At 43.0% G+C, this 144,179-nt stretch overlaps 1 protein-coding gene across 1 annotated transcript; it reads left to right on the top strand.

The window, feature by feature from the left end:
- The first annotated feature begins 34,331 nt into the window (after positions 1–34,331).
- On the top strand, positions 34,332–139,043 carry EPB41L3 (erythrocyte membrane protein band 4.1 like 3). The gene is made up of 23 exons (XM_059835969.1): positions 34,332–34,418; positions 67,519–67,733; positions 73,093–73,290; positions 94,970–95,074; positions 98,408–98,450; positions 101,979–102,054; positions 103,475–103,693; positions 104,015–104,102; positions 107,633–107,785; positions 109,814–109,911; positions 111,268–111,443; positions 113,583–113,803; positions 117,443–118,009; positions 122,019–122,072; positions 123,974–124,009; positions 124,724–124,915; positions 130,879–131,001; positions 131,506–131,895; positions 132,966–133,097; positions 133,541–133,639; positions 134,753–134,833; positions 135,095–135,211; positions 136,465–139,043. The coding sequence occupies exons 2-22, from the start codon at positions 67,530–67,532 to the stop codon at positions 135,203–135,205; spliced, it is 3,366 nt and encodes a 1,121-aa protein (XP_059691952.1). The 5' UTR covers positions 34,332–34,418; positions 67,519–67,529; the 3' UTR covers positions 135,206–135,211; positions 136,465–139,043.
- Positions 139,044–144,179: the final 5,136 nt, after the last annotated feature.

Below are 144,179 nucleotides of genomic sequence, written 5' to 3'. Positions count from 1 at the left end.
CAAGAAAATAAAAGCTTGAGATTTTAACCTTAACCTTGACTGTAACCGTGCTGCTCCACGTGTCTGCACAGTGACTATCTTCAGAGTTACCTTCATGCAACTATCGTGACTTTATGTCCACTTTTCCTCCAGCCTCGAATACTACACCGGGTAATTTGCCTTCTATTTTAATTTCTTTTATACATATGCAAAGCCTTTGTATTTCTTATTTTCTTTTTTTTTCCCCCCATAGCTGTTCATTTTCAGTTGTTGCATGGATAATAGTGCTGATGAACAAGTATTTAGTCTGACACATAAAAGCATAGCTGTAAAGAAAATGAAGCAGAGAAAATTACAGTGGCAAAGGTTCCTAAATTATCATTGTACAGGAAGATTGCGATAAGGAAGTAGTTAAACATTACTATTTAGTCAAACCTGCAACTGTGGCTGGTACTTCGATTGTCTCCTCCTTTTGCTGACGCTTAATTTGTGCGGTCGGTGAGATACTCTTCCTGCTAATAAAGTCCCTGTTTTATTGAACCAAAAGCTTGTGGAAGTAAATGGGCATGTTCTCCCAGATGGTTTTAGGTCAAGTGCCAAACAAATGCTAATTATTTTCAGATTTGCTTTTAAAAGAAATGTTAGGTGCTTGCTATACCCACTCTTTAAAAAAACCCCAAAAATAAACGAAACCAAGACACCAACCAATCTGCCCATCTGAGAGCAGGTACATGTTCCATTCAGGTATATTGGAAAACGTACATAATGTAATAGGACTAAACCAGGATATTCATAAACAGAGGTATTAAGGTTTGAGCTGCCTGTATGCTTGCTACAGCTGGACAGCCCGTTGCTTTTACGGCAGCAGCGTGTTTGCTCGCACGCCCCGGGTCTGACAGACAGCCCGGGCAGATGTGAGCGTCGTCCCGTGCGTGATCTTTGGGGGAGTCAAGCGGTCACTCGTCAGCGTGATGGTGAGCACCAGCCGTGACCGCCCAGCAGCAGATCTTGCCTTTGAAGACCTTTGCTTGGTTTCAAAGCATCACAGCAGTAATCCGCGAGACCCTGAAGACCCGCTTGTATCCACAGGGATGTGGGACCAAGAAAATGTGCTGTGTAGGTCTTTCACAGAAGTAAGGAGTGAGTAGGGCCCTTTAGGGAAAACCTGCGCCTTTCTTCATAGGCACTGTATTTTTTCCTTCTGGAAATTGCCATTAGGACCCAAGTTGGTGGTTAGTAATAGCTTCCTTCGTCTCTCTTCCAAGTGATTCAGAAAATGTCCTAAGGCAAGCTCAGTTACTGTGGTTATTTTTGCTTGAGCAGGATGGATCGCTGTTTGTGAGCAAAAGGTAGTCGTCTGTGGTAAAGCTGACTGCCTTTGTGCTTATCTTAACCTTGATGAAGCTATTACCATAGGTTTGTTAGGCAAAGAGTGAGGTGAAGGCAGTGGCCCGGACTGAGCAAAGGTTAAAGCAATCAGCGATAGCTCAGCTGTCAGCAGAATCGCATTGCTGGGAATCGCATCTGAGGCTTTGCACAACTTTATTGTCTGCTTGGCTTTTAGCTGTTCCTGCGAGCGTGTCCTTCGGCAAGCGAAGGAAAGGCCAAGGGTTGTCTGCTTGCGATTTCTGCCTGCCCTTTGCATTGTGAAGCCATTCCAGAGTGTGGCCAAAATACCGTGGAAGTGGCAGTTGTTTGTGGTGGGGCCTGAGATAAATGGATTTATCCAGTAACCGTGAGGAGGCTGCTCAAGTCGCATCTTGGCAGCCTGGCTCTCTTTTTTTCTTTTTCTTTCTCACCAGAATAGTTGTACTGAGGTTTGGTGGTGTTGCATCCTATTTTTAACACCAAAGCTCACTTATCTCTAGTTAAATACGTGGCATGTTTCATTTGAGAGAGATGGTGTTTTATCAAACGTCACAAATGAGCTTTCTTGTTAGAACCAATTCAAACCAACTGAACAAGGATTCTTCCTATTTAATATAAATTTATGTGTGCAAAATTCTCATTTAGTCAGAATCGGTAGCGCTTACTGCCAAAATAAAGAGATATCAGACTCAGTCGTAGTTCTCTCAACTCAGCATTACGTTTGTCATATGGTACTTTAAAAAGTCTTATGTGCCTAGTTTATCCAAGTATTGCGGGTCTCTTTAAACCAAGCTAATGTATCTGTAGAGGAATATAAATTCTTTTGCAGTTACCCAGTATTAAAGCTTGTCTCTTTATGGAGAGATATAATTGCTGACCAGTACATGTTTCCGCAGTAACAAGTCACCGCAGCTGTTTGAGTCCTGTCATGTTTATGCATGACCAGATATTGCAATAGGCTGGTAAAAATTTGCTGCAAGGAGAGCTTTCATTTTTTAGTCCTGGGAAGTGGGCTCCATCTAGTGTTTAAATTAAAGATTAGACTCCAGTTCCTTTTCTTGAATGCCCTTGCAGTGTGGATAAAGGACGTAGAGGAAGAATTGCGATAGGCATCGCTTTCGTTGATGATTATCTAGAATGAGACGTTTCTCGATACAGTCAGTATGTGAATGGCAACCTGAAACACTGCGTCTGTCTTGCATATGCACTTGAAGCTAAAATAATCCTTTTATGAAATGGCATGCGGCTAAAAAGAAATTAAACCAGCATGGCAATAATGTGATCCTGGAATATTTTGTGGTTGGTTCCTATATATACTTTCACACTATTTGATGTGGCGTGTTAGAAATCGGCATGCTAGTCTATAAAATCAGAATTAGAAAGCTAATTGCGGAGCGCTCTTAAGAAGTAATGAATTTTGAAATGTGTGCTGGATATCAATATCCAGTCAACAGAATAGTTTTCCGACATGTAATCTTTCTCAAAAGAAGCGTGTGGGGTTCTGTCCTTTATTTTTACTGTTTTCTTAACACTTCTTAATATTATTCCTCTGGTAAAGGCTACTTAATTATCTTCTTTTAATAAAAAGGAATATCATGTGTTGACCTAATTTAAACTAAAATAGAAAAGTATTTGATAGCTATTGTCTCATGTCTCCAGTGCCCTGTTGATAAATAATGCTGTGAAACAGAGACAAGAAGCATGAAGAAGGGGAAAAAAAAAAAATAATCGTATGTTCAAGGTGGTGTTAATTCATCTAAGCAACTTCTATTTTTTTTTTTTGTTGAAACGGGATCAGACTGAGAAAGCTGAAATGCTTAAGACTGAACATAGATTTGCCTTCGCCACTGACCTTTGACACTGCAAATTGAAGAAGCGAGGACTCAGAAATGTTTAGTCAGGAGGGCAGGGCAGCAAATCTGCAGCGAGGAAAACTTGGGCTATCTGAGGACTATATTTAATTATCGGTACGGTGGGGTTTTGTCCGGTTAAACAGAGATTTGAGGTCACTTTAACAAGCTTTTAGCCTGAGCTCCCTGGCACCTTGCAGCCACGCTTCTGAGACAGATGAGGAAGGAGGCAGGCGGGCACCATGCCCGGGCTGAGCGTGGCTGCATGCCTGAGCCGCCAACCCCTGCCTGCCGCCCTGCCTGCACGGGCGTGTTGCAGACCTTTGCTGCGACTCAAAGGCACGGTGGGGTTGTGTGCCTTGTCCCCATGGTCACTTACCTTGAGGGCTGGGGTCTGGAGAGCTGCAGAGCCACCTGCCCCTTGCAAAGGTGGAGGAGATCCCCAACCCAACTCCCAGGACAGCTCTTGGCTTGCTTTCCGCCCGTTGCCGGAGCGGTGCGGAGCAGGGGCTGGGGTCCAGTCCCATGTCGTTGGCAAAGAGCCTGTTACTGTTTCATCTGTAAAATATTCGGGGTCTGGGCTTTCCAGTTGACACTTGTGAGTTGAGCGTGGACAGAGTTAACGGGAACCATCTGGCACCGGGAGGGAGCAGGGAGATGGTTACCTTGGCTGCGTGAAAACGGGGAGCCGTTGCGGCAGGGTGCCGGGGCACCCGCGTGTCTGCAGTCTAGGGGGAAGGGTGGGGAATGGTGGCCGAAGAGGGCGCCCGTGGAGATGAGGTGTGAGTGGGGAAACCTCGCTGGGCACAGGACAGCCCTGCCGAGCTCTGGGCACAGCCCCGGGCCCTCCCAGCGCTGGCTGTGCTTGTTTCTCTTGGCTTAGGAAGGCAGCCAGCAGTTGTGTGGGGGGTGTTTCAGTATGTATACGTACACACACTTTCTTGACAGTTCTCGTAAATGTGTGGTTTTTTGTTTTGAGACACTGGTGTAGCTGGCAACCTCTGATCTTCTAGACCCGTATAGGTGTAAACTTGGTCTCTCAACCCCAGAGAGATAGTAGTGTTGGCGTGGACCTGCTGGACCCTAAATACTGTCTTCTGTAGGCAAAACCTATTTCTTTATCTGTTGAATTTTTTTGAAATTTAAAATACGCATTATTAAATCCCATTTATTTTCCTGTGTTATTTACTTTCTACTTTTCTCCTAGAATGGACAATGAAAGCAAGTGTAAATTTGTGTCACTTGGGGCCTCTGGGTCTTACAGTGATCCAGTAGATCACTAGATATCTTGCGTTGGGTTTTTTTATTTTATTACTGGTTTAGAAGCAGTGGTTGCACTTCAATTTCTAAACAAAACTTGGAAATATCTCTGTTGCCCTTATAGTCTGTAAAAAACCTTTTCTCTATTTAAACAAAATTAAATTTGGTCCAAATCTAAACTGCTGATATGCCTTTAAAGCTCATTTGTAGAACTACAGATTGAAAAGGCAAGGTAGTATTTTTCTTTTTGGAGTGCCTGATAATACAGTGTTGTTAATTTAAGCACTGCACCACGCATAAACTGGTTTGCATGGTAACCCACACCGTACTTCCAGCTGAGACTAAAATTGACCACAAAGGCCTTACGGGTGGTTCCTATTGTCACCCACCAGATAATGGGATGGGACACCTCACTCACGTTCTTGCTTTGAATCTCTGAGAGGTGGGCTTTGAACGCGTGCTTGCCACGTCCAGCACCGCTGGTGATCATGGTGGTGGTGACACACGGCCAAGGGAGGTGGTTTGGTTTGGCACTGGCAGGGGAGGGAGGGTCCCCAAAGAGTCGTCCCTGTCCCCCAGCATGGCCCCATAGCGGAGCTGCACCAGCACCTCCCGGCTGGGTCCGAGGTTGCTTGTGATGAAGCTTGATGGAGGAGGGAGAAACCTCAGAAAGGCTGGACTTGGTCGTGACGCTGAACTGCAGGCCGTGGGGTGGTGGCACCAGGGGAGGCTCTTAAACAGCTGGTGCAGCTGCGTCTACCAAGTCCCTCTGCTGAGTGCCGAAGAGCCTGAAGTGACAAAGCAAATGCCTCGTAGTCCCTCTGCACCGCAGAATGGCAAAGTTGAGGATAATCCAGAAGAGAGATGCTTTGCTGTACTTGAGAGAGCTGTTGTGGAATTTATAGCAGCAATTAAAAAGGAAAGCAAATGAAGTCTTGAGAACATGAGGTTGGAAAGGTGGTTCTGGCACATGGAACTCTGGTCTAGAGCTTTCTGATCACTTCTGTCGCCCTGTTAAGAGGAGGAAAGTGAGAGAGACAAGGAGAGGAAAAGAGCAGAAATGATTCATGGTTTCAAGTAGTGCATGTCATGAAGATGTAATTAGTCCTGGCCTATTTAACCTGAAAGAAAAAGAAAGCTATAAATAAAGTGTGTGGGGAAAAAAAAAAAAAAGAGGTAGAATATTAAGAAGACTTGACTATTCTGGATTCAGTATCTCCAAGTAAAATCAAGGTATAAAATCATTTAGTAGCCATGGACATGTTGTCTTTTATGGTAGAGGTAGCAGATACGAAGTGCACTGTGGAAGTAAATAATAAGGGTAGGCAGTTGGCATCAGCTAATTGAAGGGCTAGGCAGTGTATTTCGAGAAAAAGAGAATTCACTAATACATCAACTAACTAGGTCAAGGGTGTTAAGATGACAAGATCCTTAATTTCGACCAGTATTTCGGACCATGGTACGGTTTGCTCCTGGCTATTAACGTTCTTCTGCGTGGTGGGCACAGCACTCGTGTCGCAGCGGTCGTATGCTCACCTCTCTCGCACTTTCTTCTCTTTTCCCCACATGAGCTTGAGCCGGCTGGTTTGGGAGCTAGACCTAGCTGGCATTTATAGTTTTGCATTGGTTTTGGTTACCTGACTTGAACTCCTTTCTCCCTCCACCAGGACCGACGTCTTCAGTAGTTAGGCATCTGTGAGCATGGCCACGCGACCTGTTGGGACTGTGCCACTATAGCATGTGACATGGGAAATTTATGAGCCGGAAACTTGCTGCTAAAAGGACATCCATTTAAACTAGAGGAAGGGAAATCGGGACGGCAACTTTATTGTCCCGAGACCGAGAGGATTGGCTTCACGGCCTAAACTGTTTCTTTTATCATTAAGTTATCTCTTTACTTGGGGAAGAGATGGATGTGCTAACATCCTTCCTTCATAATGTGCTTATAGGAAATAATAACAAACTTGATTGTATTTTAGCCTTTCTCGCAAGTTCAATGTTGCGAAGTGATTTGCTTTTAGTTTCCTCCATGCTTATAGAGACATTAATGGTTTCTGAAGGAAAGCTTGCTCTAATTTGTAGATGTTAAATTGGTAAGAATTTGCCTGTTGTCACTGACGTCATTTCCTCTTTGTTTGACCTCATTCACCTGGCATTAAAATCATATTACTGAATCTCAGTTTAAAAATTGCTGCAGCTAATAGGGAAAACCTTTGCTTTAAGTGTTTTGTTGGCTTGATCTAATCTGTATCCTTAATGTCCACTGTGGGACTGTATCCAGATCTTCAGTGCTGACAAGTGCCTTTTAGCTTCATTTATTTATTATGGGGAAAACAATTTGAAAGCTTAGTTATTAAAGCCACTTTTTATAGGAGAAAGTAATGAAATTGCCCAGTCTGAAGGCACAAGTTACACAACTTAATATCTGATCTTAAATAGCATTATTAAAGCCAAATACTCACCGTTAAAATCACTCGAGGTTCATTTTGTTACAAAACCCAAGAAGAATGCCTTCTGACATGATAGCTTGTAATGCAATGGCCAAAAAATACTGCTCTGCCTTTGGTGCACTTCACAGATTACACATAATCCAGGTTTTATTAGCTTGCTTAGCCAGACTGCCCCTGCCCTTGCAGCAAGTGTCCCTCGTGCTTGAAGCCCGAGCACATTTGCAGCTCTTCTCCTTACAAAAGCAGGTATGAGGTTAGTCGGAGTTCTTTGTGATCTGATAGCTGTGTAAACAGCAATATAAAACTAGATCAGACTGGACTATGCAAGAATAGCATTTATAATGCTTTTTCCTTCCTCACCTAAATTTCTGCTTTGCTCTGAAGTTATAGAAGGACAACACCTACCTGAAAGTTCTTGATTCTAGAAAAACTGGGATATGATCTTAATTTGTCAATTAAAGCATACATGTTCTCACATATCAGAAAAAGTTTTGACTCATGTTTTTTTACAATGCACAGTACAGTGTTGAATTCCTGAAGATTTGTTTTTCTTGATAATTCTGGTTAAGGGAAGAATTGGCAGCTGATCAATAAGTGGGGAAAAGAAAGTGCTGAATTAATGATGTAAGAGGGGAAGAAGAATTTCATTAATTCCAGAGACGATTTTACTTTTTGTTTGATTTGATTGCTTTCATGCTTTGATTTGCATTAGCATGCAAATATTTCTTGCTTGCTGTGCTCAACATTGAAAGAGATAAAATAAAGCGAATTACAAACAGAAGTGATGAAGACAAATCTTTTTCTTCCAAAGGAAAATGTAAATGTTATCAGTACTAGGAAAAATTTTTTAAAAAAAAGTATGCTTCTCAGAAAAGTGCAATAATCAGAGTTTTGAATATTTAAAGATCAATTTTGTCATTATATCAAAGTAGCTCAATCAGAGCAGGAAAAACGCAGTATTGATAAATGATGATGCCTCTGAGTGAGATATTTGAAATGTTACTGTCACCAAAGTGTATTTATAGACCTGCCAGGAGCTGTTCAGTACTAGCACTGTGCAGGAGTGGTATCTTTTTGCCTCCTGGTCTGGCTTATTTCCCCTGCTCTATTAGAATGTGCTGATTATTTTTTAATAGGAAATAAACCATCACTTCTGGGATTTTTGGAAATGAGGACTTCAGCGTCAGTTCTGAAATATGCTGGTATTTTATTTTCTGGAATAAGGGCGGGGGGAAAGCATAGGGAAGCTAAAATCTCTGTTCTAAAAAAGGACTTCTTGTGTGGGGGAATCACTTAACTTTTTCCTGTATGGTATTAAGTTCTAATATCTGCCATTTTATTGTTGAGAGAAAAGAAGATTATTGTTATTTTACAAAGGAAATGTTCCTTGTAAAATCCTTTACTGCACTACATCTCAGATCAGCCTCATCGATAACTTTTTACATATGTTATAGTATGAATTTGATGGCTTTGCTTTTAAAATTTAGTGTGGCTGATGCTATAGTGGTACTACACCGTATATTATTAAAATGGCTTGCTGCAGCATTTCCAGGTTTAAAAAAAAGGGGAAAAAAAAACCCTTTTGCCTGAAGCCCGCTGACAAACAGGTAGAGGGGAGAAGGGTGTGTGCACAAAGAGGGGTCACAGTCTGGAGGTAAAGCAGAAGATGCAGAGGCCATCACACGACTAAAGGTTACATTAGGCACTGTTCACGCACACACTCCGCAGTTGCTTAAGACAGGCTATGCGAGTAGTCTCAATGTCAAAGGCCCCCTTATGTGCTTAAAGTTAAGCGGATTTATAATTGTTTGTTGGATTATGTCCCAAGCGCGTCTTGCAAAAATATTGATTCTAATAAATTCCTACTGCTTGGTGCAAGAAAAGAGGAAAGGAAAATCTTTGAACCACCTATCTTACCGCCAGAAAAAGGAAATACTGAGACAGACGTTGGGAACCCCTTTATTGAGAAATGCGGTCTCTCCCCTGAAGCACACCTGTGACTCCCCAGTACAGTATTCCCCTCTTGAAGTCCCTCGCCTTGCCATGTTACTTGTTGCAACACTCGGATGCCCTTTTCCCGCTGCGCCACGTATGGATGTCTCCTTTGGATCTCCCCCGCTTCCTTCTCTAAACGATTAACTGCTCTTGACCTCCGCTTGCCGTCGTGCTTTGCACTTCACCACTGCATCCAGCACTTGGTGTCCTGCCGTGCCCCTCTGTCATGCCGCCGGGAGCCCTGGTGCCTCTCACGGTGCTCTCCTTGCTTTAGCAGGGCTCTGCCTGTCGCCTCATCCCCGTGCCGCTCAGCTCCCGTCTTGATGCTGGCTTCACCCCTTCACGTTGCCAGCTCGCCCCGGGCAGCTGCAGGGATGAAGCTAGTGGTTCTTTTTGCACAGCCGTGCAAGCGGCTGGATGGTTTCCCATTCTTCCCTTGAATCCCTCTTTTTCCGATTTAAATGTTTTAATGATTTAAACGTTTGCATTTACCAGCTCTTTTCATTTTCCTCCTACTCTGATTTTTGTGGTTCTCCTGAAGCTGAAGCAGAGAACTGCGGACCCAGTGAAACTTTCTGACTGCGATCAAAAGGAAAACACAAGGCACAGGATGCCAGGAGCAGCACCAAAAAGATCGTTTCTGTTTGGATACCTTACTAGAATGGCTCTTTTGAACTGTTTTAAAGTTTAGAAAAGAGGATGAGAAACTTTCTTTTGAAAGCCTTGCAACTTCTTATGGTTATAGGATGAGAATTGACTTTAAAGCATCCCAGAAGTGGAACCATCTGGCTTGTTACTACTATCTAGGGTGGTCACCAAAGACAGCTTTTGCTGTTTAACCTCTACAAAATGTTCTCTGCCCTTAATGAATGTCTGATGCCAACATTAGGTATGTAGATGACATCTCATGGGGAGAAGGAAGTCATTGCAATAAGGTTAACATTTTTAGTTAATTTGTACTTTCCAAATGTTCATATTTACTGGAAGAGATTTGAATTATTTCATTTTAATGTAGTTAGATTTGTTCTTATGTCAGGACACAAAAGAATCCTTAGGTTTCTGGTCCAGCACATTTACTCTGTAAATATTTTTTTCATTATAGTAAAATTCCTTGAACTCTTGAATCAGAATACACTGAAGTACAGCAGCTTAACTTTTTTTTTGCATATGTAACATGATAGATAAATGCATCTTTCATCCATGATGGGGGTACTATGCTTTGCGGTAAGAATTGTGCTTTGGCCAGCAATGTAAACATCTACTCATGTATTGAATAAATACATCTGATGAAAACCTCCTCCCCTTCTACCTCCCCATGAAGTACGGCTGCTTTCTCCTATGCCAATTCGCTTCTGGAAATTTTCTTTCTCAGCACAGTTAAACAGCAGCCCGGTGATAGCCCGGATTTTATTTTGGTCGGGGAGAGGAATGACACTAACACGCTGCAGAATGCATCTGGCAGAAAGTGGACAACCATTTTGACTTTTCAGGGTAAATTAATTTTCTCCTTCTCCTATGATATTATGTTTTTAGCTTACAGCTCTGCCAGTCCAGTGTAACTGCATCCTTCCCTCGACTCTTCTTCCTGCTATCGCTGTCTCAGGTTCATGGTCCAGCTTGTTCCCTCCCTCTCATCGATCTGCCTCTGCTTTCATGTAGAGATTTCTTCCAGAATGGCAGCTGATAAAATACTGGGTAGCCCTCTTCCCATCTATGTTTTGCTGCTCTTTTTCTCTATTAAACCAAAAAGAAAATTCTTGCCTGCTGCCCTTCCCTAGGTTCTCCTTTCCCCTGGCTCCTGTGCGAAATGTAGCCAGAAAAGAACTTTTAATAGCGGTCAAGTTTTCAGACCAGTACCTCAAATTGGGGGAATGGCTCTTGTGCGCTTTTTATTTTTCTTAAAGCTCTCTTTTGTGGTGATACCCAGAGAAAAGCAGTGGCTGCTGGTTATGGCCTTGCTGGGCATCCGTGGGCTTTCTTGCCTGCCCTGCTGTGTCCTGGGAACCACCTCTGTCTCCGGTCCTACGCCTCGGTGGCGAGCCCTGCCTTGGAGCAGCCTTTGGGAGGGACGCAACTGCTGCTCCTTCATGCAGTGAAATACCTCCTCCTGATAATGAAAGTAATAAAACATTAGCAGGCTCTTGCCTGGGAGAGAGAATAGTATTTTGCAGTTATTAATCAAATCCAAACATCCTTACTTCTAACAGCAGGAGGTTGGGCTCGTGGACCCAGGGCAGAGAGAGATCTTTTCTGCACGGTCTTTGCAGCTTCTTCCACATGTTTTCCCCATCTGGGATGGCGTGCTTTGACTCAGTGATTTTATTATTACTATTTATTTATTATTAGCTAGAGATTTGTGAGAAGGACATTCCTCTCTCCCTTTGGGGTGGGTTGTACTTGTACTGAGCTGAGGGACATCTTGTCTCTCTTTGTGGGTCGCCTAGAAGGCAGGAGTTCAGCAGAGCGCAGTGGTCAGAGCAGCAGCAGTCACTGGGAGGACACTGCAGCAGCACAAGACATTTAAGAAAGCAATCCCAGTCTGTTGCTGGTTTTTCCCAGGGTCCTGTCCCCAGAGAGCCATAGGATCCTGGGTGATGTCTGTGGCCTCTTGCCCAACAGAGCGAGCTCATCTCTCTTAATAACAACCATCTGGGAGGACCACTGGGAGAGATTCCTGCGAGCTAATTATCAGCCTTCAGCATCTCCTCAGCCTTTTTGTGAGCTAAATACGGGAGTCAAAAGCAGCTGTACAAGCACTTCTTGAAAATATTATATGTGAGAAGTTGCTTCTGCCAAAAAAGCTGCATTTTGCCTATTGAAGCCATTTTGTATAAATTTTTAGCTTTAACTTCATGCTGTGGACTAGAATTAAGTAACTTCTACTGAGCTGGTTTGGAAGCTTCCATGGTAAGACTACATCTGTGTATACTGAATAAATCAAAATCAGTAGGAAGAGTTCTTCATTATATTAATTAAGAATAGATGCCTTTAGATTCATATGCTTAAAAGTGATTAATACATGGTGTAAAACTGGGTCATTTTCTGGTTTGTCCATTTTGTTCACTTACAAGTAGTTTCTGTAATTCCATGTTGAAATGGGTTTTTGTACCTAGTGTATATTACAGCAAAACATGTATTATAACATACCAAGAAGAAATGTAAACAAATCATCAGATCATGGAGTAAGGTCCACTGACATTTAGTTTTTAAAGAGTTCTTTCCTCCCTTTTTTTTTAAAACAAACTTATATAAGGCAACGCATGGCAGAGAGCTTAGTCTCTTATTACTTCCTGATTGATTCCTCCCCCCTACCCCAAACTTACAAACCACATGCACAGAGTCCACCAGACACTTTGGCAATTACGTTAGCGGACATACTGCTCAGGTTTCTGCATTGCATTTGGCAGGTGTCACCTATGGTGACTGCTGAGGAGAGGGTGAAATAGGGCGGTTGGTGGTCAGTGGCCCTGGTTATCATTGCTAAGGGATGGAGGGAGGAATGCTTTAGAAATGCCAAGCGAGTCCCAGGCGCTGGTGGTTTTGCAGGGGAAGGAAGCTGGCTTTATTCAACTCTGCAAACACTGCAGAGTTCTCAAAGTCTCCGAAGCTCAGTAAGTTGTTCTAAAAACTATTTAACTCTTTACTGTGATTATTTGGTATCAATATAGCTGTTCAGATGAAAAAAAAGGCAGCAATCTGTAGGCATTTTGTTCCCAAATTAGGGTCCCCAAGATGAGGATTTTTGCTCTTTCCTCGTTTAGAAATAGTCACCCACCCTCTTTGCAAGTGTAAATTGCTCTTCTGTAATGAGATCAATGGACCTTCACAGATTTACAGTAGTAGAGAATAATTTGGCTCATTATGCATCTGATGAGATATGATCTGGGAGGCTATCTTTGCATGGATGGGTAGTAAAATAAACATTAAGGACTAATAAAAAATGTCATATCCTCCACCACTGTGCTCTGGCTGAGTATATAAGGATATGTCATTATGTAAGAGTGGAGCAAAAGTATCTGTGGTCAGCTCCACAGGTCACCCAGACGAAGGCTCTTCTCTTCTTCCTACTTCTTTTGTGCTAAAGTCTCTGTTTTGTCAGTCAAAGTGGCAAGAGGCTCGGGTTTAATCTTGGGTTTAGCTCGTGTCCTGGCAAAGTGCAGCTGCTCTTTGCACGGGCATAACTGATTTTTTTTTTGTCTAACGGAAACACAAATCCTAATGAAGTCTCTTAGAGCAGTACCAGGCTGATGTTAAGGGTGGGTGTTTAGAACCATAATCATGATATAAAATAAAATCAATCACCTCAAAATTGGTTGTTCCTGCAATTTGGTTGAGTAAGTAATCAATCACCCTTTGACAGCCAGCTGGCTACAGGCAAGGCTTTCGCATTCCTCCAGGTTAGGTGCAGGTCCTCCAAACCTCCACCCCTGTGACAGCTCTGGTGACTGCCTTGTGCTGCCTAGCACTGATGTTCCTTTGGGGAAAAAAGTTAAATGTGCTTTCTTAATTTTTTTTTTCCAGAGAAAATATGTTGCAATGGTATTTTCTGTGATACTGGTAAATTATGTGTTCCATCCCTGGTGGTGTGCATTCTGGAAAGGGAAGTGGGAGAATTAAGATAAAACTGATTGCAAGATGTAAAGAAGTCAGTAGTGTACTTTAAAAGTAGTAACATAAATTATGTGAAGGTTCTTCTCTGTAATCTGTTTGAGTTACATTTTTTTTTTCCTCAAGTTTATACATACGTCAAAATTAGTAACAAATTAATATAGGAAAGTTAATTTTGCTGAAAGGTTGCTATTAAAACTTCTGTGGAAGGACCCCTGCTGCTGGCCATGGTTACTGCATATTCTTTTCCAAGTACTTTTTAAAAATATTTTGTTTTCTTATATACAAATATTTCCCCCCCCCTTTTTTGTTACACTGTATATAATGAATTAGATAATGTTATGTTTCTGGTTTATTCACATCTTGCATGTAGACTTTTCTGGACTGACTTCTTGCTCTCTACAATACATGTGATGTTTTTACCAAACACGTTAAGAGGAATGGGTGGAAAATGTCTAAAGGGATCACCTTGAGCTTGTAATTTTCACTCTTACAGTGTAAAAATTCGGAGCACTCTTGAGTTTTTCACTCTGTAGACCAGTAGGGTTGGGTTAGGTGAGGTAGGTGAGTGGGGTTGGGTTATCTCTGTTCTTAGTAATGGCAGAGCTCTTTGGTTTTGCATAGAGAAGAACTAAATCATGCTTATAATACTAGAAGGCGACGTATTTTACGCACTTTGTGGGTTAGCAAGCACTCAGGAAAACAAAGATGCCTTTGGTGAGGTGGAGTAATCCTCCAGCCTCCTTCTCAGGAGGCTTGGGTTTAATTTCGAGGCTACGCTACTTCAAAGTAACCCTTTCCTTCCCTCAATTAGTGCTGATGACCAGACCAGAGTGTTTCGGCTGCTCAGTGAGGCCTCCCTGCCGTGAATCAGAGACGTGTTCTCTGGTGGCAGTAACCGTGGATGAAATACCTGCGGTCCTTGGTCACCCGGGGCTGCACGCTGCAGATGCTTCACTCGTTTATCCACCAGCTGCTTTGAAATGGGTCGTAACAGCGCTGGAGTCTGTGCCACAGAGCCGGCGCCCGGGCTGCGGGAGGAGTGGTGTATGGACCTGCTGGGCTTCAAATCTGAGAGTGACGTTTCTGTAAATCAGAAACATTAACTTGCTTAAAACACACGGTATTTTGTGTGATTATATGGCTTTATCTGATGTGGGATGCAGAAGATGCTTCTTGTCCACTGACACCAAAACCTTTCTCAGATGTGCGGCCATGATGCTTGAGAAACACACATTTGCAAAAATGGCAGAGGTCCTTCTCGCGTGACGACCAGTGTGGGGTCAGCTCCAGCCGCAGGTTGCCCCAGGACTTTCTGAACTAGGTGGGAGCCTTGTGGGCTGTCTGGCGCCTCCAGGGGTTTTTCAGTTACGCCATGAACTTCAGACATTGAGCAGGACCTTATTTTGCTGCACGTTGTACCCGTTTCAAGCTAGAGTGGGAAATTAAGGCTTGGGTGTGGGGTTTTTTTTCCCCCTAAAGGAGAGGCCGTATTTCACTGGGAGGTGTTAGCAAAGGTTTTCAGACGCTTTTTTTGGTTTTCATAGGAGTTGCACGATCTTTTTTTTTATTATTATTTTTTGTTCTACCTAAACGTCTCCTTTTACTGCTGATAGCGATGGGGGAGTAAATGCAGACCAGCCAATAAGCCCTTGTATGTTTTTTTCAGAGTATGTTTCACCTCAACACAAATCCTTCATTTGCTTTGCAAGTACATGAATAGAAAAGCTTGTCCCAAGTTCTGCAGGAGGTTCCTAACTAGTGTGAACCAGCATCCCAGTACAGCCCTTGTGTCCTCAGCAGCGTGCTCAGGTAGCGCCCAAGCATGGCAATAGCAGTCTGAAGGTGGAAGGACTTCGGACACCGGAGGGATTTTGTGTGGCACATCCTCTGAGCAGCTCTCATGGGTCGGGAACTTCAGTACCTTCTCTGGTGTCATGTATGACTCGGGAGGAAAAGAGCTCTTGGGTAAGGCACTCCCTAAGTGTGGTGCTTTTGGAGGTTAAACCTATTACCTTGAATTACTGTCAGAAGCTACCCAACAGCTAATGCAAATTTTTTTTTATCTTCGGTGATAAGTGGTGTGATCTGAAATTTCACATGATAATTGGGTGGCTGCGTTTCTTCTTGTTCCTGAAAACTTCCCAAGCCAAGGCTGCGCTCAGAGCACACTGTAATTCTCCAGTCTTGAAGTTCGTCAGCCAGTCTGGGCACCTACAGCTTAAAACTGTCACGGGACTGCTCTTAAGTACAGCTGAAAATGTAAATTGTTCGTATATGAGAATATGCAGAATAATTTTGGGAAGTGAATAAGCAGGGTGTTAAACATTTTTAGTAAGTTTCGTAGGTCCATGGTCTTTATGTTGCCTAAAGATGTTATTTTTGAAATCTTTTATAAGAATCCACTTTTTTTATTTTACATGTCTTTCATTTCATGCTGTTTAAGATTTCACAAGTGAATATGCTCTTTTCTGTGAAAAAAGGTAATATAAGCTCCAGATGTGATTTCATTCTCTGCAGAGGTAAATTTAAACCTAATGATTCCTTCCAGGCTTTGAAACAGCCATTCTTCCTTTCTTTTTTTTTTTTTCCTTAATACCTAGCTGATGAATTATAAAAGTAATTCAAACTTTGTTTTCCTGTTTTTTCCTCTTCTGCTGTCAGCTGGCAATTCTTTCGCTGTGATGCATGTCAAATCGCAACTCACTGAGGCTCCTCAAAAATAGGCGTGCAAAGCTCTAGCGTTGTGATGTTCCTCAGGGTTTACGCCTTTGGGTTGAGAATATGCTGGTAGATAGGAAGTCATTGAGGACTGTTGATCTGAGAAGTCTTAGAAAGATTTGATTTCATAATTTTAGAAAAATAAATTACCCCCCCACTACCCCGAGCTGATTGCTCAGAAAGTCATTACTCTCTTGCTGCTTTTCATGCCCTTTGCACAACCTTTCAGAATCATTTACTTTAGAAAACTGAATGATGAAATAGTCTTGACAAAATCAAATTGAAGGCTCAAATAACAAAGAGTGTGATTGTAATGGTCCTGCTGCTAATGAAACGTAATTTAACAAGTCAGTTCAATAATTTGCTTCTAAACCCCGGAGTAAAGTTTCATTCAGTGGCTGTCAAATTGAAGATACCCCAAGCCTCACAGATGAAGCAAAGCCTGTGTTTATCGCCCATTTAGACTGGGAGCCAGACTGTCAATGTGGAGCCCTGCCAGCCTGTGCCAGATGAGAATCTGGCTCCATACGGAGAGCATGAGATCTGTGTTTTTTGCAACTGGTTTTTGACCCTGACATCCAATCCAGTAACCACAACTAGCTGAATTACCAGCAGACAGCAATTTTTATTTTTTTGCACAGTAGAAACATGTGTCAAGCCCAGATGATGAGGTTCATGTGCTGTTACTAGTGTCTGCTGGGAGGCTGGGCAGCCTTCCCCACATCGCTCTAGCAGAGGGCTAGATACCATGTGCGATCACACCAAAAACCCCCTAGGACAGCAGCACGTAGAGCTTCAATGCTTTGGGAAGGGGCAGAGGATGAGGAGGAAGCAAAGCTGGCCAAAGCAGGTGCACAGGGACATGGTTGAAGTGTTTTGTCTGAGGAGCAGCAAAACTGCAGTGCGCTTGCGTGGGCTGGTGACTACACCCCAGCTGAGATCACCAGCAACTATTTTTGTGTGGGGCCACACACTAACCTTTCCGAGGGAGAAACCAGCCATGTCACTTACTGGTTCAATATAAATATCGTAGGAACATAGATGGCAATTAGCATCCTAACATCAGTACTTTGCTGTGGCTGAAGTGATTTACCTTCCATGAACCTTTTACTTGAGAAGCAATTTTTTCTCCATTGTGGGCAAAGTGTCATTAAACAGGAATCACAAAGGGATGAGTCAGCTAAATCCGTTCCTTTCTCCAGCTTCCTGCTTTTTCTTCATCTTTCATGTCTGATGTTAATTTGATTCTTTCGGAGACAGTCATTCTAATTGATTAAGTAGACCCGAAAGGTTGGTGAGATGTTGCCAGCATTTTTAACAATATGTGCCTTCAAAAAAATCATCTGTCAGCTTCATGCTCTTTTCAGAGGAAGGGAAAAAAGAAACCTATCAATTCTATGTCCTTCACCTCATTCCCTAAAAGATCAATCATTCCTCCTCGTTCCATGCCTGGTTTAGTGCTTTCTAGCTTGCATTGATTTTTGCGTGCCTTCACGTGCAGGTAGTTAATGTTCCTAGAAGCAACGCTGGAGGAAATGTATCCTGTTTCTTCTGCAGGAAGGTGGTTTGGGGACCTCTTCGAATGAAGGCTTCAGGAGCAGAGTTTGCACTGCATTCCTTGGGCTGCCTTTGAAAGCAGTGGATGCTTATCAGCTCCCTGACTGAGCAGCAGCTGGCTCAATCCTAAGCTTGGACATGAGCTGTTAAGAGGCATGCCAGGATTCGGGTCTGGGTGGGTGGACCTGCCACGTGACTTTATGCTCCAAAGACTTTTTCCCCTATTAAGTGTAAATGATTCCCGTTCACTGTTACAGTGCTATGCAAAGGATTGAATTTTTGAGGAGTTAGGAAGGGAGAACCACAAAAAGCTGCATTAGTGGACTAGGAGGGAACCCTGTGAAGCTTAGCGAAGAAGAAGGGAATAAGCCTAAGCAACAGCACAGGCTGGCTGATGGCCATCTTACTAGCAGCTCTGCAGGAAAGGACCTGCAAGTCCTTTTGGTGGACAAGTTAAACGTAAGTCAGCAGTGAAGGCCAACCACAGGCAGAGTTGATTAAAAAGAGCATAGACGGCATATCAAGAGAAGTCCCCTCTACTCAGCAACGGACAGGCTGCATCTGGAGTCCTGTGCCCAGTTTTGGGTCCTGCTCCCATGGAAGAAAGATTGGTAATCTTAGAATGAGGACCATCAAGATAGCAAGGAGGCTGAAGGACAGAATGACCGACCAAGAGAGGAAGGAAGTTTGACTTCATTTATCCTGGAGAAGAAAAAATTGAAGGGGTATCTTATGAATGGTTTATAGATAACGTGGATCAGACTCACCTTGAAAAGTGCGTGGCAGCAAGGGCAATTCCTGCTGGGTGTAAATAAACAAATTTCACAGTAAGGATGGTCACACATCAACGCAGGTTGCCCAGAGGGTATGCAGACTTCTCATCCTTGAAAATGCTCAAGACTTTACGGAACAAATGCTTGAGCAACCAATCTAACTTCGAAGTTAACACTGCTTTCAGTAAGGAGATTGGGCTTGATGGCTTTCAGAAGCCACTTCCATCCTGAATTATTCAATGATTCAAATAAAATCCTATGCTTTATAAACTTTGTTGATTTTTAGCAGCAATGACTGCTAGTCTGGTGTTTGTCAGGGAAGGGGTTTTTCCATTCATAATTATTTCAGATTTGAAACACTTAGGCTAGCCCTTTATCCAAAAGGAGTGTGTATCTCATCTGGAGAGGAAGAGAAGGGTCAAATTTATCTTAATCTTGTTTTCAGGGATGAAAGGATAATATACTGTATTACCTATATTCAAATATTTTGACAGTCCTTTCTCAAAAATTGTATTATTCTCATGCTTTCAGGTCAAAGCCCATTGGCCTGGCAGGGTGCATGGCTTTTTGGCAAGGCCATACTGTATGAAATACTGTATGAAAACTTTGTGTTCCATGAGGATTTGAACAAGTTGAAAAGGCTAGGGCTGGATGGAAGGAAAGCCTCAGAGTCGAGTATATGACAAGGATCAAAACATGGGGGGAAAAGAAGGGAGCAGAACAGAAACAAGTTAGAGGAAGGGACCGGAGGGCGGTATCTTTGCCTTATCCCAGGTAGGACTCATTTAGTGGTATGCTTGAAAGCCAGCCAGCCTTCCATTTACTTTTTGTAGAAGGGCTATAATAAAGGGGACAAGGCAGTGCAAGTGATGAAATAGCCGACTTAACTGATCATTCAGTCCTATCCATTGCCCCAGAGCTCCCTAGTGATGCTATGTCACTTTATCTGAATTTTACTTTTTCTGAGGCTTGAGCTGAGATTTGAGAATCATGGTGCAAAAATGATGAGCTGTAGCTGAAAAGTATTGGGATTGTGCTATAAGATACCAACTGGTGTAAGCACTTTTCCTTGGGTGGCACAAGTTGGGCATCCCAAATTGATGGATGCTTTTGACTTTAATGTGTGTGGCTCAGTCTCCTGTGTAAAATGGTGGCTGGAAAGATGGTGATTATCAGTATTGATGGCTGTTCTTGCAGTGCTCGTTTATCAGTGTTAAGCACTACAGGAAAGCATGGGAGGAAATTGATTAATTCTGTCTTCATAGCTCAATTCCTTAAATACTATTCACCCTTTACACTGGATGAGGCAGCAGTTCCTTCGTGGCCAAATAGAAAAAAAAGGGGCGGGTGTGTGGAAATAATGCATCAGTAGAAGGCAACTTAATTCTGACTTCTGTAATATTAATGTTAATTTAATATATTCTGGTGGGTAATTCTACCTGTATTTCAGTTTTGTCAATTTGCTGTTGTAAAAGTTGGCCCTAGTGATGTGTTCCTCTGAAGTTTATCAATCTGTTTACATCCTCAACTTTATCTGTGTAAAAGGGGAGGGCCACAAATGTCTTTGCCCTGTCCAGTTTGCTCAAAGAAAAGGAAAAATGGTCTTTCAGAGGCCTAGCGGGCCTTTCTGCTGCATGGGCTTCCACCATCCCTTTCACCCCGCTGAGAGCGAATACATATTTCTTCTGCATCTTGTCTCCTGCTTATGATACTGTTAGAGCCTTTATTTTTAGAGTTGCTATCTTTTCTCCTGCTGCCATATCTGTCTGCAGAGTATTGCACTCCTGCCAAGTTACACTTGCTCTAGACACAACATAAACAAAATTACATGTAAGAAATGTGAAGTTGCTTGGATTCACTGCCAAACGTGTTCTGAGTTTCAAAATAATTTACTTTAGCCCTGTTGCTAATCTTAATCCTGGCTCTCTAAAGCAAGGGTTATCTGTTGTTGATGTGTACAGGGTATAGCGTGCTTTAGCATTTATCACTGCCTGGAGTTCTGAGATGTTACAGGAGAAGAATTAATAATGTTACTTATGTGTATCAATAGAAAAAGCTTTCTCATTTTCATACTGACACCTGAAAATGATCACTAGAACTGTTAAATTGGGGGGGGGGGGGGGGGGAGGAGAAGGGAGAAAAATATGTATCTTTTTTAGAAAAGGTGTCCCAAATAGTAGATGGTACTAAGGAGAGAAAAGATTTTATTCAGTGTCCTCTGAGGTCTGTCTTCATCCCAAGTCCATTAGTTCTCTGATTATTAAGACTATCGTGCAAGCCACAGGGAAAATTTAGGCATGTTCTGAGAAAGTGAAATACTTTTGCTTGAGGACACATTACTTTGATGATAAGAAAAGAAAAAAAAAAAAAAACCCAAACAACTTTGACTAGTGTTAGTTCAGAAAATGGCCTGTTTTCAGTTAGTTCTGAAGCGTAAATACTTTGAGGCTGAACTTCAATAACATATGTTACTCAAACATTGCTTTGATGACTTTTTTTTTAATTTGCAGAAAGAGTCACAGAAACAGAACTGAGTTGGTAATTTGGATGGGTCCTGGAATCTGATCCAGCGTTGGTGCAGAGGATGTAGCTACACATCACAGCTATTACAGTGACAGACCCATTGAAAGCCAATTTTTGTTAAGGCTGTTTTCGGACGAGAGTGTAGATGTTATGAAAACACATATACAGCTGAGTTTAAAAAACCCTTTCATTGGGAGACACAGAAGTAGTTGAATATAATGAAAATGTTAATGTTATTCCTGCTTCTCTTCTGTGTTGTGTAGGACTGCCTGGTATTTGGTGGGACTAAAATGGGCTTGACTTCCCTCATTTAGATAGTGTTCTGAAGTTGGGAGATAAACATGGTGCCCCAAGCAATGATGGGAAGGAAGGAATTCCCCAATGAAGGGAAGGAATTTGATTAATTAATTCCAAAGCAAGACACAGATGAGCCCTCGTTCAGAGGACCCTGGCTTTTGGGGAGGCATGGAGCTGCACAGTTCATGGGTGACGTTCTTCACTAGGACTCATTAGAGTAAAACAAGCTCTGATTCTGAGTGAGTGAGCCCAAGAAAACATTATGCTATCCTTGACAACATGTGGAGCAGTGTCTTGCAGTGATTTAAAACAAAAAAGAAAGGCTTATGTGGCCATTCGTGTGAATCTGTGAATATTGGCAGTGTTTTTGTTGGCAGTGTTTTTGTTGGCCTGAATAACTTGCAGACTCATTTCTGAAGCTCCTGGCAGAGCAGCCCTGGAGCCATAGGGGCTGCGCCCCACTTTCCTCTCTCCTTCACTTAGGGGCTGGTGTCAGCTCTTACCCTGCCTGCACCCAGCCTGCCTCCCTGCATGCATGCCCACTGCCACTGCCCTGCAGAAAGGATGCCCTGTGTGCCTTCTCTCTGCAGCAGGGAACAAAAGTTAAGCTTGGGAATGAGGAATACCCAGACCATGTATTTTGCAAGCTGGCCTCTACAAGAAAGGGTTGGTGTGGCAGGATTGGCAAAAACTGTGGTTATTCTGTGTCTGCTCGCTGTATGCCGAGATAAGATATAGGTGTGAAGTGGAGCAGCCTGTTTAAAAATATTCTTCATAGACAAAGAGCAAAACATAGGTATAAAAGAGGGAAAGACAGGGTTGTGTTATGGCCTGCTTGTGCTCTTGTAGCACCCATTTAAATTCCCATTTATATTTTCCTAATACACTCGTCTCCTTTTTGCCTCAGAGCTATTTTAATTGAATTTGCTTGTTCTGCCTGCCATTTAGCTGCGAGCTGCCCTGACTAAAACCAGTTCCAATGCAATAATAAACCAAGCTGTTTCACTAAATTTCCGGCTTTAAAAGCAGCTGACCTTCATGTGCTGCTGGGGGAAAGGGGGGGGTCCAGCAGGTCTAATGCTGAGAGCCGCACGCAAAATCAACTTGTGTGCGTGCATAACTTGGATGAGAAATTATTGTAATTGTACTAACTACAGTAACAACTATTACACACAGTTGCTGTCTTTTCTGTGCAAGTGTGTGTGTAATTTTTAAATATCAACAGCGTTTGGAATTGAATTATCAAATGGGCTGTAATCATATGCTAAATATGTTTGGGATGAGTATGTATTTTGTAACAATTACTTCATTACTAGGCGTAACATAACTGTTTCTCTTGAATGTGCTTTTCTTCATTTATTTGGAAAAAAAAAATTGAGGCATTTTTAAAAAATCATCGATGAATACACCATTATTACTATTGGGTAAACCGCAAATAAGGGGATGGAGTCAGAATTTAATTTCCCATAGTACATATTTATACAACTGTACAGCTATTAAAATTATCTTTGTCTAGTTTGTAAAGCAGAATAGTCAGCCAAGGCAGTGTTTATCTTTGACACTGTAGTTCTGTTGGATTTGTTGGGCCAACCGCTTGACCACCAGGACTATCAGGCCACACAGGGTGGTAACACCCTTGCATCATTCAACTGATGACTTTTTCCATCCATTTCAATGGTCCAGGACTTCACCCACTGAGTTGTCAAGATTAGACCTGTTCTGTTGCAGGGGGAAGTATCATATTTGCTTATGCATAACTACTGTAGCAGATATTATAGACATAACTGATTTTATTTTTGTTTTTTTTACCTCTACTCTATTCTCTGGGACTCCTTATAGTCTGCGTGGTTTAGGCTCTTGTGGAGTGAGTGATAAGATTTTCAAACAGAGGTTTAGGAAGTTTCCGTTGCTTCTCAATAGTTTGGTTTTCGTAAGTGGAAGAGAACGTGTCAAGATAAGGCATTTCAGTAGCACCGATGCTACCAAGAATAACCGATGTGCAAAAAGACAGAGAAACTGTTTATTTGCATGTTTTATAATGCTACTTTAATTCCTAGTTTTATAAACAACGCAACTGTTTAGGCAGAGAAGCAGTATGTGAAATCCGATACAATTATCCAATGCTGCCTGAGAGCAGAATATGCATTAGAAAATGGGTATGGAGGAGGGAGGGCTGCTTCTGCCTGCCCCTTCCTTTCCTCTCACCAACGTGCTCAGGTTCAGTGCAGCTTTCAAATCAGATTTTAAAACCATTCGTTTAAGCAAACTGCTTGGTCTTGCTTGTCATGAAAATCCTTCTATTGTGTATAATAACTTGAGGACAGCACCTCCTAAAATCACTTACTAGAAAACATAATTTATGTTCAATAGGTTGGCACATTCTCAGTGTAATGTTGAACACTTGGACAAAAGGTCTTGAGTATTTTTTTCCTCATTCTCATGCACGTGATTAGTTTAATTTTCTTTTATGCTAGGGAGTAAACTTTACCGCACTACAATGAAGACTACAAAAAGTAAAGAAAATCATAGTCTATAGGGATATGAGAAGCCTGGATAAGAGCAGGTCCAAATAGTTTATACTGGTTGTCCACTGGAGCATCTGAGTTATATGATGCTGGGTTACTGTTATTAACTAAAAATTTTTTTAAAAGTTAATTTTTTGTGAGTTAAGAAATGTCACACAACTCAGCATGATTCATACCACCTCTCCTTTTCATGTTTAATTTTCTTATTCTGGTAGCAGACTGTTACAACACTGTGCTTCCCTTCTGCAAGATACTTTACTGCTCTTCGGAGCCATGAGACTTAAGCAAAACCAGGAGATGTAAAGATGTGGGTGGGAGAAAGAAGTGGGAATTGAAACTCTCAGAAAGACCTGGTAGTTTTTATTTCCTAAAATATCTGTATATAAAGAGAACCTGGTATAGAAACAGGTATAGGAACATTGGAAATTTGGGGAAGAGAATATACAATACAATTGAAAATTATATTACTGCTACATTGCAATACTTTCAAAATGCTTTCTCTGATAAGAATTTCAGGCTGGCTTTAGTCCGCTCCATTAGCAGGTATTTGCAGCTCATCTGTTCTACAGAACCTAGGTTTCTCAGGTGAGATTAGTTATTGGTCCTTCATAACAAGCCAGGCTGACCACATCCCCGTACTTAGAATCCAGGCTTCCTGCGATGTGATCTCTCCTGGTATCATCGGGAGTCGTGTTCAGGCATGTGTTTGCTCAGGTACCCAAGATGCTGGCTGTGTTCTTCATCTCACCAGCCCTCTTGCTGTTGGGCATTGCAGTTGTGGAGATAAGTTCCCACTACAGGTCTCCAGCTCGGTGGCCCAGGAGGTGGAGGTGCTCCGTGGGCTTGTCCAAGCTCGACGCTGGCTGCGCAGTTGTAAGCAGCTGTTGTTTCTCTCTTCCGTTCCACTTCAAATGTGTCATCTCTGTGCACACAGTGTACAGTTGTTCCCATTTGTAAAACTCTCAAAATATTTGGGATTGCCTAAGTATAGCTATAACTACTTTCTGTGGGCTAAGGAAATTGTACCCAAAACATTCCTTATCCATAACTTAGTAAGCTTTACACTTGGTAAACAACTGCTGTAGATGTTTCAAAAATTTCCTTATTTTTGGTCACTTTCTTTTTCTTCTGTAAATAAGGAAAAACAAGCAATGCTTTCTTTTTTTCTTTTCTTTTTTCTTTCTGGAATTCTTAATTTTGTTTTCAGATAGTTTATACAACTAAACTGGAGTGTGGACTCCCAAGACAAATTTTGAACGGAGTATCTTTTGGTAGGGGTTTTCTTCTTTCAGCTAATGCAGTGCAGGCCAATATACTTCAAAGCTTTCATTTAACCAAGCAAAGTGATGTAAACACATATGTCTTTTAGAGAGAGTTACTTCATCCGTATTTTACATCACAAATGTTTACACTGCGAATTAGTGAAGCTTGAACAAGGTACCGTGAATTCTTGCCTTACCACTTTGCATCCTAGCTTCTCCAAGTAGCCATCACTCTGCTTTTGATTTCAAGTCAGCCATCAGTTTGACTTAACTTTTTCTACACCACCCTTACGCAATGAAAGTGTTTTATAGCTTTCAGACACTAAAAAAGGTAACAACAAGTGGTTAAGAGCAGTTGCTGTACTCACCTCAGCTTCTGTACCGGTATTAAGGGCCTAAAAGATAAGAAAATAAGATGTAGCATGCTATGTAATCTTACCGTAATAGCTCAGTTGCGTGTATGTAACTCATGATAACTGCTGTTTTATGGCGAGTTTTTCAGATGTCGTAATTGCCTGGTGAACGTTGCTCTGCTCTGCTAAGTTCATTGACTGATGAATTCTATACTGTCTTTAGACACACCACATAATGTGATGTCTGGGAAGTTGCAAAGTGAAAATTTTATTTGATTAGTCTAAATAAGATTGAGAAATGACAACGTGGAACATAATTTTAGCTTTAGAGAAGCTTTGAAGAAGGTAAGTGAATAAAATATCCACATTGATGATGCAGCCTTTGCAAAAGACCTCACAATTCACGTGCATTTCAAGATCCCAGTCAAGTACAGAAACCAAAAAGTTTGCTGTGCTTTACTTTATAGGTTAGTCATTGGGGAGTTTAACATTAGAAGGCCTTACTTTAAACATAGTAGTGGACATACATTAGAGTACTTGATTTTGTGGGAATTGTGGAGTAGAGAAAATGTATTTCACCCAAAGAGTAGACTTTTTATCATGTTATTCTAAGAAATGTTCATTGTAAGTTGTTGTTGTTGTTATTATTAATTGCTGCTTATTAAAAACAGGGGGGAAAAAAAGAAAACAAAACAAAAACCTTCCAGTGAGCAATTTACTGATGGCATGAAAACACTTTTTCTTTGAAGCTCATTTCAGAATACTACACAAAAATGGTCCTGCTCTCTGAAGGGTTTTGGCACTCTTGCACCCCAAAAAATACATTGCCACAGTTGTGGTGGAAACTCGAGGCTGAGTTCCCCAAGAATAAGCCACCCTATCTGCCGCCTTTTCGGTTGGGTGGAACATGAGAACGAGAGTTCAGGTTTCATCATTGATCTGTATAATCACTTTCAGGTTCCTTCAAAGAGTGTCACAATCCCCCAAAAAGGAAAATAAAGCAAGATTTTGTACGCTTAATGCAAAACAGAGGGTGGGTGTCACGGGGAAGGACATGAAGGCTCTATACCACGAGACACTGCTGCAGCATCTTTGACATTATGCATTCAAATCCACCCTGCGTGGAGGTAAGAGAAATAAAGAGCGGTGGCGGTAGTGGTGTAGCCATGGTGGTAGAAGAGTATAGAGGCAAACCTTGCCTCTCTAAGCAGCATGTTTTGCTTTGGCAGGAGCTCAGCCATTAAACGTCCTGCCTGGCCATAGCCAGGCAGGTGGCCTGTTTGACTAATCAAAGAGTACGTTGTGATAGACGATCAGCATGTGCAGTGCTGCCTGTCAGCATGCATATAGCTACTGCAGATGCTCTCTCTTGCCTGACAGAAATACCAGAAGGGATATTCGGAGCACTGGGCTTGGTGGTGGTAAGGTTGGAGTGCAGAGGACAAGGAGCAATAATAAAACCTTAGGAACAGAACCTTTCCTATACTTAATTTTCCTCTTTCCAACTTTTCTCCCCAAAATGTGAAAAGAACGTAGGAGAGCGACTCATTGAAGTCATCTGAACCCTCTGAAGGCTGTTTTGTGAGTTCATTTATCTGGCTTGCTTACGTTTCTTTTCAACCTGAAGTAAATCTTAAACTATAGATTAGCTGCTGTATGAAGAGCAGTAAAATGGCCCAAACCTCCAGAAATTGATTCAGCACCAAAGTCAGAATTGGAGGATTTTGGTACATTTTATTCCAAACTAACTGAATAATAGAATTTTCTTAAAAATGCTAAGAAAACAACTGTGTATGGTGCATTGTGTAAATGCAATGCTTCGTATCAATGCCACCTTGTTTGTCCTTTGACAAAATGTTTGTGGCTTTCATTATTTCTGCAGTTTTGTGTCTTGTCAAGAGAAAACAAAGTCTTAAAGTGAAAATACTCCTTTTACAACCTTACTGCACTTGTCTGGCACCTTGAGCCCCAGGGAAATTCCAAATACCACGAGCACTGGTTACTGTTACGATCACCAATAGTTCATGATAGGTGTTAATAGGCGCAACGGCAATTGCGTGTTTTTCCTAAGCAGCTTCACGGGTCAAGATACCAAAGCGCAAACTGTGATGCAGTCACCATGGTCTCATCGGAGTCCTGCAGGCTAGTTGGGAAACTGAGGACCGGTACTGTTTGTAAGCCCGGACACTATTAACATCATTTTATCTTGCAACAGAGATACCAGAACCACTTTTTCTGTTTGTTACTTTGTTTTGGGAGAGGAGCTAGCATTAAAACCTTGAAAAGTGTGGGTGTTTGGCTGCTCTGATTGTTATATTAAAGAGGACCTTGGAACTGACGCTTGAGCAAAATGAGTTCAAATGTGGGGGAGAATGCAGCCTGGATCTTGTTGCTTCACAGGCTTTTTGTAAATACATTATTTTCATGTTTTGTTTGGAACCACTGAGATGTGCTTACCTTTAACCTGCGGCAGTGGCACAGTGTTGGCCCCCAGATATGCTGAATCAACGTTTGCTTGTTCCTTGACTTGGGTAAGGGAAGGGAAGGCAGTATACTTTTTCTCTTGTCACCCAGAAAATTGATTTTTCAGCCGGAATCTTTGTTTAGATTTCAATTTCAACCTTAGGAACGCCGGCATGCAAATTTTTCCTTTTTTTGGAGGTGATGACAGGAATTGCTACATTTATTTTACTACCAAGAACAAATTGTGCGCCCAGAAATTTTCCGGGAAAGAGGCAGAGCACCTCTTCTAAATGTAAGAGGTCCTTATGTAAGCTTGTGCTTTCCCATCGGCCTTATTTCCCAGTAACTTTTTTAAAGCAGGCGAGTTGGCCTGATGCTTAAGGCATCGAGGATGTCGCTTGGCAACTTTGGGCTGTGCGTGGTCTCTCCGGGAGCAGCCGGACAGATGTTCACACACAGGCTGACTGGGAGCAACCCGGTCCTAAAATTATCAGTTCAGGGGATGTGTGGTAAATTAAACATTTGCACTGTGAGACGCTGTTTGTGATACTTGTTATTTGCGAAGTGTAAAAAGCTCTTCAAAAGGGTGAGAGGCTGAGATGCCTTTCTTGGATATTTTTCGGTGCCTAGGACATGAATACACATCATTGTCATTTGCAAGAGTGAAATTTGTTTAGTTTGTGAAAGCTGAGTTGAAGATGATGGGGTTTTCCTTCTCTTTTAATGTAACAGTAACATTTTTTTGCTATTAAGAGGGTTACCCTTCAGAGATACAAACCCAGATTCCCCTGGGTTGTGTTGTGGGTCTGTTTCAGTTAGCAATTAGCTGTGTTTCAGTTAGAAAGAAACCAGTGGAGTGTGACTCTTTGCTACTTTTCTCTCTCAGGATACAACATACCAAGTGTGCACCGGGCCCCCTACCTTTAAAGTATGCCAATATATTTTGCCAAGTGAAAGACACGAAGAGCCTGCGTTGGTACCCACTGATTTTTCTCCATGAGTACTGACAATGAGAGTGAGTTGCAGGGGGAGTAAGCTGTTGAAGCAGAAGGGAGGGATGCTACCTTCAACTCGGTTTTACTGGCACTGTCCTATCAACTGAATGTGAGACTTAAACTGTAAACTGAATTAGAGCATGTTTTTAAAAGGTAATGCATTTTGAAAGCGTCTGAGCAGCTATAAACATGAGGTGGAGGAGCTCCTGGCTGTGCGCAGAAGCCGTCTGTTAGCCGGAGGTGGACTGGTCCCTGGGAGCCCGGTCAGGCAGGGGCTGAAGGTTAGTGATATCATTTTGAGCAGCCGCTGACATAACGAAAGGCTGGTGGCCAACACCACAGTCTGACACCAGCACAGGCTGGCGTGGCTGCCAAAAGAGGCGGTGGTGTGGCTCTGCCGCCGTCATCCCCACTGCTCATGTCACACCACCCCCACCCCCTCTTTTCAGCCGCACATTGGTGAGATCTCACGGGGGATCATGGTGAGGCATTGATCAGATTTACTGTCTCTTCTCCCTTTTTAGTTTTAACTTGGGTGGGTTTGCCTGCTTCTTCCCATGCCATCAATCAGTGCTTGTAGTGGCTTGAAGGGGGCAGGACAGAGGTGGGAAGGAGCAGCCAAACGGGGGGAAAATGGAGACTTTTCTCCTGTTGGTAATGCAGACCTTTAACTGGCTGGGGAAGCGTGGCGGACTGCGGGCTGGGGACAGGCTGCGAGGAGCAAGGGCTATGTCTGGCTGGGTGTGCTTGGAGCAGGCAGGCGCAGCCTGGACACAGACCCGCGTCCTTCATTTGTGAAGAGCAGCCACTTCTGCTGGCTGTTAAAATATTGTGCAAGGGAAGAAGTAAGAGCAAGAGGAGCCAGCGTACTGGGAACAAATGTGCGCTTTTCTAACTAGAGACAGAGAAATTGCACTGTATATTCTGGGGTTTTGCTTTCTTGTTATTTACTTCAATACGCATGTCTGGTAGATTAAAAACACCAGCCCTTTCCCGTTCTGTGAGTAAAGTTTACTTATTGTCGAACATTGGATCTGGGTTTTCTACTCTTCTGACACTCTGAGAGAATAAAAATGGAGAAGGATAGTTTGACAGGAAGGATAGCCAAGGAACCTAGAATTCTTCAGACATGCCAGGTCAGAAATGCTGTAATTCTAAGGAATCCTTGGAACTACAGTAATCTTTTAACCATTAAAGAAAACAACCTGTGACATCTTAGCACACATACCTGTATCTGTATTGTCTCACAGTTAAATGTGTTCATTCTTGAGCAGGACTTCTTGCCTTTTCTTAACAGCATTTTAGTATTATGATAAGCGTAAGCGTAGTTATTCATTGTACTTAAAATATGAACCTACTAGCGCTTCCCTTAATTGCTATTAACCTTCATTAAGATGAGGTGAACTGTGTTGGGTGCTATGCAAACACTCATTAAAGTGGCTTCCCTACTTGGTAAATCTTGCAGCTTACGAAGACAAATGGTTTAAAAGCAGTTGGGGGCTGTGCCTATTAACCTGGCCACTGAGCATCATTTAATTCTAGGTGTCATGAAGAAGAGGTATCTTAAAAAGAGATTTGTAGAAGGCAGTTATGATTCAGGATGGCATTTGTAATTCTGATGGTACTTAATAAATATGAGCATTGATTCTCCTTTGAGGCAGTGAGACTTTAGCTTATGCTCAAGGTAGACTCCTGCTTAAATCCTCCTCTGAATTAGATGCTTCATGAAAAGAAGTCATAGAAGGTGTAAAGATAGTTTTGTAACTAAAATGCAAGCCTGAGTTTAGTGGCATGGAAAAGGGGGAAGGAAGGTATCTGCTTGCTTTCCTGTTTAACACCCCACAGGAAGAGGAAAACAGCATGCACTGTGGGAATGAGGACAAAAGGCGGAGTTGCACAGATTGAAATAGATGGACTCAACAGAAAGCACCCCAGTAAAGGAGAACTCTCTGTAGGGGGGTACCTTGGTAGAGGTGGTTGCCATCTAGGAAGCTCTCAGTCCTAGAGTTACCAATAGAAAAGAGAGTTGTCATTGCCTCCTTTATTGTTAGGCTGTTTAGGAACCCTACTTAAATTAAAATAAATTTGTGTTAACTGCATATTGCATATTTTCTGTTTCCTATAGTCAGTGTATATGAAATCAGAGTACAGTTAAACCATATTAATGATTACGCATAGACAAAATAAACTAAAAATGAAAACCTTACTGAGATAAAAAGCTTCAGTTTATTACTCTATCTGAAAACTAATTCTCGTCTGTTTTGGGCACAGCCTCAGGTACATCCGAAAGCATCTTAGATCCATAAAACTTTGGTTACCTTTGGTTTATGATGGGGGCTGGAGAACTGCAGCAGGAGGTAATTGCTTGATAATCCAGTTAATGCTCTCAGTCAGAAAGTAGCTACAGATATGAAAGTGGCAAAGGGCAGTGCTGAATTAATTGCAGTAAATCTTCTCTAGGCAGGATTTCAGTTGCAGAAGCACTGGGGCCAAATTTACTGATTGTTCCTTCAGTAGTCTTAAAGTGGGGTGGATTTGGCACTGACTCGCAGAGTGAGACTTCAAATGACAGACCAAATAAATCCCTGCACCAAATAAATCCGTCAATAAACCCGTGTCGTGAATAAATCTGACCTGCTGTGTCACCGGACTTGCGCTACGGGATAGCTCACCTGAATGTTTGCTACTTATGAATTTGAAGGCAATGGCAATATTGGCCAGTTAAAGGTCTGTGGGCATTATGTTTGCAGTGAGGGAAGACAGAAATAGAAGATTTGGTCTGATTTCTCAATCTTACCTTCATCTGCTGTCTCACAGTGATCGCTCTTAATTATGAGAATTTTGTTTCATTGCCATGCAGAAAGCTAAGCTGCATGAGTCATGGGCAGAACAGTTTGCTTTTAATAAATTGAAGTGGATACGGTAATAAAAAAAATAAAAGATCAGTTCGACTCCAAAGCCATCTACCCGTCTAGACAGATAGTGCCAAGCTTGTGTCTGCTAAGAAATATCTTCTTAATAATGCTGTAATAATGCTACTACTTTTACAGTACTTGCCATTTTTCAAAGTGCTGTACCCAGCTAATTTATCGTTGGCTGGGCTTGAGACGGCCTTTTGCTGAGTTTGATAGCATTTTTCTGTCTTGCTTTTCTGTAATGTGCTATTTTGAATGCCATGTCCAATCAATTAGGGCATCACAAGAATGTTTTAGGCAGCAGTTCCCAGGGCTGGGCAATAATCCTTGTCCCTGCTCTTCCAGGGTTGCCTATTCATCCTTTCCTGGCAGAGACCGCGTGTCTCCCCATTCCCCTCTCCTCTCTCTCAAAAAAAAAAAAAAAAAAAAAAAGCCTTTCCCGTGGCCAAATATTCTGCACGGGCCCATTTTCCTTACAGCTGCCCTCCTCTGACTGGTACCCCATGGGGAAGGAGGGTGTGTGTGTGTGTGTTGGCATCTTTTCCTTCCCCGCTTCTAATTTACCTGCTTTGTGTCAGAGGCTGCCTTTGCCTTTATTCTTCCCTGTTTTTTCATGCCAGGAACTCCTCCTTTCCTTCCTCCCTCCCTTTGCAGGGCTTTCCCAAGAAAATTATGTGTGTTCACTGAAGGGGGGAAACTGGAAAACTGGAAGTGATGGATGGATGGAAAAGGGAGTGGAGGGCAGAGCTTGCTGCATGTTTTATCCATTTCCCCAGCCTAGTGTCGAAATCCTGGGTGACTCTGACTGTTGCTCATACAGTTGGGTGTCGGCATGCGTTCCTCCCCGAAGGATGGGGTGCTGCGAGCAGCCTGGCTTCCAGACCAGCACAGAAGCAGTTTGGATGTGCATCTAGCTCCTTTGCATGCGTAGGAAATGGAGGATCCTGGTCTGGGAAAAAAACGCAAGGAAGGTATATGGAACAAGGGAAAGGAAGCTGCTTTGGAGAGGAGGAAGATTAAGAGATACCTCTTGTAAGGGCAAAAGAGGAATAGAGGGTCGGGAGGCCCCTGGATGAGAGGTATGGTGGTAATGGAGGAAGGGGGAGAAGGGGCTGAGTGGGGATGGAGAACGGGGCATTCCGGATGTGGGAAGAGGAAAGGGGATGACCTGGCGGGAGTAGGCTGGCAGAGGTTTTCTGCAATCACCGAAATGTGGAGGAGATATGGTAGGTGGCTAGTGGCACGTGGGGAGCTTGTATCTTAGAGCAGCAGGATGCAAAGGGTTCAAAGGCAGTGTGTTGAGGGCAACTGCGAGCGTGTGCCATCTCGCATCCCAACCAAGCTGGTGCTGGTTTTAAATGAGCAGAATGTCGGAGTTGAAAACTTCCCTGTGGCAGGCAGCAGGGGCTGTGTGCCTGGCTGCCGGTGGTGGGGCGTTTCGTGGAGGTGAGAAAGGACTGCCTTGGGCAGCACCAAGCCTGATGTGTTGGGAGTTGAGACAAACAGAAACTCATTTGCTTTTGACATCCAGGTCTGAAGCACCACCTCCAGAAAGGCGAGAAAACAGCAAAAATAAAACTATTGTCCCATAGCAAGGTGGGAGATCAGTGCTGCCTGGGCTTGTCATCCGAGCTTCCTTTCATGTAAATGGACACTGGGATAACTCTAGTGATGTGGGGGGGGATCATTCACGTTTCCCACCTGTGTGAGAAGAGTATGGATTCGGCCTTGCTATAAATCACTGGAAAACACTTTTTTTAATTAATAATTTAAAAACTGCTGATTCATGGAAACCTAAACTTCCATGGAGCTCCCATCTGACAGAAGTCAGGGCAAGCTGGCCACCTAACCCACTTTGGAATTAGAAAGTAACATTTGAAAATGAAAAAGAAATAAAAAATTAAAAATACCATGAGCGTTGAGAATTCTGAAACTTAGGCCCATATTGGTAGCCCAGAGGTACCAGCTACCTCCTATCTGTTGCAAAGATCCCCTGCTTGTAGGAACAGCCTGTTAATACCACTTGATGTTTTGAGGTTAAATCAATGTCCTGAAAGCCGCCTAGATCCTCGGATGAAGGTGCTATTATATATGTAGTATACCCACAAAAGGGATCACAGAGTATATTGTAACTGTGGGGCAAATCTGCCTGCAGTATTGCTCAAGGACAACGTGTGTTGCTGTGAAGCGCTAATGCTTCAGTGGTGTATCTCTGCTTAAAAGCAGTGTCAACACCTTCCACTGTAACGGGCAGTATAAGAGCTGCAAACGGTTGAGCTGGTAAATCTTGCATTGCTTTTCAAATAATATTTCCTAAGTCTCCTAGCTTGCTTTTGAGACTCGATTTGATTCAAAACAACTCAGTCCTTTCCTTTTCTTTTTTCTTTCTTTTTAAAATCAAACCTTGTTAACTCTAATGTATGTCTCAGATGTCAAGTCCATTCCCTTGTGATTCATGATGACTTCCAGAGCTCCTGGTGGAGAAGAGTATACAAGTCTCTTTATTTCAGCTGCATGACTAGAGGTATGCCCTTTCTTAGTTGATGGCATGCATTTTCCGTTTGAAGTCTCTCTCTTCCTTATGCATGTTACGGTGTGCCAGACCTGCTAAATGGCAGGTGTGTGAAGGCTGTGTGTCTGTGTGTTTCTTGCTATGATCCTACATTAAATACAGAGCAGCACAGTTTTGCAGATCTGTGAAATGGTATGTCTGCTGCTTACTGTCAAAACCTCTGTCCCTTCTTAAATCCCACAGAGAAGCTGCTAATTAAAGGAGTTCCCCACCACCACCACCCTGCCCCACCCCGATTCATATCAGAGGCCTGAATATAATTTGGAATTTGGATCTTACAATTTTTGGGAGCTCTCAAAATACACTATCTAAGAGAGACTAAGCTTAATCCACTGTGTTGCAGCAGGATTGAAGGTGCAGCATGAGAGCGTGTCGGTCTGTGGCTCTCCCATAAGCCAGCCATCCCTACCCTTCCCATGGCCAATTCCTCCCCTGGAAAAGAGCAAGTTCAGCTGCTTCTGGTCCACGAGAGAAGCGAACGAGCAGTGCCTCTGAGTGCCGTGGTGCGGCAGAGTCTCAGATCCCATAGCTGCTCGTATCGCATGCAGTTAGCTCTCCGCTGTCTCAGTTACGTGCTCTGAGGAGCTACGTATTTACTAAAAAGAAATGGTGAAAGTAGGAAGCCCAAGCGGCTTCTGTATGCGCTAGGAATTGTTGATGCTTTCTGACATGTGGCATGTTGTGGCCTGTATTGTGAAGACTCAACAGTAATTCTCAGTTTTACGTTACCCTTTTTGGATCGGGAGCCGATGTGTGGCAGGACCTCTATTTATTTCTGTTTTGGTGATGCTGTTGAGTGAAATAGGGTCCAGATTTTAAGAGCATGTGCTTTGTCACTGGAAATTAAAATCAAAAAGGCCGGTACACCCCACCACCCCACCCCCCCCAGCAAAAACCCTACGGGTAAATCAAAGCCAGACCTTGCCAGCACCCAGCTTGCTGCTTTTAAGTTCCCAGGGAGTCTCTCCATCGCTACGGTCTGGTTGCCAACTGCAGCAGCTAAACTCATCTAAATAGAAGACTTCATTTAGCTGAGGCAGAAACCGGCCGGATCCCTCTGGACGCAGGTGGGATCGGGCGCAGGGGGGGCCCTCCCTGCTGTGTGCCTGGGGAGCGGCCCTCGGTGCCCCCCGCTCGCACCGCGGCAGCAGGCGGGAGGACGGGCTCCAGAAACCTGCCGGCATCCAGCTTTTGCCGTTCTCCGCGGCGCGGGCTTTTTTTTTTCTCCTCCTTTTTTTTTTTTTTCCCTCTCTCCTTTTTTTTTTTTTTTCCCCCTTTCCTTTTTCCCTCCCTCTCTCCGGAGGAGCCTCCGCAGCCCTGATTTGCTGGGAAGCGGCGGAGGCTCGCTCTGGGCAGAGCCGGGCTGCGCTGCCGCTGCTGACGCGTGGCCGCCGCCGCCGGGAGCAGCCCCGCGCCCCGCTACCGCCGCCGCCGGGCGCCCCCGCCGCTCCGCGCCGCTCCGCGCCGCCGCCAAGGTACCTTCGCGCGGCTCCCGCCCCCGGTGCGTGCAGTGTCCTCCCCGCAAGGGGAAGCGGAGGATATGCCGCGGGGGCGCGGGCAGATTGCGTCCCCCCCTTTTCTTTTCAATATATACGTATTTATATAGATAACCCCCTCATTCCTAGGAGCCATTTTTAAGTTGGCAGGCGCGGAGGGGGCCGGGGGGCGGCCTGGGCGTGAGGCCGGGGGGCGCCGGGGGAGGCGGCGAGCGGTGCCCCCCTCAGAGCGGGGAGGGCGGCGGGGGCTCCGCGAGGGGCGCTCGCTGCGGCCCGGCGGGGCGGGAGGGGGGTGGGGGCACGGGGAAACGGCTGCTCCCGCCGCAGCTGTGCCAGAGGGGGGAGGTGGGGGGGGGAGTGCAATTTTAATTTTTTTTTAGGGCGATACACACTGCTGTGGGAAACTTCTGCAGGCGGCAGAGGCACGGCCGGGGGGTGTCTGGCTTGGCCGGGCACTCCCCGACCCCCCTGGGGGGCTGCCCCCTCGGGTGCCCGCTGCCCCACTCCCCTGGGGGGCACAGCGCCTGGGCGGTGCAGGGGGAGCCGGGCCCCTCCGCCCGCTCCTCTCCCTCCCCGCCCGGCCGGGGCTGCGCGCCTTGCGGTGGCGGGGGGGCCGTTTCTCTCCTTCCCGCCCCCCCGGCCGTGGCTTCTGCAATGCGGTGGGTGTGGTTATGTACGGAGCACATCGCAGCCCCGGACCGCTGCAGTGGCAGCGCCGCGCCGCCGCCCCACGGCCGCCGCCCCACGGTCGCGGCCGGCAGCGAGGGGTCCCGCCGGCCGCGGCTGCTCCGCCCCGCGCTGTCGGGGCCGCCCGGCGGAGGAATCGCGCGTGGGGCGCGCGCGGGGCGCGCGCGCGCCTGCCTGCCTGCCTGCCTCGGCGCGGGCTCCCAGGTGCGCTGGAGCGGCGGCCCGGGCGCTGCCCCCCACCCCCCCACGCGTGGCCCCGCGGGGCGCGCCGGGGAAGTTGCGGTGCTCGGCCGGGTCTGTGGGCAAAGGGAAATAGAGAACCCGAGGGTGTGGCCGCAGGAAGGTGGTGCGGGTCCCGTCCTCCTGCACCCCGGCTGCGGCCCCTCGCACTGGGGTGACCGGAGAGGGGCTGGAGGGGGACAGTATTTTGTCTTTTTAGGTTGTCTTATTTTTCATTCAGAGTTGAACGTCATACGTACTGAGAAGCTTGAAAACTCGCAGCCCTGTAATCATCGCAAGTAGCAAAGTACTCTGGCCTTGCAGTTTCTTGAATTTTATTTTCTGTTGCGGCTGTGCTCGAGGAGGACGGCGTTTGGTGAAGGTGATTATCACTCTGAATGCCGTTTGCCAGCGTGTGCTTGTGTTTGAGGCAGGGATGGAAAGTATTTCCTCAATTCAACATGCATGTCGCTTGTAAGTCGAAGGGAAAGTACCTACGACGTTTGAAGTCTGTCAGAGCGATTGCAAGCCAGAGTCCTGCTTGCCGAAGAAAAGCTCTGGGTTAGGTGTGTCCCACGCACATCCATCTCTTTACAGTGTGGCGATCTGAATGATACCTTCTTCATTTTACTTTTAATATTGTCAGCATTTGCCTGTGTCCATAGAAAGCTGAAAGATTTATATAAAGAAAACAAGTATGACTAAATCTCATAGAAAATAAGAAAATAAGCAACTATGTAAGTTTTTGACCAGTAAGTCTTGGTCAGATGCAATCGAGTGCGTGCTTTTCCTCTAAATCTATGGAGAGCACTCATTTTGTAGAGTATTAAAAAGTCAAGATCATCCTGCTGCCTCGCTGATGTGGTTAAATTCACGGGTCTTGCCGCACCTGTGTGTACACGCGCCTAATACAACATAGGTGAATACTGCTATGTTGGTCTCCTTGGGTTGGAAACTTTCAGCTCTAACGTGAGGATGAGACCTGCATGGCAATAGGGGGAGAAGAGAGCCCAAGAGCACCGCATTAGAGCTGCTGGAAGTTTATTCCTTACGGCACCACTGGCGCAGGAAGGCTCCTTGAGCTGTCAGCATGCTGCAGACCTGCTCGCTGCAGCAGAGAACACAAAACACATCGGGAAGCATTAAAAATACATTCATTTTATTTAATCAGACCGGTACAGCCTGGGCCTCTCCCCGAACTAATTGCACGCAGTCGCATCCCGCCGTTAATGATGCAGCTGATGGCTTTTTCTCCCCAAAGGCTGCCGCGTATGACCGAGGAGCTGGTTGGATGCGTGTCAGGATCTCATCCGATGGGAGTCTGCTTCTGCGGTGGGCAGGTTTAGCCTTTCGGAAGAGAAGGAGGAGCTGGAGGGGGGGGCCGCAGGGTGTGGCACCATCCCCAGCCCCCCCAGCGCCTCCGCCTTGGCGGCTCCTCACAGGGTAGGGCTGGGTCTGTCTGCTGGGGAACTGCAGCAAAACTGAAGCGGTCTAATTTTAGTTGGGGTTTTATTCTCTCTTCCGAGAAGGAGCAAGTGAAGGTGAAGCTACAGCTTACATAATTTTTGAATTAAACAGGGTGAGGTCTTTTTATGTCTGTAGGGGAAACCTGCTGAATATTTACTCTTTGATGAAAGAGGATTACTGTTCACAGGTTTTTCTTTGAAGGCTGGGGGTGTTTTATAGATAATATGGGCACCGGTGATAGGTTTAGTAGGGTGCTCACACCTATATTTGTAAGATTTGTTGTTTGGTGCTATGGTTGTGAATTCCTTGGGGGCTATGCATGGTTATTTTTTTAATATGTAAAATGTTACTTCTTTGTATTTCAGGCATGATCTTGAGTTAACAGAAAGTTCTTGAAATGTGTTAAATGTGTTATTCACGGCGGGTGGCATTCAGACTTGTTTCATGGAAATCTCTTGTACCAGTAAATGACTGCTTGTTGTCTCAGGGAAAACATCAAACCGTTTATAAGTGGTTATAAAAGAATACTTGTTTCTCATGAGATGAAGCATCAGCTTTATCTCTCGAGCTACAGTGTTTTCAACATGAAAGTATTAATAACTGTGTGACTTTTTGACATCAAAATACATCCTTGGGTGAAAATCTGTGTGCATTCAGTGCACATTCAATGTATGTTGGACTTTGAAAACAAAGGGTCTGTCCATGCAGGGAGGGATGCTGTGAGTCTGCAGGATTGCGCCTTTTCGGTGTGTATAGCATGGCCCTGGGATGTTGTGTTTTAACATCTCATTTGTCACATTTTTAGCTGGAAATACGTTGTAACTGCAGAGTTTGAATTTTCAAAGTGTTTTGTTCAAACATAATTTCTCTCTAATCAAGTGAAAATAAATGCATGCGTATAACTGAAAAATGTGATTGCTGTCAACTAAGCTGAAAATGAAGCTGAAAACATGTTTATTCTGAAGGATCATGATGGATTGCTTTTATTTGGTACAAAAGTTAATAGAGAATATAAAAGAGTGTTACCCAGAACTGGACTTAAATAAGCATCGCTTAGCAGTTTGAATCAGTACCATAAAGCAAGCCTTTAAAAGAGATTAAGTACTGAAAAGATGAGGATTAGCTAGGTTTTGTAGTGTGTTTCTCTTAATTTTTGATCTCCAGTATGAGCCATTTCTAATGGCTGGGGAATGGTCCAAGTCTAAATGTGTATATAGACACATAACACTTCCTCTCGCATTAGCTGGCTAGAAACACCCAAAGAGAAATGCTTGTTTTCCTTGGAAATATTTCCATTTCTTAAAATGAAGAGCACAGGTAGTGGAGAAGAAGAGTGTAAGCACTTACCTTGGTTTTGGTAAGAGGAATCCTATGGGCCCTTTGCGCCTGCCCCTGCCAGTCTCAATTGTTGTCACTGTAAGCATCGGAGCAGAGGAAACTCAGGAGGATTGCTGAGGACTAAATATCTGTGGAAAAGCAGAAATGGGTCAGTATTTGGGACAACTGAGTTAATCTGAGACAATGTGCTGTATAGACAGTAAACTCCATCTCTCCTACATCCTTCCTGAGTCATTGATATAATGCAATTTGAGTAATTGTCAGCTTTTTGTCTCTGGAGGAAAATGAAATCTTTACTTTTTACTTGGTCTTTGGCTGTATCAGCAGAGCTGGTGGTTCTTGAATAAAGCAGATAAAAGCAAAAAGGAAATTCTAATAATCTTCTAAACCATTTACAAATCTATTTGCATCCTATGGGATGCAGTATATGAAAGGGTAGTACATAAATAAAAGTTCAAAAAGTGCACAGAAGTAAAAAAAGGGGAAAAAACCATCCTTTTCACGTAGACCCCTTCAATTTTTACCCTTTCCTTTATAGATCTTGGAAATACTTTGGGTGCCACAGACAGAGAATCCCTTTCAGTGGCTTCAGTACCTATCAAAACTGATCTGTTGGCAAGCTGAGAAACAAAAGGAGTAGTGAAATCTGCATGCAGATCATCCACCAGATGTTTGGTACCACTGAGAAAAGTCTTTAGAGGGTTAAAGAAGAATGTGGAAACCAGGGGCTCAGAGCGCGTGTGGGGGGTAAAGGGCTAGAATAAATAGAAAGCATGTGTGAAGATAAAGAAATATTTCAGGAAGGCGGGGGGAGTGTAAAGAAAAAAAAAGCAGGATACAATTTCGGATACATGCTCACGTGTGTGTATTTGTATGAAACATGAGTTTACTGACAAATGTGACAGAAGGGAAAAGTCATAGCACTGCTGTAATGAGTTAGAGGTGGGAGAAGAAGGCTCACACGTGGAATGGAGAATGATTGATGTTTCTGTTTTCTGGCTATGTTAAAATCTGAACTATCAAGGTATAGCATGTGTCTATCGTTTGGCTTTTGCTGCAGCCTTTTTCCTAAAACGGGCTGGGTTTTTTCATCCCAGGTGGGATGCAGGTAGCAAGTGGGGAAATATATTTGAAGTGGGAATAGCTGACCCTGGCGGGCTCTTGGTTGGAGCCCTGTTGATGGACGATGGGATGTTCATGGGAGAGAGAAAGGGAAAACACCCGTCTCCAGCCCACGTCAGACCAGAGCAAGTTGCATGTTTACGCCTGTGGTTTTGCTCTTCTCTTTAGTTGTGTCCTGCTCTCCCAGCCAGGCTCTTGCCTGTCACTCCCAGCGCACGTCTCTCTTGCTGGCTGGGTGCCCCTTCCCTTGGGCTCCCTGGCAGGGTCCCTGCTGGGGCAGGACCTTCTGGCACCATCCATCCTTCCCATCACCCAGGCAGGTGACCAGGCACCTGTGCTCCTTCCCCTCCTCCCTATTTCAGATTATTGCTCCCTGTTCCTTGTCCTCAGAGCTTCACCCTTTGCAGTGGCTCAGCCTCAGCGCTCTCCACCTCCCCGGAAGAGCATAGGAGGTGAGTAAATCCTGGGAGGCAGCCGCAGAGCGGGGTGCTCCAGCAGCCTTTCACGGTGGCAGGAGGTGACACCGCTCCCGGCAGCCGGGGAGCATGACATTGCTGGTGGCGGCGGAGCAGGAGGAGTCCCTGGTGGTGGAGGTTACCTTGTTTACTCCTTATGAATCTGAGGGCAATTATGTATAATACCTCCTGGTTTCCTAGGACATACTGGCTGCAAATAACATCTTGTTTAATAAGCCAGCAAATGCAAACAGGCTGTGAAGTTAAAAAAAAACAAAGCTCTTCCAGACCTAGGAAACATATGTTTATGCTAACTGAGAGACCTGTTCTTGCACCTTGACTCGCGTCGGGGAGTATCGTTATCTGCCAGTCTTCCAGCGGAAATCGGTAGGCCTGTCTGTGAAGCAAGGCTCGATTCGGTTTAGATAGAGGTATCAAAATCTGACCCTACCAAATCAGAGCTTAGGTCAGGCAGCTGTAATCTCTCTAAGGACCTGGAGATGATTACTTCACCAGGTCTGCTGAGTTCATCGCTGTTTTCTTTCTATTAAATCACCGCTGTTGCAGAGCAAGGGCTGGGGCAGGCAGCGCTCAGCCCCTCTGCTCCCCAGCACGATGTGATGGCTGCAGGTGCCCCACAGCTGCACTGGAATCAGTATACAGACATATGCATCTATACAGAGAGAAACATTGCCGCTTGCTTATGGGAAGTATTTGCAGCCAGAAACTTAGTATCTCTGTTTTTTCCCTAGTAGCAGTTCTAAACCTTACATACCAGTAAATATAAGGTTTGATAAAGGTAAAGATGGTGGGTGAGGTCTAAAAGTGTGCTCTCAGGAAAGCAGGGTCTTTTTGCTTTAGCCAGCTGGTCTTCATAGTCCAGGCACTGGTTGCACAGAGCCCTTTGCATGGGGCATCTGGCACCAGTGTTGGCCGGGGAGGCTGGGGAGGGTGATGGACAGCTGCCCTGTCAGAGGTCAGCACGGCACCTTGTCTTGAAGCAGGAGTAAAACACAGGTCTTGCTCCCGCTTGAGGGGCTGGCGCTAGGCAAAGTCGCCTCTTGTTGTAAGCAGGCTTCTTAATTCATCACTTTGTTATGGCAGTACGTTGTTGGTTTAACCATGCGGCTCACTAGGCAAATGCCGGTGTAAAATCTTGAGAACAACCCTGGAAGGAGAGCCCTAGCTGCAGGGTTGAAAGGTGAAGTGAGGTGGCGTGTTTTTTACCTTGGAATTTGTCTTTTCCGTTTCTTCTGTCTCTCTCTTTTGGATCATTCCAGAAGACTGAAAGTTTTGGTTAATTATAATGTGCTTAAAGGGAAACACTGTAATGTAGTTTCCACGTGCTGGACCATTACTCTTGTACAGCTGGAGCTGGCAGGCTTTCATTCCCTTACCACCTCCTTTTTCTCCTAAAAATAGCAGCACGCTACAGTGGGATTACAGGAGAGGCAGAAGAACGTTTCCTGAGCAACAGTTTTTGCTGGATGGTGGTTGAGGTAGCATCAAGAGCAGGTTTTGGGGGAGTTGGAGGGAGATATAAATAGGAACAGAACAAAATGGGACAGAGGCAAAATGGGGGTGGAGAGGACGAGACTCGTAGGTGGGATGGATGGCAAGGTTCACTGGGCTATGTAACAGCCTTCCCCGGGGAATTGGGAGAAACCTCAGCAGTTGAATCATTTAGGAGTTGCCGAGGCAGAGCACTCAGCAGCACTGTATGGGTAACAAAATCAGTGCGGACAGGAGGCGCAGGCAAGACGACCTAATTTCCATCTCTGGTTTATATGATTTATTAAAGAGTTTTGCAGGCTTTCTCTTAGCAGCCTTAGAGCTGGAATTTGAGGCATGGCAATTAGGAGGGTCCTTTAATACTGTGCCAGCACGCTGTCAGGGTTTGATCACTTACTTGCAGGGGTAGCATGCTAAGTGTGGGTGATTCTCCATTGCAGCAGACAGAGCTTGTGGACAGGCTCTACACCAGTTTAGATCTGGTGTTGACACTGGTTTGCGTTCTGTGTTCAGTCCTGCCCTCGGTGCCACCAGTGCTATATGTAGATTATATATGTACTTATAATACAATCAATAATATAGTAATAACATGGTATAGTAGGTATCTCAGAAAAAGTAAAAAAGATAACCACCACTCCCAACCACTTCTCATGCCACCCTATTTAATGACACCCTCAAGAACTAGAGAATAGTTGATTTGTCTTAGTTTATTCTAATCTTGGGAAACCCTTTCTGCTTTAATGGGTTAGAGAAGAAGAGCCAGCAGACAATGCTTCCACCTGCACCAGACAACCAAGGCAAGGACAAAAGACAATGCCCACCTCCTTCATGAATATATTTAAATATATTCCACTAGGCTTTCTGTCTGCATAAGCTGTCTGCCTTCTTGCATTTGCACATAACTAAATATGCCGCACAATTAATTATTGTGATGGTGAAATGCTGATATCGCTGAAGTTACTTGAAAAGCCTGCCTTTCTCTTGAAAGTGTTGGTGTTGAGGTTGTTTTTTTCTGATCCGTACCTACTGACCACAGTTCTTGCAAAGCCAAACCAAACCATCCAGAATTTCACATTTAAAGTTTGAAAGTGTTTTATCCTCATTTGCTAGTGGTGTGTCACAGATTTCTTGACTTGTTCTTCATTGTGCGAACCCCAAACTATTTTTCTTACACTCACATCATATATAAACCATGAATATTTTACTTTGCAGCTTCTCTACTAACATGGTAATGCAGAGCAGTAAAGCCAGTCCTTTTCTCAGCTTGAGGGGACAGTGATTGAATTAAGGAATTAAGAATAAAAAGAAGTTTTAAGAACTTCCCACTCCTGTGCTGTAGGAACAGACATAAGATGTCTCTTGCCAGTATAGGGCAAATGTCGTGGTTTTGGGGTTTCCCACAGAGTCAAGGCAGTTGTAGTTTCTGTGTTACATTGGCCAGAAGGATACCAGCAGCTTCTGTAACAGGAGTGTCTGTGTTAAAGTAAACTCACCACCTGGTTTTGGACTCCCTCCCTCTTCAGCTCCAATTTTGTTTTTACGTATCTGCTGTGCAGACATGATCGCTGTGTTTTCCCCATCCCTTGTTGTTCTGAATCACCTCAACTCACCCCAGTAGCAGTTCAGTTAATGCACATTATTCTGCTGTTTGCCTGTGTCCTGTGTTTTCCATCATCTGAAGCACGTCTTTCTATCTCCTGCCGGTGTTTCTTCTATCATCTACCAGCAGTCCTGGCTAACCGGGGAGGTCCCAGTTGGCTGGAGGTTAGCAAATGTGACACCTGTCTACAGGAAGGGCCAGAAGGAGGATCCAGGGAACTACAGGCCTGTCAGCCTGACCTTGGTGCCAGGGAAGGTTATGGAGCAGATCACCTTGAGTGCCATCACAGGGCACGTGCAGGACAACCAGGGGATCAGGCCCAGTCAGCACGGGTTTGTGAAAGGCAGGTCCTGACTAACCTGATCTCCTATTATGACCAGGTGACCCGCTTAGTGGACGAGGGAGAGGCTGTGGATATAGTCTATCTAGACTTTAGTAAAGCCTTTGACACTGTTTCCCACAGCATCCTCCCGGACAAACTGCCTTCTCATGGCTTGGACGGGCACACTCTTTGCTGGGTAAAAAACTGGCTGGATGGCCAGGCCCAAAGGGTTGTGGTGAATGGAGCGAAATCCAGTTGGTGGCCGGTCACAATTGGTGTTCCCCAGGGCTCAGTATTTGGGCCGGTCTTGTTTAATATATTTATCGATGATCTGGATGAGGGGATTGGGTGCTCCCTCAGTAAGTTTGCAGATGACACCAAGTTGGGCGGGAGTGTTGATCTGCTCGAGGGTAGGAAGGCTCTGCAGAGGGATCTGGACAGGCTGGATCGATGGGCCCAGGCCAATTGTATGAGGGTGAACAAGGCCAAGTGCCGGGTCCTGCAATTGGGTCACAACAACCCCATGCAACGCTACAGGCTTGGGGATGAGTGGCTGGAAAGCTCCCCCACAGAAAAGGACCTGGGGGTGTTGCTTGACAGCCGGCTGAAGATGAGCCAGCAGTGTGCCCAGGTGGCCAAGAAGGCCAACGGCATCCTGGCCTGTATCAGAAACAGTGTGGCCAGCAGGAGCAGGGAGGTGATTGTGCCCCTGTACTTGGCCCTGGTGAGGCCGCACCTCGAATACTGTGTTCAGTTTTGGGCCCCTCACTACAAGAAGGACATTGAGGTGCTGGAGCGTGTCCAGAGAAGGGCAGTGAAGCTGGTGAGGGGTCTGGAGCACAAGTCTTATGAGGAGCGGCTGAGAGAACTGGGGTTGTTCAGTCTGCAGAAGAGGAGGCTGAGGGGAGACCTTATTGCTTTTTACAATTACCTGAAAGGAGGTTGCAGAGAGGTGGGTGTTGGTCTCTTCTCCCAAGTGAAGAGTGACAGGACAAGAGGAAATGGCCTCAAGTTGCACTAGGGGAGATTTAGGCTGGATATTAGGAAAAACTTCTTCACTGAAAGGGTTGTCAGGCATTGGAACAGGCTGCCCAGGGAGGTGGTTGAGTCACCATCCCTGGAGATATTTAAAAGACGTGTGGATGAGGCACTTAGGGACATGGTTTAGTGGTAGACTTAGCAGTGTTAGGTTTATGGCTGGACTTGATGATCTTACAGGTCTTTTCCAACCTAAATGATTCTATGATTCTATAAAAGCAAGGTAGCTGGTATGAAAGAAGATGCTCCCCATGACCTTCTGATCCTGTTATGTTGCTTTGAAGAACGTAGTCAGCGTAGTTACGCTTCCTTCTTCTAACCAGCTTGTGGAAATCGATACAAGTGTTTAATATCTTCATAGGTTTTTTTAAGAAATCTTGCTGTGCTTTTTTTTTTTCCAAGTAAAAAAATGCTGGCATGCAATAGATGATGCAGCAACAAGCCGTCATGTTATAAAGGTACAAATTGCGCTAAGAGAGATATCTGTCAGTCTCTAACTTCTAAGCAGTTACAAAGGGATAAAATAGATATATTTACTACATACTACATTATGTAGTTTACTAAAAACGCTTTGCTACCTTCTTTTAAGGCATGCCAGGACTATCGTTCCTAACCTGCAGAACTGCGAATCTGCTTCCTTGATAGTGTCCTCTGCGCCTGGGATGTTGTTGTAAGAAGAAAAATTGCTGCAGGATGGGACTTGGCAAACAAATCAAGGTCTTGGCCAAGGAAATTCATTGTCTGTTCATTTTCTAAACAAAAGTAGTTCAGCTGAAGGCGAATGTTTTGTATCTGGTTTCCACTGGCTGTATTTTGATTTTGTAAAGTAGATGTGATAAGCAATTATTTCTGCTTCCATGCCGTTGTTTAAAAAATACTAGTGGTTAAGTATTTCTTAATTAAATGTTGGTTGCTGAGCCTGAAAGAAACTGTCCAGAAATTCAGAGGGGATAGCACAAACATTAATAAGAGTCTGAGTAAGTGTTTACATGATGAATGGGATTATTTCCTACTTAAAAACATAGTAGTTTGAGAAGTGGGCTAAGCAGAAGTCAGTCTTTAGCTAGCAGCGTGTTTAAGCCCAAAATCTTGAGATTCTCAAGCAAGGATTCCTGCTTTCTGCTGGCATTTGGCCTTCATTTTAAGACCTTGTATAACCTACTCCACTTTAACCTAGTATTCTGAAATGGTGCTGTATGGAAATCCCATTTTAAGTTACACTGTGGACATTTTTAGAACTTTATTTCCTTCTGAACTGTGGTTGGACAAGTAATAAGGAAATTATTGATCAGTAACATTAGAGAGAGAGAAAATTAGTACCTCAGAGTAATATTTAACATCACTTCAGATGACAGCTCTGCAAAATGCATGGTATCTTCCAGAATTGGGGTGGCAAGGCATCATGACAAACGTACTCTATTAGAAAAAGTCAACTCCTTGAAAACTTAGCGGGAGCTTGCAGTGTTTTTTGCCTTCTGTGGGGAAATGAAGTAGTGACTGGTAATAGGTAAGGCTTTCCTTCAGGCATGAGTGAAAAGCTCCTCAAGCTCCTTGGTCCTCCCTGCCAGAGCTGCCAGTACAGAACAAACCGCTCTTTCAGGCACAGATAAAGCCCTCAACTTTGTTTCTCTGTTGCCTTCCTGGCGACACCTTCTTATCGGTGGGGCTGCCCAAGGTCCTCCCCTGCTTCGGAAAACTGAAGCTAGGAGGTAGCGGTGGGGGCAAGGACGGAGGTCTCGGGCCCTCCTGGCTGCAGCTCCTGCAGGGAGAAGTGCTTCACCCCGCGGTGCTGCAAGACGCTGCTTCCCCGTCTCAGGATGTTCTGTAGTAGCTCCTGGGGCTGGTAACTGACTGACTGCTCTGCTTGGTCCTTTGTTGTAGGTGCCATGAAGATTAATAATTCAGTTTGTCAGGTGAAAATTTAAATTGCATCAGTCACACCTCTTGTGGAGTTATCCTGTGATTAAAAATGACAAACAGTTTTCAATGAAACACTGTTTTCGCGTTCTAATCTCTCAAAGCATACGTATTTGAAGCTTAAGCGTGTCACATGCACTCTTCAAAATTCACCTTTAAAATTATATGTTTAATGTAAGGAGGGAAGAAAGTTTCACCTATAGTTTAGGTAGAACTGAAAGCGTATTAATTTCCACTTGAAATGTTGACCTTTCTTGCCTTGCTGCTAGGAACAAGCCATAGCTGTCCAAGCTTTGAATTTTTGCACCTGTATGGTATGATCTCTTTGCTGAGCAGCGGTGCTTTTAGACTTGACAAAACCTAAATAATTAATCTTCTGGTAGCCTACCAAAATAGTCTTACAGTAGCTGATAAATCCTGCGCAGTTACTGAAATATTTTGCAACATTAAAACCTTAATGTTAAATTGTTAGCCTCAAACAGGGGGATAAAATTGAAAACAAGTGCATTCCTTTCCTGAAGGTGCCCCCACTTTGTTTAAATAGCAGATAACTTCCAGCAAGGCTGCAGCCTTCATCCCCTGTGAAACCAGCCAGCGGTTTCAGAACATGAAGGCTGGATCTAAGCACTCAATTTATCTCTGCCACGTGAGGCAAAAGGCAAAGCCAGATCACGCTGTGACACGTAAACACGTTAAGAGGAAGCACGGGGGTGGCTGACCCCGAATATCCCCTCGTCTTCATCAGCAGGTGACGTGATTGCTGCGGGCTGGTGGGCTGTCGGGATTGCCGGTGGACACTCGCTAGTCGTGTTATGAATGGAGCCTGCTTGCTGTTTGTAATGATAGCGCTTCGGCAGTCGAGCAAATGTTGCCCTACTCTATAACAGATGATATTTGGAGATGTTGGCTCCTGTTCTGCGGTGCACGGAGTGGCAGAGCTCTGGGATTGAGGATGCCGTGCGTGGTTATCCAGCCTTCAGGTTTGGGGTGGGCGAGCTTTGTCGACTCAGAGGCTCAGCGGATGTCTCAGTCATTTGGGGCTCGCAAAAGTAACACGAATTTGTGGCTTTTTGGTGGGGTTTTCTTGTCCTGGATCTGCAGGGCTTGTAGATCATCGTTGTCCTGAAGCCCGTGGCATGTGTGCACTGGGTGTTACGCTGCCTCAACCTACTCTGTTCAGCTGTGCCCCAGTGTCATGTTGTGTCTGAAGCAAACACTGTATTTTTGGGTAACGTGACATCTTCTCCCTTCCTTTTTCAATTGTGAAGCCAGTAATTCTCTAATACAATATCAAGTCCTCCTGAACACTGTTAACAACAGCATCAGACAAAAATGTTGCCAACCGTCTCTACCCTTCATGTAATGATTTACATGAATGTGAAAACAGGTTTGCAGGATTGAAGTGCTAACCCCCATTTAGTATTGCAATCTGAAGTAAGATGTTTAGTTTTTCATTACATTTGTTCAGAAGGTCTTTCCAAATCTTAGTTCTTTCATTGTAGAGCTGCTGTTTAAACTTTCGGCTCTGTAAGTGATGGTGGTTATAAAGTTCTTTCCAGTGTATTTTCGGTGCAAAATGTGGAAGCACTTGCAGTTTTCAAGCCTTTGCACTCCACCTTTTGGCGCTATAAAAATGCATTAGTTTAATTCTTAAGATAATAATACTTGGCCATTTAATTTCCCTAGTAAAAGATGGGACAATTTGTAAGTGAAGGGAACGTTTTTAGCCTAAAACCTGCAAGTGTAAGAGGCTTTGGACCTAGCCCGTGGTCTTGGAAATTGGAAAAAGAGCTTTTTAGGGACTATTTAGAAACACATGATGGATGTTGGTGCCATCTAAGAGTGCGGCAGCTGGAAAGTTTAATTATAGGCTGGAAAGTCAGTTAGGGATTAAGGAAAGTGTTAGCAGAAGGGGTGAATGTTAATGACAGCTGTTTGCTGTAGGCTTCAGGGAGGCAAAGTACATATAGAACATAAATAAAGTGTAGGTCCAAACATATGCTGGCTTTGAACATTCAAAAACTCCAGGTCACTTGTTCCTTGACACGTGAAGCTGGTTTGCATGAAATCATTTTAACGGCTTCCACACATGGAGAGGTGCGTGTAGAGGGGGGAAAAATTCCTGCCTTTGTTTCAGAGCCCTCAGCACGGGCGAGCTTGTGTTGGTTGTTGGAAAACGGCACCTGGGCCAGGGATAAATATAAACTGGGAGAGAAGCATGCACCCGTGTCTGCATTAGGCAAGAGGCATTGGCCTGAGAGAAGGAGGTCTGTACAGTGAAACATTTGGGGCTGAGGACCTGACATCCACGTGCTTTGCACTGGCTTTACTCTGGTCCCAGACGGCACGCTGCCTGTGCCTGCCGAGACCTGCAAATTAGAGTGAGTTAGAAAACCCATGCCACGGAGCGTGGGGTTTGTAAGCACACTGTAGCTCATGTTGCATGTAGTTTGAAGAAAAATTCCAGATCCTTTTGCCTTTGAAAGCATATAGGTTGGGAAATAGTTCTGCATCTGTTTAGGGTATCTGTAAGTCCTGTTGCATAGATCAGGCACCGGTGCCGAGATCAGTAATGGTGCAAATCACTAGGGCAGTTATAGCCAATACAGTCCTAAGGCTGAATCAGTCATCCCTTTCTGTCATTTTTCTCAGGACTGAGTATAGTTTTTTTCATTCACGTACATTCAGTCTGGTCTGAAAATAGCTTTTTTTTTTTTCTCTCCTTGTATGGCACAGGCTTTTCACTATATAATTTTTTTTTGAATGAGGAGGAGTTGAGGGATGCATGCCAGACTTAAGCTTGCTAGGTGCATACATGACTTAATGAATCTGCTTTTTAACAGATCACAGTAACCAGAGGTCATTCTTTGAGAGGAGAAAGAATGATAGCAACAGCCATCTTTTGGAAAAAAAAAAGCGCCCAAACCAACAAAAAACCCCACCCAAACACCCCAAACCAACCAAAAAACCAACCCCCCCAAAAAAATCCAGCATTTTTGTTTTGAAGTGTTTAAAGCAGATGTGCAATAGTGACTTGGTGTAGTTTCTATTCTTAGGTCGAAGGGTAATAGCATGTATGGAGAAGTTTGGATTTATCCCTGTTGGATGTGAGTTTTAAGATTGCCTTTTATTCAGCTGCAGTAATAGATGTGCTGTACCTTACAGACTGCTGTGGCAGTGTGGTATGCTGGTGTGAGCATTAAAGAAATAAACTATGGGAATCGTCTTCTCCATCAAATCAAACTAATTTGAACATGTGGCATTATTTATCATACATTTCATAGATTTATAGTTGTACATGACCTTCCTTGACAATTAAAAGCTTGTAGAGCGCAAAAATGTGTCGAGTTTAATAAGCTGCAAAACTGTCCCATATGAGACTTCTGGGTGTTACAACACCGAGGTTGTTGCAAAAAGGTAATAATTCAGCCTTTCCGCACATCATTCGATATGACCAGCCATAATGAATGTATGGCTGCAGTATACAGGGTAGTACAGCCGGCTGCTTGAAAAATAACTGTGTGATCCTAATACCAAAAATTTGTAGCTCTTTGGGTGCTTGCCGGTTTCAGTTACAACTGGAGGTCGTTGGCGGTGGAGGGAAGCTGCTGGTTATTGCAACAGTCATATTTTCTGTGCTCGCTCATGTGGGCAGGGGGGCTCGGGCCAGTACCCAGCTCTGGGTGGGTGCCATGGCACCCAGGGGTGCTGGCTCCATCTCTAGGTCAACTGCTTCCCGCTTGCCAGGGAGGGACAAAGATATTTACCTCTCTTCTTCCTGGAGGGCTTACGGACCTTGGGAAGCTCTCTGGAAATGGAAAGAAAGCACTTTGTGTGGTATTTAAAATGCTGGACAAGAATTCACAGTAGGCGTTTCCTCTCCTCTGAAGTGTGAGCGGAGGCCGGGGCAGGGGAGGGGAAAAAAAAACCCTAATAAAATACAACTCACTTTGGGGATGGTGAAACTGTATACTTGAACCTGTTTTACTTAAGGTTATGTCAGTATAGGTCAAGCAATGTGCTGAACTGCAGATGAAATAATAAGAAATAAAAAGAACACTCATCTTCCTGAAGGCAACACGCTTTTACAAGACTGTAAAACATTGCAAATGGGGTGAAACAGGGAAGAGCCTCAGTTTTGCCCTTTCTTGTATGATTGCGTGTGAGTGTGTATGTGTGAGCAAGAGAAGGAATCCTTAACTTGCGCAGTCTGCAGGCTGCTGGGGCTTTCTGGGTTGTTTTGGTTTAGGTTTTTTCCCCAGTTGATTCTTTTCCCCCCCAGCTTGGAAAACCCATTAATTACAGCTGTAATTCTGAGGCTTAGATGTAGTTCTGGGCACAAAGGACCCTGCCATGTTTCTGGTCTTACTTAGTATTAATGGATTAGACAAAAAAAAAAATCTCAGAACCCCACCCTGAAATATTGCAAGCTGCTTTTCTTCTTAAGAACCCCTAAATATCCAAGTCCACACTTGCATCTACTTAAGCCAGCTTGAACTGGCTTCTCTGTGAGTTTTCAGTCGTCTGAATGCCAGCCATTGTCTAGCAACTGGTTTGAATGAAATGGTATCCTATATTGGCCTTTCAGCCAGTCCCTTGGCATTGTGTCCCCATGGCACATTTACTGTTGGTACCAGGGATAGGAAGAGCAGATGTTCTCCTTAGTGGTATAACGTAGGTTAGGATTTTGTTCCCTCTTAAGAAACCAGTACCAAAACTGTTCTTAAAATACAGGTTTAAAGAATCATCCTCAATCAGTCTTTTTGATTTTCCATTTTTCATTGGCAAGGCGTAGCATGTAGTTCATTTCACGAGCGTATGAAGATGCCCAGATTAACCTGAAATTGCAGTCTTTCCTCACCATTTAACTTCTGGCTCAATAAGGGTTGAGGCAAACATTTGCCAGCATACCAAAAGGGACCTGACACTTCTGTTGCAAGTAATGTTTCCCCCAAAAGACTGCTTATGTTGAAACAGTTTGAGTTCTGGCTTGCAGCCATAGGTTCACCTAAGCATATTTACAAGAAGTGACAGGTAGACAGAAGTAGTACATATTTTAGTGTGCTCAACTCAGCTAGAGACCATAAAATAAGGGAGGCTAGACTTTCCTTTGCTAGTAGATGTGAGCTTGCTCCCAATTTATTAATAAGTTACGACAGTGCCAGCACTGCCGCTCAGGTCACCTCAATGGCCCTGAGGCTCTTGAAAGTGAATGAGAAAGTCGAGTTCCTGCAGTTTTTGGAAGATGTTCTCAGCTCCTGTGAAACCGCTACAGAAAATGTGCTGAGGGGTCGGCCCAGCCAAATTGCTAATGCCCCTAACACCCACCAAGGACTGAGGTGACTGCTTCTGGAGTGGGTATTTCAGCAGTGGATGGAAGCTATAAGTGAAATTGGAGATATTTCCAACTGGTACTCCCAGATATTTCAATAAATAAGAGTATTGTGGCTTGAATGTACTTCAGATACGGGGAGCCACAGTTGTTCTAATATATATCATGTGCACTCTGTCGCTGAAACTAGATCTCATATGTTAATAAATACTTTACTTGTTTGATACTCAGCACAAGATAAGGAACTTGTTAGATAGAAAATGAAAAAAATCAAATAGTATCTACCTAGTATATTTTTCCCCCCTTACTTTTTATTGAATATAATGTAAAGATACTTTTTTCCACTCAGGAGGTCTTTAAGCAGTGGTTTATAGAAAACAAGGGAGGATTATGAATGGATCTAAGGTTAAAACTAAGTTGATACTGTCATAATATGGTAACAATATTGAACTTTTTTAGTGCCAGGAGGTATAAAAAGGAATATTCTTCTCAGACAAAGCTATCCTTACAATCTGTTCAGCACCAGTAAGCACAGTTGATTTTCAGCTGAAAGTAGGGTTTGGATGCTATTGCTCGGGAAGGAGGTGGACTGATGGGAAAGAGAATGGAGGAGTGAAGAGAAAAGAGCCTGAGAGAGGGCTAAAAATAGGATTTGCTAGAAGAGGCAGGGGAGAGAGTGGTCTGAGGGGCAGGCGAATGGCAGCCGTCTGCGAGCTGCAGAGCCATGTTACACATCTACTGTCGTCCGGGCGAGGAGGAATGTGCCTACATTTCAAGTAGGAAAAATTAGGTCAGGCATTTGGGAAAATTTTCCTGAACAGTAAGGCTAGAGAATCAATGGAGTAAATTGCCTGTGGGGAACATGGAAACTTCAGCATTGTGGGATTTTAGTAAGAGGTGACATAAATATATACCAGGTAGAGCTTAGACAAGGGGGATTTGGAAGGGGACCATGAAGCACTGATGCAAGTGTGCAAGACACGTCATGCACTATGCAAGACACGTCATGCACTATGCAAGACACTTTGAAATGGTGAGCCCCCTAATTAAGATCTGGCACGTATCTGACATGCTTGTTTTGTTGGTAGTGCTTTTGGCATACTTGCATGGCTGTATCTCTCCAAAAAAGTTTGGTGGCTGCTGCTGTAGGGATAATTAATGCTGTTCTGGAGCTGGGGGAAGGATTAGTTGGTTTCTTGCTTCTTTGCAAACCTTTAAAAAAATGATTTCTTAAGAGTAAGGTTTCTGTGGCCCCAGCTGTAGTGAAACACATACATATAGCAAAGGCGACGGAGAGCGGAGTGGGTTGGACCCCAGCTGCAGGGTACCGCTTCCCCAGGGCATTCATGACATCCAGGGAGGGGGTGGATTACTTCATTCATTTTTTAGTTCAGATGTAATGGCCATGTGAATATTGGCATGGAGATTTCTGGCCCCACAGAAAACAGGCTGCAGAGTGAACAGAAGAGGGGAAGGAGAGGTGAAATGCAACTCTCGTTTCTCTAGCATCAGCCATAGTTATTAGAAGAAATTTTTGGGTGTTGAACCACAATTTATGATGAAGTAGGGAGTAATTCTCTGTATTTTCTGCGTATTTATTAGCTCCTGAGAAGGCTGAATTGTGCACTAAGATATCAAAATTGTTTGATAAGTTAAACTTTGAAATTATAAATGCCTTCTTGGGCAAATCTTTCTGGTAAGGAGCAAGACAGTTACCTTTTTCCCCCCCACACTACCACGTAGTGTAGAATAATTTAATAAGTTGAATTTTACATGCTGTGATCTGAATGGTACTGAAAAAATGGATTGGCATAAAATAATCAGTAGATAAAGCGCACAGCGGTCCTTTGTCACATGCACAACGTCAGAAGGAAGAATGGGAAAAGCTGCTGTTTATGGACCTGTTCCACTGATTGAGGCCCTTTCCTGGTCAGCACATGAGACTAGTTTGAAACTCAGTGCACTGAACAGAGTCTGGTATTGAAGTATTTAACTTTATTTCTTGATTGTAGGATACTCCCTTAAATTAAGTTAGATCATTTGGATTATTTAGGAGCTACCAAATTAGTGGTTTGTAGCCTTAAAAACACACTGTCAAACATTTAGCAGAGCTATGTACAAGGAAAAGTATGTGGGGAAGGAAATAATTCAGGTTGTAAAGTCGTTCATTCCTGAGTTAGGAAGTAGCAGCATCTAGCTTAATTACCTTCACTTCTGCTTTCAAATTATTAACTTGATACAGAATAGATTTTTATTTTTTACTAAATGCTCAATTCCTGTTGAGTAACCTAGAATGATTTACGTGACTTACTTTCTTTTTTGAATCCCCAGTGATTTAAAAGTTGCAAAAAGCTTTTCTTCCTCTTTCTGCTGCATCTCTCATTTTTGTGCTTAAGCTGCATCACCACCACTTTCTACTTTCTCACTCTTCCCCTTCTCCCTTCCTTCCCCATTTTTTTTCTGACCACTGTCTTGCAGGGGCATTTCAAGCCACCTGGCTGTCCCCATTGCCCCAGTCCCTTCTGTCCTCTCTGGGCTGCTGTCACTTCTATGTGTCTTAAGTTCAACATAGTCATACACGTTGAGGAGGAGTTGCCAGATCCGGTGACATCCATCTTCAGAGACAGCATAATCCGGTATAATACTGGGTCAGGAGTATATAATGTAATTACTATATCGCTGTACGTATAGCATTTTGGGGTTTAATAGGTAAAAAGGGTTAGACCCTCTTTAAAGATAGCAATTTTCTTTGTCAGGCTGTATTGGATTCTGGTTTCCAAATCCTCATAGTTTAGTGTAGCTGCACAGATGGTGAAAGGTTTTGGCTTTATTGGAATGTTACGTGAAGATACAGAAAGCTTGCTCTTAATTCCTTGTGGAGCTCATCATGCAAAGGACTCTCAGGACTTAACTAGTATGCGTTGGGACAACATGTGCATGAGCTTCCCGTGCTTTGAAAACACGTAACGAAAATGGTCCTGAAACATGTAACCAAAGTGTAACTGAAGCTGGGAGAGAATCCCACTTACTCAGTGATTTTAAGTGAGATCACTGTGCTCTGCAGATGCCTGGATCTGCCGTAAATGTTCTTGTTGTCCGTGCGTTTCCACTCTGACTGATTCGTTCCTAGAAGTCCCTGCTCCCACACCATCTGTAGGTCTTGGTTTGCATCCAACACGTTGTTTAACAGCTGGTGGCTTTGAGGCATCAGGGCCGACTGCTAGTATGGGCACTTGAGTTTTGGGGGGGACACGGTGAACTGCATTTTCGGAGCTGGCCGTTTCTCCCGGTTGACGGTCTGGCGCACTGTCATCTGTGTAGGGCAGGGCGGATGGTTTTGGAGTGACAGTATAACTTGGAGCAGGGGTGTCATGCGCTAGCTGCTGGTGCCAAATGAACGGTATTTTTGTAATCTGTAGCAGGTAATTAAAGCGCTGGGGAGCACGGAGATCCCAGAAGGGTTTAAGTATAAAAAGCTGGCTGGCTGATGCCACAGCTTTGGTTGTTTAGACTCGCAGGATTTTAATTTGTTCAGGGAGCCAGTGGTTTCCTGATGCGGTGCTCCGAACTGGAAAGTGTATTACTTGATATTGCAGGGGTATGTTTTACGTTCAAAACTGATGTCAATGCCCAGGAGATTAAAATCTAAATATGAAGTGAATAATCCATTTCAGAAAAACAAAAGCTATTACGACTAAACACGCTGTGATGCCTTACTGCATCAGACCCGTTTAATGCCTTCAAAAAGTTTAAAAATGAGATGTAAAATTAGTATGATAATGGGGGGGGGGAAGAGGGGGAAGAGGAAGGGGAAGTAGGGGCGCTTTCGGCTCCAGGCCTCAGCAGGATTGCTCTCCTCGCGCAGAGCTGCCTTTATTTAACTAGGACTCAGTGTGGATTCAGGGGTGGTTCCTGTTTTTTTCGCTGCCTGTGACTTCTTCCTTCCTTTTGTATCTGCCTGAGTTTGAAGTTTCCTCAATTACTTTAATCCAACATTCAAGAAAACCTGCAGCTCCTCAGTGATGGAGAGCGGGTGCTGGTCTGGGATGCTGTGGGGGACGCCATCGCTCAAGCGCCCTGTCTTGCATGAGCTGTGTCGCATGCTGCCTCCAAGAAGAAATGATTGATGACCCTCTTAAAAAAAAATTTAAAAGGCTCAGTTCTGGGCAGGTTTATAGAAAACACTGTGGCCTGCTGATGCTGAGCATGCTTCAGGGCAGCAGTACGTATGGGCGCGTGCCGGGGCTGGGAGCAGAGCTCTTGGCCGCAGTGCTATCGTGTGTCTTGCTGGGACAGAGCAGCGGTGGAGGATGGAAACGGCAGTGGCTGGCTGAAAGAGGCATTAGCCAGCTGACTGCAAAACATCTGTCTTCTCAGCCCCAAATGCGTCCTTTTTTCCATCTCTGAACCACACTGGACTGGAGAAAAGGCTACCAAAATGTAAAAAAGATTCCCCCCCCCAAACCATAAAAATGAGGGAAAAATATCCATTCAATGCAAAAGCAAGGAAAAATTGTATTACATGGCTTTTGCAAGTAATAGGCTGGGGAGGGTTTAATTGATCAGTGAGCAGTCCCTGAGCTAGAAAGATAAATGTCTGGTGGGAGGTAACAGGAAGCCATTGGAGGAGATGGGCTTGATGCTCTGATCTGTACCTTGCCTATCTGATACCCTTGTTTCCGTGAGGTTAGGCAGGTCACCAGCTTGGGAGCACTGGAGCACAGTCTATTTAGGGAGGGTATGAAACAGAAAATATTGTTCACAGGTGTTACAGTATTTTGGCCTGAGGGTAGTATGATAATGTAGCACACCTGCCATGTGTCAGCAACTTGTGCAACTCTTTTTTTTTTTTTAATTTTGAATTGATTCTATTTTCTGCTCAATATAAGACAATATGGACTTTAAAGATCAGATGCCTGAAGCACACTCAGTCTCTGTAACATTAAATACAACTTTTAAATAGTGGATGATGCACAGGGGATCCCATGTGAATGTTTGGCTCCAGAGCGAGTCAGAAAGGTCAAAACCTCACATAAATGTAACCCAAGTAATCAAAGTCACTTGTCTGCAGAAGATCAGGGTGTGCCATTGAGGGCTTTTTCTTGCCTTTTTACTTGCTGAATGAAATATTTATCAATCAGTTGTAAACACAGCACTATAAGCAGTTTTGCTGTTTTCTTTCGCCTGGATTTATTTTTTCAACTGAAATGAGGAAAGGGTGAAGTTGGGGGTGTTTCTATGTAATTCTCTCATGACCAGCATCTGTGGGATGCTGCTGTAGTCTCTATTACTGGTTCCTTCATTTCCTTCTCCTCCTCCTCACATCTGCCTCCCCCCTGTAATTCCCTGTTGTTTCTTGGCATACTTATTTACTGAGTTATTTGTGTATTATTTTTGCTCCCCCTTACCTTCCTGCAATCGCAGTGTTTGTGCGGATTAAAGCTTTTTGGTGAGTGGACTCTTTGCTGAAGTCTTACAATAAGCAACAGTTTCTTCTGTTTCTCAGGAGTCCTCCTTTTACCTTCTTGGGTGTTTTTTTTGTGGTGGTGGGTTTTTTTGTTTTGTTTTTTTTTTTAATGAATGTTACAGCCCTCAGGCTTGGGTTTAATTGCTGTGCACTTCCGTGGTTACACCCAGCACTCCCAGGAAGGTGTGTGTTTGCCAGCTTGTATGTGTGGTCTCTTCCAGACGGGAGCTGTCTGCAGGAACCACGGCGTGAGCGGTGGGCAGTGGCTGTGATCCTGCTTTTGGAGCTGGTGGATGAATCCTGGCACCGGGGATGAGGGGGGCAAAGCCAGTCCCTACTCTCGGTGCAGGGAACGGTGCAGCGGCAACTGCACCCCATACCTGGAGACCTGTACAGAGAGTTTGGTGGTAGAATGCAGTTCCCTTCTGCATCCAGTAAATCCATGTCTGCCCGTGGGGAAAACTGCTTGGATCAGCAGGGCAGGAAACAACCAGCCAAAACAGGTTATGGTGGCCTGATTTTTCGTGTCCTGTTCAGAAATTAGGGTAGCCTTGGGGTGCTCTAGGTGATACGACCTCCAAAAGGCGATCTGGTGTCTTCAGGGAACGTGGTCAGTCATAATCTCCATAAAAATTGCGTGCAGGAGGAGCAACAGAATTTGCAGTGATTCTGGGTTTTATTGCAGGGGGAGGCCACTCAGCAAGAGAGCAAAACAGACCCGGGTAATTTCAATGCATCATAGAAATGAAAGGTAAACAGGAAATAAAAATGTTATCCTGTGCATCCAGATGCTCTGAAGCAGAAGCAAGTATATGCATTTTGTGAATTGAGAGTTGCCAACCCAAGTGGAAGGGGTAGCAAAATCAACAAAATTTTAATTGCTTATGCTTTATAAAGTTGCAGAGAATTTTGCTGCTGCTGTTTATCTGTACATAAGTCTCCAGTGATGACTTCACACAGCTACGGATAACCTCTTCTTGACTGTCATTATGGTTGATATACCATCTACTCTAAATCCCACTTGATGCCAATCAAGTTCTTGCTCCATTGTTAGCAAATGCTTGATTATTCTCTGTCTGCAAGAAGCTTGTATGTATTGCAAGGCTCTTACCAGCTCCCCTCTCTCTATTCCCTTTCCCAGGGTAAACAAATTCAGCTCCTTTAAACCTTTTTCCACTGGTCGCGTTTTCTAAACCTATTACCATTCTTCCTAGTCTCTTCTTGAGACTGTAGTGCAGAGTAGTGCAGTGTAATGTTCAAAAAACATGAATCCCAAACTGAAATGCAGTATGCTGTATGTTTCTCCCTGGTGCTGCAGAAGGCAAAAGAGCTCCAGCATCATGTCCCAGACTGAAATTCGTCTTGCTTAATGCATGACTTTAGACTCTCATGCTGCTTCATTCCTGCTGCCTAACCCATAGCTTCCCCATCACGTTCACTTCTGAGGTCCCCACTTCTGTTGGCGTTACCCTTACGGGTATGTAGTCAGATTCAGTGCGTATATGGTTTTCTGTCAGACTGCTTTTCTCTTCTTTAAGTTTGGTGAGGATGCCAGCAGCGTGCCCCAGCCTCCCCAGTGTGATGCTGAGCACAGATCAGGCACTCTTCCTTCTTTCACTGATGCTCAAAGGGGTGCGATTCCTCAAATCGATAAGTTCTCACAGGTTGTCATCGTGCTACTGATAGCTGTTCATAGGCTAGGGTTTGGGGTTTTTTAATCACTTTTACACCTTTTTTTTTCTTTCCTTTTTAATCATTTAAACTATTTCCGTGGTTCACTCATGAAAAAGTCATGCGGGGCTGTTTTAAAAGCCTTTCTAAAGATAGGCTCTCTCGTCTGTACCACTTTCTTTTTATCAGCTGGGACGGATGCCCTGTCAGAGAGAGCGAGAGAGACATTACAGTAGTTTGACATGACTTTTTGATACATTCATGTTGACTGTTGGGGTTTTTTTTCCCTAATCTCATTATTTTTACAGGATTAGAAATCCTTTTGTAGTGTGCTCCAGTATCTTTTCTGGTATTAAAAGCACACTGTAATTTCTGGCTTTTCCATCCCCACTTCCCTTTGTAAGATCGGGTGCCGTGTTGGGTCTCTTAATTTCTTTTAGACCTTACCTGGCCTCTCTGGCATCTGCAAGGTGGTGGTTAATGGTTTAGAGATGATTGCTGGTAGTTCCCCAAGCGCTGTAGGGACATTTCCAGTGGTTCCTGGTGACTTTGAAACCACCTGGCTTACTGTGTTTGCTCTCTTCTTCCCTTACTCCATCCAGCCCGCGCTTGCACATTCTGCACGTCAGGTGAAAGATGCCCTGAGTATCTGGTCCCAGCTAGCTGCTGTGAAATGAGGCACTGAATAATTCAGCCTTTCCTGTGTTCAGTAACAGGCCTAGTTTTCCTTCTAATGTATTTATAAACTCTCTTCTTACTGTTTGCTGCATCTCTTGCTGATTGTAAGTCACTTTGTGTCCTAGTCTTCATTTCTACTTTTATGTTGATGTTGGTCTTTTATGTTCATCCCTGAGTCACATGTCCTTGGTTCTGCTTTGGTGTACAATCCCTTTTTGATATATCCCCCACCCCCCATCATTTAAAAGCTCCTGCTGCTTCACATCCCCACCCTTGCTAGGCAGAGGATGATCTCTCCAGAAACTCACCTGCATTTTCTTTCTATGGCGGTGCCAGAGAGGTGCATGCGTGCCTGGGGCGGGGGAGATTTGGGTCCTTACAGGTCATTCAAGTCTGCCATTGCCTTTTTGTCCCCTCTGAAGGGTGCGTCTGTTGGTTTTAAGGTGTCTCCTCCATCTCCTCTGGATCACAGGACTCCTTCCTCAGATGTTGCCTCCATTTCTCCTTCTTTCATCTTCATGACGAAACTTCAAAAAATCCGTATCGTGCACCTTCCTAGAAGGCCGAACAAATACTTTACTTCATGCTATGTGTTGAACACCTCCAACAAGCCTTTTTTTATTATTGCTTATTAACACCTCCCTGAAGTCTCACTCCTGCACATATGCTTGGGCCCATGGCTCGTGCCGCCAGATCCGTTAGGTCGTTTAACCCGCAGTGTGTTGTGCTGGCACAATTGCAGCTCATCCTGATGCTTAGCACCTTTCTCTGTTGGTTTTCCCCTTGTCTCTCTTGTCACTACTTTTTTTACTTTCATGTTTTTTCCATGTGCTGACTCTAATGTGTTTGTGTTTATGTTGTATGTATATGTTTAATGTGCAATGCTAAACTCACAGCTGTATTAGACAGATGGGGTGCCCACCAGTGTCCAAAGGAGGGGTGCTGCTTCCCCCTCTCCATGCTGGGGAGGTTTAGCCCTCCCAGCTGAGCTGTCTGCCCCCCAGAATTGCACCAGCACAAGAGAGGTGACAGGAGTGTGCGGTGGAGAGGGGGCATCCCGTTGCCCTTTTTGGGGTTGTTTCCCACCCGTGTCCTTTCAGGCCGTGGTTCTGCAGTCACTTTGGCTTGTTCATGTCCACTGGAGAAACCGTAACACCAGGGAGGTGCCTCCCCTATAAGGCCTCCGGTTGCTGCCAGCACCAGAGGATGGCAGTGGGTAAAGAAAGAGACGGTCTTAACTCCTGGTGAAGTGTGCAGCAGAGGTCCTGCCTCTCCCGGGGACCCTGCGCCAGGCTTTTGTGGCTTAGGTGCCTCCTGCACCTGAGGACAAATTCACCTAAATTAAAGATGATCAACAGAAAATGGTTGTTTTCCTAATAAGGAACCCAACTGGAATGAAGTGAGCTGAGACTTCAAGCAGTTTGCTGAAAACAGTTTATATTTCAAGCTTAGAAGTCGGCGTTCTGGCATGTATTCTTTTCTTGAAACTTATATTGACGGTTCTGTTACTGCTCCTAGCAGCAATATTGCTCTCCATATGCTCTTCTCATCAGCATCTCATCATTATTGGATAAATATGCCTCTCGTTATGTGGAACATTATTTTTGAAGTATGGAATCATGATTTTGTTACATAACTTCCAAATCTGGACCTTTGCAATGATTTATAACAATCTTCAGAAATTATTGTAATTAAAGGAGAACTTTCCACAAAGAGAATTAATTAGATCAAAGAAGGAAATAGTCACTATGTATAGTTCATTTAATTATCCTTGGTTCAATTTTGTTTTGTCATTACACCACAATTTATTCAGAATTAATTTGCAATTTCTTCTGTAATGTGATTTCCGTTTGCTTAATACAGCAGATATTTTCACTAGGGTGTATTTATATATAAATAAAGGTTTATTAATGACTGCTGGGTTAATTAAACTGTGGACTCTGCTGTCAGTTAGCTGTGAATTTTGTTGCTCGGTAGATGCAACTCAGAAGGTCTGTGCGCTGAGAATGGGAGGCAAGGAGTCAAATAACTTGTTGAATGTGTGAATATATAAAGTAGATTGTGACTGTCACTTGCTGGAGGGGACCCGGTGAGATAGCTTGGGCTTTGCCTGCTCAGAGAATTACTGATAGAGGACAACATGATTTTGGTTCCCATATGGGGAAAAGGAAATTACGTTCTTTAAGTCCATAGCAAATAATTGGTAATAGAAGTGGTAATCTCCCAAGCTGCGGTATGTTGGTAGCTGTAGGTAATAAGGACGAAGTGTGTTGGAAGGTTTTAGGATGTAGGCTTTGCCCAAGTGGTTTTCAGGTTTTGCCATCTGTATGTAATGTCTTTACTTTGTATAGTGTAAGCGTATGAAAAGATTTCTGTGATTTGATCTAATAAAAATTATTTTAAAATATGTCATGTAGTTTTTTGAAGTTGTGTTTTAATACTTGGTAGTATCTTAATGTTTATCTTCCCTTAAATATTGTTCTGCAGCACTCTCAAACACTTATATTTTAAACCTTTACACTGCTGAAAGTACAGACATTTTTAACTTAGTTTTTAAGTAGTCAACACAGATTAAAATCAGCTAGTTCTTGGCTTCTTTTTTTTTTTTTTTCCCTTTAATTAAAAGACTTGACTTTCATTCTGACTGAATTCTGTAGCCAAGTTGACTTTAGCCTTAGACTATCTGGTATTAGTGGCATCTGTGTTAAGTTTGGACTCAGCTAATCTTTTGGAATCTTTGAATATTGGGTTGTAAGCCAAAACTCAGCTATCCAAGAGCACATCTGGTTTGCATAGTATTACCTCATTTGTATAAGGTAGTGCTCTTAGTTTCTTTTCATTAGTTTGTTTTCTGTTTGCTGAAAAGGGGAATTTGATACAGGGGTTGTGCTGGCAACAGAAAAAGTTTAAGGAACTTCTGTGATTTTTTTATTATTATTATTTTTAATTTTTTTTTCCTATACTGAAATTTGTTATTAAAAGTCATGATTTTGGTACATAGCCAGGTATAGTAAATAAAGTAATAAAATAAGAAAAAGAAGTTCTTAGCCAATTATGTCCATTTGACAAACATGTAGACACTACTACCTATTCTGTCAGGTTTGCTGCATACAAACAGAAGTAGAATAATATTCATGTCATTAAATTTCTTAAGATTGCTGTTATTTCTTCCAATAATTGGAACTACCTTTTCCTAGGAGGATTGTTGTGCCATTTATAAAAAATGAAATGCTTTCAAAGTTCTGGATAAGCAGCTGTTTGCTAAGGAAGGCAAAACAATCTATTGGTGGGCACTGAGAGGAGTGTTGTGTTCTGTCTTGTAATTTAGGTATTTTTAACCTGCACTAGATAGAATGAGAGAAATCTTAACAATACAATCATTGGAGGAGTTTGTAAGAAGTTGGATTCAAAATGTGTTTGCTTTGCTTCTATTTATGTCTGTAAGATAACAGCGTGAAATCAATAGTATTTTGTTCTCAGTATTTGTTATTAAACATATTAGTATGTGTAGGGAAATAAAGACGACATTTGGAAATGGGTGACCTTGGGTTAATTAAATCCATCTGCTGTCTGACTAATGACAGGAATATTGTAACCAGGGAATCGCTTATGCTAAAAGGTTTGATAACGCACAAAAAGTTTTCTAACAAAGCACTCTTAGAGCAAGCGAGGACTCCTGTGTAACTGGAGAGAAAACCAGGCCCAGAGAGTAACTCACAGTATTGTAAAGCTCTGCTTCACGTGGGCATGTCCCAGAAGAGGCTAAGAACCACACTTGTTGTTCCTTGAGATACAAAATTGTAACTGGCAAGGAAAGTAAAACATGTTTCCATCTCATGCGACATGAAGTTGTGTTTTATGGGGCTAATTTAAATGGCTGCGTTTCCATGCTCATGAACACCCAGGATACCATCGTTCATTAGGGAAGAAGCTATGTAGGGTGCAAAACTGAGCTTCCAGAGATGCAGTGATGGCAGCTGAAGGAAGACAGACTTTTGATTCGTATCAGCTGGAATCTGATCCTATATAGATGAATGCCTCAAGATACTTGGGGTGACTGTTTCCAAACAGCAAGTATGATAGCTGCTTTCTACTTACACTGCTCTAACTCGTATCAGGAGGGGAAAAAAAGACTTTGTACAACTTCCATGCGTTACACTTTGTATTGGTCATCTATGGTGTTTGGTGGTGTTTGAGCAATGATTTTTGTAGCTCTAAGTTCTTTTTTTGTTACTTCCTAATTCATAGTTTCTGGAAAAGAAAATCAAATGCATAGTTTGATTTTTATTGAATTAATTATTTGCTTGATTTGCATTTCATATCTTCATACACTTGTACAAAACATGTTTTGAGAGTGTGGGGAAAAACTTCTGAAGTTTGTGGAGACCTGGGTGCTTTTAAAGCAAGGCAACCGTAATAGCATCAGATGAATCATAGAATCGTTTAGGTTGGAAAAGACCTTTAAGATCATCAAGTCCAACCATAAACCTGCTAAGTCCACCACTAAACCATGTCCCTAAGCACCTCATCCACAGGTCTTTTAAATACCTCCAGGGATGGTGACTCAGCCACCTCCCTGGGCAGCCCGTTCCAATGCCTGACAACCCCTTCAGTGAAGAAATTTTTCCTACTATCCAGTCTAAACCTCCCTTGACGCAACTTGCAGCCATTTCATCTTGTTTATTTAGGAATAGTTTATTCCATGTCGATCTGACAGATGGGCAAAACAAAACCCAGAGAGATTAACATTGTTCTGCAATTTAATTTTTAAAGCGTACAAAAAAGTGTGGCTTAATAGAATTGAAAATAGAGGATGGGTTTGTTTGATCTACATCAGAGGAACTTGTTTAGGCTTCCTCTGTAGTGAGGTGGACGAAGTCGCGCTAGTATGTGATTTATCTTAGCTTAAAGCAGGCATCTAAAACAGGTCAGATGAATCGCTCTCTGAAACGTCTGTGACCATCTCAGGTGTAGACATCTGAAGTTTGATTAGATGAATGCCTTTCTGACTGTCACATTTTAAGACATGAGTTAATTATTGCTTTTTATAGATGCTAAAGACAATTCGTTAAACAATACATTTTAAAAGGTATTTTTGATATAACCGTGCCAGTTTGAGCGTAGAAATTTATGATGTATTCCTAAATGTGTCACACATTAGTAGTTTGAAAATGTGACCTGAAGCATAAATTTGCCATATATGCTTTCTAGTTCTGCTTCTCTTTCGTGCTGTTTTGTTGTGCCAGAGGTAGGAACGTGCACCCTCGTCCTCACACGCAGTGCAAAAACTGATCACAGGCTGAATGCTGGGCACTTGCTTGCTGAACAGAGGCATATTCACTGGAGAACTGAGCCTTGAAAGTGCAGAACACATAAATGAGTTTGAAAATAGTAATTGGTCTCATTTAAAACATTTTCTGACAAGCAATGTAGCTTATTAAACATTTAAGTAAAAAAAAAAAAAAGGCCTGTACTAATTTCGTGATCTTTAATAAAGCTGTTTCTACTAGTAAACATTATAGTGTATGTTAAGAGTTGATAGTGACTGCCTAGCAGATGTATATTCTGTGTCACTGCTTGTAATTACATAGTAGCTATGGTTACCAGGTTAAAGAAAGCACGGCCTGATGATGAACGGAAATAGATTGCTGCAGTCTGGTTTGTGTCTGAGTTGCTTAAAAGCAAAATGCTCGAGGATAAGACCATAAGGACTAAGAGCATACAAGTAACAAATGTTAAGAGCAGACTCTCTTTGCTGAACTGGCACAGTCTGCTTTTTCAAATCCTTGTTTTGATACAAAACCATGGTATTTCTTCAAGTTGGGGTTTGCGTCTATATAGTTTGAGTTGGGTGCCAACCACATATTTGTAATGAAACTATTTAATTGAAGTGGTTAAGATTTTGAATGAATATTGCTAATATTTTAATTTTATTTTAGCACTGGACAAAGTTAAGTCCAAACAGACTTTTCACATTCAAGGAAAGTCACATTCACTTTACTTTAAGTCTAATACTTAGAATGACTTAATGGAAGTATTTATCTTTTCTTTTGGATGCTCCAGTACTTAGAAAGAAATGACAGAAGTGTGGATGGATTCAAGCAGGAAGGACAGAACTGTGCTGAAGGACAGTTGTACATTTGTACTGATGTTGGTGGGACCACTTCAGATCCCACTTCAGATGTTTCTAGTGTGTATGTTGCCTGGAAGCATCGAAAGTACTTGAGACCGTTTCCAAAAGGGAATGCAGGTGTTGAGGAGTTCAAGCCCTGTTGACTTCAATGTAAAGAACAAAAGATTTAGTGTTTTCAAAAGTTTCCACATGGTTTAGAAACCCAAACTGCGGTGAATTCTGTTGGATTTAGGGCCCTCAATCACACGAGCTTTTCTCAATGTATTACTCTCCTTTTACAAATTATGAGCTATGTGGAACTGTATGTCTGTCTGTAACTTCAACGCAATTTGTATAATCTCTGTATATTAAAATGTTGAATAAGTTTTTATGGCAACATGCTCTTCCTCAGACTACAGATGCATTTAGACCTGGTCTTTTGCACCAGAGAAGCTTTCCTAGGGATACTCCTTGGGCCAGTAATAGCCACTTTAGTTTTAAAGGCTGGGCATATTAAGATTAAAACTTTGAGCCTGATGTTTCTCCATTGTGTAAGCCTAGCCTACAAATTCATGGCTACGAGATTATACTCAGTAGGTCTGCTCACTTTCTTTTACAGAATAACCAACCATGACTACAGAATCGGGATCGGACTCTGAGTCCAAGGATAAAGAGCAGGATCAGCAGGAGAGCCCTGCGCAGCAAGGGGTGGCGGAGACCCAACCGCAGGAGCAGCAGCAGCAGCAGCGGCAGCAGCTGACCGAAGAGCATCAAAACGCACTCGAGCAGTTCTCGGCCGTGGCAGCCCACAGCACGCCAGTGAAAAAGGAGCAGGTAAGGGAGCCCATGCATGCATCCTCGCTGCATACAGCTAGCTACGTGCCCACTTATTGCTCCTGGGGAATAACGAGCCTGGTGTGTTAGGAGCAGAAATATATATTCAGATATGCATGGAAGGCTGTTTGGTGTGGTGCTGTAGATCTTGACTGGTTGGTCTTTTGCATTTAAAAAATAATAGTTCCCATGCAGAATGTTTTGAAATTCATGCCCTGCTCTGTTCTTTTAGTGTCAATTGCTATTCAGCCACCAGCCAGATCTGATGCAAAGCATAGTACCAGTAACGTACAGAAAAGCCTTTCTTAAAAACAGATGCTGCTAGTTCATTTCTGCCTCCAGTGCTTAAATACAAGGGCAGTCTTATTAACTAAGCAGGAAACATCTCCAATCTTGCATTTGCATTAGATAGCAAACAGTGGCCAATTTTTAAGAAGCTGAAAATGTTTTCAGAGTTCATTTCTTTGACACCTGCTGAAAACTGATTTCATGCTTGCTTGTCTGATGTGTGAGCCATGAAGAATCTGTGGTCCCTTAAGCTTTTTGTAGTTCTGAAATGACTGCATTATAATTACTTTAACTTTTCCCGCAATAGGTTTCAGAAGGGCTATCACTTGCTTTTCCATTTGGTTCATTGTTGCACTTATTAAATTTGTGGAAGCTGCTTTCATTTTCCCGCTAATAATTTCCAGTCAATACGATTAACAGGCATTGTTCTTCATCAATAAGTGACACACAATTAATGAGGTATCTGCAAATCACATCCCTTAGCTCTGTAAGGTTATGACCTCCATCTGATCGCATTTACCTTTGACGAGTGGAATAAGTCAGTCTAAGTCCTCCTCTCCTCCAGCCTTTATAAAATTCAGATTGTTTGAAGTGGGGTCCCGTTATTTTACCTACTTGGGAGACAGTGCTGGTGAAGCAAGTAGATGTAAGGCATTGCTTAAAATCAGCGTGAGTGCTCCTGTGGAAGCTGTTTGGGGCTGGCTGTGGTCTGGGTTTTAAGCTTTTGTCGACAGAGCTACAGCACAAACTTGCTGTTGGTGGGGAAAAAATGGGGGTTTAAGTGATTTCAGATAGAAAGTGTTTTTGTATCTCCCTTATTTAGGGATGCATTACCTAAATGCTTGGGACAATAAATGTTTCTGGGACCAAATTAAAAGAGATGTCTTATGTCTGACCTCTAATATCTCAAGAGGTAGAGATGGCAGGGCAGAATTTCTGGTGTTTATTGCTATTGAAGATCAACCATTGGAAGAACTGGTTATTTTTTTTTATTTCTAACCATTTTTACTGTTGATAACCCTTGATCAGCCTCATTCCATGCCCATCAAAGACCTCTCTGCTCTTGCTCCAACATCCACTGATCATGTGTTGGGACAATTTTGGTCTCTGAAATAGATCAGAATTTGCATGTTGTTAGTTTGGGGAAAAAAGAGGCAGGACTGCTTGTCCAAAAGAGAAAGGTGCTGCACAAACTGGTCATTAATTTAAAGTGTAATTCTATCAGGCCTAGGCATAAGTATTATTAATTTTATTCCTCCAGACATCTTCAGTAATCTTTCCGCTGCAAGTTTCTTTTCATCTTAAAAAAACCAACAAACTAAAACAAACCCCAAAATAACTACAAAAAACCCCAAAACCTTAGGAAGCAAACCTGTCCATCTGTGTTTACGGAGGTGTGAGTTTGGAGACTTGCTCTCGTGTGCTCTGTGATCCCTTCTTTTCCCAAAGAAGATCAACTGTGAGCTAGTGTCTGTAGAAGCCTTGACAAAAGAACTGGGTTAGTGAAGGGATATGTGAGACCTTCCCATTGAGATTACCAGATTGAATCCAAAAGTCCCTGTTGTAAGCTGACTGCCAAATCCAGCTGCAGTGATCTGCCCAGTATATTTCGTAGTGGCTTAAGTGTCCCTATCACAGGAAAGAACCACTTAAAAGCAGCACTAAGAGACAGAGCTATTGACAATGATGTCATTAAAAAAGCCAAAAATTGAAGGAGTAATGGGTATCATTCTCTCGCCGTCTGTAATCGCAGTGAGGAAGTTGATTATTTTTGGTGTCGCTCGTATGAGAGAACCTTGGGAAGAAAGATTTCAGTGACCGATCCATGACAGAGGCTTTTTGTTGTCATTCTATACACATAAAAAAGAACATTTTAATGAAGACAAAAAGGCTTCTTCATGTTAAGATTAGCAGTTACTACAGAAATGAGTCCTTTTGATCAGGTACAATAATGCAATTTTACAATCTTCCTACCTTCCTATGTCGTTGAAAATGAGCAAGAAGGCGTCGCATGGGCTGGGCACTGACATTTCTGAGCAACTATCATAAGTAGATGGGATTCATGCATTGTGGAAGCTTGGTAATATCACTTCATACCCCAGCAAGAAGCTGTGAAGTGTCAAAGATCATTACTGCTGAATCCTGTGATTCCAAATGCTTGCTTAGAGAGGGGGGCCCAGCTTCAGAAGGGGTTGAACATACTGTGTCATAGTAAGGTACCGTAATACAGATAGAGATGAGAGAGCTTATGCTCAAAAAACACAAACCCTAAAGCAACTGTGCCGCACTAGAATTTAGTCCACGACGCTGAAAATACTGCAGCAATACAGCACAGAGGTATCATGGAGAAGAATTTAGGAGAAAATGCAGCTATGCTTGCAGAGTTCAAAATAATTCACTGAGTGCATGGGTTTTTCACAGACCATTTTGTTTTTCTTAGATACCGGGATGTCAGGTTTCTTTAAGAAGAAGAGTCTTAATACAGCCTGAAAGTACCTCAGTGCCTGAACATGTCAGCATAGTTTGGGGGATCTTCTCTAATAGTTCTTGGCATGTTTTGTTCTTCAGACAAATGAGAGAAAATCCTTTGTATGACTTTAACCTAGACACATTTCCCATCTACATTAAGTCAGGGGACCTTAACAAACAAAATAACCTCAATACTATTTCTTTTTTAATATTTATAAATAAACAAATGTCTGCTGTAGTCTTGAGATACTGAGTATCTTCATGAAGGAAAATAATCACCAATCCATTAGGTTTCACAGAAATTGTTTGCAGGCTGAAGATGGTTCTAAAATTTAAATGTCTGCTGGGTGCCCTTGTTGTTGTGGGCTTTTCTCTCAAGCAGCTTTCTCGTTTTCTTGAAGATTAATTCCCTGCATCTGTTTATTTTGTTGGTTGTTTTTTGTTGGGGCGGTGTGGTAACTCTCACATGAGAAATCTAGTGAGCCACTGGGTATGACAGTATATTTTTTCCAGCCCTGGAAAGACTTTTGCACCCACATATGTGCATGTGCACCTTCCCTGGCAATTTTTTAAACAAAACGTACGGAAATCATCAAAGAGCCCCACTGGCCATCAGCAGCAGCGCAGCTGTTCACAGAGGCGCTAGCAGGACACATCTTCAGTCTTCTTTTTCTCTCGGTGCAGTAGGTTGGACCACTTGCCAGCTGGCTGCAGTTGTGGTAGCGGGGTAGCTGGCCTCAAGCCTCGCTGTGAGCCTGGGGGGACTCTCCCCCTTCGTCACAGCCGCTGTGAGCGTTAAATGCTCAGCGAACAGCTAATGCACTGACATATGCTGTGCCTTCATCTCCTGCCAGCCTTCAAGGTATGCAAGCACCTTGACATCCAGACGCAGAGCTGGTGTCCAAGTGCTGGAAGGAGAAAGTCCTCCAGTGCTGGAGCTAGATGGGCGAAGAGTCGGAGGCTGCTGGGCTGCTCCGGGGGACGAACTTAGGGCTCAGGGGATGAGGGGGATTTTGAAAGCAGCTTTTGTGTTGCTTTTTTATCTTTCTAGTCCCACTTTCTTCTTGTCTCCCCACCCAGGGAAGCCCAGGAGACCTTTGCTATGTCCTCTCTCACAGGGAAAGGAGGGGCATGGGTCTTACCTCGCCTCTTTGCAGTTGCCTCTCTGCCATTTGCTGGGGCTTTGGTGGGAGCTGGCAGTGTTGGTAGCAGAGCTGATTCCAAATTCCTCTTTCCCCCGTTCACCTGAAGGCAGAGGGGAAGCTTAGGGCTGGTTTGTATGAAATCTTTCGGGGAAGGTTCCCTGTGATTCAGAGGTACATTGTTGTTGCTGGTTATACGATGCAAGGTTGTTCTGGTCTCAAAGCAGATTAAAGCTTTTGGATGGATTTGCTCCATTCTCATGAAGGTTTGTTATAGACAATGAATGGAAACAGACTTGGAGGATTAATTTACAATATATTTCCAGCGATGCTTAGTACACTGAAATCATTCAGAGCCAAAACAGTTGGTTTGGGGTTTTTTTTCCTTGTAGTGAGGTAACGGAAAGGTTTGGGGGTTTTATTTTTACTTATTTCGTTTAAGCTTTAGCTTCAGTGTTACTGCACTCCTGTTGAGGTTTTGTTTGGAGACTCAGGGGCATAACTGATGAGAAGGGTAATGACTGCGGCATAGTGCTGTTGCTAGGAAGGGTGAAATGCTGTTAGAGCTGTTCTGGCTTTCATCTAGTGCTGTGGAGAGGACCACGAGCTGTGCTGCATCGTGGTAACTCTTCAAATGGTCTGACCCTCAGATAAACCCAAGCAAAAGTAACCACGGTCGATTCTTCTCTCCCCTTTCCCCTGCAGTATATTTGTCTTTCAAATAGCACTTACTTCTCGCCGGCTTGAGGGCCTTACCGGGCATCAGTGGAGAGCAAAATTCAGCCTCTCATCCCATAGTTATCATCCATTAGCCAGCCAGCTGCACGTATAATAGTCGTTTGGCCCCTCACTTCCATCCTGTTTGTTTAACCTTTTGCTTGGGTGCTTGGGGAGCCTTCCGCTCTCCCAGGCGTGTCAGCATTCCCCTGCGAATTCACGATGTCATGGGTGGGTCTGTCCCCTCATTCAGGGGACTGTTTTCTCACTGACAGTGAAATTAGTGCAAACCTGATGGTATTTTCTTATTCCCTATGACACCGTGGAAGCATCATATGATTTAATAGGTATGGGACTTAAAAGTAATATCAAGAAACTGTAGAAATATCTGTTCATCACAACGTTTACCAATTATTCAGCATTTCCAACAGACAAATAAATAGGTCCAAGAAGTCCAAGTGGGATTTTGTACCTATGGAAAAAGTAGAAGCCTAAAGTATTTTCATGCATGCCCCTCCTTCATGGATATTCTGTACATTTTGGAGTGAGAAGGAAGGGCTGGGAGGAATACGGGGAATATGGGAAATCTTTTCAACAGATAAAGAAGACTGTCCTGCATCAGGGGCTTTCTTCTTCAAGCCCCACACTAGGCTCACTTAAATGCTTGGGTGCAGGGTGCATACTGTACTGCATTGCGTGATTGGTTTATCTCACTTCAAAACCATCTTTCTTTCTTTTTGTAGGACACAGACAAAGAACAGGAGTTTGCTGCTGCGAGTGCAAAACAGCTGGAATACCAGCAGCTAGAGGACGACAAGCTCTCTCAGAAATCATCATCTAGCAAACTTTCCAAGTCTCCTCTAAAGATTGTCAAGAAACCGAAAAATATGCAGTGCAAAGTGACACTTCTGGATGGATCGGAATATGCGTGTGAAGTAGAGGTAAATTACATTTTGTCTTCTTTTTTTCATCCCGTCTGGAGGAAAACATTTGAAATTAGATTCCTAATTTAAGCAAAAGTAAGAATGGCCTGATATTTCGCTAATGCCAAGCACAGAGATGCTTTCATTGTTTTCTCTGGACGTTGAAGACGTTGCACAGATTTGAGCTGGGTGAGGGATCATAAGCAGTTGCTGGAACAGCCAGAGACTTTGGATTAATTTTATGTCAGCACATGCCACAACAGAATGCAGAAAATGAATTATGGGCAGCAAAGCCCATAAACAAAGAAGGATTTGAGCCCATAGGGCTTCTCTTTTCCTTGGTACTGTGCTGAGTCGAGACTCACATTGAGTCACTGTCCAAACAGTAATTCTGACCATCGTGAGATTAGCGGGGGCATGAGAGACACCCAGGGTAGGCAGGGGAAATGTCAGGAGCAAATAGCAGTGAGAGTGGTGAGTTTTATGTGCTTCTCCACGATGTCTGTGAATCATAACTGTGTTTGAATGTTACTGGGAGAAAGTTGCTGGTGGTTTTCTGTAAGGAAACTTGCCTTCCCTGCTGGGACTTTGCCAGGAGACTACTTTTGGGAGGGATGGTCTTTGCTGCACTGTCGCTTAGGAACCTGTCTGTGCCTGTGGGCAGACCCGTGCTAAGAGGATGCCTTGCCCTCAACTCCAGAAGGCCATGGAGAAGAAGAGCGTGAGCGAATTCAGCATCTCATAGTGGGCATAAGCAAATTCAGCATCTCAGAGTGGATCCATTTCTCCATTGAACCTTTCCAGACACATCACCGAGGTGGTCTTTGGGCAGCAGACCAGCCTGTCCTGAGCCTGCTTTAGGTCAGGAGGCCACAAGCAGCTGCCGGGAGGGGAAGGATGTGTGTTGGAGGGCTCAGCAAAGCCAGCCCTCCTTTGGGCAAGCACAGGGTGCGGCGGAGAAGAAAAGCCACCTGTGGAGGACAGAAGAGTATAAAGGTAGAGATGGGATAGTCTGCAGGCTTGAAAGGGGAACCTGCAGTAACACAAAGAAGGAGAGAGGGTGGAGGAAAGGAGTATCTGACTGGGAGCCAAATCCTGATGTCTTTACAGTCAGATTGCACTCAGCCCTTGCATCCTCCAGCCGCTCTTGCTTTAAGTGCTTTGGAAAGTGGCAGGTGAGGAAGAACTTTATGATTTTTATTTAACCACGGCTTTGTAGTTTGGGCCAAATTTTTCTATGCTAACACAGGAGCTGTGATTTTATTACTTTTACAGCAACTTAGCAGGCATGCTATCAGTATCTCTTAGTTTCACTGGCCAAGTCCTGTGTTGTTTCCTTCAGACTAGCAATAGCTATCTGGCCACATACTTTGTGACCATTAAATTGTCATTTCTTGACCTGCGGTCCCAGTTTTGTCTGTGAAGAATAGCGTGCAAACCATTAAGCTGGAAGAATGACTAATACTGGCTTTGATGGAAAGAGTCAAACTCGTTTCAACTTCTGCCATGTGGTTATAAAATGTGAGTCACTTTTTGGAATACAGTCAAACGAATTTTACCAAATAGGATTTCTAAGGAAATCTTGTCCAGCAGGCTGAGCTTTATGGGAATATAGGATAGAGCAGAAGTGGAGATTTGTTATGTTAGACTTCCACTTATGCAAAAAAATGCTGTGAATAATACTTCCTTTTAGGAAGTTTCACTTTTTCACTAAACTTGGATTCTGTTGAAGTGTCAAAATGCTAGCATATAGAAGCCATCATGTTTTATTGCTTGTCAGATTTCTCTGTTTTGCAGCTTCTGAATAGGTCTTGAATAATGTCCAATATAAATTTTGTATGCATTTTTTCTACTTACACTGCTGAAATATTTTGAAGTTGTATCTACTGTCATCAATAATCACTTTATCTGCTTCTCTAAGATGGCTAGACTTCCTAGGCAGGATGTAATATTGATGAGAATAGAGCTTCTAAAAGGATGAATTCTCAAATGACAAGTTGTGATGATGAGCAGACCCCTGGGTGCATTGAAATGGAAGTTAGTTAGGAGGCACAAATATTTCAGGGAGCAGTTTAGAAGGCACAAATATTTCAGGGAACTAGTGGAACTGGAGGGATGTATGCATTTACATACCTTAAATGGACGATCCAGACTTTATATCCTTCCTAGGTAGTACTGTCAGCATACTGTGTGTATTGAGGATGCAACTGCAGGTACCTCTCTGGCACAGCCCACTCTGGCCCATGGGAACACTTGGTAGATCCCCAGGGGAGTCCACTTCTCAGGTGCATAAAGTTCAGCTACAGCAAAAGGATGCTGTGTCCAGCCAAGAGAAACTATGTGATTTTTCATTGTGCTTTTTCTCCCAGGGAGAAAAAGTATATACAAAGGGAGTTAGTAGGGCAGGGAGACATCTCAGGAAGCGATGTAGGAGGCTGAAGGTGAAGTTCACCTACAGTAATTCTGTGTAATAACAAAGTTCTGTGGCTGTTTTGCAGAAACGCAGTGCTGCAGCATGAGAAGTAATCTGTCACATTTCAGAAAAATGCTATCATATTTTAAGGATCACCTACAAGTGAACTTACTGTATCCCTTAAACTTGGGGCGGAGGGGGGGGGGAGATATAAAGACCCAACAAATTATGGAGGTCAGTAAATTCCCCAAGATTAATTCCTTAAAAGAAAGGGGAGAGGGGTGGACAACACATGGCAATCAAATATTTAATATTTCCATTCCTTGTGTTTAACCCACTTAACTGCATCTTTCGGTGTGGGTGGTGGCCCAGGGTAGGGATGTGACAGTTGGTGGATGCGAGTCAGAAATGTCATCCCATGTTGTCAGCTCCTGTCTTCCTGCTCTGTCTGTGTGTCATGCTTCTGCCCACTGAAGGCTACAAAGCAGTGTAATCTAGAAGGACCAGAAACTTAGAAACCTAATTTTGAGCTAGAATAATAGCTCTGTCAGTGAATCTTGATTTGGATGTGGGCCAGATATTTATCCCTCCAGAACTGTATTCCCTAGTCTGGGAGTTGGGGATCATTATAGAATCCATCAGTTACTCTACAGAGTGCTTTGCAAATTACAAATGCTTTTTTATATGTTAAATATTAATATCATTTAAAGGAGCTTATTGCTCTCAAGTAGAGCGCAACCTACAGCTTATCAATTATGTGTTCATCCAGTTAATGACCTGACAGCCAAAATTGCTCACAGACTTGGATGCTTCTGAGGCAGGTTTGGTTAATCCATTATCCCCCTGGTGTCCTTTGTTTCAGAAGCCCCTCTTTCTTATTCCATATTTAATGTTGAACGTCTTCACTGCCTTCTGCTGTATCTTTCTGTCTCTCTGATGTCCAGTACTTAGCATTTGTGACGCCAGGATTTTTTCATATTGTATGAGAGATATCTACAGGGCAAAATGTAGCAGAGGTAACTTCAAAGCTGAGGTTAGTAGTGGTTCATCTAATGTGGTACCCTTTTGGTGAAAGGATCTTAAGCAAATGCCAGGTAAAAGCTTTCTCTTGAGGCCCCACAGTGTTACTGCCTGTGTGCTGTATCTGTCCTGACCCAGAAAGTCTTTCATGCAGTAAGACATTACAAGCCAAAACCAGATTAAGCAGGTAACCCAGCCTGTTCATTCATCCTTCTCCAAAGCCATAAAACAGAAGCATTACCATCTGTACCCCCGCTGCCGCTCTCATCTGGGAGCCTACCGATGGTAGCGGTGGGCTTATTTAAGAGGGGTTTTTCCTTTCAGAGGTGGGATGGCCACCTAACGGTGCTTTGCCTGTCCGGGGACAGCTGTTGGCTTTTGGAGCAGAAGTATTTGCTGTATGCTGACATTGTCCCTGATAGTCTATCAAAGAAAAACAGACTCAGGGTCACTAAGTGTTCTCTAATGTCATGAAGAAGCTGGAGGTTTCTAGTGGGCGCCCAGTCACAGGAGTCGACGCAGTCTGCTCAGAGGGATGCTGAGCAGTGATTTCCCCCTGGATGTCCACCTCTGCTGGAAGCAGTTCTCCCTGGGCTCTTCGTTATACTCTCCCAGCCAGCATCAGCATCAGAAATGCTGTTTGTCAAAAGCAGCGAAGTCCACAGCTGGGGCCAAAACTGCACTGCAAAGAGGGTGCTGAAGACTTCTCCGTTAAGCAAGCTCACCTATACAGTGCATTGTTGGTTTGAAGAACCAAAGATAAAGCAAGATCCGAGACTGCAAATGGATTTCAGATAACCTTAAAAAAGGCAGTGGACGCACTAGTTCAGGATTTTCCTAAGATACAAAAAAACCAAGCAGAAATAACTTATTTCTGGGTTCCTCCCACTTTAAGCAGGGAGTTTCAAGAGCTGTAGTACAGCTATTCCTAGGATTTATTTCCCTCCTCTTCCCTCTCTGCCCCATCTCAATTTTCTGTTATCTAGACTACTACATTTTAATTAAAAGATGCAAGTGGAACCAGCTGTCATCCTCTCCCTTACATGTAGCCGGATTTGAAGCGTCTTCCTAAAACAGTTTGGAATTTGCCTTCATTGTTTCTGCTCTAAACATATACATGTTGTTAATCGCAAAATGAGATCAGAAAGCTATAACATAATCTTTCTAAATAAATGGTAAAATAATTAGATTTCATTTTCAAAGGCTCAGCTGTCTGAGCCCATTGGTAATTTATACTCTTTCTTCATTCCTCTATGGCTCAGACTTCCTTATCGTGCAGGACACCAGTAAATGAAAACAAATGTTTCCATAGCAGCCTGTCGGTGGCATTTCTGCAGCCCTACATCAAACAGTGAGTTACTGTAGGATTCAGATAGGCTGCAGAGCACGTGGAAAGCCGACGTCTCAGAAGGCATTACTGGTATCCCCTTGTCTTGGTGGATGGGGGTCAGCTGAGGTAGGAGGAGATTGGTAAAAATACACCATTGGTTGGGTTTGTTTCATCCATTTTTCTCAGTCAGGCTGCTGCTGGGACCTGGGCAGTAGTTGGGTGTCCCGTGCTGTAGCCCCTGCTACGCCTTTGTGATGAACCTTTGGTGATTCCCCGATGGAGACCCCATTTTCTCAGCAGTGGGTTTCCCCATGTCCTCAGATGACTTCAGAGGAGCGTGCTTGAGTTGCAATGGTGAGATGGATTATTTCCATACATTCAAAACCAGAGTTTATATCATGGACAGAGGCAGACTGGAGCGAACAGGTCCCTTTCTGCCCTGCACAAGTATGTGCTGAAACTCCTTTTTGGAGACGAAATGGGCATGGAGTATTGTGTTACACATGAATTTTTCTTTTTCCTGTAGAAAAGTTGAGAGTACATGGACGCTTCTTTAAAAAATAAGTCATTGAAGGTGGTCATAGGAGAGGCTTTGAAGAATAGAGAACAAATAGACTTATTTCTGCTCTGCCACCATTGCCAGAAATGAAGGAGAGTGGTGGCTGACTTCAGTGCTGCATGTGTTTCTTTTCCTGGTCTTCCAAATCTGGCTTGCAAGACTACCTCTGGAGGAAAAACCCATCTCTGGGGGAACGCCTGGCCCCGTTGTCCCCCTCCCCATGCAGCATCTGAGCTAACCCTTCCCCAGGAGCCGTCTCCGCCTGGACATGTGCCCCACTTTTGCATGGGGAGTTTAGTAACATTGAATTTCTCATCCATTTTGAGGTAGGCTTTAAGGTCAGGAAGGAAACCGCTGTAATAAGATTCAGTGTGCTTTCTGAAGGATACAGTTTCAGTTACCCCCTGCACATTTTAATTGTTTAATGAATTCCACACAGTCTTTTGCAAATGGCTTTACATGTGAAACTGATTACTGAATGCAAGAGGGAATTTTTTTAATAAGACTTTTCCTTTTGACCTACTCGTTGCTTACATTTCAGTTAATTTAATATGAAGAGCTTTGGTTTAGGTTTTTGTTCCTTCCCCAGGACGTGTTTCAGTAAATGTGACTGGGTTGAGATGCATCATCGTTATTACACAGAATGTTTTCTGTCCCCAGACCCACTAATTAGGACTGACTTAGATTAGCCAGGGGATTCAGTTAAGATCTATGCTACCTGACACATGTCAGTAGGAGTTGTGAGTATTGCCTGAATATGTTCCAGCTGAATAGAGTTAATATACAACTTTTCTGGCTTGCTTTTTCCAAATACTGTAGGCAGCTTTTTATGAGTTAAACTACTGGTCAATTCAAGAAGTGTAACAGTCTGGAAATTGATACCGATGTTGTCCAGCTCTTAATAATCAACTATGAGGCTGAGCAGAAAAAGCTTTTTTGCTTCAGTTTGGTAATTGAAACAAAAATAAAAATGTTTGGGCTCCCTTTTAGTGATGTTGATTATTATTATCATCATTTCACTGAAGCTAAAGAAATCTAAATCAAATGAAGTCAATTCAGGTTGAACCAAGCCTTCTGGAAATGCCAGAAGGCAGAGGGAGGATGCTCGTGTGGTACTTGTGGGGCTGGAGGGTTTCCTTCTCGCCAGAAGCAGCTCAGCTCCCCTGCAGCTCCTCACATCTGGGAACATCTGGGCTGCGTGGTATTCAGGGAGGAGGTCTCTTACAACCTTGGTAGGAAAACACACCTAAGCGATTAGACAGCTGGGGTCTCTTGTATTTCCTCTAACTAATATGCAGGTATTTTACAGAGACTGAAGGAGAACCAAGAATTAAACCCAAGTCACTCCTTCAGACATCCCACCAAGTAAACAGCAGATTGGGCTTTAAATTCCACCTTTTGGCAGAAAAAAAAAAAAAAGATATTGTCGCTATCAAAATAAATGCCCAAATTTTAAAATAACAACAAAAAATACTTGTATGTGTGCTCTCCACATCTATTTTCTGCATCTAGTCCTCTTATCTGTTACCTTTCATTAATAGTTTCTGAAAATTATTTGGGCAGTGAAATGATGGGTTTAGCAGACAAAAATCTTCATTTTGGTACTTTGGAGGCGCCAGCCGTTTTTCATAATGGTGAAAACTATTGAGAGAGCTCAACCTACCTTGACAAATATTTTCAGCTGCCCTGAAACTGTGTTTTCTAGGGAATAAATGATTAGCTGAAAACTTCCGAGTGAAATGTTGCCTCCGGTTCCCTCCCCTTGGTGTACCAGTTGAACAGGAGGCAACAAGAGCTTGTTCTCCATCTGAAGAAGTTTTTAAAAAATTTTTGGTCATGCCCACTCTAACCTAGGTACTGCAAGGCTCATTGCTGGTTAACCTGTTTGCAAGAGCCCAGGAGAGGATGATCTTTTACCCGCCTTTTACCCCAGACAGACAGAGGTCTGTCGGCTTCAGGGGTCCTGTCCTTGTCACCATCCTTGCTGATAGCCTCACCAGGGTGAGACTACGTCAATCCCTCCATGTTTGTCTTCTCCGGACGCATCACCTGGGGTGGTCCTCGCCCCAGAGAGCCTGCTGCTTCTTGCTGGGGTGCCTGGTGCAGCCAGCACCCAACCTCCGCACGCGTTTTTAAGTGCTACTGGAATATAAATCACAAACAGTGGATGAAGGGCTTTGCTTACCCTTTTCCCTTCCCCAAATGGAGGCTCAGATTTTAAAGCCTCCTGCTATTTCTGGACAATTTTGTCCATTCCCCCATCTCCCCCATGCCCATCCTCCCAGAGAAGTTGCTGATTTTCTTCTCACTGCCCAGTCACACTTCTGCCAAGCCTCCCTCCATTTTGTCATGTTTCCTGACTCGTTTCTGTGTTGCTCAACTGCCTGTTACCTGCTCCAGCTCCCCACCAAGCCATTTGAATTCATCTCTGTTGCTAGTTGCTCCCATCTTATAGGTGCCATCCCCACATTAACACTTAGAGTTGCTGATTCCAGACCAAAACTAAGTAAATGTTCACTTTATTATCATCCTCTAAAAATATTAGCTGTTATATAAAATCCTGACACCTCATATGGGTGATTTTTTTCCAGCTGAGCCCCATGCAGTGTTCACTGGGCTGCTTTTATGTTTTCTTATCCCTGTCTCTTGATAAAGTGAACAAAATACCAGAGATAGGACTGGGTGGTGAGGAAATACCTGCTTGCAAAGCAAAGCTTTGATAGGCAGTGAGGTCTGTCTCTTATGGTTTATCTTGCTCTGACAGAAATGGTTTTGATTTGAAGTGGATAAAGCTTGGATGTAGCTTGAGAATAGGCTACGTTAGTTTTCTTGACAACCCCAGCATTGATGGTGTGATACTGTCCAAGGTACCCCAAATCTAAAAGCCTGATCATCGTGCTGCTTCTCCTGTCTCAAGAGCATCTTTCTGTGCTATGGTTTGTGTAGGACTTTTTTTTTTTTTTCCCTCCACTCCAGCCTGGCAATGTAGGTCAGGGAGAGCTCTGTGGCTTTTAAATTCATATAGCAAGATTACTCTGTAAATCGGACTATGTTGACAGTAGAGCTTTTTTTCAGCTGAAAATAAACAAAATGTTTATGGTTGATTTTTGCTGATATATGCCAGTAACTATTTATGGTACAAGTAGCGGTTGGTTCCCCTTGCTGTGTCGGTGCTAGGCTTGTGCATACTTAGCAGTTACACAGGAGAGATGCGTGTTTGCTGAGCTCATCCAAGTATAGGTAGAATAAGGAAAATATTTATATTTATAACCCCCACTGGAAAGCTTCAACTGCTGTATTGAATCCCAAGAGACTCGGTTGAGATACTGCAGAGTGTCTTGCAGGAGGCGGTAGGGCAGTCAGGAGGCATTAAGCCAGTGGACCAGCTGCACGTCTAGTTAAAATCCAAACCCAAACAATCTGTGTTCTTAAGGCTGAGCAAGGCGGGTACTTTCTGTGTTGAAAAGCCTCCAAAATCGTGGAATACGGTTTATTATTTTATGTCAGGATTTAGCAAACGTGTGAGACTAATCAATGTGCTGAGAATTGAACTGCTGTTTGAGAAATAGTATCTTCTGTGTTTTACCTTTACTGGAGAGTAGTGCTTGTAAGCTGTTAGCAGATCTCAGTTTTTGCAGTATGAATTCTGTTGATGCACTTGGGATGCCCAAGCGTTTGATAATCATCACGTTTGACAGGTATTTCTGTAGCTGTTGTGCACGTGTAGCCATGGCTGTTATGCTTCCACATATAAAGACGTGCTCCAGAGTATTTGCTATTTATTTCGCAGGTGCCCCTTTTGCTGCTTTGCATTGCCATGAACAAAGTGCCCACTTTATTCCTAAGTGTGCAAACCGTGTAGCGCACACATCGGTACGCTTAGAGCTTATGTGGTGCCAGTGCTGGTGTGATCTCTACTGCTGATGTAGAAGGCAAAAACCCTAACTTGGTTTGATGCCAGAGCTGGGACTAGGTCACCAATCTTCTTACTGGGGTTTAGCAGTCCCCTGGGTTTTTTTAGATTAGTGCTGGCTTTTTAGGATTGCGAGCTCAAATGGCATTAAAGAAGGTTGCCCCTGATAAAAACTATGTCATGTTATACAATGTCATTGACACTTGGTGCAGGCATGTAAGTATGGCATAGACGGTGTTACATATTTATCTAAATGCTTGTATTAAGTACTTTGAAGATAGGTGTCAGAAAATGTTATTTTCAGGAATGGTAATACGTTTCAATGTGCTATATTACAATAAATATCAATAAACTGATAAATTATAGTACTACCATGATGGGGGGAAAAAAGAAAATGATCAGTCATCACTGTGTGTCAAAATACCTTCTAGTCCACTGTGAGTTTTCTTACGGGATGTTCATTTATATGTGCAGAGCAGTATGGGATAGAGTTCTAAATTAACAAGCAGATAGGCAAAATAGTATTTCTGTTTTTATTTCACAGTATTAGAATATGTTAGTCACCTACTGGGTTGTATATGCAGGCTCACACATAAAAATGTCAATAAAGAAATAGAACATTTGGAGAGCTTGAATTGGCATGCAGCTTTCAGGAAAACATATCTTTATGTGAAGTATATTCATATTGGAAAAAAAAAGTCTTTTTAACACAGCTTTTGTTCAGCTATATCTTTCTGAAATTGCCTAGCTCTTAATTTTTCCCACATCTGGCTAAATTGTTTATTCAGTAGATTGTATTTGGAACTGTGACCTGGGACTTTTCCAAATGCAGTTTACCAGTGAAGTTTCATTAGTAGCTATAATTAAGTACATAAAAGATTAAATGGTATTTCCTTTTGACAACGAAAAAATGAATGTGTTTTGCTTTGAAATTTTTATTTCATTGCCTTTATTTTCTTTGCCACCTGAAAGGCTGGCAGAAAGGTCTTGTTCATGCGGGTGAACTGCTTACAAACTGCTAGAGTATTATGTTATTCATCCAAGGGATACATGTGTCCTCATAAATGTTCATTTATCATACTCTGCGTATGCCAAAACCAAGATTTTTCCCTAAGAAACATAAACTAGTTGGAGTAAAGACTGGATGAGTTCATTTCTTTTAGCTTTGAGCTTTTCTCCTTTGTCTGTGTGGGAGAGGGGAGTGAGGTATTTGTTGTTTGCTTTGTCACTTTGTATATCTTACTGCTGTCTTTGGTGTACCAGGTTGTACCGGTAACTTCAGCAAAGTTTTTTTTTCAGTAGCAGAAGTGACTTTCTTTAAAATGTTTTGTATAATGCCTAGAACATCACTCTCAATGCACTGAACTTTCAGATAAACTAAATGTTGATTTTTCTGGAACTGTCAGTGCCATTTTCAGCAAGCACAGCAGGGGATGTAGGGGCCTAAATTCCAGTGGTTAAGTCATGTTATGCTTTTAAAAGCTCTCATCCTGCAAGCCATACATGTTGTCTGTAAGATGTACTTCAGTAAACCAGAGGAAAATTTGCTGATTTTCTGCCAATTGATGCTCCAGGAAAGATTATCCATTCTATTCTTATTCTTGGATGCTCCCCACTTAGCTTCCTGCTGGGGACTTCGGTTGAGAAATGATAGACCTGAAGAAATTTGGGGTTTCTTTTCTCCTCTGTCACATCTCTCCTTTATCTTTTCCCCACGGAGAGGAACTGTGGAGAAGTGTGAACAACACAAAAGCAAATCCTCTGAAAATGCAAAATACAAATGTGTACAAGTGAAATGAAATTAAACTTCTTTGGAATGACTTCTTCCATTTATCTTCCTTGGGAAAAATAAACCTTCTGCTGTTTTTTTCATCTTCAAATCAGGATTTGTTTAAAAAACACATTCTCCCTATTTGGAAATTTTCTGGCCTAACGCACAATGATTAGCTTCTAGAATTGTTCAGTTCAGCCCTTCATATCTTGACCAGCTCAAACTCTTTCAGAAAAAATATGGGAAATGTTTTAGTATGTAGATTTTTATTTCATTTGCAGATAAAAATGCACTCCTTAGCAGAATGACTATGTCAGTTTAGGACCTTTGACTGACTCTCTGTAGATGGAAAAGCGCTGTGATGAGGTCACCAGCTCCTCTGCATGTGGAACCACACTGAATGTTCACTTACTTGTATATGTGTATATGTTTGTGTATGCACATATTATGTGCATTAAATTATGCACATATTTGTCTATGCATGTTAAATAATAAAATCATAGAATTGTTTAGGTTGGAAAAGACCTTCAAGATCATCTAGTCCAACCGTAAACCTAACCCTGCTAAGTCCACCACGGAACCATGTCTCTAAGCGCCTCATCCACACGTCTTTAAAAAACCTCCAGGGATGGTGACTCAACCACCTCCCTGGGCAGCTGTTCCAGTGTCTGACAACGCTTCCCGTGAAGAAGTTTTTCCTAATACCCAATCTAAACCTCCCCTGGCGCAACTTGAGGCCATTTCCTCTTGTCCTAATCATCTAGTTCCAACCCCCCCTGCCCTGGGCAGGTACGCCTTCCACTAGACTAGGTTGCTCAAAGCCCCCTCCAACCTGGCCTTCAACACTTCCAGGGTTGGGACATCCCCAGCTTCTCTGGGCAACCTGTTCCAGTGCCTCACCACCCTCATGGTGAAGAATTTCTTCCTAATATTTAGTCTAAATCTACCCTCTTCCAGCTTAAAGCCATTACCCCTTGTCCTATCACTACATGACCTTATAAAAAGTCCCTCTCCAGCTTTCTTGTAGGCCCCCTTCAGGTACTGGAAGGCTGCTATAAGGTCTCCCTGGAGTCTTGTCTTCTCCATGCTACACAACCCCAACTGTCTCAGCCTGTCCTCATAGGAGAGGTGTTCCAGCCCTCTGATCATCTCCATGACCCTCCTCTGGACTCGATCCCACAGGTGCACATCCTTCTTATGTTGGGGGCCTCAGAACTGAGCACAGTACTCCAGGTGGGGTCTCATGAGAGCAGAGGGGGAGAATCACCTCCCTTGACCTGCTGGTCATGTTTCTTTTGATGCATCCCAGGATACGGTTGGCTTTCTGGGCTGCAAGTGCACATTGCCAGGTCATGTTGAGCTTCTTATCAACCAACACCCCCAAGTCCTTCTCCTCAGGGCTGCTCTCAATCCATTCTCTGCCCAGCCTGTATTTGTGCTTGTGATTGCCCCAACCCAGGTGCAGGACCTTGCACTTGGCCTTCTTGAACATCATGAGGTTCGCATGGGCCCACCTCTCGAGCCTGTCAAGGTCCCTCTGGACAGCATCCCTTCCCTCCAGCATGTTGACCTCACCACTCAGCTTGGTGTTGTCAGCAAACTTGCTGAGGGTGCACTCAATCCCACTGTCCATGTCACCGACAAAAAAGTTAAACAGCGCCAGTTCTGGTACGGATCCCTGAGGAACGCCGGTCATCACTGTTTGCCACTTGGACATCAAGCCACTGACCGCAACTCTCTGAGTGCAACCATCCAGCCAATTCCTTATCCTCCAAGCAGTCCATCCATCAAATCTGTGTCTCCCCAATTTAGAGACAAGGATGTTGTGCGGGACAGTGTCAAATGCTTTGCACAAGTCTGGGTAGATGATGTCAGTTGCTCTTCCCATATCCACCAACACTGTAACCCTGTCATAGAAGACCACCAGATTTGTCAGGCACAATTTGCCCTTACTGAAGCCATGTTGTCCTATCACTTGTCACTTGGGAGAAGAGACCAACACCCACCTCTCTGCAACCTCCTTTCAGGTAATTGTAGAGAGTGATGAGGTCTCCCCTCAGCCTCCTCTTCTCCAGGCTGAACAACCCCAGTTCCCTCAGCCGCTCCTCATAAGACTTGTGCTCCAGACCCCTCACCAGCTTCGTCGCCCTTCTCTGGACACGCTCCAGCAACTCAATGTCCTTCTTGTAGGGAGGGGCCCAAAACTGAACACAGTATTCGAGGTGCGGCCTCACCAGCGCCGAGTACAGGGGCACGATCACCTCCCTGCTCCTGCTGGCCACACTATTTCTGATACAGGCCAGGATGCCGTTGGCCTTCTTGGCCACCTGGGCACACTGCTGGCTCATCTTCAGCCGGCTGTCAAGCAACACCCCCAGGTCCTTTTCTGCGGGGCAGCTTTCCAGCCACTCGTCCCCAAGCCTGTAGCGTTGCCTGGGGTTGTTGTGTCCCAAGTGCAGGACCCGGCACTTGGCCTTGTTGAACTGCATACAGTTGTCCTTGGCTCATTGATCCATTCTGTCCAGACATATTTGTGACGGTCAAATCCCTCCCCCAGAAATGGGGTTCTTGGTACAAAAGTGATCTCGGAAGCTTGCATGCACTTGAACTTGCAAGTAATGACTATTTGCACAAGTGATGTTTTTCTCTGGGATTGGGCATATTTTTGTATAAGATGGGTAATTCATGAGGAAAGAATGAGAAAGTTTGTTGCCAGGAAGCTGGAATTCAGCGACTTGGAGACTCAGCTGGGGGAGTTTGTGGGAAGAGAGTGCTCGCTGCGGCGAGTACAAAGTATTCCTGACAACCAGTTAATTATTTGCACTTGTTTGTGTTGCAAGAATAATTGCAGAAGCTGCAACGTGGGGAGGGAAAAACTTCCGCTTGTGTATGCTAGCTGTTTGTTACCACATACATTTTAACTTGAATGGGTGTTTTCCTTGCGTTTGCACAGAGGAGACCACCGTGTGGCCCGTGTGGTGTAGACACCAAAGTGTCGACCAAAATAACTTGCAAAATGCAATTTAAATCGAAACAGTAAAATGGAATAAAATCAGTGGTCTGGACACAATTGGAATCTCTTTCATCATGCACATTGCAAATGAAAAAATTAGCTAATACTTCCCCACCAGAAAGAACGGGGGAAAAGGAAGAGGTTAGTACAGCCACATGCCAAAATACATTACAGTATGCAAGGCTAGAGCCAGCCCACTCATTTATACAGTGTATTGTTAAGATCCACTGGAAAGTGCAAATGCTAATTAGGAATGTGAACCAGATAACCTCAACATCAGTTAAAGTCCAATTATTCCTACCAGGATTTCATGATACTAATCTGTTTGTCCTTCTTCCAGCGGTCGTGCCCAACTAAAGTTATTACAGTAATTGTACAGAGTTTAATGCCTGGCTGGTGCTAGTGTTGTGTTGTTCACCTGGCAGCTTGACAACTTTTCCGAGGAAAGTGGCGATGTCGTGTTTGCATATGTATTCGCGCAGAAAGATATGTGCAAACTCCTTCCATTTAAAACCCAGGTCCACAGCTGTGATACTTGTTCATCTCGCTGTGTTCCTTGACTGAACAGAAAGGGGGGAAAAGTTTCACTTCATTGGGGTGCCCTGACCTGCTAAGTGCTATGCAGTGGAGATGATGGTTATTAGTGGCAAAAATGATTCCCTTTATAGCTGTTCTTTCTATCCTTGTGTTTTCCCTTGTCCGCAAAACTTGGTCTGAATGTGATCTCTTGTCATTGCTTTCAGACAGGAGGGGCATACCTGCGTGCTGCAGACAGCTTCCTCCCCCAGCCCTTGCTCAGCGTTTTGCATCCACATCAGACTGCAGTATCAGATGCAAAAATAGAAGCGCTCCAAAATGCGACACTTTGGAGGTTGCAATAGCTTTCATTTCTAGGAAGCTGAGGGGGCTGTTTTCTGCTCTTCAGCTCCTCGTCCTAGTTCCCTATCAGCGAGAGGAAGTTAATCTGCTCGTGAGTAAAAATAGAGTATGAGAGTAGACTAACACTCTATGCTTTAATCAGGTAGATGACAATTAACTCCTTAGCATCTGTGGAGGTGCACAGGGATCCCAGTATCACAGCCATGCTAGCTGGAAGGGACTGGGGAGGCTGGCCGGGCCAGCTCCTGATTTGCGCAAAGTGATGGCTGGCACTGGCTCAGGCCAGCTGTGGCATTGCCGGGCCAATGCCTTGAAACCCTCTGAGAATGGAGGCTCCTTGGCCTTGCTGAGATACCAGTCCCGGTGTGGCATTGCCCCTCCAGGGAGAAATTTGTCAGAGGGTTGGATTCGGTCTGGAAGAAGCCCAAGTGTTGACAGGTCATCCGCACGGATGCCTCTCCACTGGAATAAAGCTAGGAAAGATGGCTGGTCCAGTAGGTTGGGGGTTACCCAGCAAGTGAAGGTGTGTTGTTCAGGGTGAGGGTGCCTCAGAAGAGAGGCTCAGACCGCATCAGCAAGGTGGGTGCCGAAATGCCTCGCAGACAGTTGCAAATGGTTGTGTCAGGGATAGCGCAGGACTGCCAAACCAGGAGCCACAGCAGCTTGAAGGACACGCTTCTGAGAGATGGTACCTCCCGGCGTGTGGCAGCCAAGCCTATGCTCTTGCAAAGAAGCAAAATTTGCCTCTTGGAGGTGGCAGCTCTGGATCCTGATAAATTTTTCTCTGGCACAACTAGCTTCCAGTCTGGGAAGCATCATCCAGCACATAACTTCTGAAATCTTCCTGCTCTGTTCCCTGTATGTCGCCAAATAGCAAAGAGGGTTCCTGGGGTCTTATTAGCACCTGCATGATAAGGAAGTTGGTGTCACACCTTTGTATTAAGTTGTTGGTTGCTCAATTCTCGTATAATCTTCCTCATTGCTTATCGAGATCTGTAACAAGTGGTGTTCCCCAGGGGGCAGTACTGGGTCCAGTCCTGTTCAATATAGTCATCAGTGACCTGGATGAAGGGATAGAGTGTGCCCTCAGCAAGTTTGCTGATGACTCAAAACTGGGACAAGTGGCGGACACACCGGAAGGCTGCACTGCCATTCAGCGTGACCTGGACAGGCTGGAGAGTTGGGCAGAGAGGAACCTTATGAAATTCAACAAAGGCAAGGGTGAAGTACTGCACCCAGGGCGGAATAACCCCACGCATCAGTGCAGGTTAGGGGCTGAGCTGCTGGAGAGCAGCTCTGTGGAAAGGGACCTGGGAGTCCTGGTGGACAACGGGATGACCATGAGCCAGCAGTGTGCCCTCGTGGCCAAGAAGGCCAATGGCATCCTGGGGTGCATCAAGAAGAGTGTGGCTAGCAGGTCGAGGGAGGTTATCCTCCCCCTCCCCTCTGCCCTGGTGAGGCCACATCTGGAGTACTGTGTCCAGTTCTGGGCTCCCCGGTTCAAGAAGGACAGGGAGCTGCTGGAGAGGGTACAGCAAAGGGCTACAAAGATGATTAGGGGACTGGAACATCTTTCTTATGAGGGAAGTCTGAGGGACTTGGGTCTTTTTAGTCTGGAGAAGAGAAGACTGAGAGGGGGATCTTATTAATGTTTATAAATACTGAAAGGGTGGGTGCCAGGAGGATGGGGCCAGTCTTTTTTCAGCGGTGCCCAGTGACAGGACGAGAGGTAACGGGCACAAACTTGGTCATAGGACGTTCCATCTAAACATGAGGAGGAACTTCTTTACTTTGAGGGTGGCAGAGCACTGGAACAAGCTGCCCAGAGAGGTTGTGGAGTCTCCTTCTCTGGAGTTATTCAAAACTCACCTGAACGCATTCCTGTGCAACCTGCTCTAGATGAGCCTGCTCTGGCAGGGTGGTTGGACTAGATGATCTCCAGAGGTCCCTTCCAACCCCTGTCATTCTGTGATTCTTTGATCACAGTACAGTAACATACGGTTTTGGTAGGTTGATTGCTACAGTACAGGGTTTATTATTACCTGAGGGTCCTGATGGACAACAAGGTGAACAAGAGTCAACAATGTGCCCTGGCAGCAAAGGCGGCCAGGGGCATCCTGGGCCACATTAGGCAGTGTTGCCAGCAGGTCAAGGGAAGTGATCCTTCCTCTCTCCTCAGCACTGGTGAGACACTGCTGCAGTGCTGGGTCCAGTTCTGGGCTCCCCAATACAAAAGAGACAAGGATGTACTGGAGAGAGTCCAAGAAAGGACCACGAGGATGATGAAGGGACTGAAGCATCTTTTCTGTGAGGAAAGGCTGAGACAGCTGGGACTGCTCAACCTGGAGAAGAGAAGGCTCAGGGGGATCTCATCAATGTATACAAATACCTGATACAAGGAGTAAAGACGACAGAGCCAGACTGTGCTCAGCAGTACCCAGTGCCAGGACAAGAGGCAATGTGCTCAAAGTGAAATACAGGAAATGCCATTTAACCATAAGAAAAAAAACATTTTTACTATGAGGGTGGTCAAACGCTGGCACCGGTTGCCCAGGCAGGCTGTGGAGTCCATCCTTGGAGATATTCAAAACCCAAGTGGACACAATCCTGAGCAACCTGCTCTAGGTGGCCCTGCTTGAGCAGGGGCATTGGACTGGGCAACCTCCAGAGGTGCCCGCCAGCCTCAGCCAGTCTGTGATTCTGTGATTATATTAATGCACAATTCATCGTTTGTGACTGAAATGACAACGCATCTATAACAAAGGCTTGCATTTTTTCACTTTAATAATGTTCATTTATCATAAGTACATTACAGCTTCTGGGCTTAATCATAATAAAGGAAAACTTTCTCATTATTCTTCTGTATTAGGAAATAGCAGACATTGTACCCAGATGTTCGCTAATGAGAATAATTGACTTCATAGTAATCTTGTTATCCACCCAGAGCTAAGATGGAAGTACTTAATTTTTGAGGTCCTCACTCTCAGTGATGTACAATGTGTTATCTTGGTCTGGTGGTCTTGAAGGGGAGTGCGTTGGGATGGAGGGTTATGGGCTGAAGAAGCTGATGTGGAGGGGCTTGAGCGTGGACTGTGTCTGGGGAAGCCACTTAGGGGGCAGGAGAGCCTTTTGTGGCCTTCAGCCTCCCGAGGAGGGAGAGGCTCAGCTCCAAAACCGAGGGGAAGCTAGCAAGGAGAGAGGCCACTTCTCCTCTCCCTTGCGTGTGGGAATTGCTGGCAGGCGCAGGCTTGCCAAGTTCACTGCTGCTGGCTGCTTTCACTGGGAGCTTGACCAGGAGGCTGTTTATTCCCATTCCTGCTTCAAGCAAGAGCCCTGGCCTTTATAGAGCTGCAGGGAGCAGGCTGTGGAAAGTGTAAAGTTTTTGCTCCTGGACTTCTGTACTCATTTATACCATTCAATCTGTGTTTTGCATTCTTGCTGTTGCCTTGATTTCCCAAAACTTAAGCAAAGTGTCTCTTTTTCTGCATCTGCACATTTCATTTCGTCCCATTCATGCCTGAAAAATAGCTAAGAATATTTCTGGAGAAGAATCTTGCCATATTTACCTTTCAGAAAAACTCTTTGTTTACAGGGCCGGTATTTTATAGCATGAAGTCTGATATTTTAAAAATTTTTTTATCTGCACTTTTAGGACTGCTGAGAATTGGTTGACATTTTTGGCATTAACCTGTGATCCACAGTACCCAGCAGACTGTCAGTCTTTCATCACCTTAGACTTGTCACCTCAACCTGGTGGAAAGCAAAGGTTTAAGATGGGTTGAGGAGCTGTATGAATTTGTAACTTGACTTTTCTCTCCTTCTCCTCCCATTCTCTCCCTGCCAAAGCAATGATACCTATGCCTTGTCTGGCATGCTTATTTGGGCACACAGTAAAATAAAAGCAATTAACAAGAGCACGGGAGGTCTGTTCAGTTGCTTTAATTGTGTATTTCTAACTAAATTTCTTAATTTCCCATGGATTAATGTAGTAGCCTCCCCTCACTGTGTTTTTGTGCAATGTTGTTTCAGAAAGAGGGTATGTCTCCTAATCCTGCGTGGGTACCAAGCAGCAGTGCTGCGTATACGCAGGTACATAAGGATTGGGAGGGCATCAGTGGTGGCTACATTGCCAGGCAGCCCCCACTCCCCAGATGATAGGAGCCCTCTGAATCCTGCTCCCATGGGTCAGCTCTGACCTGGGAAGAGGTGCTCAGGGGCGGTGGTGAGGCTGCAATGTGAGGCTCCTCTGTCTAGACACTGATGGGGTGTTTCTATGGAGAGTGAGAAGGAAAGTGGTCCTGGTAAGGCTTCCATCAACCCTCACCAGTTCACACCCGGTGTCTGGTGAAGAGGGGACCCCAACCGGGAAGGGCTGTCAGTTATACGTGGTATTTCTGATATCCTCTCTCAGCACTAGCAGGGCTTTCCCGTATCCTGATGCAGCAGGAGTTTTGTGGAAAGTGGCTGAGTACAACTTGGGCATCTTCGTACAGGAGGAGGAGGATCCATTTTGTCATGGACAAAAACTGAGCTATGCAAGTTCTTCCAGGCTTGCTGTACTTGCTCTCACTTGCCTGCAATGTGTAGTCAAACAAGAAATCCTGAGCGTTGGGTTTTGTTGGTTGGTTGGTTGTTATTACAGCACAGCCCCACACAACCATTTCCTGCAGTTCCCTGTTAAAGCACCATACCTTGCAGCTGCTAGCTACTGTTTCTCAAAGTTGACATCTGTGTAGCTGCGTGGATCAGTCACATAAAACAACTCCTGTGTGGGGCTTGTGTGACTCTTAAAAGGACATTGAAGAGTCACAATTCAAATGCAGGTAAATGGTGCAGACGTAGTCTTTCTCAAAGCAAGTATCCTATAGAGCTAACCTGTTTATTTCTTTCCATTCAGTCTGACCACTTGGGTTGTTATCACATAGAAAAGCCGAAAATTTGGCAAAATATAGCACTGCTTGCTTATAGCAGAAATGGGACTATTTTGGCTTGAAGGCTCTGACTTGGTTCCGCTCTGCACACCAGTAGTCAAATCTTTTTTATCTGCCTGATCATCTCCATGGAACATCAAGTATAAGACTACCAACCCCTTATTATTTACTTCCAGGTTTACGGCATGAAGAGTTAACTCAACATTTGTTTGAAATTATAAAGGAGCTGGGGTATAGTTATGCTTCGTACTACAGGGTGGAAAGCAGGTGAAAAGCAGAACAAGGCCCTAGAGCTGTTTGCTCAAATGATGCTGGAAGACACAGTAAAAGGAATTACAGCAATATGCTGTAAATGGAGTTACAGCAACAGGCACTTCTGTGCCTGTTTTTTTCTCAGCTGGAGGACACTTGTTAGACTCTACCAGCCACAATCTTCAGCTTCCCCATTGATAAAAATGTACAGGATATTTCCCTGCTTCCTTTCTAATGTACCATCAGAGCCTCAGGAGAAAACCCAAATTTAACATAAATGAGGTTATGCTGCACAACTCCCTCCATCATCTCTCGTCATGTTTTCACAGGGTGTTAGGCAGCAACCCTCAATTCTTTTTTTTTTTAATTTTCTCATGGCTTGCTTGCCACTTCTAAAATAGTTTGAGGCCAGCCTTGTGCTCCGCGGGTTTGTTGGCATAGCTATGTCAGCTTGGATTGTGAAATATCCATCCCTCGGCCAAGGCTGCTGGGCTGGCAGCGCAGTCCAGGCACAGCTCTGTCAGCAGAGGCACGTAAATTCGGAGGCGGTGTTCTCTCCTCTTTTGTGTTGGCCTCCTGCACTGCGTTTGAAGAAAGTAGCATATTCCCAGTCTGCTTCAAGTCATGTGTATGCTACAGATAAAGAAAATGCAGCACTGACATCAACTAAAATATTTATGTGTTCATGTGTTTGATATAAAGTGGGGAGATTTTTTTTCTTTAGCTGAGTGGCACTTATGGAAGCAGGCAGTGATGAAACAGTGGCCCAAGTAATTTTGAATTGTTTATCATAATTAATGCATATCAAAGTTAGCACACGTAGTTTATAAGGAGAATATTTCTCTCTGTGGTGGTTTTCTGGAGAATTTTTCTCACTGTCACATATAACGCTGAGAACTAGGATGACCTGAATTTTTACCGTCCAACACGAGAGATATTACAAAGCTTCTGCTAAGGGCTCTGGCTGTTGACAGTGAGAGATCTTCTCACCTAACATGTTAGCAGTAAAGAAGGTTAGTGGGACACTGGAAAGCTGCTTTCTTACCCAGCTGCTTTCCCAGTGAGATACTAGGCTCTTTCAGTGATTTCAGTAAAAGGTGTATCGCATTTCCTCATATGTTAGACAAAAAAGGATCCTGGAATCAGTCCACATTGTTACCAAAGCAAGAAATATCTTCATGTTTGGTTTTTCCTCCAGTGGATTGCCCCCAAGTCATAGCTCTGAGAGTCCATGACCGAGAATATTTTGTACCATTGTTTGTTGCTACTGTTGCACACAAAGAACACTCCAGTTTGGTGAGATAAGACCTCAGCATGCCTTTGAAGTTGCAGCTTCTGAAAGACAGAAGAAATCTTTTCATTGAAACATGAAAAATGACATGTATTGGCTTGTTTTTAACTCTGCAAGAAGACCTGAACTTTTATGAAAAGCAGATTTGGCCCGTTCAGCAGATTCTTATAAAGCTCCAGGTCAATAGTTTTGAAAGATGGATGAATTGAATTAAATCGTTTGGGGGTTATTGATTTGAGGATGAAATAGAAAAGGTGTTATTTTAATGCTTATATTACTTTATTTTGCAAACGTGATTTTTTTTTCCCCTGTTCATTTCCCACAGAAACGTTCCAGAGGTCAAGTGCTATTCGACAAAGTGTGCGAGCACCTGAATCTTTTGGAAAAAGACTACTTTGGGCTAACATACAGAGACACGGAAAACCAAAAGGTAACCCAGAAAACCGTGGCTGGCCTTTGGCATGTGGGTATCAGAGCTCCGCGAGACACGCCCCCAGACAGTTGCAAACACTTCAGAAGTTGTTACCTTCCTTGCCAAGTTTCATAGACATAGCTTGAGCTATTTTTTTTTTTGTAACTCTGTACCTCTCGAGAGCATCCCCTGTTGTTTTCCTAGCTTCCCTCTGTGTTGGCTATTAATGACATGAAAGAAGTTAATCACAGAATCACAGAATCATTAAGGTTGGAAAAGACCTGTAGGATCATCAAGTCCAACCATCAACCCAACACCACCATGCCCATTAAACCATGTCCCACAATGCCACATCCACGTGTTTTTTGAACACCTCCAGTGATGGTGACTCCACCACCTCCCTGGGCAGCCTGTTCCAATGCCTGACAACCCTTTCAATGAAGAAGTTTTTCCTAATATCCAGCCTAAACCTCCCCTGGTGCAACTTGAGGCCATTTCCTCTTGTCCTGTCACTCGTCCCTTGGGAGAAGAGACCAACACCCACCTCTCTGCAACCCCCTTTCAGGTAATTGTAGAGAGCGATGAGGTCTCCCCTCAGCCTCCTTTTCTCCAGACTGAACAACCCCAGTTCCCTCAGGGGCTCCTCACAAGACTTGTGCTCCAGACCCCTCAACAGCTTTGTTGCCCTTCTCTGGACACGCTCCAGCACCTCAATGTCTTTCTTGTAGTGAGGGGTCCAAACTGAACACAGTATTCGAGGTGTGGCCTCACCAGTGCCGAGCACAGGGGCACGATCACCTCCCTACTCCTGCTGGCCACACTGTTTCTGATACAGGCCAGGATGCTGTTGGCCTTCTTGGCCACCTGGGCACACTGCTGGCTCATATTCAGCCGGCTGTCAATCAACACCCCCAGGTCCTTTTCTGAGGGGCAGCTTTCCAGCCACTCGTCCCCAAGCCTGTAGCGTTGCATGGGGTTGTTGTGTCCCACGTGCAGGACCCGGCACTTGCCCTTGTTGAACCTCATACAATTGGCCTGGGCCCATTGATCCAGCCTGTCCAGATCCCTCTGCAGAGCCTTCCGACCCTCAAGCAGATCAACACTCCCTCCCAACTTGGTGTCGTCTGCAAACTTGCTGAGGGAGCACTCGATCCCCTCATCCAGATCATCGATAAATATATTGAACAAGACCGGTCCCAATACTGAGCCCTGGGGAACACCACTTGTGACCGGCCACCAACTGGAATTAACTCCATTCACCACAACTCTTTGGGCTCATCCCAGAGCTCGTTCTCCTTCTAGTATGATTTATTTCATTACTGCCATAGATGAAAGTCAGATATACATTCATAGATACACTACTAAACATATAATACTGAAATACGTCATAATAATACTGTGGTTGGGATACAGATAGGCAGGAGTTGATTGACTGCTCCTGCTAACTGCTAAGATAAAGTAAGGCTTTAAGTCTTGACTTGCTTTATCTGTGTGTTATTGTTGATTTGGCTAAAGAATAAGTCTTCAGAAGCAGTTGGCAGCAACAGTGAATCACATTCTTCTTGTCTGCTTGTCAACTCCAGTATTAAATAAGCTGTGTATTAACAGTGTCCAAGATGATCTAGTGTGCAGGTGATACATATATATGTATTGTTTTGGACATGTAATGATGAAAGAGAGAGTATCAAAGGATAATTTAAAAAATGCTGTTTGGTTTTGGCATTTTAAGATAAATATTTTGAAAGAAACCAGTAACAAAACTTTTTAGCCTTAGCCCAGCAGAGCTCACTAGGTGAAGGTATTTTGTGCTTTGCACGGCCTGAACGGTCTTCTCTGATGAAGCTGAAGCTATTACTGCTTCTTCAGCTGTTTATGTCTTGTGAGAACAACAGTTTTATTTTCTAGGCTTCCCTGTGTTTCAGTGATACATGGTAGAAAAGAAATCAATCCTTTTTTCTTTCTTTTTCCCTTTACAGACTTCTAATTATAAGATTTTTGTTTCTGATTCAGAATGTCACTTAAGCAGACTCTTGGTCCATGCCAGTGCAAGATAACACTTTAGCATATGCTTAGTTTTGAGTTGTGGTAAAAGTTAGGCAGATGTTTAAGTGCATTTCCAGGTAGGTGTCCTTTCCTGTACTGGAAAGAGGAGAATGTATTCATTATTAACAAGTGGTTTAGAAATACTAAACATTTATAGAACACCAGTTACTTTACAGAGCTAAACATCTAAAAGAATGCTGCCTGCCACCACATTTATTGATCAATAACGTGCATATTTTTAATAACAAAGTACTTAGCAATTCAATTCCATCCTCTGCCAGTTAACTTCCAGCCAGACAATATATGTGCCCACATCACATGTTGCCTTTGAAAATAGAAATCCTGATGCATCTTTAATTTCTTGGTGCATAGCATGCTTTTGTGCCCAGCAATTGCTGGAGCTCTTCAGGCTCATGTTTTGCACCACAGACCAGGTTTGGACAGCTGCAAACTGGTTGTTTTTGTTGGGGGGGGATTGTTGTGTTCTGCTTGTTTGGTATTTTTTTAGTATTTTTTTTTCCTCTGATACATTTGTTTATCTTTCTTTGGAGAAAGTGGAACTTTCCGAGGGGAAGCGAACTTTTTGTTCTGGGCTGTGTGATGCATTTTAAATATTAATTTCATTCTGTTAGGGGACAAGGCAGCAGCGGCACTAAGAGAACCCAAGCTGCTGCACACCTCCTCCAGGGGAATTTCATTTGCTCTTGGCACCCATGGAGTAGTACCACATTGCCGTGATAATTCTCCACCTCCTCGGCAGGGGCTTTGTCTTGTGTAGTCACCAGACTCTGAGCATGGGGGCAGCCCCAGTGCTGCAGTTCTGTCTCTGATTTCCCCCCAAACTCCCTCTGCCCCTGGGGAGCCCCTCATGCCCACGCCAGGTTGCAAATGGGGCAGTGTCCTGCACTGCGCTTGTTTATCCTATAGCAAGGCTTTTCATCCCTTCCAGGATTAGAGCAAAAAACCAACCAACCAACCAAACAAAACCCCTTCTTAACAAGCTTGTAGAAATTTGGTTCTCTCTGAAGGTACTCTGGAAGAAGGTTTCTGTGGATTTATTGTAATAATTTTAATTTTTTTTATTTTTTATGTCAAACCATTCAGCCTTTCAACGCCTGGGAAGGTTAATAACAATCCTGCTTCTACCCAGGGCGACATCTCAAAAGTTAGTGTTATCCCTGCCTACTGCTGCTCCAAGGAGAAAGGGGTGGCAGACCTTCACATGTTCTAGTTTTGACTCATAGCACTGTTTTAAAAATAATGTTTATTGTGTTTTCAAATTGAAAAAAGGAAACATTTTCTTTGCAGAATTGGTTGGACCCTGCCAAGGAAATCAAGAAGCAGATCCGAAGTAAGTTTGTTATCGTTGTGTTTATTTCAGGGGGTCTGGAAAACATTCATTCTGCTGTATCCGGACCCCAAAAATCTGCACAAAAAAGTCTCTTCCTCTAAACTGCCATCAGTGTTTGTGAAGGTGTCGGACCCCTGTGGCGACGAGCAGGGATGCAAGAGGCAGAGAGGGCTCCCCAGCACGCAAGCGGGGCGTCATGGGCACCGGGTGCCTGTCACTGCCCAGCCCCTCTAATCCTCTGGCTTTGTTCCTAAATGGCTGGGGTAACTCGCTGCTCTTGGGTCAAAGGGTCTGTCCCACCGGGGTGCCCCCCAGCACCAGGGGCTTGGCAGCCCCCTCTCCCCAGCCCCGCGCCCCAGCCCTGCTGCCTGCAGGGTGAGGGGACAGGCGGGACGGGGCCATGGCTCCCTTCTGGATGCCTTCCCCCAGGAGAGCGCGCAAAGCCTATTTCACAGTCTTGTTTTGCATCCTGTCCCGTGTCTCTGGCAAAGGAATTACGTGCATCTTTTAGGCATTTCACCCCCATAATGAGTGCAGGCGGTTACTGAGGCTCGTAACACATGAACTTGCATTGCTGAAAACAACTTGACATTTGCAGAGATGCAAAAACCTGAAGTTTGACATTAAGCAATGTAACCTTAGGGACTAGGCCACGTATATAAATTATTTCTTTGCTTTACTGGTATTTACATCATATCCAGGAACGCTGCTTGTGCCCCATAGTGAAATACTTCACTGATGCAAAGATAGCACTCTAAAATATCTTTCCTTCCTGTGTTTCAAAAGCTTGAACTTTGTCCCTCAAATGACTGTTCAATTCAAAGAGAATCAGTCAATTTTCTGCTCCACATGAATATTTTAGAAAGCTCGGTTGTTAAATTTAGCTGTCTGCTACATTAGAATACAAAAACCTCTCAAAAGAAAACTCTGTCATGGCTGCCAGGCTCAAAATTCGACCTGCCTTTTCCCCCCCGCCCCTCACTTTTTAAAATGGTTGAAATGTTTGTGTGTGTGACTCCTTTGGGCAGGAAAACTTTAGTAGTTTTTTTCTTTGCATGTTTTGTAAATGATCTCTTCTAGCACTTGTGCTTTCACAAGCAAATACATCTGGCAGTTCACATTTGTTGGGTCAGGCCCGGCAAATGAATCACTTCCTTCTCCAAGATTCAAAGGGTTAATTTACACTGGCTGGAAAACTTCCCCACTTACTGTGAGGAACCACACCTTTCCACCAGTATTATTTTCATTACAAGTAAGTGATCTGCAATAAAAGGAAATTAAAATCTGCCTTTTTTTAATCTCTTGAGAAGATGGATCTGGAGAGGAAGGTGCTGTAGACCTCAATGCGTCAGGTTACACTGATGGTCAATGCAAGTAAAGCAGCTCAGCTCCACACCACTGATTTGAAATGCGTTTAATATGTGCCTGAGTCGTGAGATAGACAATGAAAGGTTGTGACAGTGAGAGATTAACCAGAGCAGAAAAGTATCGTCCTGGACTTGACGCGGGGGACAGCTGTATTTGCAGAAGATGACAGCGATAATTTGCTTGCTCTGTACAATTCACCCGAGAAGTTTGGAACAGGACAACGGTGGGAAAGTAGGGCTGTTACCCATGACACTTCCCAAAACACATATATATAATCCTGCTAAATGCTGGTTGAGTTGTACAACACTCAGATAGATATCCGTGATTCCACTGCAAACCACAGGAATTTCATCCCGGTGGTTGAGAAATGAGGCTGTCGCTGTGTGTGCGGCCCCTGGTTCGCACCCCATTAGGTATAACCTGTTAACTTGCGCAGTGTTAGGTTTTATTTAAACCCCTGTAAGTGAGGGGTGAAGGCCTCTTACTCTGGTATCTTAACCGTCCATGCTGTATGATAGGCTATATCATAGGTTTGATTTATTTTGTGTGTGCCAGAGGAAGAGATTTTCGGGCCATGGTCCCTTCCCTCTGTCATGGGGCCAGGTGTCTCCCCCAGGCTCCACTCCCACCTCAGGGCCGGTCCATTCCCCAGTGGGACTGTGCCCCATCCTCGCTGCCAGCCAAATCTTCCTTCCACCAGCTTTTATGGCCCGGGAGAGTGGAAAAATTCCTAAAATCAAGGAGCCCTAAAGTCTCACCAAGAGCTGAAGTCCTGATGATAAATATCAAAAGTCTTCTCACACATTGAGCCTATTCTCTCAGGTGCTTTGATGACCACAGTGGATGGGGCTTTGCACGGGATGAGATTTCCCTGTCGCCTCTAAATAAATGCTCCCAAACACCCAATTAGAACAACCGTACAGTATTTCCAGGTCAGCAGACCTGTCCGGCATATAAGTTATCTTACCAGGGAGCACACCAGATACACCTTCAAACCCCATACTCTTTAGGAGGTACCTAGGCTCAAGGTGCCCCTGGATTGAAGGTCATGGGAAAGCCCTACCCTGTCAGGTTTATAAGAGAGAATCCTGTTTTTCAGCGTTCACGAGCACTTCCTCATTACATGGCAAATACAGACTTTTCAAGAGAGATCTATTTATTTCTAGTTGGATTTGTACTTTGGCATCAATGCGTTTCAGAAAACAGAATTGTCATTACTTTTGCTTTGGCTTCTTGACTACAGAAACACTGTAATTTATGTGGTAGAAGTACATATAAGAGGTAAATCCCACAACAGAGGCTTCGGATACTGAAAAACCACTGTGTTGCTTGTTAGCACACTGTCGTTTGGGGTTTTGTTGCTGCTTTTTATTTGCATTCGAGACATGTGCTAGTATAACCTGTCCCTTTTTTCAGAATAGCTTTTATATTTACGTACTCTGTTCAGCTCTTTCTTTTTTTTCATTTTGATATTCTTTCTTTACAACATTTAAAGCTAACACTCCAAAAAAAATCTCGTGAACTGTGGTGACGCAAACCAGTATCCATCCCATGGGTCACCTAAACTTACTGAAATAACTAAATACGAATTCCCCGGTGTTATGTGCTGTTTTTCAGTCATGCTCTTTGTGTTTGTCCTTGCAGTTTTGTCTGCACAGTAATTTCTGTCTGCTGGAGACAGGAGCTATGTGCTGAGGCAGCACTCTGAGAGGATACTGGTTTGGGCAGCCAGACCTCGGCACAGCACCCTGCTCCAGACCCCATTCATACACTGGCTTGCGGTGTTTCCAGCGCCTCTGTGTTTTGGGTTTTTGGTTTTTAAAACTTGTATAGGCTGTGTTTTCGGATGGTTAATTCCAGAAAACATTGTTTTCGGACTGAGGGCTTTTTTAGTGTTAGTAATAAATTGCTGCTCCCTTAGGGTCCTCGCTTCAGTGGAAGTCTTACTAAATAAGAAAAGAGCTGTAAAATCTGATCTACTACTGTAATTGGGAGAGGGAAAAGTAGTATCTTTGGAACAATGTATGGGAAAAAGATGCTACATCCTCTTCTCATGAATTGCTTGGCTGGGGTAGTTTTAAGTCTGCTGGTAATCGAACAGCATGAGCATCTCCATTTGCGCTTACAGTGTACTTTGAGTCAACCTGTGTTCTTTTCCAGGTGGTGCTTGGCAGTTTGCATTTAATGTGAAATTCTACCCTCCAGACCCCGCCCAGCTGTCTGAAGATATTACCAGGTGTTTAAAACATTAAATACCGTTCTAGAAGGGGCTTAAAAGCTGTTTGTAGTAGTGCTTGCACTCTAGTTGTCCAAGAAAAGGAATGTTTTGTATTCCCATTGGCTTCCTTTCTCTTATGAGCTTATGGAAAATATGCGATGCTTTGGCAGAAAAGATGCTGTGAACAGTGTCTGTCCTCTGAGCCAAGAAGACTTTTTCTTTTCTATAATTTAACCCTAAACCCAAGCTTTTCCAATATGTGTATTCCTGAGAGTTGATTTTAATTTTCACAAAGATTCCTGATGCCCAGTTTTGCCAGTGGTAACAAGTTATTATTGTCAGTAAAACCATAACTGCAAAAGGAAAGTAGTGGGATGAAAATAAGCACATGTGTAAATTTTGTATGTCATTTGATGAGGTAAGCGGTTGATGTGCATGGTACAGGGACTATGGTGGTAATGAATGGCTGCTCCCCGCTATCCAAGTCAGTTAGCTCTGCAGTCTGCACCTCTGCTCTCTGGTTTTGTATACAGATTGCAAGCACAACCAAAAAAAAAACCTCACCTGGTTTCCTCCTTGGTATAAGGCAGGAAAACCTTGGAGCCATGATGAGTTTTATGCCATCGGCAAGCTGTTCCCTAGCCGTTCTAACATTTTGCAACCTGTGGATATTTTTAACCTTCTTTGCTTTGTGGATTACTTGTTGATTTTAAGGTAGCATGAAGCCTTTGGCTTAAATCAGACTTCCCTGTGGTAGGCTTTGTGCAGAAAGACAGTGTGCCAGGAGTTCACATTTCAACAGAGGTCTTCCAAAAAACCCGATTTTTTTTTCCTCTTGTCACCCTCAAATACCCTGTGGGAACTCCGTGCCTTCCCCGCCAAGCCAATGCTCTTCGCTTTTTTTCTGTTTTCTTCTATCTGGTGATTCCTTGCACTGCTTATCACCGTGTTTTTAACAGCATTTACTGTTTAAATGTATTTTTGAGAAAGCTCACAAGTTTGCTAAAGAGACAACTTATGTTTTTTCAACAGCTTGGAGTTCAGCTACCCTTTAATGAACAGTATTTGGGGTTTTTATTTATTTTTTTCTCCTTAAAGAAAAGAATTATCAGGTAGTTATATATCTTAGTGATTTATGTTAGGAACTTGGTATGTTTAATGGGTAATTCTCCATCTAGGTCACTAAACAAAGTAATATCCTATTTGATTAAGAAATCTCCATGCTGCTTTATAAAGATAAATTAGGTGTTGCTACCCATAAGTTAGGCAAGGTGGTTTGGGGGTTTTTTTCAAAATTATTCTTATCCTTGTTAACACACGAAAAACTTTGGGCTTGGGAGTTGTCTGCAAGTTAGCAGAGGAGCCGAGGCCTCTTGCCGGTCCTTTGGGGGCGGTGGTGGAGGGGCACTTTCTGAGCTGCCTTGGTGCTCCCTTGCAGGTACTACCTCTGCTTGCAGCTGAGAGATGACATCGTGTCAGGTCGGCTGCCCTGCTCGTTTGTCACGCTGGCCCTGCTGGGCTCCTACACCGTGCAGTCAGAGCTCGGTGACTATGACCCCGACGAGTACGGCAGCGACTATGTCAGTGAATTTCGCTTTGCGCCGAATCACACTAAAGAGCTGGAGGATAAAGTGATTGAGCTGCACAAGAGCCACAGGTAGGCGGAGAGCATCGGTGTGGGCTGTAGCCTGCCTTCAGGTACCATCCTGGTGCATCAGGAAATGTTAAAACCTGCTGCAGTATACCAAATAAGAATATTTTTCGGGCAAGACTCCTCTCTGTGTCTTTGGTTAGAGAAGAGCTTTGCAGCATGAGAGATAACAGGATCTGCACCAGAGCTTTGGCTCTGGTAGGTACCCAGCCATCTAAGCGATACAGCTGTAGTTCTGACAGGCTGAAAGTGTTTTCCAGGTGCTGGATTTTATTTCGGACTCCTGTTTTCTTAACGTTGATGCTAGAATTGGTTGCTTTTCCTCAGGGGAATGACACCTGCAGAGGCTGAGATGCATTTCCTGGAGAACGCCAAAAAACTATCAATGTATGGAGTAGATCTCCATCATGCCAAGGTATGGACTATAGTTCTTTCAGTGGTCGTCTTTCTCCTGTGGCATAGTACTTGAATCTTCATGGACTCCCTGATTTTTAATTTCTTGTTGTTTTGAGATGGGCATTTTGTGGGATAAATCATGTGTCAATATGAGGACTCGTGGGATAAGCATAAATATTATCTTGTAACTGTAACATAACCTAGCCTATAGATTCAAAGATGTTACACATCAACCTTTCATAAACAACCAAATCCTTTGGGAAAATATTGAATGGATGGCATAACGAGGAAGGATATTAGAAGCTGTCCAGAGAGTGATCAATTGTCATTTCATTCAGCTACATTTTCCAATTTAATAAGGCCAACTATGGTATCTTAACTAGATAAGCAGATCATTTCTAACACTGCAGAGAACTTTCAAGCAATTATTTAGCTGTGCTGGAAACCTAATCAGATTGATAGTAATGGGGAGACAGCGGCTTGTCTCTCCTCTGAAGTGTGGTCGTTGCAGTTGACTGGAAGGGCAGCAGTTCTGCTGGAAACATTCTCCCATGATGAAGTAGTTTCTCTAATCATCGTCAGGTTAAGTTATGAATAAAACATGGTCATTCTTATTGTGGTTTGGGAGAGCCACCTACCAGCCTTGTGTTGGTTGTCTGGTTTTTTATTTTTTTTTGTGTGGGTTTTTTTTTTCAAAATAAATAATTACTGTTTTTTTCTTCACTCTTCAAAGTAATGCTAATGGATTTTAACATCTCTGAGGTTAGCAAGCATCCTTGGCAAATGAGTGCTGAACAAAGAATCCTGAGCTGTGGAGAGCACTGCATTTTCTGTAAAGGTCAAATTACTGTAAGCTTGTTATTATGCTGCAGCAGATCCTTTCAAAAACGAAGATAAATTTGCAGCTCAGATCTTGAAAGGGCCTGCAACCGTGTCCCTGGGGCATATCGTAGGAGTTGTGCATGTGTGTTACAGAATTCAAGGCAATCTTTTGTGTTCTTTTAATTGCCTTCACTGAAAATGAAAAATCTGGGTATGGTTCAACGGGCAGCACTCTACCGGGAGGCGTGCTGCTGCTTTCCCTGTGTCTTGCAGGTAGGCAGAAAATCTTGAGGCACATTTGGAACAGAGATAGAAAAGGATTGGCGAATGTCACTCAATAGCTTTTTTTCAACATCCTTTGTCCAACACGAAGAAATCTGCAAAACAGCAGCAAAGCGAGTTCCTGTTCTAAGTGTGTTACAGGGTTCATTACTGAAAATTTAACATAGCATGGCATTAAGGCCTAAGCATTTTTTTACAGAATACTGGAGAAAGCCTGTGAAATTTAAGATGGGCTATCCTGAGATAACCTTCTCCCCCCTGAAAAAAAGTATCATTATCCGGTCTTACTCTTCTGTTTTTCATATGGAAAGACTCAGAGCAAGAGAAGTTGGTAGACAAGCCAATCTGTCTCTAAAGTGATGTTCTTAATTTAAAAAGCTGCAGTACTAACCGAATTGGGTCTGTCTGTAATCTTGGAGACTGAACTGAAAGTGGAAAAAGTAAACTCTGCATGAGAAGTAATGTTTAGTTTTAATTAGGTCTGCCAGTGAGATCTGGTGGTATCAGACTAGGGGACAAGTATCTCTATGGATGTCTTTTTGAAGCCACGTCATGGCAGATGTCTCTATGTAAATGTCAATTCATTAAGACTGTCCCAGTATCTTAGGTATTCAACAGATGCTGGACTCGCCAGCTGCTGTTAAAACTAGTTCTCAATTATCCAACACAAGGCTATGATAAAAAATGTGTTCAGATAAACAGATTTGTCCTCTGGGCTGTCACTGCTCTGATAAAACCTCCCATTCATCTGCAGAGCTGCAGGGATGTGCAGCTCAGCGTCTCGTGCCTCGGACATTACAGCTAACAGTTTTCTGTTCCGTGCAACCACATCGCTCCTGAAAAAAGCCAAATACTTTTATTTTGGTTTCATTTTACGCCAGTAGTATCACATTGAGAAGCAGTCTCTGACACCAAGTAACAGAAGCCATCAATGGACTTAGATCTGCTGCAAAGGTGGGGATGAGGGAAGAAGGCATCTCTCAAAAAGTTCTTGAGAAAGTATATCAGAAGACGAAGCCCCTTGCACCTGCAGCTATGTGCCGTATGCGAGCACGCGTGCATTTCAGGCATTTGCCAGGCAATGGGATTACTGGCAATGAGACTTTCTTTTTTAGAATGTATTCACTGTATTTAGGCATTACTCTCTGCTTAGGAAACTGTGAAATTGAAGTCCACTGAAAAAATTAGCTTTGTTTCTTCTGTAGTACCTGACAGTGATGTCACATGAGAGCTTTATTTAGAAAAAATCTACCTTTAACGGGTGATACCATCATTGTTGGAACATACATCCGCTATTGGTGTGTGTTCTAACACTGAAGTGACTTTGTGGCACTAATTCTCTGTTGTGTCTCTGATTTTAAAACAATTTTTTTTTTATTTCAAGCTGTTCCGTAGCCTTTTCGTCATGACTGACCATGCATGCCTTTGTGTTCATCTTAAAACGTAATCAGATTTTCACTGTGTGCCTAAAAGATGGCTTGTCAGGAAAACCAGAGGAAAACAGTGAATTTATTTCATGATTATCAACTTCGTAGCTTCTGTTGTCAGACTTTTGTAACTTTAAGCTATTGTAAAATAACTACTGAAAAACTCTGTGCTTTAAGGTGGATCCTTCTTTTCTCTGGCAGTATTAGTACTTAGGTAAATGAAAAAAACAGAATTATACAGTCTAGTGGTGATAGCAAACAAGGAAGGTCAGGTTTAGACTATTTGAAGGCTTCTAAAGGAAAGAGAAGTGTATACTTCTTACTTAAAAAATACATATTTATGGGTATATTCTGATAAGATTGTAGCCAAATCTTTTATAGTGCTAACGTGTCTGACCTACAGCTTCCCTGTCAAAAATGGCTTATAGCACAGGCACAGTCAGACACTTCTAAAGGAATCTTTCTGGTCCAAATGCTCAACTTTCTGCCTGCTGGTCATTTCAAAGTCAAAATACTGAGCATAGGCACAACCACGTTAAAGAAACTAGCAAACCAACTAAAGCCAAGAAGAGCAAAGTACAAAAGAAAAATCTATCTAAGGATTCACAAGGCTTAGTCATGGAGATGAGTGATGCCAGGAGAAGTAAATTTGTATGCTGTCCTACTTACTTTCAATCTGGTATTTATTCTGATAACACTTTTTTTTATTATGCTAATAAAATTCTGCTATATGGTTAATATAATTCTTTTAATAATGTCTAAAATTTCCCCCGTCCTTTTGAAGTCTTTATAAAATATAAGGAAACATTCGCAACACTCTGTTTCTCTCACCCTGCCCAACCTTACTATTACTTGCATGAATGCAGCCAGTGAGTAGGGTCGCTCTCAGAAATCAGGTCACTACAGCTGATGCATTAAAAAGACATGGCTCAGATAGAAACACAGTATACAAGAATCTGTAGTACTGTGGGATGTAAGGAGAGAAATATTCAGCAAAGTGCATTGCTTGCTTTTCCAGGATTCTGAAGGAGTGGAAATCATGCTAGGAGTTTGTGCAAGCGGTCTCTTAATATATCGAGACAGACTCAGAATAAATAGATTTGCCTGGCCAAAGGTTCTGAAAATTTCCTACAAGAGGAACAACTTCTACATCAAAATCCGACCAGGGGAGGTAAGGACATCCCGACACTCTTTAGTGAATGAACCTTTCAAAAAACCCATGTTCTCATTGATTTGTTGATTTGTCATGTCTTACAAGTCTTTAACATTCCTCTCCATTTATGTTTTTTAATTTGTGCTGATTTTCTTAGGAAAGATTAGGTAAATGCTTTAAAATACAGGTAAAATCTTCTTTGGTGTTTTTCTGTTTACATCCATGAACTAACATAAAGGATAAATATGGCTATCTGTCTGTAAAAAGCTCCTCCCTATTATTAATACTTCGGGAATTTAAGTAACATACTGCTTATTCATGGAGTGCTCATCATCCACCATCATGTTGTATATTAAATTAGTGTCTATTCATCTTACCCACTAAGAGATGTACACAAGCCATACCAAATTTTGTAAGTGTATCAGACTAGTACATTTGAAGTCAGAGCAGAAATCCAGAGAATGATAAAAATGGAGTCAAGCATCCATCATTCAGCATTTTTGGTAGCTACGTGCATTAGCCCTCCCAGGCCCACAGGAACTCGTGTTCTGGCTCTGGAGAAGGTGATGTGAAATCTCGTACAATGAGTGCCCTCTCGTGGCTCCTCTGGATGCATAGCAAATATCTACCTCATGGGTTGAGCGTGCTCCAACCCAGAAATAAGATGATAGATCTCAGGAAAAATCCCAGGAGGAGTTCAGGATCATCACAGGCAAAGGAGTGTCTCCATTTTAAGTGCTGGTACAATAATCGGACTGTGATAGATGAAAAACCCATATCCATTTTAGAGGGTGGAGCTGTATAGCAGGACAGAAATCACCTGGATGAGGACTGGCATTTCTCCCTTCGTGCAGTAGGGCAGTTGGGAGTCCTGAGCCAATGTCTCCAGTACTGGCTTCATAAGTGACCTGAGAAATCTGCTGGGGCCCCGCACCAGCCCCAGGGCCTGAGCCTTTTTTAGAGTCCTAAACCAAAATCCACAAACATACATTTCCTGCCTCTCAGCAGACAGTTTTGGTAACCAACTTCTCAGACTTGAGATTGATTTAAAAAACCAGAAGCAAATAGCCACTGATGTTCCCAGTGCCTGCACTCAAAGCTGTCCACCACTGAAGCCCTATTGAGCTCTGCTGATATTGGTGTGTAGCGTCCTGTGACCAGGTCATAGTTCCATATGCAAAATAATCAATGCAGTCTCTTCCCAAATCGATGGTAATGTGATTCAACATCCCATGTGTCGCTTATATCATCTTTATTGTTTTGCTGTTTCCTGCCTTGTTTCTCTCTGTCAGCTCCCTGTAAGGATCCAGGCTTCCTTACACAAGTGTCCTTCTGCCTACCTTTCCCCGATCACAGCAACACTATTTCACCTACTCAGCTATCTGCATGTAGCCATCAACATCTTACAGCAGTTGTAGCCAGCACAGCTTTTGCATCTAGAATATATAAATCTGCAGCACAACCTAGAAAGGTCTCGTAGTATCCCTAGCTGACTCTTTTCAATTACCTGTCTTTTCCTCATCCTTCCCAGGAGATAAATTAGCTAAAAACACTGTGATTTACTAACTGTAGTTCTTTCACTGTAAATCTCCTTAATCTAAGGCTGTGTGAGACCAGATCAGTCTCTGGAGACTTGCTCCCCTCCAGGCGATTATCAGGCTTCCCACTGTTATTTAAACTGGTGAAGTTAAAACAACAGGGTTAAAACACTTAGATGATACTTTTCTCAGAAGTCTCCCAAGTCTTAACTGATCTCTTTGTTACTACAGCGCATAGAACATAACTATCACCATCAAAAACCTCTTGTTCATTATCTGAGTTTCCCCCCAAAAATGATCCTCAAAGGTTGCCATTGATTATCACTCACAGCTTCCTTCCCAGACAGTAGTCTGCAGAATATGTATATATGTGGTTATCTACATGAGCATATATCTTCACCCTTGCAATGAGATGATATAGACGGAGAAAATGAAGATGAACCTGTGTACACTGTCTAAAAATAGATGCACAGCATCAAATAAATAATTTTTCTTATTTCCTACCTAGTTTGAGCAGTTTGAAAGCACTATTGGGTTTAAGTTGCCAAATCATCGTGCTGCAAAGCGCTTATGGAAAGTGTGTGTTGAGCACCATACATTTTTCAGGTATGTGGATTTCTTTTCCTAAAGGTGTGATATAAAATGCAACAGAAAAGACCAGTTCTGTCAGCAGAGACAAAACCCTTCAAATCAAATTGTCTTTTAGATCATGAGGTATCTCTGAGCAGACAAGGGAAGGTTATTGCTTCTTCAAATTTTGAAATGTTTCACCCAAATTATTCATACTTTTTCAGATAGATACTGAATGTTTAAGATCACCATATGTTCCCAATTAATCGTTTTGCTTTATCTGTGTCATGCTATTATCAGCTGCTATAATTAAAGAGATGAAGGACTCTGCTGCACTTCTGCACATATGCTTGTAGAGGGAGAACAACTTCTGTGGAAAGTTACTGGGGGATGTGGGTAAGAGTTTTAAAAAAAAGGGAGATTTTTATTTAATTACATATGAAAATACAGACAGTAGTTGGTGGTGTATTTTTTGGTCACCCAGAATACCCAATCCGTAGCTGTAATTTTTGTATTACTGAGGAATTTTGCAGCTGTGTTTTTGACATCTAAGAAGACCTGAGAAAAGTTTGGGATAGTGGAATAAACGCTGTAATTAGTTTGTGCTGAGATAGTCAGCAAAGAGATACTTAACAATGGAAACCCAAAAGGGTGAGATTTTCAATAGTGTGAAAGGGCGTCCAGCGCTTAAAAACCCCTCTCAAGATGTTTGGGAGGACTGAAGAATTTCTCTCCTTTCTTAAAACTATTAGTTCAGGCTGTCTGTATGTTCATCTGAAATGCAGTTTTAGCAGCAAAAGATCTAAAAAGAAATTGAGTGTCCATTTTTTTGGTGTTTTCTGATTTTTAATGGAAAATCAATGTCTATAGCATAAACTCCATAGCAGGAGAATGGCTTCTTCAGTAAACTTCCATAGCCAAAATAGAGATGGGGGGAAGGCTCTAACCTGAAAAATGTCTGTGTCCCTGTGAATGAATACTGCCCAGCATTCCCTGGAAATCTGTTCTGGCCCTGTCCTCAGCATAGCAGCACCATGTTACATTTGAAGTATAAGAGATACATCTGTATTTCAGCCCAGATCAGGGTCCCTGATACAAGGAACACCTTATTTTAGTTTTGGTGATTAGAAAATAATGAATCTGATTTTCGAGTGGGAAGGAACTGAGTGATTCTTGCCCATTAGGAAGAGCTCAGCTCTTCAAATGCATTAGCTGAGCAGTTTTGTCATGCTGAATGAGGGGCATCCTTTGATTCCCTTTTAGCCGCAGACCCGTGAGGCAGAGGTAACGATGGCGAGTGATACCCAACAGTCATCTTCTCACCACTGCAGAAATAGTGGACTGATTTTTGGAGGAGGGGGAGTAACGGGTGCACTGCTTGGTGTGTTTTAGGCTCCTGCTGCCAGAAGCACCTCCAAAGAAGTTCCTCACGCTAGGCTCCAAGTTTCGCTACAGCGGCCGGACGCAGGCCCAGACGAGGAGAGCCAGCGCCCTCATAGACCGTCCCGCACCTTACTTTGAGCGGTCTTCTAGTAAACGTTACACTATGTCTCGCAGCTTAGATGGGGGTAAGGTCCTCTCAGTTGACTTAGTCAAAAGTTATCATCACAGTGGTCACTGCTTTAGATTAGGTATAAACCTCTTGTCATCTCGTCTCCTGGAGCTTCAGCTGAGTGGAGGCTGTGAGTATCGGCATGTTCACTGCAGCGATAGGGGAGAATGCGGAGAAATACTGTGCTAAATGTACTGCTGCGGTCCTTACGAAGTGTTTGCCTGGAGGAGGTCCTTGGGAGCCTACTCTTCATGGAACCTCTCTCCTTGGCCTCACACCTGCAAAGCAATTCTCCGCTTTAGGGAAGGATGGGGTGCCTGGACCTGCCAGCCTGGACCTGCCTGCCTGAGCAAGTCAGGTTTCAATGCTTTTTCAGGGTTTGCATGAGTAACTGTTTGCGTTTTGGTTTAACTTGGCTTTTTTTCCTGTGTGGGTTTTTCATTTAAGTGTATGTTACAATTCATAAATGAATTATTTCCCCCTATTGAGTAATAACACTTGCTTACGATTACCTTGCGTCCTAGTCAGATGAGCACTAACAGGCTTTTTCCATACATTACTTATGAAGATGTGAGATGGAGAGTAACATACGCAGGTTAATAGTATGTCCTTCCTCCTCTCCTTCTCCGTGGTTCATGGAGGTCACGATTCTGCTGCTCCCTTAGGTTAAACCAGCATGTGATTCAGAGTCTCAGCTACTTCATCAGCTGTTACTGTTGTCAGCTATTGAGTAAAAAGAGGTTGTAGTTTATTTTTGTAGAAAAAAAGACTGAGAGTAAATTCAGAATCGCTGCAGTTTTTAAAAAAAGGTGAATTCTCCCGCAGAATATCACAAACGAATTGCAATGAATATAGCTGATGGTGGGGAGGGGGAGAAGCTTTGATTTAAAAGTACTAGTGACAAGCCTTCTTTTCTCCTTCTAAAGGTGCTGCTTGCCATTAAGGTGCTGCTTGTCATTAATTATTGTGGAATCTTCTAATTCTGATGTGCTTCTTGCTTGTTACCAAGCAACTGGTGACCTGATTGCTGTGCATGTGTCTCAAAGCAGAAATTATCCTCCTGCGTTATTTTGTTTATAACATCTAAACAAGATGTCTCCCTCTAGTCCCTTTGCTTTCGCCTGCCTCCTAAGCTCATTCCCAAGAGACAAGATATCTGAAACACTTTTCCCTAGCATTTGTTAGACTCCACAAGGTTTTTATGATGTTAATTTGCGTAAGTGCAAATGGGGAAAAGAGGTTTTTTAATCAAGGCTTATGATTTCTTCACTAACGTTACTATAATGCAAATGTGGCTGTAACATTCTGCATTGCGATTACACTGTGATCCTGGCCCTGTCATTTGTTACAGATGCAAGTAACTTTATAAATTTGAATAGTCCTATTGACTTAGAATTAGTTACACAATAGTCAAGAGCAGGGTCTGGGTATATTATTAATGTTTTGATTACATTCTATCTGTAAATTTACTATTTAATTCAAAATCATTTTTATATATTTAAGTTTTCTGAATTATCCAATGTTTACATCCTAGAATATTCTGGTTTGGTCCACTGAATTGAATGCCATCACTTCCCAGAATTTTTTAGGATAATGAGCTCACTTAACTGGCAGACTTTAATACTTGGTAATACAAAGATCCCATTTCTTGATTCTCAGATATTATGCCTGTGTTACATCAATATTGTCATTTCCTGTAATGCAGCACATTACTTACCGTGTATTTGATCTACATTGTTATATTCTGACAGATTTCCAAAAAAATCTCTTCCACCCCCATAGCTGATGTCATAGCTGGTTCTCCTTATGTTTCCTGCTTGATAGCAGTGGCAACGCATTGATTTTTTTCTGATGTTTTACTACAGTAGCACTTTTAATGGCTTGCTAACATTTAACAACTGTGTAATGCACACATTAGCTACAGGAATGTGTGTATACACATCCATAATATGTGTTTATGCATATAAAAGCTACAAGCTTTATTTCAAGTAAACAGTTTATTTAAATGTATGCACATGCTTCTGGTTTCCTGAAACATGACATAGTTGTGTTTTCAGCAATATCTCAAATGTTTTACTAACCCAGCTTTTTAATTTTATGCAGCTTCTCAGCAAAAGCTATTTCAGACTTTCCCTCTTTAAATATTTGCTTTTAGCGTCAGTGAATGAAAACCATGAAATGTACATGAAGGATTCTGTGTCTGCTGCAGAGGTTGGTACTGGCCAGTACGCCACAACAAAGGGCATCTCTCAGACCAACTTGATAACCACTGTGACTCCAGAGAAAAAGGCAGAAGAAGAGAAAGATGATGAAGAGGGCAAAAAGAAAAGAGCAGAGGAAGTCACCCCGGTCTCTGCAATACGCCACGACACCAAGGTAGAGTTTTGAGGTTTTTTTATTAAACTGACCTGCCTGGAGAGCGCTCAGAGAAACGCAGAATTGTTAGGGAGGGAGGAGATGCCTAATTCAGTGAAAGGAAACTGGAATATACACAGTTGTATGTATGTGTATATACTTGTCTTGAATCAGTATTTTTAGACTCCTTTCGCATTTCGTATGATGTTGTAAAAGTCAATTCGTGCCTCGGACTGTTTTTTGAAAAGTAAATCCATTTAACAGTCAGCACAGTGGTTTTTTACATAGCATGCAAGAGCTCTTTAGGAAATACCCAGAAGTAGCCTAGCAGTGCATGTTTTGCTCCTTTGGTCTTCAGTCATATTTTGACTTTAGTCAGAAATAGTTCTGTGTTCTTGTATGTTGCTCTGTGCTTTAAACTATTGTATTTTTCTCATTTACTTCTCATAAATCTCTGTTTCCTTGCATGTATTTCAATGAGCATTTTTCTCTATTAACTTTTGGGTATTAATATACTATTATAAGCTTTTTCTTCTGGCTTACAAAAGCATTTGCTTCCCTTGTTCGAAGTTTTGCATTGAAGAAAATTGTTTTTGTTTATGATTCTTGGCTCAGTTATGAAATTTGATTCATCCCTCTCCATCTCCAATCCCACCACCACTGCATACATGTACACACATGGCTATGCATTATACCTACTGAGTTATTAAGATGGGGTAAATCAAACAGGGGGACAGAGAAGATAACTGAATTTCAGAGCTTGACAGTGAAGAGAAATAAGTTAGAATCAGAAAAGATCAGGTGCAAAATGTCCTCTGTTTCTTTTACATTGAGGAAGAGAAAACAGAATATGCAATACTCAATCTAGGATACCATTCCAAAAGTGTCCTATGGAATGCACTTGCTAAACAAGTAAGATTTACCCTCTTTATTTATGAGGAAAAAGGTTGATGTATACTGTTACACCCACAACACTGTCATGCATGCAAATGTTAGAATCTGAACTTCTAGTCTTATCGTATAAGGCCACAATGAGCTACATATCTAAAGGATCAAGTCCTCAAAAAGAGTTGCAATTAAGGTACCAAAAATCAAAACCAAATTGAATTACTGATAATTGCAGATGAGAAAAGAGTTTCTTTTGAAAGTGTGGACTGTAATTGTAGCGTTAAAAAAAAACTCTGTAAAATTTAACTGGGGTCTTCTTGAAACTCCATTAGTTTCTGCATGGCAAAACATTGGTGAAAATCAAATATGCAGAAAATATCCAATAGAAACTAATTCTCTTCCAAGTGTTTGTTAATTTAGGTCAATGGAGAGATCAGCTGCATTTCGAAGATCATCTGTTCCTTATATATGGCTAGAAATAGTGAAAGATATTTTTAGGAGAATATTTTGATGGTGCTTAAACATGCACAAATGAACAATTTTTAGCTCCCCCCCACTCCCTCCGCGAGGTGGGTTCTGCTTAAACCATCTGCTAATAGAGCTTCAGTTCTGTAAGCCTATAGAGATGTCAGTCCTGCTTCCACTGGGCATGCTAGCACTTCATCCTTCAGTATAAAGAGAATAGGGTCTCAAGAAACACAGGACAAATTTGAAATCAAATTCCTTTTTAAGGGTATATAAATTTTATAGGTAGGTTTTCAACTTTTCCACTAAGAGATTTTTCTTTGTTTTATCCATATTTAAGTACCAGAAGTTATTCTAAACATTAACACGGCAACGATGTCAGTAAGTGAATAGTCTGTATTAGCAAAGAATAAATTTACTTTGGCTTTTTTGCCTTTACAATATGAAAAGAAGTTCTGTGTATTTAGCTCATATAAAGTCCTGTGAGTCCGTCAGCATTAAATTTTGGCTTGAGCTTAGTGCATTAAGCCCATAAAGAAGACATTCGTAAGCACTTTGAAGTTAGACTTGGTTTTGGTTGTTTAATTCAGGAATACAAATTGCCTGGAGTGTTAGATTGTTTTTTTTAACTGTTCTGGTTAGAGAGAGAGAGAAGCAAAATATTAAGGGGAGAGGAAGGAACGCTTCTGTGTCAATATTGGGCTTAAATGCCATTCCTACCATTAATATACCTGGTAGAGACTGGGCTTAGTAGCTAGCATTGGTGCAACCTGTGTCTAAAACTTGGATCCTGCTTGTTGGCTCAGATTTGGCACCAGCTTGTACAGGCAAATGCTGTTTTGGCTTTGAAGTCATTCTGCTCTTGGGAGCTGGGAGTGACAGTGGGAATGAAGTGCCTTTTATAGCTCCTCAGGGAGATGCATGGTGGGTGGAGCAGCTCAGGCACTTAGGATTTGGTGATGGAGCCAGTGTGTCACCTGAGCTATGTGCACGTAGATGGCTTTGGCCAAAACATCTCTGATCCGTCAGCATCATGGCAGGTCTGTTGTACTGGGGTATTTTGGTGGCGATGGCTGTTGTTGTCCTTCTAAAGAGCGGGCCACGGGGAATGTGTTAGGTGATGGTCAGTTAGTCGTGACCACCCCTCCTGCTGAATCACCTTCCTGCACCTACCAATTTTTTGTTCTCGAATGACCTTAGAGACTGGTTGAATGCCCTACAAGCGGCGTATCAAAGCAAATCCTGCTTGTTGGTAGCTGATATTCTTTGCATTGTGGTAAAACGTGTAGCAAAAGCATTGGGTACTTTTTTCCTCTTTGCTGTGGGTAAAGTCACTTTTTGACTGTGGGGAGATGTGGCTGTGTGGAGCACGGACCTCTCTCTGGTCAGCCCCACTTCAGATCCCCAGTGAGAGAGCGCAGGGTCTGCCTAGGCAAAACCCGCTGCTCCCTTCTTTCAACGTGCTGCCGAAGCAGTGGGCGCAGCATAGACGGTCAGCAGGGCCCATGGCCGGGGGGGGGGCAGCCCCCCGGCACTGCCTGCTCCGGCTCGTGGTGGGCAGAGGTGAGGGCAGGGCTGTGCGGAGGCCAGCCTGGGCGGTGATGGGAGCCGTGCTGAGGAGCTGGCTGCTGGGGTAGGTATCAAGCTAGTACAGTTTTTTCCATCAGTAAGAGCTGGTGTATGGATTTATGCCCCCCCAAACCAGAATGTGTTTGATTTAGGTTTAGGACCTAGCATTTTTTTTAAATATTGTAATGGAGGAGTTTGGACACATAGTTTTAAAATCTTTAGCATTTTAATTATTGCTGCTGAGGTTGTCCAGGGCATAGATGGGAAGCATCTAGCCCCCACGGAGTCTCCTCCTGACTGCAGGAATGCTGTCACAAGCGGTGTTGGTATTAGAAATACGTCCCTCGTTTCTTTGTTGCCCTCCATGTACTTCATGTTTGAAAGCTCCTTGTGATCTGAAGCCACTCTTACAGTAAGTGGAAATTGGCAGCACCTGAAATTCCACATATGGCTGTGAATGTTTTTATGTAAATCCTGTGCTGCAGATGACTAGACAAAAGCTGAATCAAGAAGTTGCCTTTTGTAAGCTGTAACCCTGATTCACTAATACCTGTGGTGTGTGGCATGGGAATATGCCCCATTTAACTCAGTGGAAAGCTGTGGTATTAAAACACTGTTTATAATTTTTTATATATATATATATATTATTTATCATCATGGAAGAAAATTAACTAATTACAGTTTTCTTTTTGTCCTTTTGCTTTTGCGCCTTGTTTGCTGCTCTTTCTCTGTCACCAGCCATCTTTGCTTGGCACTGACTCCCGCCACCCCTCGCCATCCTTGCAGCCTGGCCCCGATGCATCTTCCGCAAAGCTTCGCAGGAGATGCAAGGAGAGCGCTCGAACAAAGTCGTTAGGTTGTGAGGCGCCCAAAGAGAGCGCTCCAAAGCACAGCGAGTCGGAGCCAGACTCTGACAGAAAGGGGCGAGTTTGCTCCGCCGAGCAAGGTGCGGCTTTCGGCTACAAGCAAAAAGCTGGCAGAGGCGGAACGCTGTTTTCCTTCTCCTTGCAACTTCCAGAATCATTTCCTTCCCTGCTGGATGACGACGGCTACCTGTCGCTCCCTAACCTCTCCGAAACCAACCTCCTGCCTGCCAGCGTGCAGCACTACCTTCCCATCCGCTCCCCCTCCCTGGTGCCTTGCTTCCTCTTCATTTTTTTCTTTCTGCTCTCTGCCTCTTTCTCAGTGCCATATGCCCTCACTCTCTCCTTTCCTCTGGCTATGTGCCTCTGCTACCTGGAGCCCAAGGCGGCCTCCTTGAGTGCCTCACTTGCCAATGACCTGAGTGACAGTTCAGAGGAAGAGGTGTGTACCTCGGCATCGAACACACTCTTTTTCGTGTTCAGTGCTTCAGTCCTAACCAGTGTTAGATTGCTGCAATAGTGGTCCTACTTTCAGAGCCTCATTTCTGTCTGTGCTGATATGTTAGAAGGGGTGGTTTGGGGTTTTTTTTTGTTTGGGGGTTGGTTTTTTTTCTTCTTTTTTCTTTTTTTCTCGTCTTGGGAGTGCAGCTTGGGGCCCAGGGTTAGGCACAACACTGTGCGGGAAGTGGCTTGGTTTGAACTGTGTTGGCTGATGCGAAGTGACTTGCACTTAACAAATTGCCACTGATCAGCTCTGAAGTATTATATCTGAACCCACCAAGAGCTTTTCTTCCCCTATCAGTTTATACTAAAGTTAGGATAGTTATTTAAATAGTGGGAATTAAGTACAATTTCCTGCATAATTATATATGCATGCGTATGTATTTGTATGTCTATAGATTACACTTATATAAATAGCTAGCCAATAACAATGGGCACACTCACCAACTTCAGGGTGTTCGAAATTCAGGTGGAGTCAGCTTTTTGCAAGAGGCCATCAACTGCAGCCCAAGCCCAAAAAAGGCTTTCTGGTCCAGCAAAACCTGGATCTGGATTTTCAGCCTTGATCCCATCTCTGCTGCAGATTAAAATGTTTTCCTGTGCTTAAATCCAATGTGTCAGTGAGAGGCCAGATTGGGACAGCTGTTTTGCAGCTGTTGGGGGAGCATGCCATGTGGGCCATCTTGCCATTTGCAGTGTTATATTAGCACTGCCAAAAACGATGTCTCAAGCCACCAGGGTTATCACGGGCAGAGAAACCAATTGCAGGAGGAGTCCACAGTGGCTCTGGGAACTGTGGATATGATAATATATCCAGAAGGAGTAAAGGAATCTGCTTGATTAAGTAACACAGTAACTGGCATCTCAGTTTTTGCTGCTGCCTAGTTATTCTTTGTTAACAGAATAAAATAATGAGTTCATTTTTTCCTCGTTTTTCCTTTTTCCCCATCATCTTCAAATGGAAAATACGGTTTTTCTATATATGTAAAAAAACCCCAGACTGGATAGTCACAGACTAGCTGGCTGTTTGTAAAAAGCCGTCTTGGCCACTTGTCGATGCCGTTGCAGTAGTTGTCTTCAATAAACCAGCTTGCGCATCTAAACATCTGTGTAATCTGCTGCTGTTGGTTTTGCAAGACTCGGTGCATGATTTAATTTCCTTTTTATGGAAAGCCAGAAGTCGCATCAATTTATCTTGTAAAAACACTCTCTTTAGATGCTTTTGGCTCTGTGATGCCTAACAACTAAATAATAATGTCCAATTTCTGATAAAAGGCATCCAAAACATTGCTGTCTCATTTCGTGTCCTCATTTTGAGATAGCATTTAGGTCTCAATTTGCATTAGCTCTGCACTTGGATTAATCTAATAGCAATAACAGCATTAACACAGTGCCAGCTCCAGAGGCAATAACGAGGCAGTGTTTATGTAATACATTGGTCTGTTCCTCTTTCAGAAATGAGCACTTCTTTTCATTAGTAAAGTTAGGAAGTATTGAGCATAAAAACATATAAAATAGTCTTTTTAATGTCACTCTTTTATGAGGGTGATTACTCCGGTGGTGCTTCCTGGCAGACAACACAGACTTGTGCCTAATCCAGGGGGTATTTCTTGGTCAAAATATTGCATGACAGTGAATATGTTTTAAACTCGGGCATGTCTGCATTACGTTGGCAAAACAAATCACAGCAATTACGATTGCAAGTTAGAGGGGGTTGCAGCCGCAGCATCTCAGGAGATAGCTGCCTTCCCTTCCTGCTCTATCCCTCGCACGCCCATGAGCCCCACCAACAGCTGCACTACAGCCCGTCTCGGAGTTGAGCCCAACCTTTCTTACTCTCCACTCCAGAGGAAACCTGCCTTGCTCAACCTTAATTTGCCATTCCCTGCTCTGCAATAACCCCAGATCTTTATTTCAAGGAACTCAGTAATGCTGACTTTGACTCCATGGCTGTTGATTGGCTTATTAGCAAACATGTATGTTGCAATAAAGCAAACTTTATGCCTTATTTAGGATTTCATTGCTGTTATGGTAAAAGAAATAGAAACCTTTTTTCCCCCCAGTTCACAAAAGATTGTGTACAGTGATGCAGAAGGCTGCAACCAGTACGCTAAACCAATCTCACACCTCGTGGAGCTCTTTTCTCCCTTGAGCAGTGCATCTGGAGGCAGTCCATGCAGTCAGAGATAGAATTTCACCGCTTAGATTTCATTAGCTTCTGCGTTCGTACTTTAGCAGCTAATATTTCTATTGACTAAATGCCTAGATTCATTAATTCCTCTTTTTTTTTTTAAATGGGAGTGACAATGCATAGAATTTTTTTTTTATATTGCCATACCTTTACAATTGCTTATAATGTTATAAAGATGTGAGATCCTTCACTAATAAAGAAACAATTTTCTAACACTTTAGTGAAAGCTATTTGACCAGCTAGGTATACTGTTTTGGCATTACAATTTCATTTAAAAATAAAAGCGGTCTGTCTAGTGAGTGCTTATTGCTTGAAAAATTGCATATAACTTGCATTCATGCACTTACCAAATAGTCCAGAATGCCTGCTTATTCTTCTGCCTGTCGTACAAGCAATACAAATTATTCAAAGGAAGGAATGATAGAGAACAAAGCAATGAAAAAATATCCAAAAAGCAGTTTTATGAAACAGTGGAGTTGTCAGAAAATTACAGAAGATAGGAAATTCAAAGTTAAGACTGATACTCCATCCACCAGTAGGTTGCTTTTTTCTCTTGTTTCATACTGGTGTGATTTGAGGATGAGATGCATTGTCCTAACTTTAGATTACCTGCCTGGGTTACTTTAGATTGTCTAAGGACCACAGAAAATCACTAATCAAAACCAGAGCTTTCACTGGTGTTAAAACATCTTGGATGTGCCAATCTGGAGCAGTAGGGAGCACTTTCTTTACTTACTAGTTTTCCATAAGCTTGCATAACATCAAAAATAACATCAAAAATAGTCGTTTGAACTCTCTTCTCAGCCTGTAGTAACCTACACTTGGCTCTCTATTAAATCTCGACACTTGCGTTCACCACTAAAATGTTCTTCACAGTGTCGAGCAGAGCAGGGATAGATCAGTCTGTGCAATGCTGTGCTTTGTTTCGTTTTTATCATTTGTACCTAGTAAGTGTTTGGGGGGGGGAGTTACTTTTATTTTTCTCCTGCTTTCATTCATATCCTTAAATGGAATGAGAAGTATTTTTGATTCTTTTAATGGCGGTTTTCTTTCTTCTTACTATCATTAACAATATCAGCTGCTCTTTATTGGAACCAAGTAGGATCTGAGCCTTACCGTTACTCCACAGACAGACAGTAGATGGGCTGGGGGTATGGTTATTTGAACTCCTTGGTAATGCAGACAGCCTCATGGTGTATAAATGTGGAGACAAAAACAACTTCTGTACAAATGAGGGGCTGAAAGTCAGGTGACTGTTAAAGTAGCCTTTTTTTTTAAATTATCTTTTCCCCCTCCAGATAAAAGGTCAAATACCACATTAATCCATATTGGCTAGAACAAAAGTTTGATGAATAATGTTCTTTAAAAAAAATCATTATGGGAGGAAAAGTTTGTTTGGAAAATATTACTTTTTTTTTTCCCCAGTTTTTTTTAAAGCCACCTGGCTTTCTTAAGAAAAAAAAATCTATTCAAATAACGCTTTTCCAGTAATGTTTTGTTTGGCTTATAAATTTGTTCCAGTAAAGCCATATACTGTGTACAGTACGCCTCGAGTCTTCCTCTGAGTCTGTTCTGTTTACTAATATAGCATTTTATTTTGCTTCTTTGACTTGTGCGTGGTTTGAAAAGCAATGCTAATGCAGTTTGCAGGGATGTTGAATTTAACAGTTCCCCGTGTGAGCCGCGTGTACTGATGAGCTGGGTTTATTCTTTATTCCTGCCTTCCTCTTGGGACCCGGTTACTTGTCTAACCAAATAGACTGACAGTGAGCAGACGGATACTGCAGCTGATGGTGAGACCACTGCCACCGAGGTTTGTACAGTTGCCAGCACCCAGTTATGGCAGGGGAGAGCGTTTTCCCTCGTCTCTTCCCAACCCTGAGTGCCAAACCGCATGTCTCCTACTGCAGTTCAGGATCCCTCTCTGCGCGTGTGTGCATGTGCGTACGCGCGAGTGCGAGAGCTTTGCTCGGCGAGTTGAGTTTTCCGCGCTCCCTACGGGTTCCTCCTGTTTCTGTGTTTGGTTTGGAAACTGCGAGGCCTCTGTGCTGTGCGGATAGCGGGGTGGTGGCAGTGTCACCCACGCCAGTGCTGCCCACCTGGGACGGTCGTGCTGGACAGGTTGTGCCCTGGGTTGTTCAGTTTGCTTGTTTGCTCTTATCATCTGCAGCCTGTGTGAGGGAGAGAGGGGGAAAAAGTCAGTAAAAAGCAGTTTTCAAATTTTCTGAATAAAAGTGTTCCCAGATTATAAATATCTACGTTTTTCCTTGAATGTAATGTCACGTGTCATCTTCACGTATTGCCACCAGTAGTCTAGGTATTGTCTTCAGAGGAGGAACGTAAAAAAATGGCGATTTTCTTCGCACTGAGAAGCCTCATATCCACAACATGGTGTATAGACTGTGCAGGCAAATTCAACCCTATGTGACTCCAGTGAAGTGCATATAATGCTTTCATAATTAATATGGTTGCAGCTGCAAACATTAACTGAATTTGGTCTGACATCTGGTAGAACAGAGCCTTACCACAAACACTACTGTAGGTTTTCAGTAGGATCTCATTAATATTTCAGACTCTTAAAATTATCATCAAGGAAGAAGTGTCCGTATGATGTGTCAGGACAATTGGGCCTTGGCTGTAAATAGAATAGATTTGAACTGAGTTATAAAGTAATCAACAGATAAAGATTTTCCCATGGGTCATTTGACTCATTAGGACTATATGAAAAATTAACCATAAAATAGTGGCATGAGCATGAGAAGAATCCAAACGGAGCAACAACATCAAGTCTGTTGAGACGAGTCAGGAGCACAAAATGGTTTGAGGTCCCTCGTGCACTGTGTGGTTTCAGGCATTGAGCCATACAGAAAGTAAAACATAATCCTAAAACCGTGACATTTAAAATGTTCAGTTTATTAATCAAAAACGCATGACAATCTCCCTAGCTGCCATCTTTGTTGTAGGGGAGAAGATGATGTGAACCTCAGTTTTCCTTATGGATACCTGATTTTCAAAAAGTGTGGTATACTTGCCATCTGAAAATTCAGCCCTCAGAAACAGGGCTGCTTGGGCAGTCCATATTGCATTGCTTTTGAAAATGTGAGCTGAAGTGCATGTGATGTGTGTGCCATTCCAGAAGACCACCACTGCAGATAGATCCTGAAAAAATATATACCGGCTAAATATGAAATGAAATTCTATAAATAAAGAAAGGGACTGGGGCTAAGGAAACAGCATTTTAAGCAGATCGAATGTGCTTCATTCTGTAGAAAGTGTTGCGGGTCGTTTACCCATGGCAAGTTTATGCAAAGCTTTGCCTGTGGCCCAGGAGATGTCATATGTTTAAACTCTGGGATTATGGACTTCCAAAGAACTTGCTGTTGCCCTTCGGTCCTAAACCAGCCGCGATCTCAGTGAGAAGGTCCAACTGCTGCTCCCTAAATAGCGATCTAGGAACATGGAGTGCACCAATGATATTTATAAAAGGAAAATGTTTAATATTCCTTTGTTGACAGTTAACAAGTCTGAAAAGAGGAGGCTTGCTCTGAGTTAGGAGAACCGTGCAAAGTCAACCAGCGTGTCTACTCCTGCTTAAGCCCTTAGCATAGAGAAAATGTGACTTTAACCTAGCGTGTTCCTCTCACTCATTTTTGTAAAGCCTTCGGCCATACGAGTGGGTAAGGTGTTGTTTTCCAATCTTTCTCATGCTGGCAGTCGGATCAAGAGGAAGACGGAGATCTAAAGGCACAGGTACAGAAACGAAAGGCACAGATGTTGCTTAAGTATCAATGTTGGAGGTGTTCACCTCTCTCAGCATGTTATTGTCAGTACTCTGTGAAGAAATGTGTAGAAACAGCATTTTGTATCCTTTCAATACTGTGTCCCTTACCTTTCCCTTTCTTTTTCACTTCTTTCAGAATAGTCTGATTAAGCGAATACAGGGTGAAAATGTGTATGTCAAACATAGTAATCTTATGTTAGAGGTTGGTATTGGTATATACCAGTGCATGTACGTACATGTGTGTTAGTTTTAGTGGTAAACTGTGAATCTGCACTATGATGCATGAACTGTGTATTCCCACCTGCTAATAAATCAAATAGATATTTTTATTCTCAGATTATGATGACTCCTCTAACTTGTACTATAAATATATATATGCGTGCACGTATGTGTGTGTGCATCCACGCGCATATGTATGTTTGTTTGAAGCCTCTTTATCAGGTGTAAATTATAGTGATATGAATAAGCTCTTTAAGAGTATTTTTATACTCACTTGTACAAGATATGCTATGCTGTTATCTTTCAAAATGCCACATTTTCACAGAGTGTTGTGTTAGTGCTGTGCTCCCCGGCTCCCTGAGATGTTACTTCCTTCTTTACTAACCAAGTTGTGTGTTTTGGCTCTAATATTTAGTTGGCTTAGGATGTATTACAAACTGCTCTATTCTTTTAAAACTGTCCAGGACCTAGACAAAACCCAGGAAGATCTGATGAAACATCAGACCAATATAAGCGAGCTGAAACGCACCTTCTTGGAAACCTCCACAGAAACAACTGTGTCTAATGAGTGGGAGAAGAGGCTTTCCACATCTCCCGTTCGGCTTGCAGCAAGGCAGGAGGAAGCTCCTATGATTGAACCACTAGTGCCTGAAGAGGTCAGCGTGAGCTGAAAGGCTTCATTATGTATTTGTATATTCTTTTTTGCTTGTAATAGCTCTCAGTAGATTAGAGGCCATTCCCCACTTGCAGGTGCTTCCTTTTTCTCAGGACTCAGGGTCTACCAGCAAACATGCAAGGAAGAGCAGATACCTTATCTCTATCTCTATCTATATATATAGTTAGGAGTATGAAATTCACTGTAAGCCATGTGGCAGAATTGGGCCTCTCTGAGGGTGTGAAATGCAGGCTTCCTTACAGGTTAGGTGAGCTTGAGGAAGTCCAGCCATGCGTGAAAGAAACCATGAAGGTGATGGAGAGCAAATTTAAATGATGGTGACTGGTTGGGAGCAGCAGTGTAGCAGGATGGATGGGGGTACCAAGCTTGACAAGAAGATACAGAGCAAAGGGCAGAAGTCTCTCAGCCTTTGAAGGCGGGGAGGAAATAATGATGATAATTAAACCTCCTTGGCCAGTTCCATCAGGGAACTGGTAGTTGTTGCAGTCTGCTGGATACCATTTCGTTGAAGACCCAATGCAGATTGCTAAGTGTGTGCGTTTTCATGCAGTGTGCACGCATGAAAAAAACCTTAACTCACTGTGCAGTCTTGAAGTGTTTGCAAGAAACTTGCCAATTAAAAAGCTGCCTTTTATTTAGTTTGTAGGTAGATAATGAGATGTAGAGGTAATAATGGAGCGTTCATGTTGCTGTAAAATACATTGATCTTCAAAAAAAGCAGGGAGTCTTGGTTTAAATCCAGTGGAGCAAAAAGAAATATGCTTGTATGGTCTGCATAAAGGTTAATCTTTTTATCCTATTCTGGATGGATGTCTGGTTTCTGTCTCACAGGAATCATCTTTATGGTTACCGCTTGTTTTTAGCATGACAGACTGATAAATGGTTGTAAAATTTGCTTCTGCCCCCCCAGCACTGATGTAATGTTGTAAGGAACTCGGCAAAAATTGGCTGGAAAGTGTAATATGAAAGAGTCTTCTGCTTTCCCACCTCAGAGGTTGGCATAGCAGACCCACAGCTCCCTGGGGAAGGGAATCCCTGGAGACACACAGATAGCACATGTCAACTTCTCCTCTTAGGGAAAGGGATGTTGCCAAGAAAAAGGCCCCAGCTCCTCTTCTCCCACATCATACCCATCTAACTAGTGGCTGATACAGGCATCAGACATGCATTAGAGTGGCCATCAAGTTGGATAAAATACCTAAAAAGCAGACTCGGTGCCCAAAGCTTACTTTTTGGAGAGAGTGCTGAGGAGTCCTCATGTTGCTCCTACTGCCTTGTTCAGGAATCATAATAGATCCTACGACCATGTTAGTTTGGTTGTAGTTGAAAATACAGGGTTTCTTTCTTGAGAGTAAAACTCTAAGTGTAATGAACACGGTGCATTTAACGTGTTAAAGATGTAAGGAACTGTTGAAAAGGGAGCGGCTGGCTGGCTGAGCCTGAATCAGAGGAATGCAGGTGAAGCAAATTTATAACCCCCCCCTTCCCGTTCATTTCATGTCTTTATTACTTCAGAAAATTAATAACAATTTTGAATTAAAAAGCACAAGCAGTAGCAAAGCATTACACAGTTATGAAGGCTTCACCCTGAGGAAACACATCTGAATTTAACCATTCATTTGGAAAGGAAAAGTGCAAGAGTTATCCTTATCTGGTACCTCTTCTCTTACTGGAAGAAAAGGACTTGCTCAAAAGCAATGTCCAGTTACTATGTCTTACATGGATCTAAGTAAACTACAGCTGTCCCACAGAATCTCATCCAAATGAAGGTGTTTCTGTGGAAAAATGTGAGTGGATTTGGAGCTATCAGAGCCTAACTGAGGTGACTTGTGGCACTAAAGGGCCCCTGCTGTAGATAACATCTCACCATCCTTTTCGATCCTTCTAAGCGGGATCGTGTCATTTCACATGTCCTCCTGAGAGAGTAATTTTTTCAGGAAGAACCTGAAGCCATGCATAGGTCAAAATCAGCACCTTGATGTCTACTAAGAAATGTGGAGGCAGGCAGGATAGAGAGCACATAGAACTGCGTTATGTAGTAGTTTCTTCTAGTCAAAGAAGTTACACGTTTAACTTAGCATACCCACTTTAAAAATGTGTTCAGTGCTGTTACCTGTAGCTCTTTAATATACTAAAACAAGAACAGAAGGGAAAATAAGCCTTTTCAAAATGTGTGCTTTGAGCATTTGGCACCTGTGTGTGTTCGGTCAGTTTGACTTTAAGCCTGGCTAGTCACCAGTTGTTTTCTTACAATAATAGGGGAAATACTTTGTTTTTCTTTAGTTATGAAAAATACAGTTTTAAATACCTACCAAAACAGTGGCCAGATAGCTGCAGAACATGAAAGCCATCATATTAACAAACTGCTTGACAAAGTTGAGTCTGACCTGGATTGGATTAAACCAGCACTTTATAAATAAGTTCTGCATCTCATTGCAGTCAGGGAGATGAGCCGTTTCTCCCTTTCTCTCTCTAGTTCCTAGTTTTGTGTCTTTCTTTAAATGTCTACCTTTCTTCTTGAGTACATGGAGTATACATATTTAAAACAGTACCCTTTTATCGTGCCAGTCATAGTACTTCCATTGGCCTGTCATTAATGAGTACAGTAGCCGTTGAAGTGGGTAGAAGGGGTTTGGCAAGAAACCCGCTTTGCTCTGCCGGGGCTTACTTGCTCTGGCCAAATGAAAAAGGTGGCCAGCCCAGAAGCTGGGCTCGAAAGGCTTAGGAAATTGAGTCTTCCCGACACTTAAAACCTTCCCAGTTGGTCAAGTTGCAGAGATACTCTTACTGTGCTCACAACATTGGGAAGGCACTGACGGGATGAAAGTGAGGAGGATTTTGGTGTCACGCTACAGGGGTAAGACAGTAACAGTTAGCTACCTGCATAGGAACAAGACTCTGAGACCTCTTGTACCTGTAAGGAGAAAAGGAGAGCTGAAATCTTTGCAGAGTACACCATCTGCCTGCTTCAGCAGGGAAAGAAATGCAGGAAAGAGCTAAATCCAGGGTGAAGGTGGAGGGACCTGTTCTAGGCTAGTGGTGGAAGCCATGGAAGTTGTCACCAGGCACAGTTAAATGAATAACAGATGAAATGAACACATGCATCCACACCTGCTGTTAGTCAATTTACTATTTTTCCTGCTACGCAAACAGTATGCTTGTGTCTGCTTTGTATTCATCACAGAGAGACACTGATTTCATTTCTTACTGGAAACTTCTTTGCTCTAAAATTATTTTGTTTAATTCTGTTTCCTAATTTACCATGCATTTAATAATTTGTAGAGTGGAGAAATATGATGAGCTGTTGTAAAGTATAGTGGACTATATACCCTCCATTTACTAAAACCGTTTATTCCCCTGACATTAGACCAAAGAAGAAAAAGAAAAATCAGAAACACTCATATTTTTGCAGAAGGGAGGTACTACATTCCTTGAATCGCAGGTAAAAACAAATAATACTTTCTTGAAATGCAGTCTGATAGACTGGCAATGATTTCTTATTTTATTATCTTATTTCTGTTCCAAGCCACTTCTTTTTATTTATTTATTTCACAAGTTCCAGAGAGATGTAATCTGGGGGCAAAATTCTGAGGAATTAGTCCCCTCCGGACGTTATGGCTTCCTGATAGAGACTGATTTCTCTGCTAGATAGAAATCTACTTGCACAGTGCTGTTTGTGGATGTTGTTTGAAGTTGTGCATGCTTTTCCAGCATAAACCTCACTGAGAATATTATGATGAATGGGGCACTTCTGTAATTAGAATGAATTTCCTTTATACTGTCAAGTGAATTCAGATTATGCTGAGTGATGGTGAACTTTGTATTCTTATTGGTTTTTCTATTAGCCAAGTGTGATAGAGAAGAAGCTGCAGGAAGGAGAATCTGCTGGCACTTTGGCTACTTCTCATCAAATCATTATCCAGAAAAGTATCCCATCATCCCTAGAGGTTATTTTTAATTCATTTGATTTTAAACTAGCACATTTGCTTAGTTAAATACAGAAGTTATGGTCTTAAGGTCAAATAACTGGATGCTGATTGCATAGCCAAAGCAAATGACATAGCATATTTGCATAAAGAGGAAAAAAGATGCTGCATTAAGTTCAGTTCATTATCTATAGTAGTGTAGCGTTTACCGTGTTGTACTACTCAATTTAAACAATGCTGAAGAGGGTTGGTGTTATTCTAATGAAAACAAGGAAATTCAATGCAGGCCACAGCTATGTGCAAATGCATACTATTCTAAATCCTTATCAACAGTGTATTTGTCACAACTGGGGAATAGTTGAATGGGCTCATTTGCCCTCTTTTTGTAATTTGTTTTTGACTGTAGCATTATGAACCATTGCGATATATGATTTTTAACCTCAGGAAGATTCCGATCATCATTTTAAATGATGCACTAAAATGCTACCCTGCTTCCAATTACTACAGAAATAGTGTGGCAAAAGTAACTTTTTTGTGTCCACATTATATGGGCATCTAAGGGGAGGGAATCTACAAAGGAATCATACTTTGCCTAAGGTGATGCTGTTTATTTGTTTGATAACTGCTCCAAGAGATACAATGGTAAAAGTTACTACATGCTTTCAGAAGAGGCAGCATTGATTTCTTAAAAGTCTTCATACTTTAGTGCTCCTGAACTAGAGATAAACCTTCAGATATTCTAATTTAGCTTTTATATCTCAAATATAGGGCACTGAGGATTGGGTTATTATAGACAAAATACCCTCTGAGGTAGTTGATGGTGAATCGAAAAAAAATCTGACATACAAAGTAGTGACTGTGAGCAGTAAAACTGCCTTTCCACCTGAGATATTAAAATCCAGTACCGTTCTAATGCAGAGCTTTGAGGACTTGGAAAGTGAAATACAATCCAAAGAGGAGAATAAGCAGAAAATGTTCACCCTAGGAAAGTCCTATGATACTGTTTCCGGGAAAATTGTAACCATGACAAGTAAAGCTAAAGAGGGCGAGAAAGCAGTACAGCCTTCAGTAGAAGCTTTGCAAAAAATGCAAAGGGAAGTGCAAGAATCTGTGAAAGTCATTCCGGTAGTGGCCGAGTATGAAATCCTCGAGCCTGTCACTGATGAGAAAGCCAGGTGGGGATCCGACGTGCAGAGCACGAAAAGAAAGCTGTCCGACTCTCTGACACCCATAAAAGAAGCAGAATCTCAGTTGCAAAGTCCTGAAGAGGAGAGTTTGAAAAAGACACTAAAGATGGACCAGGATTTGCAGTTACATGGTACACTGGGAAGCTTGCAGCTTGGCAAAGCAGAAAAGCACCTTGGCAGTGAAGCTGTAAAAGCAGGGGCATTTGCCCGGAGAGATAAGAGCCTGTCTGAGTGGAGATATTCCAGAGAACAGCCATTTACCATTGCTACTGCTCACTATGTTACCGAGTCGTCTGCGTCAAAAGTAGTGGTAACAAGTGGCTTTGATTTCATGCCACGGTTTAAAGATTAAAGCATGACTTCTTTTAGGCAATCCCCTCACACCACCCTACCTTTCGGTTCTCTTGCTGCCTGGCTTTATGTTGACAGCAGCCAACCCAGCTTATTTTTTTTTCCTCATACTTTGAGTCCGTCTCACAGTCTGAAGCAGACATTATACAAGGCTTCAACCTTTCTGGTTTATTTAAAGATCCATGTTTCTGAAATGTAGTATTGCTGCTGTGGCTTGTTAATAAAAGGAAAAAAAGGTTTGCTTGAACAAGCAAAATGCCAACGCTAACAACTATGCTTTGTAACTATTGCTTACTACAGCCATTATGAATTTGCTCTGATTTATTTTCCCATTCTTTTCCTGTTTCCAACCTCTCCGTGCCCCTGCGACCTTCTCTCCCTTCCTTCCGTCTCTGCCTCCAGTTTTGGCAATTAATATGTCTGTGCATGTGGGTCTGCCTTTCTTCTGTGTATGACTCTACATTTCTTTGTCTATTTAGACTAAACAGTCCACTGGTGAAAAAACCTTGGATGGTTCAGATATCTTCAGTTTAATAGAGTCTGCCAGAAAACCGACTGAGTTCATAGGAGGGGTTACTTCTACTTCACATAGCTGGGCTCAGGTGGCTGTTCAGTTCCCTCCATCAACGTTATAACCGCACACTGATTACTTTTGCTTTTCTTTTGTTTCCTGTTTTTATGCATAACATGGAACCTATACAACTAACGCATGTATTGGTGTGCCTTTTCCTTTGTTACAATAGACCACAACAGAAACGTCACCAAAAAGAAAAACAAAAAAAACCCAGGTTTTGTCTCCTTTCACATTATTTTGGTCATTTTGCGGGGTGCTGTATTTTGCCTTTATAAAACTCACACAAAAATACCAGGAAAAACACTGTGGCATTTCTCTTCACTTTTAAAAATTGTGATTCTTGCTTTGTTTTTCATTTCTACTATTCTGATAATGTCCTGAGAGCAAAAATCCATACAATGTGAGAGATATAAATTGGCAAAATGTAATACCCGTTTTTTTATTTATGTTCACAGTACATTAAGCTGAGGAGCTATTGCAAGTAGTGTTGTCCGCTTCTGACGCTGAGGGTTGTTTTTCTCCTTCCCTGCAGAGAATAGACACGACATCTCGGGAGATAACTTCCAGTGAAATGAAGCAAGCAGTTCAGCCGCATCAGGATACAGTGAAGAAGGTTGTACAGGAGACAGTGGTTATTGAGGAGAGACAAGGGATGAATGTGTGTGCGAGCGGGGATCCTGCTAAAGCGGCCGGACTTGCGCTGGATGCCCGGGCTGAGGCAGCGTCGGCAGTGACTGCTGGCGTGAAAGGGAAGGAGGGCTCTGCTGGGACTCAGGGGGCGAAGGAGGAAAAAAGGGAGGAGGCTGGGAAAGCCCTAACCAAACAGGAAGGAGTCGCTGCTGCTGCTTCGTGTGAGCAGGTGGAGGAGCACAGGACAACAGTCCACCTTTCAGAGTCTTTGGAAAAAAAACCTCACTTTGAGGTAACTCATCATTAAATCGGTCATGTCTGTGCTGAATTGGAAATGTAGGCAGTAGTGGACTAAGTTAATTCCTCTCGTGGAAAGCAAAGTGTACCAAGCTTGTATGATTGCATCTCTACAGCGAGCAGTTTGTTTCTCCTCTTATTCCCTCCTTGCATGGCACCTGCAAGGCTTGTTGCTGATTTCCAGTATTGACAAAATGCCATGCATACTTTCCCTAAAAGCGCTTTCCATGCTACAGAGAAATACCTCATTTGGTGACTTTTTATGCAGTGGATAACAAGAATTCAGCTGGCATCTTCTTTGGGAAAGTCCGTCAAGATTGGCAAAGTTCACATGTCCTCAAAGACAGAAAATGCCTATTTTTCCATGCTTGGTACGATTGTAAATAAGCATACTGTGTCTTAAACAACCCAGGTTCCTTATCCCCATTAGCATACTTAGCCCCTTTGGCAGAATTTCAAGAATTATTTTGCAGAGAGGTTAAAAAACCCTTGTTCTAGCTCTTTTTTTCTGAGAGCTGAATGGAAGACTAAGCCTGAGTAGGATTCATTCTCTTGTCATTTTAAGAAAATGTATAATCCCAGAATGGCTGAGGTTGGAAGGGACTTCTGGAGGTCATCTGGTCCAACCCCCCTGCTCAAGCAGGGTCACCCAGAGCCAGTTGCCCAGGACCATGTCCATATGGCTTTTGAATATCTCCAAGGATTGGAGACTCCACAACTTCCCTGGGCAACCTGTGCCAGTGCTCCGACACCCTCACAGTGAAAAAGTGTTTCCTGATGTTCAGAGGGAACCTCCTGTGTTTCAGTTTGTGCCCATTGCCTCTTGTACTGTTTACATCTTTTCTGGAGTTTGTTTCCATGAAATCCAGGATAGTGCTAAATGTTGCCAGCATTATATATGTGTATGTACCATTATAATGAAGATAATTTTCTCTTTTCTTTTTTTTTTTAAAATGCAGAGCACTTTTTAGTTGTTCCCCCTCCTTTTCCCAAGCCAAAAAAAACATTCTGAGAAATCCAGAAACATTACTAAATGTTCCAATGCCTTTTTTTTTGTTCACACAGTCGCCAGTTGTGAAGACTGAGACTATCAGTTTCAGTAGTGTTTCTGCTGGTGGGGAAAACCTTGAAATTTCAACAAAGGAAGTGCCAGTAGTCCATACAGAAACAAAAACTATTACGTATGAGTCTTCTCAGGTAAGAAATTCTGCAAAACCCAGGGTCTAATTTAACATGGCCTTAAGGAACCCATGTTTCTTCATCCATCTTTCAGCGTATGCCTTAGTGTAAACTGTTCTAAGCTGTTCAAGTATTAAACATTAGCATGAGGAGGATGTATGTAAGTATAGCTTACCTGAGGGTGACTCTCATGTCCTGGTGTAGGATCTTTTGAAAACATTGATGAAACTACAGATTTCAGAGCCCCAGCTTCTCATCTGTCCTTCCAGAAGCGAAGGGGAGTCTCCAGATGCAGAGAGAAATACTGACACATGATCACTGTAATAGCAGTTACGTCCCTACTATTAGATACTCACTTTATGAAGAACTGTAGAAATAGGGAAGTTCAGCCAATCCAGTTCTTGCCTCCCTGTGCTCAGGAGCATGTTTTTGATGTCTGGTTTTCTGTTTTGGTTCCCTAGGTGGATTGCGGTGCCGATTCAGAACCGGGTGTATTGATGAGTGCACAAACTATCACGTCTGAAACCACCAGCACTACAACCACTACACATATCACCAAAGTGAGTCCTCAGAAAAAAAGCAGCTTTTTTTCCACAGGGGTGTATGTTTTCTTAACTTCAATTCTATTGTTTATTTTAAAATGTGGATGCATGCTTATACTCTCTGCACAAAATCCTGTCTGCTTTGGGTAGCTGTCTTCATTCAGCTGTCTTTGGCTATACTGACTTCATTAATGCATCATTCAAGGACTTGACAAGAGTCCTGAGAGTCATAAACCCTTAGGGTATGTCTATGCAACCCCAAAACGCTGCTGTGCAGAGATACTTGAGTTAGCTGCAAATACTGTCTGGAACTGGGAGCAGTGTAGCCATGTTGGCATCATATGGTAGCCAGGAAGGAATAGTTTGCCTGAGCATGAGGCTCCATTGACATGACTATACTGCCTTTTAGTCCTGAACTATTATCCCTGCACAGTGTTGAAAGCACATAGTAAATCTGTATCAGGTAGTCATGACATGACAAGCACTCAGCTCAGACGCCATGGTTGCATTGCTGGGTGGTACCCTAAGGAACTTGTCCACAGCCAGACAGAAAGCTTATGGCTGCACAGACAAATGATGTTGGATCTTCCAAGCTCCAAGATAACATCTAAATAACAGTTCCTTCATAAGCAGAAACTCTCTTAGTGTCGTGACAGTGCTTCTGCCAATATTCACTGAGGACAGGCTTTCATCTTTCTGCAGTGAAATTCACCCTTCAGTAGATGAGCTATACAAAGGCCATACCACCCTGTATGTCCTTCTGAAGTCTGCAGTTGGACTTAACTAGGTCATAATATGAGCTGTCTGTACGTCCATTCGTTTCTTCATGGGATGAATTTACCATAAATACCTGCCATTTGTGACATAGAAACCTCTCTTCTGACACGTGTGCAGATTGATTAGAATCATAAAATTATCTGTGTTGGAAGGACCTCTGGAGGTCATCTAGTCCATTCAGAGCAGGCCAACTTGAGAGCTGCTCTGGTTGCAGTTCAGGGTTGTCCCCTCTGTGTGCGCTGTTTGAGATAGTTCAGTCCAGTCACGTCTGGGTTCCTGCACTGATCATTCTCTGGATGAGCAGCAGCACTCTTTAAAGTAAGTTACTGACATGTATTTGTCCCTTCCATCTAGACTGTGAAAGGAGGCATCTCGGAGACAAGAATTGAAAAACGAATAGTTATCACAGGAGATGCAGATATTGATCATGATCAGGTAAAATCTATAGCTGCTAAAGGCTACCCTGAAGACTGCCAAAGAGAACATTTCTAAACATTGCTTTAAAAGATACCGTTCATACTGGCATGCCTTAAATTAAACTGGATTCGTAGTTAAATCAGTGATGGTATATTTCATATTTTAATCATTCCTCATTTGTAAATTGTGTAATATCTCATGAATCTCTCCACCTTGCTACTGATCATGCATGTTCCACCTCCTTTTTGTTTTTGCCCTTCTGTGGTTTCCTTGGGATAGGCGCTGGCTCAGGCAATTAAAGAAGCCAAAGAGCAGCACCCTGACATGTCAGTGACCAAAGTAGTGGTACATAAAGAGACAGAAATCACACCAGAAGATGGGGAGGATTGATCACAGGTAAGAGGACTAGATGATTTTCCTAGGCATTTACTGGCCTGGCATGTTGCAAAGGTTGTTTTCCTACCATGATTCACCTCTAACTCTTTGCTTTCTCTTACTGGCATTTGCAAGTTGCATTTGTGCTGGTTATCAGTTCTGTTATTTGAATGTAAACCACATTCAGCTCTGAATGTCTTTCTTCATTTAATGGTGCCAGCTGGAGAAAAAGAAACTACTCATTTGCTTTTGTTGGCTCTCTGGAAAGTCCTCGTTGTCCATGCTTTGATATAGTCTAATTTTCTAATTCTGAAGTAAAAAAAAATCTGTTGTCTGCTTTTATGTCATTTAAGAACAAAAATAATTTGTTCTTAAAGGTATGCATTTTGTTTAAAAATGCCAAGGGGAAATCCTACAGCTGCTTTCTAAATGTCCCGTGCAGATATGTTACAAGTTAAGCTTAAATTCCTAACTTGCAAAGAAATGGTCCAACTTGCTTTTGATTTTTCTTTTAAACCCAGTGAATTAGCGTGTCAGTAGTTCGATGTCTTGGCTTTCTTGTATTTGAAAGAACATTTTATGTTGTAAAGCAGCATTGTTTATCAAGATGAGATGACAGTGCAGCTTTTCTTGTGGCAAGCTTTTTTTCAGTAAAGGCATGCTCTCCAGTTGTGGCTGGCTAAACAGACGTCTTAATATTACTATACTTACTCTGTGTGCAAAAACATGTCATGCATACTAACCTGCTATGCAAAAGCTGTTAATGCCAGCACCATTGCACAAATTGCTTTGAATGCTGTATGCAGAAGGAAAAAAAGCGGTGCTTGTCTGATATGTTTAAATCAATAGCAGCATCTTATTCTTAAAACAGTATATATTCCCTGACATTTGGTGTAAGTAACAGAGTATGATGCACAGCACCTTTTGAAGCTGTTTTGCTCTCCTGCTTTTGGATATAGAGGTCCTAAAGAAAACTGAATTTCAGTATCTGTTATTTATTTGCAAGATGGAACCAGTCACTGAGGAGTGAGTAACTGTGATTCTTGTGGTATTCTGCTAAGTGTTTCAGAGACAACGTAATGCGGCTTGCTTAAAAGTCTATTTATGTCACTAATTATTTCCACTGGCATCAGTAGACTTTGGATTTGCGCCAAGTTGCTTATACTGGAATGATGCTATTTTCAAATAGCTTTTGTTACACGAACAAATAGGCAAAATCTTTTTTGCAAGAGAGTAGTTGCTTCAAATAATGAACTCGGTTCTCTTTCCTGCAGGAATAACCTAGATTGCGTGTGAATCCAGATGTGCACACCAGTAGGAATACGAGAGCCTATATGGAGTCTCAGTTCCAATCTGACTGACTTGTATCTGTCTATGGAAAATTTCAGTACAGAAGACTCGATCTTGACCGTTAATAAAGAAACTGGCAGAGATACCTTCCCATAGAAAGCAATCTGAATCAGCAGCAGTTAAACAATATTGCATGAAGCAACGATAAAATTACAGAAAAGCAGCATTTTTAATTTTCTTAAAATGTCTAAGTTTTCAGCTATACCTGCACGTTCATAAACAATATAAACAGTGATCTCATGTAACACATAAACAGTTCATGCCTTTCACAGTTTATGAAAGTCTAAACAAATTAAAATTTGTTAGGTGGCAAGCCTTTTGTTTACGGATATTGTAAATGACGATTACCCCCCAAATGCTAGAAGCTGTATAGGTACTGTGTATAATGTTTTACCACACATTAGATGTGCCAATAACACAGTTTATTCAGTAAACAACTTGAATCTTACATTTGTTTCATCTGGTTTTATTACTGCCCGATAAACGATGATGAATCTTTACTCTTATCAAAATATTTAAATGCTTACAAAGTGTGCTTTGTATACCTGACTGAATACCTTATGAGGTAGCAATGATTTTAGTATCTTAACTTTAATGATTTTTGTCAGCATTGTTCAGAGTCAGCTTCCAGTCACCCTTCACAGATCCTAACCTTGTAAATTATATGTAGTTATTTTGGAGAAAAAAAATCTGTATTTTACTTAGTTTGCAGCATTAGAAAATAATTAATCTGAAATAACCGTGATGGTTTTCTATTGATTTCCCTTTTGTTCTCAGAGGAAAAAAAAAAGAAAAAAAAAATCTGTTTGAGAATCTGGTCAACATTTACTATCTAGTTCAGAGTCAAGCCTTAACCTGTACAGAACGTCCACTGAAAACTCGTTAGTGTCCAGCTATAATACCCACTGAAGGGATAGCATCCATTACACTGTCAGCTGCATCACAACACATGGTGAATGTATGTTTCTGCATAGTGAAATAAAAGTGGTAAATGCATCCAAAATCGTATTGTTCTGTGTCTAAAAGCACCTGGTGTTTTTTAATATTCGAAACATTAAGTTACCTTTGTAAGACACCACAGGTTTTACTCATCTGCACAGTAGACACGTTTCGTCTTCAGCGGCTGACACTGCACTGTGCAGACAGTTGGAGTTAGCAGAGCATCCAAAGGGATGACAGCGTTCACCTTTGGGCATGTGATGTTTGCAAAGGAAAAGGAGTATTTGGTTCCTTATGTTTTCTCTGGTTGTGTACCGTTTCACTGAACCTAAATGAAGGATTTTGTGGTTGCTTAGAAAGTAAAGGCCAGTAGTGCTTGATCTAGATCCACTCTCTTTTTGTACTTTTGCTGTGAAACATGGATAAAATTCTCTTTCAAGCAGCACTTACTTACCTGTCCCTTTTTCTTGCTCCTTTGCCACATCTCGTTGATGCTCCCCTGGTAGTTCAAGAGAAATTCGTAATGATTAATTCACCCTTCAATCCATATTTCCTTGCAGGATTGAAAGAAATTAGTACAAGCAGACTTTTCAGGACATAAAGGGCCAAATTTGCCCATCATTGTTTACATGGGACTCCCTCACATTGAAGTCAATGGATTTGGCTTCAGTGGAGAGCAGGATTTGACCCAGTGACTTGATAATAAATGTTTATTTTCTTAATTTAGAAAGAAAAATACTATATATAGAGAGAATAACCTGTAGATAATAATTAACAGTAATATACCAAGGCTTTTAAAGCTTTGCCCTTAGTCTCTAAAACATCTTCCTTCCACCAGCCATTCTTCATGCCTTTAATCCAGAGTGCTAACGATGCAACTCCCCCTTCTGCCGTCATTGCTTACCCCTTGCCCAATGACCAACGCAAAGATTACGGTCTGTTGTGATCTTTGACTGACCTCTCCTCCTCCTAGTCCAAGAGCATCTATGTTCTCAGCCCTCTCGGTGACGGCTGGCTCAGCTCTCTGGTGCTGCCCGCGCCTGGTGGCAGCCGGGGGTGGAGGAGGTACTCGCCCTGTGTCTCAGCAGACCGCATGCCAGGTTCTCGCTACTGCATCAGGAGTTCAAAAATAGACTCTGAAGCCATATTGATCTTCCCTCAGGTGCCCCTCATGTTGTCAGCTAGGAAACAGCATTGTATTACCTCAGAGAGACGCGAGGCAATTGCACAGCCTTCTCTCCAGAGTTAGCATTATATTTTAGCATGGCTTGAGGAGATTGTACTTTGGTGATACTGCACAGTATGTCCGCTGTCTAAAGATATTGTGTCGTAAGAAGTTAGTCTCGTTGGAAAGGACGCTCACAGCTAAGATACGGCCTAAGAGTATGCAAACTATGAGGAGGTGAGAGTGGACGGGCAAGGACAGCTCAGTGCTACTGTTGGCAGTAGACCCTTGCTTGGGGATGGTTCCTGGAAGTGATAGCTTTGGTTTTTGTTAGAAACTGTTTCTTGGGTTGTCTGCCTAATGCTGTGCCACATGAAATAAAGAACACCTGCCTGTTTCTACCAACCATCTTTTGTCTCCGTCTCTTCTCATTTATTGTTGGTCTTTGTCCGGCTTCTCAACGTAAAGCAGCTTAGAAAACAAACCATCAAATATCGTGATATTTGAAAGCACCATTACCAACAGAGACCCCAGTACAGGAGACAGCCTCACTTGTTGCAGCTGGAGTCACAGCTTCAGCCCCATGAGACCTGGCTGCTCTGCACCATTGAGGTAAAGTACCAGGATGGCCAGGCAGGGCTTTGCACAGCAGGCAAGAATGGGCATAGCAAGCAATCACAGCAATTGTGACCGTTACAGGTACAGAAAGAATTAATACATTGCCTTGGCATTTTTAAGGCTGTTTGGAATCACTTTAACACTTAGCCCTCTGAAGTTTTTTAAGGCTGTCTCATCACAAATGGAAAGTAATGGTGTTCTGTGCTCAAGCGTATTAAAAAAAAAAATTATGGGCCTCTAAATCCAGGTATTAGATCAAAGCAAGGGTTTAACAGCTTAGTCTTATTTCTTCCCAGAGCAGATTCAGGCAGCTGGTGAGATGATGTGGCTCACCTGTACAACAGTTTGTAACAGCTGAAATTATAGTTCCTTATAAACAGTTCTTCCTGGCAAATAAACTGGACATTGAGTCTAGGCTTCAGTTTGGCAAACACCCTGGCAAATCTTGCTGCAGATTTCTTGTCTTAACCCAGAATAGTTCTGTCAGTTCAGGTCACAAGGCCCATTTACAAACTTCACCTGTACATCTTCCCTCTTCACAGGTAATAAGAGTGAGGTACAGAAATGTGTTTCTCTTTTTTTGTACAGCAGCAATAATGGTCTAGGTTCTGCAGAGCTAGGAATCAAACCTTCATTTTTGATCATTTTTCCTCGTCTAGTCTATTAAAAGTTTGTGACGTGCCTGAGGCAAAGCTGAGATATGCTGCACCAATTTTTTTTAATGTTTGGTGAACACACCAGCAGCACATACTATATACTCTTAACTGTATTGCCCAAACAAAATCCTGATCAGTCAACCACATGTTCGATCAAACCGGCTGGCATCGTTTTTATATTGTTAGTTACCATACAGTCAGAGACCCTACATAAAAAATTCAAATGAACTCAGATGAACAAAGTTCAAACTAATGCCAAAGGAAACCCCATTCTCATTTGACTTTAGCTATTACAAAGCATTAAGAAGAGGTCTTTTTCAAGGTACCTACGTCCCAAATGGCATTTCACTGTTTTGAAAATTGATCTCAGCTCTTCTATATTGTTAACTTTAAGGAAAATCCTTAACTGGGCAATTTCCCATTCCCAAGTCTTAGATCCACTTTCTCCTGAAGTATGTAAAAAGAGTAACACTTGGCTAATGAGACGAGATTAAAAACAATTGATAGAGTCTCTTCTTTCCCTTCCCCTCCATTATGTAAAGAAGCAGATACTTTTTTTCAAGTATTTTCTGTTTGTACTGAACCTCCTTCAGTTGACTGATCCAATGTCTTGAGATGCCTTTGCAATTTATTTTGCTCCTGAAACGCCCTATGTCTAGTTACAGGCTTTCAGTGTTGGTGTTTCTATGGCTATGTGCTAATGAAATGACATGAAACAAACTCTCCATCAAGTGGAGTAAGACCAAAGTCCTCTCAGACAGGATCTGGGGCTGAATGAACATGAAGAAATGCTTTTTCTGGCAACAGGAGCTGAACTGGACCTCCTGAAGTCCTGTATAGATCCCAAGGTATAGTGGTGGTTTGAGGGACTATGGATGGACTATGGATGACTATGAGAAACACTTACTCCATTGCACATGTTTTTTTTAAAGAAAGAGGAAATTAAACACTTTCCTTAAATCTATAGATTCCAAAGGCTGTATTACTCTTTCTTACACTGCAAATGATGGTTTGCTGTGTCTTTTATCATTAGTGTTATGCCACATCAGCAAAGAGGTTGCCCATGGTTGTTCCGGGTTCTGTCAGAGCAACACAAAATACTAGCGTTCCTAATAAAAACTTGGTCATACACTTAAAAAGACTGTTATTAGTTATGCATCTTTTGGTTCTGTCTCAAATAGGTATTTAGGTTTAAATAAACAATGAGGCATATTGCTGTTAGTTTTTATATAAAAACGTTTTCCACAAATTCCTGTATTCATGAACTGAAACCAAATTATTCTATTATCTTGGAAGTACTGTTAGCTCTTGTTCATACTGTACATTACTCTGGTTTATGCCACTTGATTCCTCCTCCACCCTTTTTTCTATCTCCCATTCAACATTAATCCTCCTTCTCAGCTAGAACTAATGGCTGCTGTAAAGACTGTTAGGAGCAGAATTTCAAAAATCCTTTTTTAAAGAAAAACCTATATGCTCAAATTATGCAAAAATCTCAGTCAACTCTCTTCCTTCATCTCATCCTCCCAAAGGCAGCTATAACCTCCATAAATCATTGACCTCACTCTTGCAGCTGGAATGACCATCACTCACTGTAAGTAGGATTAATGGCCTGTCTTTGAGAATGACTACAGTGACATAGAGGGGAAAAGGAAAAAAAGAGAAAAAAAGAGTACTGACACTAGAAATTATTTTCATTTTTAAACACATTAAACTTTTACCTGTACAGTCTGCCAGCTCTGCTTTCTCCAGTACAGAACTTAATTTTTTGTGCTTGTTTCTTTTTGTCCAGAGTTTACTAGGAATTTCTTTTTCATTTTCTAGAAGTATCTTTGCTGTCTGCTTCTGTGGCAAGGTGTACCATGACTCTTGACTTCTGTGCACAGCCAAAGCTCAGGCAATGATGCTAACTAATCTGAACTGCAAAATGCAGATCCTGGAACGTGTGGAGCTTTGGAGCTGCCTGAATTACAACCCAGAGCAGCCTGTTTCCACATGAGTCCTGCCTTACAGTGCACATGTTTCTTTTAAGTACTGGGCATGTGTTCTTTGGTGGATAATCCTGGGTGACTGTAGTGTAAAAGACACAAGATTAGACAAAGCACATTAAAGGGCTCAGGCAAGGGCGTATCATAAACCACACAACAGAGCAAAGAAAAAAATGAAAGCAATATATTCGAAAGTACAAAAGCAAATCACTAAGAAACCTTCAAAGCCTCTTTCAGAAGGAAGCGCTCAGCTAATATGATGCTCACTCTTTCCTTAAATCAAGAGTGCTGCTAGCACAGATATCCTTCCTCAATGGATTTACGAGTTTGTTTCTCAGACATATTGGTTTTCTGGCCAAACTCAGTTGATGGATTTGGCATATGAAGGCTTCTAAATTTATATTTCTCTAGTACAATCTCTGATCCATATACAACTTAAACAAACGTGAATCTTGTTTTATTGTCATAGAAGTGTTGACAGTTTCGCCACTCATCCTTAGAGCTCGTAAATCCCGAGCTACTGGACAAATGCACACACATACACACACAAATACACATGCTCCCACAGAACATTACTTGTTCTAACAGTATTTCTATGGAATCATCCTTGAATATGCATTAACCAATGGATTTTTTTTGTTTCATTTTTCCATTCAAAATGCCATCTGGTGATTGACATGTCACAAGATTATTTTTTTCCTGCAATCAGATGCAATATGTCAATACAAATACTTTTTGTCATATTGATCTATAAAAGTGAATACGTAACATGAAAACACTGCGACATGTGGCCTGCCGTCACAGAAATAAAGGGCTGTCTTGAATATCTGCATGAGGTCATCCTGTGACAAGGAAGCTTTGCAAACTCTGGGAAGACAGCCTGTAATAGTGGCTTATCCCACCACTTCACAGTTATTTTAAATTCTCTTTGTCCCTTCTTGCTTTCTTTCACATCCAACTTAACCCATCTGTGTTTGATCTATCACGATCCTCTCTTCTGCATCTTCTCTCCTTTCCAACTTTTCTCCCGGCTTTTGAGCAGACTGCATCTGCTGCTTCTCTTACCGTTCATTCGGCTGTTACATCCTATCCTACCTATCAATGCTAATTCTCTCCATCCTGCAGTCTTCCCCACTCATCCTTAATGACTTCAACTCCTACAATGATGATACATCCAACCCTTAAGTGCATATTTCTTTGCTTTCATACCTCTCTTCAAATTTCAGTCTTGGTTCGTTCTTCTCTTCTTATCACTGGTGTCTTTCCCATGACTGTTTTTATCAAGCAGTACTCTCTTTGATTTTTTTTCATAGCCACTTTCTTGCTCTTCAGCCGGCATCTGATTTCTTTCAGCATCAGCCCATTCTCTTTCACACTAACACTTGGCCCTTTCATGTTTTCTAGTCCATTAGCTTGGATGGGTTATCACCTGCTTTCAGACCTTTCAAAAGCCAGCCCTAATTTCTCTTCTCCTCTTTCTGACCTGTCACTGAAAAGCATTCAGGATGGAAATCCTGTAGATAGTTTTCCTTCAGTGCAATAAACATTCTTTTCTCTAACAATGTGAAACAACATGCTTCTATTTAAATAAATCCCCCCAACCAGACAATTTACATGTTGCTTTGTTGCCCCTACTTCTTTCTGCATGGGGTCCAAGGGAAGCATATTTAAAAAGCAGAATTACTTTGATCACCCTCTCAAATTCTGTCCTCTTCATCTTCTGCTTCCACTTGTCCTTTTCACAGACATAGAAGTTTCTCGTCTGCTTCGGCTTCTGATTGCCTCAACACATCCTCATGAATGCATCCCAAGGGATCTTTCCCCTTGCCATACCAGCTTTATTTTCTAAGTCTTTAGTTCCTCTCATTCTAAAAACATCTGCTCTGGCCCCCACCAAATCTCCATTTCACATCCAGGACCATGCTGTTGGCATTACCTAGAGCTGCTCTCTCCCACTCCAGGCCAGCACGTTTTCCCCCACAACAGCTACCACAGCGTCTCTGGTTGTCTTCTCAAGGCTCAGGACCGGTGCTCTACTGTCATTCTCCGTGATCTGTCCTCTCTGTTAGACGCACCCCCCCCTTTTCTGTCTGAATCCTGTCCTCCCCTCTGTACTCAGTTAGGTCCTCCTGACTCTCCAAACTCTCTTTTAGCAACAGGCTCCCTTCCTTTCACTCCACTTTTCTGCGGGAATCCTCAGGTCTCATGGTGTGTGTCCAATCTCCCTTTACACCGCCTTGCTGCGATCTTCCCCACAAACATGGATTCAGTCA

This window comes from Gavia stellata, chromosome 3 (assembly GCF_030936135.1).
Source record: "Gavia stellata isolate bGavSte3 chromosome 3, bGavSte3.hap2, whole genome shotgun sequence".
NCBI classification, from domain to species: Eukaryota; Metazoa; Chordata; class Aves; order Gaviiformes; family Gaviidae; genus Gavia; species Gavia stellata.
Note: the sequence above shows the minus strand (reverse complement) of the source record. Positions and strands in the feature narration are given on the sequence as shown.

Excerpts from the sequence above, each read along its gene's own strand:
- EPB41L3 (XM_059835969.1), top strand. The coding sequence starts at position 67,530 with ATGACTACAGAATCGGGATCGGACTCTGAGTCCAAGGATAAAGAGCAG. Across the intron at positions 73,291-94,969 it reads AATATGCGTGTGAAGTAGAG|AAACGTTCCAGAGGTCAAGT; the intron begins GTAAATTACATT and ends CATTTCCCACAG. Across the intron at positions 134,834-135,094 it reads CAGATATTGATCATGATCAG|GCGCTGGCTCAGGCAATTAA; the intron begins GTAAAATCTATA and ends TCCTTGGGATAG.